A 143830-nucleotide genomic window follows, 5' to 3' on the forward strand; every position below is an offset into this window, starting at 1 on the left:
AAGCCTCGCTTTATTAAGCTCTCCATGAAGCGAAGATTCTGAGGGACGGGAACTTGGGGTCGTTGGGCTGAGTCATCGCGATTCGTTATAATAATTTGAAATATAGATTCAAATCTGGAGAATATTTTAGCGGCCACTTGAAATGTTAAATTTGTAATCTAACCAACGTTTTAGATATATTTAAAATCTAGTCACATTTGATGATGTGGCATCATTAATATGATAGTATTTTACATGATTGTTCTCATTATTTTCATACATTAATTTTAATAAATGGTGGTATATGATTAATTAACTAAAATTAACGAAACCGTTGGTAGTTCAAAATCAAGTTTAAAATTGACTAGCTATGATGCCCTATAAATAATTGTATACCATACATACGTAAAATATTGTTTATAGTAGTTTATACCGATTAATCTTGCTACAAAATTAAAACTTTTTAGTAGTTAACCGGATGTCAAAATAAAAGGCGACAAAATTAGGAGTAACATTTTATTGAAACAAACAGAAAGAAAACGTGGACGAACGGCTGTGACATATAAACGGTCAATGCGCTCCATCCACCAACCATGTTTGATCATAATATTGTGAGAGATATTCGTAACCTGCTTCACCAGATGATAATCCTTTTTAAGAAACTAAATCCATACTTTTCTTTAGAATTTATGAAAAAACTTATTCGAAGACGATGTAACATTAGGGTTCCGACCTGCGAAGTTCGATCTGGGCATTATTTGATAATCTCAGTTGTCTTCATTCAACAATTAAACACACCTACCTAAGTCATCTAAAAATCATGTATGAGTGGAATAACATCAATTACAATTTTTTCCAAATCTTCGATACCTTATAATTCGATACTTTATAAAGTACAAAAAATTAGGAAAATACTTAATAAAACTTATCAAATTGTCTATATTTTCATTTTTCTCATTCCCACTCTCTCACGCTCTATTTTTGTCCATTAATTCAGTCATATATATGTTTATAATTAATTGTTTATAACAACATATATGAATTGTTTTTGTCGTTGATAATAATCTATAGTTGTTTATAACAATCATGTGTTTATAATAACAATAAATTAGGTAATTAGCCAACTAAATCCTTTATAGTGGAACGATGAGCATAGAGTTAACTGAATCGATTGTGCAATTCGAGTTATATTGAAGTTGATGAAGAAGCTTTTTGGTTATTATTAGTGTTTTTGTCGCTTGCTTGTATTACAAGTTATCTCAAGGTTGTTTATTGTTTCAACAAAAACAACTTGTAGTTTTTTGTTTCCTTTTTAGCTCGCTGTCGTTTTGACTAGCGCAGCTTTTTTATTTCTTGTTTGTTTGTGTATTTAAAGCGAATTGTTTCCGTCAAATCAATTAATGAAATCATTAGATTCTCTTTCTTTTTCCTCCTCTTCTTCTTCGTTTTCTTTCCCTGTTTCTCGAATTCTCGAAATCAATATGGTATCAGAGATAATTCGCATCTGAGAATTCTGATCTTCTTCTCCTTTCTCGATCTCAAGATTTCAGTGATTGTCCGCTTCAATGGGAGAACCTGAATCAAAATCGACGGAGCTTCCTATCACCGGCGTTCTCGGAATTCCTCGACCTAGGTCAACCATCGAAGATCAATCTTCGTCTTTGTATCTTCATCACTCTGATTCTTTAGCATGAAGTCTCGTCTCCAACGTCTTGACAAGGAAGAACTATATGCCATGGAGTAGATCGATGCCCATCGTTCTTGAAGCCAAGAACAAGCTCGGATTCATTGATGGATCCATCTCGAAGCCCTTGCCAGACGATCCAGAGCTCATACGTTTATGGAGTCGCAACAACAACACCATTATTGCTTGGATCATGAATTCCGTCTAAAAAGAAATCGCATCAAGCATCTTGTTTGGAGGTACAGCCAAGGACATCTGGAATGACTTGAAGGATCGTTTTTAGCAGAGTAATGGTCCAAGAATCTTCCAGCTGAGACAATAATTCATTAACCTTTCTCAAGATCAACAAACGATTGGCGTGTATTTCACGAGGATCAAGTCCGTTCATCAAGATTTGTGCGATTTCAAGTCGGAATGTACTTGTGTCTGCACATGTGGAGGTAAGGCTAAATTGTCTGAATATGCTAAATCAGAGTATGTGATACAACTTCTCATGGGATTGAATGAGAATTACACGCATGCACGAGGCCAAGTTCTTCTAATGGAACCCATACCTCCGATCATCAAAGTGTATGCCATGCTTTCTCACGAAGAGAAGCAGAGGTCAGTTGGTTTTGAATCTCAGTCAACCAACGATCAATCCAACACTCTTGCAATGGACATCAGAGATGATCCAAAGAAGTTCAAGCCAAAAGACCGGGGAAGTTTTGATGGAGCCTCAGGGATGTCATCTCAGAATTTGAGCGCTGATCAGATCCACCCGCTCATCAACCACCTATCAAATCAACTCACCTCCTCAATCAAGGCGAATCCAGCTGCCTATGGAGAAGTTAACATGACCTCGTTCATCACAGGTCTTTCGGTTTGGTTAATTCTTCCCTAACTATGAATTTTTCTTGTGGATCTTGGATCTTAGACTCTGGTGCTACTAGACACATATGTGCCAAGAAATCTTTGTACTCTGATCTAAGAATTCTGCAAAATTCAATAGTTTCTCCCTAATCATACCACCATATCTGTTAAGATGATTGGAACTGTGATCTTGCATGAGAATTTAGTCTTACACAATGTTCTTTATGTGCATTGTTTTAAGTATAATTTGATTTTTGTGAAGGCTTTGGCAAAAGAGTGTAATATCAGTGTTTCCTTCTATGATAATTACTACTTAATACAGGATTCCAGGGCATTGAGGATGATTGGCAGGGGTAAGAGTCAAGGTGACCTCTACATCTTATCCAAGAACAACCTCTACCAATCCTCAGCATACCGTGTGAATCAAGCCTCATTTCATACCTAGCATCAAAGACTAGGGCATTTGTCAAATAAGAGACTGAATTCTCTAAAACATCGGTGAGCTTACTCAGTTAAAGATGTAGATGATGATCCTTGTGATGTTTTCCCCTTGGCTAAGCAACATCGTTTACCTTTTGTTTCTAATAATAATCTTTCTCATGCTGTTTTTTATCTTGTGCACTGTGATATTTGGGGACCTTATAAGGTTCAATCTTGTTTAGGAAACAGATTTTTTCTTACTATTGTTGATGATGCATCAAGATTTTTTTGGATTTTTCTTATGAAACAAAAATCTGATGTCCATTCTATCATTCCTCAATTTTGTGCCTATGTCAACAATCATTTCTCTACTAGCATAAAAATGTTTAGCTCTGATAATGCACATGAGCTTACCTTTGTAGATTATTTATCTAAGCATGGGATTATTCATCAATACTCTTGTGTTGAAACTCCACAAAAAAATTATGTTGTGGAGAGAAAACATCAACACTTGCTAAATGTGGCAAGATCTTTACTGTTTCAATCTCATATTCCTATAAGGTTTTGGGGTGATTATGTGTTAACTGCTACTTATATTATCAATAGGATTCCTTCACATGTCTTGTTAAACAAAAGCCTTTATGAGCTTTTGTACCAAAAGGAACCTATTTATAGTTATATACGTGTCTTTGGTTGTTTTTGCTTTGCTTCTACTTTGAAGGTACATAGGACCAAGTTTGATCCAAGAGCCAGAAAATGTGTTCTAATAGGGTATCCACAAGGCGTTAAAGGATACAAACTCCTTGACATTAACAATATGGAAGTGTTTGTGTCAAGAGATGTTGTGTTTCATGAGAAGTTTTTTTTTCCTTTTCATGATGTCAAACACACTAATATCAGGATTGATCCTTTTGAAGACAGTCCTATACCTACCCTTGTGCCTAATGTGATTCCAGCTCCATATTCTGAAGACGAAGGTAATAAGAACTGTGAGAAGACCACTCTAGTACATGATGTCTTGGGTGATCATGATCACAATGAGGATATCATTCCTGTCCCGATGACAACTGACACTTCTCATCATGAACCTCAGGAATTGACACTAATAAGGTCCTCTAGACCTCATATCCAGCCAAATTACCTGAGAGATTATCACTGCAACCTCATCCATAAAGGTGAATGTTTTATTTCCAAACATGGCCTTGATAAAGTCTTAAACTATGAGAATTTATCCATGCCTTTCATAAATTTTGTGTTTTTTGTTTCAGCACATAGTGTACCACAATACTACCATATTGCAGTCAAAGAGAAAGTGTAGAGAGATGCTATGCAGGAGGAGATAGATGCCATGCATAGCAACAATACATGGTCCATTGTTCCACTTCCAAAGAACAAGACTTCCATTGGATGTAGGTGGTTATTATTAGTGTTTTTGTCGCTTGCTTGTATTACAAGTTATCTCAGGGATGTTTATTGTTTCAACAAAAACGACTTGTAGTTTTTTGTTTCCTTTTTAGCTCGTTGTCGTTTTGACTAGCGCAGCTTTTTTATTTCTTGTTTGTTTGTGTATTTAAAGCGAATTGTTTCCGTCAAATCAATTAATGAAATCATTAGATTTTCTTTCTTTTTCCTTCTCCTCTTCTTCGTTTTCTTTCCCTGTTTCTCGGATTCTCGAAATCAATAAGTTATGATATACCTTCACTCTGAATATAATATTTGTTATACTATATGCCTAAAAAATGAAAGTGTGTCATTCTTCTTGAATTCTGTGTGTCATGAAACTTTGTACACTTTGTTGTTGCTTTGACGTATTATTAGATACTCTCAGTTATGTTCATTCAACAATTAAACACACATCAAAGTTTTCATGTTTATATATTCAGTAACTTTGCTACCCAGGCCACATGAGAGAAATTATGATCAGTATCATGCCAGGGTTCTCGTATTCCTGTTTATTCATTTTAAATGAACACAAAACCCAAGTATTCCATTATATAAGGTGCAATATGGAAGTTATGATGAGGAAAGAAACACAAGAGTAACAGTTTATTGAAACAAAGAGCAGAAAGCACAGTGAAAAACGAAGAGTTGAGACATAGAAACAGTAGCTAGATGATAGTTTTGACACATAGAGACTATCGTTTTATTGTTGCATATAAAGAAAGAGAATAAGGTGGCACTGGTGGATTTCATGAATCCATGGAAACAGAAGACCTGACGCAGTTTCCGCCGGCATTGTTGTTGCAGTAAAAGCCTTTGCAACAACCGCGCATCATATGGCACACGTGGCCTTCGCCGTTGCAGAGGCAGCCTCCGCTGAAAACGCCGTCGCACCAGCCGTAGCAACACGGGTCAAGATATCCGCAAGTCTGGCCGGCTTGCACGCACGCGTTGCTCTCTGGGCCCCACACCGACTCGATCATCATCACCGCGAGCTTCCTGTTCCCGCCGAGCTCCGCCTCCGCTGATGACGTGGCACCCATCAACGCCACCACGGCCACCATCCATATCGCCACCTGCTTGCTACTGATCTTCACCATCTTTTACTTTGTGTAATACTTGATCGCTGTATGTCTGTGATGTTACCTTGCAGGCCTGCACTATTTATAACGCCTCATTTATAAACTTGTTACGTCAATCCTTTGACAATCAATGTTTAAGATCTCCAATCGCATCACATGGGTTGCATTAATTACTGCCTACTTACCACCATTGTTTACATTATCCTATTTTTCTCAAACAAATCCCCATATCCATGTAGCTTCTGCATTCTTCAATAAAAAAATAATATGATCTTTATGTCCTTTGATGTATTTACTGCTGTTTTATTTGTTGTTACCCCCTCGCTGCTCGTTCTTTCATACAATATACACACATATAATCTGTATTCTCTATAATAATTAAATATACATTTACTTTGTTTGGCATAGTTTTTTGCTAATAAATTTGCCCTTTATATATATATATATATATATATATATCTATATATATATATATATATATAAATATGTATGGGATATATCCATGTATTTTGGGCGTATTCACAGTGAAACAAAATATAGTTATACAGTACGTAGTTATATTTGTGAATGTATAGACCAAATAATCACTAACCTATATTCCTGAACAAAAAAAATTGTTATTACAATTCACTCGTACTTGATGTTATTCCACTCATAAAGGCAATGATAAGCATTGAAAAATCAGATATACTATTTTAGTTGTTTTGTTACATGTTTCAGACACTTCTTGTAACTTATTTACAACTTTAAAGATTCAGTACTAAGATAAAAACTATAAATAAGAACACAGCGAGATGGAAACTCAATTCGGTCAAACCGCCTATTTCTGGACGGACTTAAATTCCGGTGGAAAGAAAATCTTCACTAGTTAGTAGAATGAGTACATACTAACAATGAATGTCTAACACCGAGGACGAAAGACACACCAATTAATTTTTGTGCAGCGAATAGAAGAATCATTGATTGTTAATTTGTTAGAGTTCAGAGGGAATTCATAATTCATGTCATTTATCCTTTTTTTCTATCTCCTCGCACGCTTAGAAAAAGGAATCCCTCGGTAAGCATATTTCAGCATAGGAAAAAATTATGTTAGACAGTTAATTTAGGTTTTAGTATATAATTAGCCTCTAAGTAGTAAGAACTATTTGGGATTGAAATGTATGCAAAGGTAGCCAATAATAATAATCAGAAGGAAATTTACGAGAATTCCGCATAAGTGATTTGGGAGTCAAGATGCTAATAATTCATACTAATAGAGTAAACCATGCCACGTCAGAGGGCACGTCACTAAGCGACACGTCAGTGAGCGAAATCACGTGACAGGCTGGCGAAGTTTGTTAGAATCTGTTAGAATCAGTTAGATGATCACACTCTGTATTTATACCAAAGAATGTACTATGTTCAGACTAATGAGAATCATCGAGAAGAACATTTTTCTCTCGAATCCAAACCTAGATCTAAATCTCATTTCTTCTTCCGCAAGATTATCTTGGTATCAGAACTCCTGCAATGGCGACTGAAGGTGTTTATTCTCCGTCATCACAGGTCAATCATGAGCTGAGATCAGCGATCGCGAACAACTCAAGATTCGCTACAACGCTGAATTCGGCGATCTCGGTGAAGCTCGATTGGGAAAACTACTCGGTCTGGAGATCTCAGGTCTTGCCGGCGATTATCGGTCATGACTTGCAAGATTTCATCTACGAAAACAGAGCTCCGCCACAGCAATTCAATGAAGTTGTCGACAGTCAAGGTAATAAGTCATCGATGTCAAATCTAGAGTTCATCGTCTGGCTACGTGAAGACCAGCTACTCCTCAGTTGGCTACTATCATCTCTCACCACCACAATTCTCCGATCTGTAACGCGAATAAGAACTTCACACGAACTGTGGAAGACACTGGAATCTCTATTTGCTGTCAGATCTAAGGCTAGAGTGATGCCGCTCAAATTGCAACTTCAGACGACAAAGAAAGGTTCTCTTTCAATCTCTGACTACTTTGCAAAAATGGAGAGCATTGCAGACTCGCTATTTCTTGCTGGAAGTGAAATTAGCGATGACGAATTGGTCATGGCCATCCTTATGGGACTCCCGTCGGAGTATGACACTCTAGTTGGGATGGTTAACTTCAGACTGCAAGGCAATGAGATAAACGGTGCAGAAATCTCAATCCATGAAGTTCTAGCCATGGCTCTCTCTCAGGAGACTAGAATCGAACATATGACAAGTAGTTTAGATGATCAAGTTCATACAGCAATGGTCAATCATGTGGAGACTCGTGGTCGTGGACGTACTCGTGGCAGAGGACGAGGACGATCTAATGGTGCGAGAGGATCGAACAATGGCTCAAGACCTACATGTCAGATCTGCAACAAACAAGGTCATACTGCAACTGTGTGCTGGTATCGTCTTGATGAGACTTATCAGGCATCTCCACCACGAGCGGCGAACTCAGCACCAGCACAACAAAAGGATGCATCCAAGACAATGTCTGCTTTCTTTGCAGGACCTGAGACAGTTTATGACCCGGCGTGGTATGCTGACACAGGTGCGACTAATCATGTTACATCGGAGATGGAAAACTTACAAGTGAGCACTAACTACAAGGGAAAAGAGAAGCTTATGGTTGGCAACGGTAATTGTCTCACTATCACACATCTAGGTAACTCTAAACTAGTACAAAAGTCTGATGATAAAATGAGAAGTTGTGAGCTTAGACTGAAAAACATTCTTATAGTACCTGATATAAAGAAAAGTCTGGTGAGCATATCTCAGTTAACAGCTGATAATGAAGTTTTTGTTAAGTTTCATGCGAATTCTTATGTTGTCAAGGACAAGAGGACGGGCAGGGTTCTTCTTCGAGGAACCACTAGAGATGGACTATACCTGTTTGGCTGTACCTCTTCAGGCAATATCAAGAATGTTCCAGCCAACTTCAGTGTCTCAACTCTACCATTAGCAGCAGTCACTCAAGTCACGTCACAGAGCTTATATGTGGACTCCTCAAGTGCATCTCCGACTGTTACTCAAGACAGTTCTCTTAGTCACTCTGAGAGAAATTCCAAAGTCTGTTGTAATGTGTCTACTAGTAATAATTGGCAGCTATGGCATAATAGACTGTGTCATGCCTCAGAAAAAATTGTACGCACTGTGATGAATAAGTGTAAGGTTACTTGTTCAGAAAGTAATACATCTACAGTTTGCTCAGCATGCCAATATGGAAAGAGTCATACAATACCGTTCTCTTTGTCCCAGTCGAGAGCAACACGTGTTCTTCAACTTGTTCACACAGATGTGTGGGGTCCATCACCTTTTGTCTCAAGCCAAGGCTACAAATACTACATACATTTTATTGATGATCATTCCAGGTTCACGTGGATCTATCCTATGAAGGCAAAGTCAGAGGCATTTGGCATTTTCAAAAGCTTCAAAAAGTTTGTTGAAAAGTCTCTGAAGACAAACATTTGTGGTGTTCAATGTGATTGGGGATGAGAGTATCGACCTCTTAAACCGTTTCTTGCTGAACAAGGAATTGCAATGCGTCATCCTTGTCCACATGTGCATGCTCAAAATGGCCGAGCAGAGAGGAAACACAGACACATTGTGGAACTAGGGCTCTCAATGCTAGCACAAGCTCAGTTACCACTGACTCACTGGTGGGATGCTTTCTCCACAGCTGTTTTCACCATCAACATCTTACCTACACAGGTTTTAAACAATCTCAGTCCTTTTGAAACTCTATATAGCAGACCACCTGATTACAACTTTTTAAGGACTTTTGGCTGTACTGTTTACCCTCACCTTAGACCCTACAATAACCACAAAATTGAGTTCAGGTCAGCAAAATGCTTATTTCGAGGCTACAACCCATTGCACAAAGGCTATAAGTGCCTTCATCCCTCAGGAAGAACTTATATCACTAGGAATGCTGTTTTTGATGAGTCTGAATTTCCTTACAAATCTCTCTTTCATATTGAGTCAGTGTCCTCAAATGAGTCTACACCCACTGTGTTCCCCATCTCTCACATGTACAGTCCACACTGCCAACACTCTCTAAATACAGTAAATCCCACTCCCACAAATATCCCTCAGATCAGCCCTGTTCAGCCACAAAGTGCTAGTACACCACAAAATGCCATCTCTCCTCAATCTATCTGTCCTGCTCAGTCACCTGACAGTCCTATCCATAATCAAAGTGGTTCCCACAGTCATAGTCCACCCTCTACATCTCCATTGGTCCCCACTGAGATTCCTTCAACACTAGTCTCATCCGGGCCAATTGACTCAGCTGTACCTGGTCCTCTCATTCACCAACCTTGTCCACAAAATACATCCCATGTGCATACCAGGTCAAAATCAGGTATATTCAAGCCCAAGGTCTACACTGTGTCAAGACACCCATTGGCCATCACACCAGGTCCTCGTGAACCGGACTCAGTCAAGCAAGCACTAGCTGATGAGCAGTGGAAGTCAGCTATGCAAGCAGAACTTCAAGCTCTCCATCAAAACAACACCTGGTCACTTGTACCTGCACCACATACTCAGAAAGTCATTGGCAACAAATGGGTATATAAAGTCAAGTACTTACCATCTGGTGTTGTGCAGAGGTACAAGGCATGTCTAGTGGCCAAGGGGTTTGCTCAAACTCCTGGTGTTGACTTTTCAGAAACCTATAGCCCAGTGGTTAAGACTTGCACAATGCGAGTTGTCCTCACTATTGCTGTTTGCCAATGATGGTGTATACATTCTACTCTTGGTTTATGTTGACGACATCCTCGTCACTGGTAACAATGACAAGGTCATTGCCAAGCTCACGTCAGATCTTCATGCCCAGTTTGCTCTTAAACAGTTGGGATCTCTGCACTATTTCCTTGGCATTGAAGCATTCCGTGACTCCTCTGGCTTGCATCTCTCCCAGTCAAAATACATTGATGATCTCCTTCAACGTCTGAATATGGTTGGAGTCAAGCCTTGTTCAAGTCCTGCAGCTCCTGGTGAGTCTCTCTCCAAACTGGATGGTGAGGTCATGGACGACCCGTTCATTTATCGCAGCACTATTGGGGCTCTCCAGTATGTCACGATGACTCGTCCAGACATAGCTCATGTGGTCAATAGACTTAGCCAATTCCTTCAAGCTCCGACGTCAGCACATTGGTTAGCCTGCAAAAGGGTATTGAGATATCTCAAAGGCACCATAAGTCATGGCCTATCCTTCAAGCCGGCTCATTCTCTCGCTCTAACTACGTTTGCTGATGCGGACTGGGCAAGCAACGTCGACGACCGTCGATCCACCAGCGCGTACTGTATCTTGCAGATTGCCTGGTGTCTTGGAGCTCACGCAAACAAGGAGTTGTTGCTCGCTCGAGTACTGAAGCAGAATACCGGGCTCTAGCTCACGCGGCTGCTGAACTCACCTGGATTCGCTCCTTACTCACGGAGCTTCTTGTCCCGTTGCCTCGACCACCAATCATCTGGTGTGATAATATTGGTGCTGCTGCTATGGCCGCCAATCCGGTCTTTCACGCTCGAACGAAACATGTGGAGATCGACCTCCACTTCGTCCGTGATATGGTGCTGCGTCGGGACTTGGAGATACGCTACCTTCCCACGATGGAGCAGATTGTTGATGCTCTCACCAAGACCCTCAGTGTCACTCGGTTTCTCAAGCTAAAGGACAAACTCCACGTCACATCAGCTCCGTGTACTTTGAAGGGGGGTAATAGAGTAAACCATGCCACGTCAGAGGACACGTCACTGAGCGAAATCACGTGACAGGCTGACGAAGTTTGTTAGAATCTGTTAGAATCAGTTAGACGATCACACTCTGTATTTATACCAAAGAATGTACTATGTTCATACTAATGAGAATCATCGAGAAGAACATTTTTCTCTCGAATCCAGACCTAGATCTAAATCTCATTTCTTCTTCCGCAAGATTATCTCATACAAATATAGTCATGAGTTAAATACAATAAACACTAAAATAAAATACGTATGTTTCAACCACATCACATTCAAATTGTCTAAAGTCGCACATATCTTTGCCATTATTTTCAAAACCCCAAGATATCTAGTTTACATGGGTCGTGAAACGCGTTACATGGGTCGAATTAATAACTCACCTACTTGCAATTGGTTTTGAACATAATGGAACGCGACGAGGAATATAATATAATTTCAAATATTTTTGCTGTTTTTTTCCAAAGATTCATGCCTTGATTTCTTTTCGTATATTATGTGCAACTATTGAGATGTCCTATTATTTATTCCTTACTAACTAGTTTTGTTAACCTGCACCCGTGTGTACGTAGGTCCGTATATATATATGTATATATGTATATATATATATTTATTTGATTATACAGATATGGAAAGAAGTAATTGAATTGGCTAAATGACATTGTGGAGTTGTTTCTTGTTAACAATTATAAAATAATGTCTTTAGTCATAACGATGAACTGTGGTATTGTGCGGCCCCTAGTGCAGTAATAATTCGCACTTTTATTGGAAAAAAAAAAAAGTAAATAATATATTGTAAATGTCTATATTTAATTGTTGTAGAAAATACAGATTATATATGAGTATATTGTATGAGAGAGCGAGGGGGCAAGAACATAAATATAACAGCAGTAAATACAACAAAGGACATAAAGATCATTTTTTCAGTAGAAGCTACATTGATAATGAATTTGGGGATTTGTTTCAGAAATATAGGATAATGTAAACAATAGTGGTTAGTAGGCAGTAATTAATGCAACCCATGTGATACGTTTCGAGATCTTAAAATTTGATTGTCAACTGATTGAGATAGGATTAATAAGTGGTGATCGTACGTACGAAGGCATGGCATAACAAGTTTATGCGGTGCAGTCTAACTCTAGCGTTATATCATACCATTGTATATCATTATTTTTTCGCCATATATATACTGGAAATAATTCTTAGATAACTTTTTTTTTTTAATAGTACGAATTTTTCATTAAAATTGGGTAAAAAAAACCCATCAATACAGTAGAATAATACCATAGTACATGGATTACCAAGACCTAAGTCGAGGTGAATCTACTAAATTCCGGTAAAAGTACGATATGTGCAAATTTCCGACAACGGGAAGAATTACAAGCACCAATAGAGCACACAAGAGGCTCGTTAAAAAACTCAAAGATTGGCGATAGAAAAATCCAACCAAACTCGGTCCGATAACCACGAATATGGTGGCTCTTCAACCTGCATAGATAAAAACCTAACAGGAAATCCACTACGGGAGATGAGACTACGGCTAACCCGAGTCCAAAACAAACCGACTCAACTAATACATCCAACTTTTTCATTCAACTCTACCACCAAACAAATATTATTCTCTCTGATGAAGGAAAAACCTCAAATAACAAATATTGCCATATTCATTTGTTCGTAGACTCTTTCTGCAAACTCGACTCCGTCAATGGCCACCGGAGAAAACCAAAATCGATGTTGAAGTTGTCTCCTTTCCCCGTCACGATAGCTTGTAAACCACCATCCAGGCCCGATGTGCGGCGATGTTCTCGTTGTAGGTTCGGAGCTCGCCAGCGTTGAGATGGGCGGCGATCATAGCATCGCAGTCGGTACCGAAGGCGAGTTCGGTGGCGGTGAAGCTACCACGTTGTTTGACTTGCTTTGACCCTTTCCACTTTTCATGTTATTTTCGATTTTAAATATTGGGTACGAATATATGTATTTTGGGCCAGTGTTTGTTCGAGAGAGAGGTTTTCTTTTTAATTTTGTAAATTTTTATTTATTTTTTAATTCAGTCAAAATAATCTTTATGTGTCCTTTGATATATTTACTGCTGTTTTATTTGTTGTTATCCCCTCGCTCTTTCATAGAATATATACATATATAATCTGTATTCTCTATAACAATTAAATATACATTTACTTAGTTTGGCATAGTTTTGGGCGTATACAGTGCAACAATTATATACATATATATATATATATATATATATATATATTTATTCAAATAATTGAAATCTTATTGGATAATGTTATCGACTGTGTCTAAAGCGAAAGAATTCTACGAAATTGAAAATGATACGAGTTTCGTACGATTCCGAAATAAATAAATAAAAATTGATTCAAAACTAAAACATATGTTAATCAACAACCCAAGCAGATGAGTTCGAACAAAGATTCGAAGCATTGATGAAACTAGACATTTAAAATTGAAGAACATAGAGAAAATCGAAAAAACTACCACATCTGAAAAAGAGAAGAACTTATAGTGAATCAAAGAAAGAAATTGAAGAACCATAGCTAAAATTGAAATGTTATTAGTAGAGCAAATATTACTAGCTTTGACGCTTAATGTTATTAGTTATTTCTTTAAAGCGAATCGAAAAACGAATAAGCTCTCTGCAAAATTGAAAAAGATACAAGTTGGAACAATGTAAATGAACGATTCCTAAATATACCGAAAAGTAAGCAAAACAGATGAGCTTGAACAACAAGAATTCGAACCAGACTCAGTAGCTCAAGCATTAAGTGATGCTAGGTGGAACCAGGCAATGAAATTAGAACTGAGTGCTTTGGCTCATAACCAGACGTGGTCACTGTTCCTTCAGCCTACATAACATATAATAGGCAACAAGTAGGTATATAAGGTCAAGTATAATGCACATGGCTCGGTTCAGCATTTCAAGGCACGATTGTTCGCTAAGGATTTTTCACAAACACCTAGTGTGGACAATAGTGAGACGTTCAGTCCCATGGTGAAACCCTTGCACAATTCGTGTTGTACTTACTCTTGCCGTTCCTCAAGTATTTGGAAATTGTTCCAAAAGTCGACGAGCCCATGACCCTTTATTGTGATAATAGTAGGGTTGTCGCTGACTCAAAGGAACCTCGAAGCCATAAGCGCTCTACACATATTGAGAGGAAATACCATTTGATTCGAGAGATCGCGCAACGCGGAGACGTGGAGGTGAAGTAGATCTCTGGCAGATCTATTCACCAAGGCCCTAGCGAACAAGGTCTTCGACCAACTTCGAGAGGGATTAGGCATGTAGGACTACTCACATCTTCTTTGAGTCAAGTGGGAGTTTGTTGTCAATGGTGCCCACAAGAAGAGTAGTAGTGTCTATTTGTGTACATTTGATGTAATATAGTCTCATGAAGACTCTTGCTTGTGATTGCCTATTCATTCATTAATAAAGTTGAAACGTTCATTCATTCTTTTTTTGTTTGAAGCTTTATGATAAAACCTTAGTCTTTTAGTCCATAAACAAACTTAACAACTTACGAAGAGACAAATGTAGATTTGCATGAACAAACTCTTCGTAGTTTGCTTAAAACGATATATTCGCAAGCTTAGGGTCAAAGGACTATTGACCTCAGTATGATTGTTAGAAGAATCTATGATGTCTGGCTATGAGGCATTGAGAGTTTGGGACTCTATAGTTCTTCTAGGTATCTTCCGAAGGTACTGAATTGACCAGTGCACTTCTAGAGACAATATAAGAACAAACCATTTAACCTCTTGTGTCTCGAAGTCACTATGTATGAATTGCATCATGCTTACCTTAATCCTGAAATGAGACATGCCATTTCACACCTTAGTATTCTCATTTGAGAAAGTCAAAGTTCGGACTCACTATGTGATTCCGAACAAGGCCTATTGGTGAAGTACTAAGTTGTGAGTCTGTCATGAGTAACTTTGTGAAGTTCTCATAGATATGGAATTCATGTACAAGATTGCTGAAATGCAATGTATGTCACCTCATGCTTTGTTCCTTGGAGTGTGAATAAATGAACTGGCCAGTGTCCAAATTGAGTCCTGACTCTTTTGGATGAAACAATGTGACTTGTTAGCTCCTCGTCAATACATTGTTTCTAACTTATTCACAAGCGACAAAGGAGTTGAGGAAATAACAGCTAGAAGGGTAAAATGGTAATTTAGTAAATCCCGACTAGCTGATGACATTCATGAAGGGTAAACATAGATAATATTCAGTGGATCCGCTCATCATAATTAGGTCGAATTCTTGAGTAGAAAATAAATTCATTTGAACCGAGAGATTTTCAGTGTCAACTCTTTAGTGGAGTCAGTTGGCATTAAGCTAAACTTGGAAAAGGTTTGTGAACTTTTGAGTCCAAGTGTTTAGCTCAAGCTTTGTTCATTTGGGTCCATGAGGTCACTGTCACGAATCACATCGATAGGAATAATTAAACTGGAAGCTAAGTCAAAACGAGAACGAAAATAGTCAAAAGGGTATTTTTGTCTTTTGAGACAAAGGATGAAATGAATGTCAATAAATTTTTTGACAAGTTCATTTGATGACTTAATGTCACTCGGCCATGACTTGATCATTGGGCCTCGTGAATTAATTTCATTTCATAAGAATTTTATTGAAAATTCTAAATGGGCCTTTTCTTATGTTGTCATGAACAAGTGAAGAAAATTCTAGAAGCCTTTTCTAGTTAATATAGGCGCCCAAATACCCAAGAGATAGAGAGAATATTTTGTGCATAAATGTATGAAGATACTTGCCAAAAGAAAAAGAGGAAACAAATTTCCTCTAAGGGAAATAAGAGGTAGGCGCCCAAGTAGAGAAAGAAGCAAGGCAAGGAACAAATAAGGAAACAAATCCAAGCCTTCTAGAAGGCTGCCTTGGCCGAGTGTCTCATAGAGGAAAAGAGGAAATTGGCTCATGAATATGTGATATTCTATAGAAGAGGAAACTACCTTATTGAAGGTGAGACCTCTCCTATAAATAGGAGCCTCATTCTTCTCATTTTTCTCATTCCACATAAGTTAGAGATTGAGAGCTTCTCTCTCTAGACCTTGTGGTGGCCGAACTCTTCTCTCTCTCTCTCTCTCTCTAGTTTATTTTCAATTTTTTCTTGTTTTGGCACCTAGGTCCTCACTCGACCTAGTGTTTAGCTCTGCTACTTCAAGACTCGTTCTTAAGTCGTAGTGTTTAAAAGTGTCCACTCACTGATTCCTTCTTTTCGAGTGATTTAGTGATAGAAACTTTCGTGGTTGCTCGAGGTGCCGAGGAAAGAAAGAGAGACGTGCTGCGAGGGGAGACGAGCGTTGCAAACTTTCCAAAAGCTTCTTCAAAGTTCAAGCTTCAAGAAAGGTTAGTAAACTTCTATGCTCATATTGGTTTTTAATTACATGTACTTGCTTCCTTGTCTAGGTTAGTAAAAACTGTTTTACTTGTAAAAGAAAATTTTTAAAATTCCGCCGCTTACCGAAGCGTTAATTATTTTCTTAAACCCTAGATCGATTCCAACAACAAACTCAGATTCCATCGTGGATCTCGTTATCACAGTTTGTTTGGAGGATTTCCAAGATATGGCTGCACCTCCCAGAGTGAATACACAACCACTCGTGGCTTTTGAATCTTGAATATCAGATATCTAACTTGCATCAGTGTAACCTTCAATTACCTCGGGATATCTCGTATAGTGTAGACCATAATCACGAGTGAATCGTAGATATCTCAATACTCTTACGATTGCTTTCCAGTGTTCAGCACTTGGATTACTCATTTAATGAGCTAGTCTACTCACGGTGTAGGCTAAATCCGGTCTCGTGCAACTCATCAAGTACATGAGACTGCCTATCACTCTAGCATATTCAATTTGAGAGATGCTTTCACCTTTATTCTTAGACAAGTGTTGACTAATGTCTATGGGAGTTCTCGAGACTCCAGAATCGTCATTTCCAAACTTGTCTAGAATTTTATCAATGTAGTGTGTTTGATCCAGTACAATCCCATTGGGTGTTCGGGTAATTTTGATCCCCAGAATTACATCAGCAATTCCCAGATCTTTCATATCGAACCTTGAGTTCAATATATCTTTTGTGGATTGTACCATACGATCATTACTCCCCGCTATGAGCATGTCATCTACATATAAACACAGAATCACATACCCATGTTCAGTGGTTTTAATGTACACACATTTGTCACACTCGTTGATCTTAAATCCATTTGACATCATGACATTGTCAAATTTCTCATGCCATTGCTTTGGGGCTTGTTTAAGGCCATAAAGCGACTTGACAAGTTTACAGACTTTCTTTTCTTGTCCAGGTGCAATACAACCCTCAGGTTGATCCATATAGATCTCTTCTTCGAGATCTCCATTAAGAAAGGCTGTTTTTACATCCATTTGATGAATTTCAAGATTGCGTAATGCAGCAACGGCAATTATCAATCTAATAGAAGTTATTCTCGTCACGGAAGAATAAGTATCAAAGTAATCAACACCCTCTTCTTGTTTATACCCTTTGATTACCAGTCGCGCTTTGTATTTATCAATTGAGCCATCGACTTTCATCTTCCTCGTAAAGATCCACCTAGATCCAAGTGTTTTACTTCCAGGAGGAAGATCAACCAACTCCCAAGTGTGGTTTTGCATGATAGGGTCTATTTCACTTCTTATGGCTTCTTTCCATAAGTGACCCTCAACAAAATTCACGGCCTCTTTATAATTTAGAGGTGGACCCTCCAACATATAGGTGAAATAATCAGAACCAAATGATTTTTCGACCCTTGCTCGCTTACTTCGTCTAAGTCCCTCAGACTCTATCTCTTCTTCGGACTCTTCATCATTATCTTGAGTTATTTCCTCAATATCCTCAAGAGAATGGTTTGATGAACTTGGTTCATCTTCCTTAGACTTATAAGGAAATACATGTTCAAAGAACGAAGCATTTTTAGATTCCATAATCGAATCATTGTGTATATCGGGGTTTTTCGAGTCATACACAAGGAATCTATATGCATTACTATGGTGTGCATACCCAATGAAGATACAATCTACAGTTTTTGGTCCTATCTTCATTTTCTTAGGAGTGGGAGCCATTACTTTGGCCAAGCATCCCCACATTCGCAAATATTTATAGGAAGGTTTCTTTCCTATAAATAGCTCAGACGGAGACTTATCCTCCTTCTTTCGGGGTATCTTGTTCAGAAGATAATTTGCAGACAAGATCGCTTCCCCCCACATTTCTTGGGGTAACCCAGAACTTAACAACATCGCATTCATCATCTCCTTGAGAGTGCGATTCTTACGTTCGGCCACGCCGTTTGATTGAGGAGAATAAGGTGGAGTGACTTCGTGAATAATACCATGTTGTGCACAAAAAGCACCAAATGGTTCAACATATTCACCTCCTCGGTCACTTCGCACTTTCTTAATCTTCTTATTAAGTTGATTCTCAACTTCCAATTTGTATACAACAAATTTCTCAATTGCTTCATCTTTGCTTTTAAGCAAATATACGTAACAATATTTTGTACAATCATCAATAAAAGTCACAAAATATTTATTACCACCTCTCGTGGGCATGAACTTTAAATCACATATATCGGTATGGATTAAGTCGAGAGATTCATTACTTCTTTCAACACTATGAAAGGATGTTCTTGTGAGTTTTGCTTCAACACAAATTTCACATTTATGATTTGAGTCAATATTAAACTTTGGAATACATTCCAAATTAATCAACTTTCTCAGTGTGTCATAATTTACATGACCTAGTCTACCATGCCATGAATTAGACGACTCAATCATATACGAGGAAGAATAAGCTTTATTAATATCTTTTGCCTTGATGGCCATTACATTCATTTTGACCATGCCATTCTTGACATAGCCCTTGCCCACATACATGCCATTCTTAGACAATACAAGCTTTTGAGACTCTAAAACCATCCTAAACCCATGGTTATCTAGCACAGTCCCAGAAATCAGATTCTTCCTCATATCAGGCACGTAGAGCACCTTGGTGAGCTTCAATTCCTTCCCAGAGGTCATCTTCAAGAAGACTTCACCTTCCCCCTTGACTTAAGAGGTGGCAGAGTTGCCCATAAACAACCTCTCTCCATCTCCAGGTAGCTCAAGGGTGGAGAAGGAATTCTTATCAGTGCAGATGTGGCGGGTTGCTCCAGTGTCCAGCCACCACTCCTTCGGGTTAGAGTCAACCATGTTGACCTCAGAGACCACAGCAACGAGGAGGTCATTATCATCCTCCACAACATTGGCCTTCTTCTTCGGCTTTCTACAATCCACAGCTCGGTGACCGACCTTGTTGCAATTGTAGCATTTACCAACAATCTTTTGTTGGCCCTTCTTCTTGAACGTCCCACTCTTGACTCCAAGCTTGTGGGCGTGCTTCTTCCCCTTCGAGTTCTCGCCATGTTCGACGACGTTAGCTCGCTCGGAGACGGTTCTAAGTCTCCTATCGGATCCTCGGTTGTCTTCCTCGATTCGGAGGCGAACAACCAATTCCTCAAGACTCATCTCCTTTCGCTTGTGCTTAAGGTAGTTCTTGAACTCCTTCCACCCAGGTGGTAACTTCTCTATCACGGAGGCAACTTGGAAAGACTCGCTAATGGTCATTCCCTCGGCTTGAACCTCATGGAAAATGAGTTGAAGCTCTTGGACTTGACTCACAACGGTCTTTGTGTCCACCATCTTGTACTCAAGGAAGCGACCCACAATATACTTCTTTGAGCCCGCATCCTCGGTTTTGTACTTGCGATCCAACGAATCCCATAGCTCTTTAGAAGATACTTTAGAGCTATACACGTTGTATAAAGAGTCGGCGAGACAATTTAACACGTGGTTTCGACAAAGATAGTCGGATTCGTTCCACCCCACATAGGCCCGAAGCACTTGTGGGTCGGCTTCACCCTCTCGAGGAGTGGCCGGAGGATCTTCGGTTAAAAACCGTGCAAGTCCGATGGTTGTCAAAAAGAAAACCATCTTTTGTTGCCACCTTTTGAAGTTGAGCCCGTCAAACTTCCCAGGCCTCTCGGCCGGCATCACCGTGGGAGGCCCTCGAGCCACACCTACGTTTGAACCATCAAGGCCCAAACCCGCCATCGGTTGAACAAGACCCGCGGGTCCGTTCCCGGCCGTAGCCGCCATCGAGCCTTGTCCCAAAGTCACAGGGATTTGGCCGATGTTAATCAAGTTTGGCGGGGTGTTCACCACGGAGGGGTTGTCTCCAACGTTCCCTCCAACATTCACATTCATCGAGTCGTTGTTGTTCACGTTAGTCATATTTTCTACAAAAGAAAAGTCCCAAGACAGTAATTTTCAAAACAAATCCGAAAACAAATCGGAAACAAAACTGGAAATCCGATAAAACCAAGGAAAATAATTATTTTTCCTTTCTCCACGCAACCTGTCTTTTGGATAAAAAGCTTCAAGATTGTTAGCAATATTACATAAATAATATTGATATAAACGAATAAAGACAAATTGCTTGTAAGTAAAATACACGTAAATAAATTACAAAAATCCGGTTACACCTTTGTACTTAGAACCGGAGAAAACAAAAACAGATCGGAAAAAAGCCGAGGCCCGTTAGACGGTTTCCTTGAAGCTTTTTATCGCCCTCCCACTGGTGCTGGAATTCGTGAGCGAAAGCCTCCCAGGATACAATGACTTCAAGCCGAGTTATGCACCACAATACTCGGCTTCGACGAACTAGTACCTGTGAGAATACTATCACCAAGACAAAGAATATTTTCTGGGAAAGAGAGAGAATCCGGGAACAGTGGGGAAAGAGGAATTTTCTCTGTGTATATTTCGGTATACTTCCGTGTTTTCTAAATGAGAGCTGAAACTCCACTTATACAGGCGAAGGCTGTGAGGTTTGAAACTTAAAAAAAAAACGTACAGCCATAAAGGCATTAACGCATATTATTACACTGAGTAAATACACCGTTTCAAACCCATGCAGAGCGTCCAACGTTTTCAGCATTAATGGCACAGCCATAATGCGCACTTTAAAGCTCAAAACTGAAGTCTTTAAATCGCCCCTTCGTCCGGTCGAGCTCGTCCAGTCGAGCTCGTCGAGCTCGTCCAGTCGAGCTGATCAGTTCGACCTCTCCAGTCGAGCTGATCAGTTCGACCTCGCTAGTCGAGCTGATCAGTTCGACCTTGCCAGTAGAGCTGATCAGTTCGACCTTGCCAGTCGAGCTGATCAGTTCGACCTTGCCAGTCGAGCTGATCCTTAGAGTACGTTGGTCTCGCCCTTGTCGAGCTGCATGACATCGTCAAATCGTCCAGTTTGACCTCGCCTAGTCGAGCTATCCAGTTCGATCTCAAGTCGAGCTGATCCAGTTCGACCTCTCCAGTCGAGCTGATCAGTTCGACCTTGCCAGTCGAGCTGTTCCAGTTCGACCTGCCTTAGTCGAGCTTGCCCGGTCGAGCTGAAGTGCCTCTGTCACTTCGTCCCAGTTCGACCTATATAGTCGAGCTGTCCAGCTCGTCCTATCTAGTCGAGCTAAGTGACTTCGTCCAGCTCGCCCCAGCTCGTCAATTTCTCATTCAACTTAGGTCCGATTTTGACAAACAAAATCAACCATCCACATGAATAATATTTATTTATTTATTAACTTTATTCCAACATTTATTTCAGTAAATGGTTAGATTACAAAATTTATCAAATGTTGGCTAAATCCTTAAAAACAGTACGTTTGAAATTGGCTACTAGATTGCCCAATAAATAACAAAAAACATGTGTAAAATGTCTCTTGCAATACAACACTTGTTTGAAGAACGAGTAACCATCCAATTTATTTTTTGAAACTCAAAAGTACAAATTTGTAATACATTTCCATTTTAAAAACTTATAAATTTTTATTATGACCACGTACTAAAAAGACTACAATTGAGCTAAATTGAAGTAATTCGCCTTTCATTTTTGAAATATATTTAGTTTATTTCGTTGGATCTCTGAGAAATACTGGTCATTGCGTTAATGCAGTAAAAATCGACACAGCTTGGCCTCTCAGTTCAGGGGACGTCCAAGCCATTGTCATTTAGTTGATCTCCTAACTCTCCTACCCGTTTCTTTGTCAATCGATTTGAAACTTATCAAAAGCTTCATCCGTTAAGAAAATAAATATCCATACTTTTATATAGAATTCATTAACTAGTAAAGTATTGAGACTTATTCAAAGAAGATGTAACATTAGGGTTCCAAGCTGCGAAGTTCAAGCACTGAACTGAGGTCGAGAAGATGAAATAAAAGCCTTTATTGATTCAATTTATTTTATAAAAATAAAAAATCGTAAAAAGGTAAAGAAAAAGGAAGTTAAAGAGAAATTTTGAGGGTATAGAATTTTTATCAATTAGACGTCCACGACACTTAACTACGCTATTATATATCTCATAATACTTATTCAACATCTATATTTTCATCTAATAATTATATATACACGTATAATTTGTATTTTAACTTTGTTTCATTTACATAGATACTTCTACATAGTTATACAGTAATATACGTTAGTGATTATTTGGTCTATAATAGCATTTATACATATGCATATCGTTTTCGTTTATTTCACAAGTATATACCAGGATATGGATAATTTTTAGTCAAGTTAATAATTAAATGAGCTGTTTAGAAAGAAAAAAAAAAGCATTAAACATATTAGATATATATATATATATATATATATATGTGACAATTAAATTTGAATTAAATATCCAACGACAATTATATTTGAATTAAATATCTTTATATTAAACATGTTATAATTAACAAAAATAAATGTAAATAATTTAAAAATTCACAATTAATGACAATTAATGTATCAATGGTGAACTCCGGCGGAAGTCTACAATAGAAGACAAGATTTTTCATCCAACACAATGGGTCTATTTTTTAAGCTCTTCTCGCTACGAATCCGTAGAATTTGGAATCACCCAATTTTGCGTTCATAAGAGGAAGATATTGATTTTTGAAGTTTTGATGAGAAAAGAAAATCTGTATTAGAGAGAAAGTTACGAATCAAAAATAGGCTGGAAGGACAAAATAGAAAATTTGGCTGATTTATTCAAATGTTACCTCATCTGTTTGGCTATTTTCTTAAAAGTTTTTAAATGTTGACTATATCCCAAACGTGATGTTTGAAATGGACTAGTAAGTTACAAATTTTTTATTTATTTTATGTATACGTTTATATGCTGAGATAGTAGTAGTGTTCTATTAGTACTGAAAGGAAAGAAAAAAAAATCGGTAGGGCGTAAAATAAAGAAAATAAAAAGAAAACAAAAGGTCAAATAAGTTTTTTCAGTGGATAAGTATCATGAAAAAAAAAGATATATTATTAAGAAATATGACGTACGTCAATTTTGCCACGTGGCGTACACACGAAGAAGAGACGAAATTCCTTTGACCACCACTCTTTTAAGGTAGCAGTAGCAGTAGCAGGCCCGGCTTAAGTATAAGGGTCCTAAAACTTTTGCTTTAGACTCATACTTAATGCAAGGCTAATTTTTTTGTTTCTTTATCAGGAAAAAGGCCATTATTTGATTGCTAAACTTTACATGATTATTTTGGACTCTTAGAACATCATTTTATATCAAAAACATTTCACGTCTCTAAGTGGAATTTCTAAACGTAAATATGTTGTCTTTGTTGGGCTCTTAGAAAAATTAGGTCATGGACAAAACAACATTTTTCTCTCTTCAAATTGGGCTCTTTGCTTTGTTTTTATAATTTTAATTTGATCTGCATAAGACGATTTTTTAACAGTCCAATAAAATTTGTTGTTTTATTTTTCTCAACGAGTTTGAGAGAAAGCTGGAAATATAAATAATAAAGATTAGAAAGCTGGAAGTAAAAAAAAAAAAAAAAAAAAAAAAAAAAAAAAAAAACTTTAATAAGTTGACACATTATAAAGATTAAAAAAAAATTATTACTGTTTCTTATCATATTTAAGACAACACTTTGAATTATGAGGTTTATGATGAAATCATTATTTTCTCTGATACATCTCTTAGAATGGATTAAAAAAAACCAATTCTCAAATTTTTGCTTTAGGCCCCAAGATGTCTAAAGCCCGCCCTGAGTAGTAGATTCATGAATTCCATAAAGTAAGATTAATAAACAAACCGGTATGGTAGTTACGAGATCAACTGATCAACAATGGCTTGGAGTTCTATAACAACGCCATGAAGTACATCTGATTAATGTTGCGATTTTTCCGTACGCAAGTGCACGTAGTCGCTCAAGTAGTAGAGTTCGTAAGTACGAGTCGATCCCACGAGGAAAATGTTTAATTAAATTGACAAGATTACTAGCACGAATTGAACCCAATGATTTGATGATTATGATGGTTTTCAAAACAAACGAAAATTAAAAACAATTAAAATACGAAAGATTACGATAGTGAGAAAGCAAGAACTATGGCTTCACAAGTTATTCCTATGGTTTGGATTCGGGAATTACGCACAAAACACACACTCTTATGTTTGCTAATCACGCTCACGATAATGGTAATCTAAGATTTCTCTCGAACATCTAAGAATCTAAACCCATGCCGGGATATCTTCTCTCGATCTCAACCCCTAAAAACAACGGCTAGCATTAAAAACAAGAACGTTCACACGACTCCGAAACAGCCTAGCTATGTCTAGCCTAGGAATGTATCCCGGTAAATTAATCTTTGTGCACGACTAACCTAATCTCTTCCGAGCATTAAGAAATCCTAATATCATGAACACGGTAGTTAATCGAATTCAAGCATTACACACGGAATTAACATAAACAAATATGATAGAGCATATGAATATTAATTTGACATGAATGAATCCATAACCATATTCCTAACTTGCTACACCATAGCTCTTAATGAATTTAGTGCATAATTAAACGGAGAATAAACGGAGATGAATATAAAGCAAACATGACTAAAAACTGAATTATATTAATAAAAACGGGAGTTCCAAAGATTCAGAGAATAGAGATGAAAACTGTGAATGATGAAAACGAGATTGTGGCGACGATGATCCTCTCTGAATGCTTCTTCTCTCCCGGGATTTTTGCGGCCGAATGAAAACAAAAACTAAAAACAAAAGTAAAGATCTGTTTCTCAATAAACTAAAGTGTTTTTGTAGGTTTCCTAGGTTTTTCGGAGCTCATATGGGCCGTCGGATCGTGTCCAACGGCTTGGATTACAATTAAAACGCGCGACAAATAAGTTGGAATCGTGTCCTGTGCGCCGCACACCCTATCCTGTGCGCCGCACAGGTCGTTTCTGGGCATCCTGTGCGCCGCACACCAAACGCACAGGAGAACGCACAGGGTCTTCAAATGGCTGTGCGCCGCACAGGTACCGCACAGGGCAAACGCACAAGACTCTGTAAGTTTGTGCGTTGCCTCGAAGGTCCGATTCGCCTTGAACGACCTATCTTGTGCTCCGGGTGTCGGAATCGAGATCCGAAAGATGTTCTGAACTCCTTGTGATTGCCCCGTCGTCCTCGAATACTCTATTTGTCATTTTGAATCTCCGAACTCTGAAAATTAAGAAAAACACTCAAAAACACATCAAAATGCTCTCGAACCAACTTCTTTTCACGTCCGAGAGTGTAAACAAACACGTTTATAACACGCTTATCAAATACCCCCAAACTTGAATTGTCGCTAGTCCTCGAGCGATAAAATAAAACAAAATCACACAAAAGCAACAAACCTAAAAAATGGTAGAACTTGGTGTATCACGCCTCGACCGATAATCGTTTGCCTCAACCATAATGCGTAGACTTACATACAAGTGAGAATTCATGATTTTAAACTTCAAGTCAACTACTAAATGCGAAAGAAAGATTACAAGCTCGAGTTACCTTGGCCGTTTTTCAATGCTTTCGTATCTCGCTCACTCTCGACTCCAAAGGCTTTGCAACTCTTCCAACTCCTCTCAATAAACACTCTCATGCATAATTTCGTGAATTTCGGCTCAACACACCCATACGCCCCCTCTTCTCCCTTAGTCTCCACTAATTTACACACATCATTTCTAGTCAATCGGTAAGTCTTTAAGGCTTGTAATGTTAGGCTTAGGTCACAGGTAGATATGGATATTTTCACGGCTCATGGTTAAGCTAACTAGGGTCACTAATCACCTCCTTAGACTCGCTCGAACTCTCATCCAAGTCAAAACTACTCGTTTAAACACCGTCAACAAACTCAAAACAAATAAACATAATTTACAAAACGCTAAAGACGAGCGTTCTTCATTGCATTTTATTTTACTTTTTCTTTCTTTTTTTTTCTCTTCTTTTTTTTTCTTTTTTTTTTTCTTTTTTTTTTTTACATAGTGAATGAATAAAAACAACGACGGTATTTCACGAGCTTTTGACACATTTAATTTTTTGTTACTCGGAAGATCGTTCTACGAACAAGTCATATAGAAGTGAAAAAGCGATGAAGTCCTAGCTAGCTTAACGGGTTCTTTGTGGGAATGTCTTCTTTGGTTAAGCTCATTTAGTGACTTAGAACGAGATGGGTCGTGTTTGGCTTTTTCTAAAAAGGGTTCTAATGGATATCCATGATCGGGTCGGTTTTTTAGGTCTACGTGGCTCATCCTAATGCTTACTTCATTTCGACATAGATTAGTGTGTAATTTATTTCGCCTCGATTAGGAATTAGAGAAGGTTCTAGTGTGTTGTGGGTGTTTTCAATCAAGTGATCGGTCAAGTTACTATCCAAGGTTACCTAAACGGTCGAGACATGCATCATTCGGGTCAAATATGGAAACTCTAGAACTCGACAAATTCTTTCTCACCTAGTAGTTCATGAACAAATCTCACCTCTAAAGCTAAGGCATTACAATATCATCGGCAAACAATATAACAATCAATCGAGACAATTCACACCAATTTCTACCTAAAAACCTCAAAGACAAAAAAAAATTTATCCTAGTATATACAAATCCACAAAACAAGAACCCCCCCAAACTTAAAATCTACATTGTCCCCAATGTAGTTTAATGAGCACAAATGGGAAGAAAACTTATCTTGCGGGGGTGGTCGAACTCCCCTACTCGTACGGTGGCGGATGTGGTGAATGGTGGTATGGTGGTTGGTCGTACGGCGGGGTGGAAATGTCTCCATAGTATGGCGGTGGTTGCTCGTAGGGGGTCGAGAGACGCGAAGGATAAGCCGGGAAGGGGGAGTAGTACGTGGATGCACTTCCCGTGTCGGGTGGTGGAGGTGCGTAGCGCGAGACCCATGTATCGTAGGCCTCTTCTTGAAATCGATGGTACTCGGTGCTTCGCTCTCCATACTCGATGTTGAAGGCGTCGATTTGATTGAGTCGGTAGTCCATGTGGTTGAGGCGTTCATCTTGCCTATCGAACCGTTGAGCCACATAATCATGGAGCTCTCTGTTGTGCCCATCTAGGCGTTCCACAGTGGTGGTGAGCCGGTCCATCCTCTCGAGCAGTTGCTCGTAGTACGCGTCGGTGGTGCCGCGTTGATGTTGCTCGCTTGGACCGGCTTGGTCATGTCCTCCTTCTCTCGTCTCATCTTCTTCTTCTTCTTCGTCCTCGGAGTCGGAGTTGCGATCGTCTTCGTAAAAGCCTTGGCCATTTGGTTTGGTCGTACCCAACGATGTATCGTGAAGGGTTTGGATAAAGGCCGAGTTGATCTTCTGGCCCGTGTTGCCGTATTCATCATTGTTGAAGAAGACAACTCTTGCACTCCTACACATGTCGGTGATGAGGCCGGGAAAACCCATGTTCGAGTTCCCGGGTGTGCTTGCAATCGACTCCATTTGTTTCCGAATGATCTTCCCCACATTGAGTGCATGGCCGACCACAATGGCATAGAGGACCATTGCCCTATCTTTTGTCGGCTCGTGGTTTCGCGTGTGTGGCATGAGGTTGGAACCGATAAAGTGTGACCACACGCGAGCGAAGCGATTGGCATAAACCACGGGGAGTGCTCTCGCTGCATTTCGACCCGGGTTTAGTCTCCACAGCCTATGACCCTTTTTGATAAGGGTACGGATGATGTCCTCGAGCGGCGGGTTCCTCTCGTGGTTATCGAACCACGTCGTGTCCACGTCAGGGATTTCAAGGTGTTCGTTGATGTCGTCGGGAGAAATTGATACATTAACTCCCCGGACTTTCACCGTCGTGGCCCCGCTGAGAACGACACTCAAGTTCGCGTAGAACTCTCGCACCACCGATAGGTTTGGCTTCGTATTGATCGTGGTGAACCCTTGCCAATGCCGCGCTTGGATTTGTTGGAGGATGTGGCCACAGAGGTTGGCGTCATCGGTGACATTGACTTCTCTCTCCGGTATGTAGTTCCGCGTGACGAGCTTATTGTATGCCCCATCCGCTCCCGGTTGAAGTCTCCGGGCAATCGCGGTGCTCGATCCGACCGCCGAGGAAGGAGAAGGCGCACTTGACGGAGCTTGGTTCTTCTTCGCTTTCTTCGTTCTCCGGCTTGTCGACATACTACACATAACACCAACAACACACGTTAAGTCCATGCACGCTCTCGGGTCTCGGTATTGTCAACCTAACCCGAGACCACACAACCTATCAAATCACTCCCAAATATAATAATTTCTTATTCAAACTCATAATCCATACTTTATAAACATATGTCAAACACAAATCACTTCGAATTAACGCTACAAATTTCACCAAATTCATTCGGACATTTTTACGAACACGTAGTGGGCAAGCAAAAAAAAAATGATGAGAATGGCACAATAATGAATCAAACTTGCCCACAAACGATTATAATCAATGAAATGAAAGTCCTTAACACTCATATAACTCAATGCAAGCAATGAAATTCGAAGAAATTAAGAATCGGAAACTTACGTGATTCGGAAGAAATGATGAACGAATGCACAAATCGACGTAGATCGAAGAAATGAAATAAAGATTGATGTTGCACGAGTGTTGGTGGTGTTGATTTAGGTGTTAATTTCGTGAAAAAGTGACGGATTTGAGTGTAGAAAATGTTAGAGGCGGAGGGGAAGGGAGAAGAGTCGGAGTGGTTTTGAAAAAAAATGAAAAAATTAAACTTAAACCAGTTTTAAAGACTCTGTCGCGGGCCTGTGCGCCGCACAGGATTTTTCTGGGTTTCTGTGCGTCGCACAGGCCTGTATGTGCGCCGCACAGCCTTTTTTTTTTTTTTTTTTGTGAAACTGAAAACTAAATTAACCTCGAAAACATGATAATTTTTTTTTTTTTATAAAAATAAAATGCGACGAAAGAAGAATCACGGGTTGCCTCCCGAGAAGCGCTATAGTTAACGTCAAATAGCTTGACGGGGTACCGATTTATGCATGAATGTCGAGGTAGGCCACGGTCTTCTCACTCTCGAAGAGTCCACCGTTGTATGGCTTGATCCGTTGTCCGTTCACCGAGAAAATGGCTCCACTTTTGCTCTCGAGTTCGAACCAACCCGACGCGAATGCTTGCTTGACTTTGAACGGTCCAGACCATCGTGACTTGAGCTTTCCCGGAAATAGCTTGAGCCGAGAGTTGAAGAGCAACACTTGTTGGCCCGGTAGGATCTCCTTCGGCACGATATTCTTATCGTGCCACGCCTTCGTTTTCTCTTTATAGATCTTCGCGTTCTCGTAGGCGTTGAGACGAAACTCGTCGAGCTCGTTTAGTTGAAGGTCGTTGCTGCCCCGCTGCATGGTGGTCGAAGTTGAGCGTCTTCATAGCCCACATGGCCTTGTGCTCGAGCTCGACCGGGAGATGGCACGCCTTGCCATAGATGAGCCGGTACGGGGACATGCCTATCGGTGTCTTGAAGGCCGTCCGGTACGCCCATAGCGCGTCGTCGAGCTTGTGGGCCCAATCTTTGAGCGAGCTCCCCACCGTCTTCTCTAGAATCTTCTTCACTTCACGGTTAGACACCTCGGCTTGCCCGTTGGATTGCGGATGGTATGTCAATGCCCTCCGATGCGTGACACTGTACTTCTTGAGTAGGGCTTCGAATTGCCGATTGCAAAAATGAGAGCCTCCATCGCTCACAATCGCTCTCGGTGTGCCATGTCGTGTGAAGATGTTTTGCTTGAGGAAGCGAAGCACCATTTTTCCATCGTTCGTCGGAGTCGCTTTTGCTTCGACCCACTTCGACACGTAGTCGACCGCGAGGAGGATGTACTTGTTCCCATAGGAAGATGAGAAGGGTCCCATGAAATCAATCCCCCACACGTCGAACGGCTCTATCTCCATGATGTTCGTGAGTGGCATCTCGTTCCGATTCGACATGTTGCCCGTCCGTTGGCATCGATCGCATGCCTCGACGAAGGTACGACAGTCCTTGAAGAGTGTTGGCCAATAGAAGCCGCTTTGGAGGACTTTTGCCGCCGTTTTGTTTGGCCCGAAGTGTCCTCCGCACTCTAGTGTATGGCAACGGCGGAGTACGGAGAGCATCTCGTCTTCTGGTACGCATCGTCTGATCACCAAATCGGCACACTGTCGGTATAAGATCGGCTCCTCCCAATAGTATCTCCGAGCATCGGAGAGGAACTTCTTTCGTTGGTGGTAAGTGAGCTCTTGTGGTAAAAGGTCGGCTGCGAGGTAGTTGACGAAGTCGGCCTACCAAGGCGGGGTAATCACTTGCACAGCCATCACCTTCTCGTCTCGGAAGTTATCGTCGGTCGGCTCTTTCCGGTCGGGGACGTGGGCGAGATCTTCAAGGCGAGAGAGGTGATCGGCGACGAGGTTCTCTGTTCCCTTCTTGTCTCGAATCTCGAGGTCAAACTCTTGGAGGAGTAGCACCCACCGGATTAGCCGTGGCTTCGCGTCTTTCTTCGTCATCAGGTATCTAATGGCTGCGTGGTCGATGTAGACGATGACTTTGTTGCCAATGACATAGGGCCGAAACTTGTCAAAGGCGAAGACGACGGCAAGAAGCTCTTTCTCGGTGGTGGCGTAGTTCAGCTGAGCGTCGTTGAGAGTTCGGCTTGCATAGTAAATGGCGTGGAATGCCTTCTCTCTTCGCTGCCCCAAAACCGCACCTACGGCGAAGTCGCTCGCGTCTGTCATGATCTCGAACGGTGCATCCCAATCGGGGGCGACTATAATCGGGGACGAGCTGAGTTTTGCCTTTAGTGTGTTGAACGCATCTTCACACTCCTTTGTGAACTCAAACTTCACGTCCTTCTCTAGGAGACTGCATAGGGGCTTCGTGATCTTCGAGAAGTCCTTGATAAACCTCCGGTAGAAGCCTGCGTGTCCTAAGAAACTCCTCACTCCCTTGACCGAGATTGGCAGTGGTAGCTTTTCGATCGTGGCAATCTTTGCTCGGTCAACCTCCAGCCCCTCTGACGACACTCGATGGCCTAGTACAATCCCCTCTTTCACCATAAAATGGCATTTTTCCCAGTTGAGGACTAGATTCGTCTCCACGCATCTGTCTAGTACCTTGGACAAGTTCTCGAGACAAACATCGTAAGTAGAACCGAAAATAGAGAAATCGTCCATGAATACCTCAATTGATCGTTCGATCATGTCGGAGAAAATTGCCATCATACACCTTTGAAAAGTTGCCGGTGCGTTACACAATCCGAAAGCCATTCGCCGAAAAGCGAATGTGCCATACGGACATGTAAATGTGGTCTTCTCCTGGTCCTCTGGGGCGATGGCGATCTGATTGTAGCCGGAATAACCATCCAGGAAGCAATAGTACTCATGGCCGGCGAGCCGATCGAGCATCTGGTCGATGAACGGGAGCGGGAAGTGGTCTTTCCGAGTGGCCGTGTTAAGCTTCCTGTAGTCCATGCAAATTCGGTGTCCGGTGACGGTTCGAGTTGGGATGAGCTCGTTGTTGTCGTTCTTTACTTGTTGCGATTTTTCCGTACGCAAGTGCACGTAGTCGCTCAAGTAGTAGAGTTCGTAAGTACGAGTCGATCCCACGAGGAAAATGTTTAATTAAATTGACAAGATTACTAGCACGAATTGAACCCAATGATTTGATGATTATGATGGTTTTCAAAACAAACGAAAATTAAAAACAATTAAAATACGAAAGATTACGATAGTAAGAAAGCAAGAACTATGGCTTCACAAGTTATTCCTATGGTTTGGATTCGGGAATTACGCACAAAACACACACTCTTATGTTTGCTAATCACGCTCACGATAATGGTAATCTAAGATTTCTCTCGAACATCTAAGAATCTAAACCTATGCCGGGATATCTTCTCTCGATCTCAACCCCTAAAAACAACGGCTAGCATTAAAAACAAGAACGTTCACACGACTCCGAAACAGCCTAGCTATGTCTAGCATAGGAATGTATCCCGGTAAATTAATCTTTGTGCACGACTAACCTAATCTCTTCCGAGCATTAAGAAATCCTAATATCATGAACACGGTAGTTAATCGAATTCAAGCATTACACACGGAATTAACATAAACAAATATGATAGAGCATATGAATATTAATTTGACATGAATGAATCCATAACCATATTCCTAACTTGCTACACCATAGCTCTTAATGAATTTAGTGCATAATTAAACGGAGAATAAACGGAGATGAATATAAAGCAAACATGACTAAAAACTGAATTATATTAATAAAAACGGGAGTTCCAAAGATTCAGAGAATAGAGATGAAAACTGTGAATGATGAAAACGAGATTGTGGCGACGATGATCCTCTCTGAATGCTTCTTCTCTCCCGGGATTTTTGCGGCCGAATGAAAACAAAAACTAAAAACAAAAGTAAAGATCTGTTTCTCAATAAACTAAAGTGTTTTTGTAGGTTTCCTAGGTTTTTCGGAGCTCATATGGGCCGTCGGATCGTGTCCAACGGCTTGGATTACAATTAAAACGCGCGACAAATAAGTTGGAATCGTGTCCTGTGCGCCGCACACCCCATCCTGTGCGCCGCACAGGTCGTTTCTGGGCATCCTGTGCGCCGCACACCAAACGCACAGGAGAACGCACAGGGTCTTCAAATGGTTGTGCGCCGCACAGGTACCACACAGGGCAAACGCACAAGACTCTGTAAGTTTGTGCGTTGCCTCGAAGGTCCGATTCGCCTTGAACGACCTATCTTGAGCTCCGGGTGTCGGAATCGAGATCCGAAAGATGTTCTGAACTCCTTGTGATTGCCCCGTCGTCCTCGAATACTCTATTTGTCATTTTGAATCTCCGAACTCTGAAAATTAAGAAAAACACTCCAAAACACATCAAAATGCTCTCGAACCAACTTCTTTCACGTCCGAGAGTGTAAACAAACACGTTTATAACGCGCTTATCAATTAAACAAGACAGTGACGTACAAAAGGCCTTAAGATTTTGGGTTACGACTACAAATTAACATTCTCTAGATGGGGATTCACATTGTACGATTTTACTGCTCTATGTATATGTATATATATATATATATATATATATATATATATTTATTTAGCTTTTAATCATATATACATCACTACATGAAAAATTTCAGCTAATTCCAACATACATAAATCAATAATTTGCAACCAAAAACGCATACAAGGCTTTTGTTATTGTTTATTAGTATATCTATGAAAACATTTACTAGCTATTTAAGTTTTTGTTCTGTTTGAGCTTATGTTATTATTTAGAGACATTAATATTTCATAAATAATGTTACTTTTTACGTTTTAATTTCTACCCATAAATATATATATATAATCTTACTATTTATTACTTTTGTTATCTATATAAATTTGAAATCGTAAATATTATTTATAATAAATATAATAAATTAAAAATAGAAATAGTTAAGTTGTTTACGGAGATTGTTGATGGCAATGCTATCAAAGATTACTTTTATTAGCGAGAAATGATTTTTTAACAACAACAGTGTATCAGCGCACGCAGACAAATATGCAACGAGATCCACAATTGTGTGCAATGAGACCACAATTTGCCTAAATTTTTTTACGTTGTTTGCGCTGATCCACTGTTGGGTATCATTTATCTTTATGAGCGGAGTAACATCGAGGACAATAGTTGCCGAATCTTTGATAACTTATAAAGTACTAAAATAGTTATTAGTAATAAAATAGTTTTGTCAAATATAACCAGAGTTAAGGCTAAAACACTTGTTAGTTGTTACCATACTTAAACAGTTAAACGTATTACTTCATATTGATTCATTGTGATTTTCTTACCCATAAAAAAACAACCATTAAAATATCGTATCAATGATAATAATAAATAAATAAATAAAAAATAGGATATCTAAGATTGCGCATAACAAGGCATATAATAGATACTGCTATGATACCTAAGGAATCTTTCTAAAAATAGAAAATTTTTAAATTATATTATATCCCTCCTCGCTTTCCTTCACAAGGCGTATTATGAGTGTATGTCCAAAAACAAATTGTAATCAGGAAACAATCAATTCATCCCATGTGATACGATTCGCAATTTCCTATATTGATTGTCAATGTATTTGCTTATAACAAACGGCTGTAGAAATTTGATTTCCCAACCACTAAACATATAAAAATTTAAGCTAGCTAAGACAACAATAATAAAAATTAAAATTAAAAATTAAAAAAAAACCACAGACAGAGGATTTATCCCCTTTTATTTAATGTACATGTATTAAATCATGTCATTTTAGTTAACAATGCCACTTGTGTTTGTACTGATAATATATAATGTAATTTTGATCAATATTGTCCATATAAAAAAAAATTAAAAATAAATAAATTTCTCTTATTGCAATGTAATGTATAATAAAAAACAATCCTTGCAAACATAAAACTTAAATATATTTAAAATCGTATTGATTATTGAGAAAGAGTATATATTTAGAAGTATTGAGGATCGAGAGAGACGATAAGAAGGGAGAGAGAATCGAGAACTTAGGGAAATCAAATTATGAATAATGAGTTTAACTTTGATATTTCACCACATTTTAGGGCTACTTTATAAAATTTCCGCCTCTATACTATGTGTATCAATAACTTTAGGAAAGAGAAATTGCAAAGTGTTGGAACTAGTGTTACAAGTTAAGTGAAATGTTTTCATCTGTGCAAACGTAATTATTTTTTGAAAAAAAAAATTACTGTAATATCTAAATAAAAAGTATTCAGTTGAATACATCCCTTGTTTCATGGTCTCCTTTTAATTAATCAACCAAAGAAAAATCCCACGTTATGGTCAGTTACAACTTTTACTTGGTCAGTCTTTAATGACCCGTTAATCTCTCATGAACGTTACACACGTTCTTCACGTCTTTTTTGCAACAGCCTTTTTATTTCCGTTACCTATATGCATCTATAAATAAAGGGTTGGCTGCTGGGACTGGCAGATAAGTTCTATTAAATTAAAAAAAAAAGTTACAGTGAGTTACCGAGCTATATCAGAGAAGGGTTTTGAGTGATTCCGATCGTAACCGAGTGCACGGTTCGGTCGAGACAGTGAGTTTACTGGGCTATTTTATCCTGGGGGCGACGGGGCATTTTTTGAACTGCTGCACCGAGGCAGAGCCGCGAAACGTCTTAAAGAAAGCGACCTAGTCCGCGACTCAGCCGAGGCGTTTTTTCCGCTAATCTTTGTTTTACAGGTACCGAAGTTTTACTTTCCACAGGGACGACGAAGTTCCGGCGACAACAATTTTAAGACGTTTTTCCCTGTTATCGCCATGGCCGCTGTTCCCGAAATCGCTGCTGGTGACCTGAACCGTCCCTTCCGTTTCGAAGGAGCCCACTTCAAACGCTGGAGTCAGAAGATGCTGTTCTTCCTGACGGTCAAGAAAGTCGCCCATGCTGCCACCACCGAGAAGCCGACGATGCCGGAGGACCCCACTGACGAGCAGACTCGTGAAGCCACTGCCTGGGAGGAAGCCGACTTCCTCTGCAAAAACTACATCCTCAACGGCCTCTCCGACGATCTGTACGACTACTACATCTCCAACAAGACCGCCAAGGAGATCTGGGACGCGCTGCAGAAGAAGTACGACACGGAGGAGGCCGGCACCAAGAAGTACGCTGTCGCCCGCTACCTCAAATTCCAGATGACCGATGAGAAATCCGTCGAAGCTCAATCGCACGAACTCCAAAAGATCGCCCATGAAATCATCTCTGAAGGTATGTCGCTAGACGACCAGTTTCAAGTTGCTGTTATTATTGACAAGCTGCCTCCGTCTTGGAAAGATTTTAAGAATACTCTAAGGCACAAAACCAAGGAGTTTTCTCTGGAAAGCCTGATCACTCGCCTGCGCATTGAGGAGGAAGCCCGCAAGCAAGACCAGAAAGAGGAGATAAACATTGTCTCCAACAAGTCCTCGTCGGTTCTGAAGCCGAAAGGCAAACCATTCAAGAATCGGAACCGCACGCCAAGCAACATCCAAACGAAGGCTCCTCCGTCCCAAAAAACCCCCTCAGGTGATTCGGTCCAGTTTGTTTGCTTCAATTGTAACAAGCCCGGGCATATGGCTCGGAATTGTAGGAACAAGCGTCGTCCTGCCCCGCAGGCGAACTTGATTGAAGAACAACTGGTTGCCATGATTTTCGAGGTTAACCTCGCAAGTGGATCTGAGGGCTGGTGGATGGACACCGGGGCAACACGCCACGTGTGTTTCGAGCGTGACCTGTTCAAGTCATACTCGGAGGCGAAGGATAAGAAAGTGTCGCTGGGAGATTCCCACTCCACTATTGTTGCTGGCACCGGCGAGGTCGAGCTGAAGTTTACCTCCGGAAAAACGGTCGTCCTCAAAGACGTGCTGCACACTCCGGAGATGAGAAAGAATCTGGTCTCGGGTTATCTTCTCAACAAGGCGGGGTTTACTCAGGTTATAGGGGCAGATCTTTACACGATCACTAAGAATAATTTGTTTGTGGGAAAGGGTTATGCAACTGATGGTATGTTTAAGCTTAATGTTGAAGTGAATAAAGTGAATTCTTCTGTTTACTCGTTGTGTTCTTTTAATGTTTGGCACTCTAGGCTTTGTCACATAAACAAAAGAATAATTACCAACCTAAGCAACTTAGATATGATTCCGAAAGTATCGTTGAATGATTTTGAAAAATGTGAATTTTGTAGTCAAGCAAAGATCACCAAAAAATCGCATAAATCTGTAGTTAGAGAATCGGAACCGTTAGATTTAATTCATTCGGACTTGTGCGAATTTGATGGTATCTTGACTAGAAACGGAAAACGATATTTTATCACCTTTATCGATGATTGTTCGGATTATACCTATGTGTACTTGCTGAAAAATAAAAGTGATGCTCTTGATATGTTTAAAGTTTTCGTTACGGAAATAGAGAATCAATTCAATAGGAAAATTAAAAGATTTCGTAGTGATAGAGGAACCGAATATGATTCTGATCTCTTTGTAGATTTTTATAAATCACATGGCATAATTCACGAAAAAACCGCACCATACTCTCCCGAGATGAATGGGAAAGCGGAAAGAAAAAATAGAACTTTCTCTGAATTAATTGTTGCTACTTTGTTAAATTCTGGTGCTGCTTCATTTTGGTGGGGTGAAATTTTGTTGACTGTGTGCTACGTATTGAATAGAATTCCTAAGTCAAAGAGTAGCATTACTCCGTACGAGTTGTTCAAGGGTAAGAAACCTAATTTGTCTTATTTTAGGACTTGGGGTAGTCTAGCTTATGTTAAGATTCAAGATCCGAAAAGAAAGAAGCTAGCCAGTAGAGCCTATGAATGTGTTTTCATTGGGTATGCCATAAATAGCAAAGCCTATAGGTTCTATGATTTGAAAAACCAAGTAGTTATAGAATCAAACGATGTTGATTTCTTCGAAGATAAGTTTCCTTTTAGATCCAAGACTAGTGGGGGCTCGAGTTCTAGTTCTTCGACACTAGTTAGTATTCAGGAACCAACTAGAGACATAGAATTAGAAGCCAGGAAGAGCAAGAGAGCTCGTACCGCTAAGGATTTTGGTTCAGATTTCCAAACTTACAACGTAGAAGAAGATCCTAGTTGTCTTAAGGAAGCCTTGTCCTCAATAGATGCCAACTTATGGCAAGAAGCGATAGATGATGAGATGGATTCCCTAGAATCTAATAGGACTTGGCATTTGGTAGATCTTCCTCCGGGTTGTAAGGCTATAGGGTGTAAATGGATCCTTAAGAAGAAGTTGAAGCCTGATGGAACCATAGATAAATTTAAGGCTCGCCTCGTAGCAAAGGGTTTTAGGCAGAAAGAAAATGTAGACTTCTTTGACACCTTTTCTCCAGTGTCTAGGATTACCTCGATTAGAGTCTTGTTTTCTCTTGCTGCTTTGCATGATCTTGTTGTACACCAGATGGATGTGAAGATAGCTTTTCTAAACGGTGAACTTGAAGAAGAGATTTACATGGAGCAACCTGAAGGCTTCGTAGTTCATGGTCATGAGAACCAGGTTTGCAAACTTGATAAGTCTCTTTATGGTTTAAAGCAAGCTCCTAAGCAATGGCATGAAAAGTTTGATAACTTAATCATGTCTCATGGTTTCAAAGTTAATGAAAGTGACAAATGCATTTACTATAAGTCAGAAAACGGTCTTTGTACCATTGTCTGTTTGTATGTTGATGATCTGTTGATCTTTGGCTCTAACATTCATTTAATAAATAATGTTAAGAGCATGTTGTGTGCTAACTTTGACATGAAAGATCTAGGAGAAGCTGATGTGATCTTAGGTATCAAGATAACTAGGTCTGAAAATGGACTTTCTTTAGATCAATCTCATTACGTAGAAAAGATCTTGAAGAAATACAATTACTTTGACTGCAAACCGGCATGTACTCCCTACGATCCTAGTGTCAAATTGTTCAAGAACACCGGTGACGGTGTTAAACAGTCAGAGTATGCGAGCATTATAGGCAGCCTTAGATATGTTGCCGATTGCACTAGGCCCGATATAGCTTATGTTGTGGGATTACTATGCAGGTTTACCAGCAGACCTAGTTTAGAGCATTGGTATGCTATTGAGAGGGTGATGCGATATTTAAAGCGCACCCAAAATCTAGGGTTACATTACCAAAGGTTTCCCGCTGTCCTTGAAGGATACAGCGACGCTGATTGGAACACTCTTTCAGATGACTCCAACACTACTAGTGGTTACATTTTTAGCATTGCCGGTGGGGCCGTTTCGTGGAAGTCTAAGAAGCAGACTATTTTGGCCCAATCGACGATGGAGTCCGAGATGATAGCGCTAGCTACCGCTAGTGAAGAAGCAGGCTGGCTCAGAAGTCTGTTATCCGAGATTCCCCTATGGGAAACACCGATCCCAGCCGTCTTGATCCATTGCGATAGTACTGCAGCAATCGCAAAAGTCCAGAACCGTTACTACAACGGCAAGAGACGACAAATTCGTCGCAAGCATAGTACCATTAGAGAGTTCCTCTCGACTGGTGCTGTTTGAGTGGATCACGTACGGACTGATGAGAACTTGGCTGATCCTTTGACGAAAGGATTAGCGCGAGAGAAGGTTTTCAAGACCTCGAAAGAAGTGGGACTACTGCCATTAAAGTGATGGAACACTAGTAGGGGCAACCTAACCTATTGACTGGAGATCCCAAGATATAGGTTCAAAGGGTAATAACAACTCACGAAGTGATTGGTAGTGAATCATGCTGATAACTCTTCCAGTCCCACTCCTATGACTTATGTCACAGCATGACATCCTGAAGCGTTGAAAGGTTGAGCTGATTTTAAGCTCTTAATGAGTTCTATACTCAATGTTGAGTGGAGTACCGAGCTACAGGAGTACTCTTGATAGACTCACCTATGTGAATGTGGAAGTGGGGCCGCTTCCTATGGAATTTGGCAAATTCTCTAGAGCGTTCACTATACTGGGATATACGTGCACGACCGTAATTGCACGGGCTATTTGAACTAAAACCCTAGTAAGGTTATGTGTGAGATGTTGTCAGAGATAGAGTTCAAAACTACGAGTTACTCTAGTATAATCTGAATCACCTACACTACGTAAAGGTTCAAGTCGTAAGACACCTTTGCTTAAGCATAACTTTATACAATCTGATATTGCTCGATGAAAATTACTTTTATAATTTTGAAAATTTTCAAGTGGGGGATTGTTGGAACTAGTGTTACAAGTTAAGTGAAATGTTTTCATCTGTGCAAACGTAATTATTTTTTGAAAAAAAAAAAATTACTGTAATATCTAAATAAAAAGTATTCAGTTGAATACATCCCTTGTTTCATGGTCTCCTTTTAATTAATCAACCAAAGAAAAATCACACGTTATGGTCAGTTACAACTTTTACTTGGTCAGTCTTTAATGACCCGTTAATCTCTCATGAACGTTACACACGTTCTTCACGTCTTTTTTGCAACAACCTTTTTATTTCCGTTACCTATATGCATCTATAAATAAAGGGTTGGCTGCTGGGACTGGCAGATAAGTTCTATTAAATTAAAAAAAAAAAAAGTTACACTGAGTTGCCGAGCTATATCAGAGAAGGGTTTTGAGTGATTCCGATCGTAACCGAGTGCACGGTTCGGTCGAGACAGTGCGTTTACTGGGCTGTTTTATCCTGGGGGCGACGGGGCATTTTTTGAACTGCTGCACCGAGGCAGAGCCGCGAAACGTCTTAAAGAAAGCGACCTAGTCCGCGACTCAGCCGAGGCCTTTTTTCCGCTAATCTTTGTTTTGCAGGTACCGAAGTTTTACTTTCCACAGCGACGACGAAGTTCCGGCGACAACACAAAGTATCTATAATTATTACAAGATTCCCTTAACTCCTACACAATTAACATTTTGCCTCTTGTACTCACTTGAAAAACGTACAAAACAAATCTTGTAATTATGCATCGTGATAATCTGTCAAAAAATTTCAAACGGTGTTAAGCAATTAAGGGTAAAAATGTATTTTTATTTGTGTTTATATATTTTTTTAGTATTTTGTTTAAAATTAAAAAATATGATGTTTTTATTATTAGAATCTCTCTCTCTCTCTCTCTCTCTCTCTCTCTCTCTCAGCTAATCTAATCGTCAGAGTGCATCACGAGCTTGAAATCGCTCATCAATGGCACCAACACCGCAATCATCATCAAAATCAAACCATAACCATCACCGCCTCAAATTCCATGCTCGAAATCCTACCCATCTCCGAACCCCAACCCTTCCTTGCATACCACTTGATCGAAGTAATCGCCCGTAAAATTTTGATGGAAGCGTTAGTCGCTTAAAAAATACTATACTTTGACAATTCTGGTTCTGCTTTTAGAATCGAAATCTTTTTGTTGACAATTGCTTCTACAAGGCTTACAGATCATTTTTTTTTTTTTTTTGGCTGTGGGACATGGCTGTGAGTCTGTTTGAGATGGCCACTTAGCTTAGTAACCAGTCCTCTTTTAATGACTAACAAACAAGTACATATTTAGGTGTATGCTAATCTAATAAAAAGTTAAGAAGATGTCTTGTTGGCTAAGATCTATATATTTTCAGGTTATTTGTTTGCGTATGTGTGTGTATATGTTTTGTCGCTGTCCGATTGAAGTTGTCCTCGAACGAAGGTCTTGCAAAAGCCTTAGACAGGTTTATGATAATGCGTTATAACACAAAGTATTGTGAGTGAACAGCTAGGTTGAATATTTTTGATCAATAAGGTTTGATACTCTTAGAAACACATGCAAGGAATACGTAGTAAATAAGCATAAATAATAAAAGGTAAACTACCAGATTAAAGAACTGAGGTTTTCGTTATTCATTTATTCATGACCTCTAGGAAAGTATGAATTTATTTTTTGACCGACAATGGCTTGCAGTTCTGTAACAAACTGACATTGATGATTTTCAGTTAAGACGGAATATGGCTAAGCAAGATGTGTGAGTTTATACGTATGATCCAATAGTACCATTAGATCTAGACAGAAAAAACTGTTCTGTAATACAACAAAATTGGTTTATAAATTTAATGGCTAAGCAAGATGAGTGAGTTTGCTGATTCTAGTCATGCACAGCTCCAGATTCCACAAAAAAAAAAAAAAACAAAAAAACAAAAAAACAAAAAAACAAAAAAACAAAAACAAAAACAAAAACAAAACAAAACAAAACAAAAAACAAAAAACTAAAAACTAAAACAAAACAAAACAAACAAACAAACAAAAAACAAAAAACAAAAACAAAAAACCTGGCCCCAAATCCAATAGCAATGCTTGATGAATCTAAGCTTGATGACTAACTTCCTCAATGATTCAACCTGAAAAGTCAAGCCATAAGTTTGCTAATAGACCTATGAATCTCAAAGATATGGCAGAATGAAGAATGAGCAAAACCAACAAACCACATCATCAGAGTGAATACCTTTGATCGCAAAAACTGGAAATATTTCTCTTCGCTCTTTCCCACAAGCGAAGTGAACCGGCAGAGAATCCTCTCTGCTCTTCCTGCCATTTTTGTAAAGTAACACCCGAAAGTTAACAAAAATGTCAACAAAGCATACTTCTTTAACAATTCATGATGAATCATCTTAATTCAACAACAACAAAAAAAGAGCAGATCGATAAATGTGATCGACTTGAAATGCAAGTATGAATGGACTATGTCAATAAAACAGAGGGATAGAGATTAATTTTTAAATCAAGGATGTTGAAAATTGGCACGCATAATAAATAGGAATAAAAAAATAGTTGAAACAATACTTACATTAGTCTTGTCCTTCAAGATGTTGCAACAACTCTGAGCTGCCAAGCATGTAGGAATTCCAAAACGACCATTTTCCTGATGAGTACCCAAAGGTAACAGAAGATATGTGCTCAATTTTGCAGAATTCTGAACCTCCATTTGGTTGTAGAGCCATCACGAATTCCTTCGGCATATCATTAACTCTGAGTGATTTGAGGTTTGTCAGGTGTTGAAGATCGCAAGGCATTTCCTTCATCAACGGGGAAGGTCCGAACTTGAACTTCTCGAGAAGAGGCAACGCTCCTCTTTCAACCTTAATCACCTTTAATCCTTCCAAATTGTTTAATTCAAGATGCTTGACTTTTGGAAAACTTCCTTCCTCGAACTGCAATTCCTCTCCATCGTATGCCTGATGCATTTGAAGGAATGACAAATTGGATAAACCTTTGAGCAATTTCAGCGGCTCGTCGACTAGCCTCGTAAAGTTCAATACCAGCCCTTGCAGATTGCGAAGCTCGGAAACCCAAATCGGCAATCGTTGTAGTCGACAACTGAGATTGAAATAGTTCAAGAGAAGAGGAGGAGACGAAATGCAGTTCAAATCTAAAACCTCGTCCTTGTTGGCTGCGGCGAGAAATAACTGTTCAAGGTCGTTCATTTTCTCAATAGACACTCCAAGGGCTTCACATATCTTTTTTGTTACCTTCAAAACTCCAAGGCATCTTAGTTTACTAAGTTTTCCTAGCTCTTTGATGATATCAACTCTACCAGAATGTGCTTCGATAACACCCAGTGTTTGTAACTCTTCCAACAGTTTAATCCCTTCATGAATCCTCACCCCTATGAATGAGTTTACACTAAGTCTTCTCTCTTCATTGATTCTGCAGCCAAAAATGTGTCGCAATTTTTGTAGTTTATTGATCTCAAGCGGAAGCTCTCGCACTAAGGTATTACCGAGCTCCAATGTCTGGAGATTACGCAGCTTCCCAATGGACTTAGGGAGAGTCTTCACCTTTGTGCCTTTGAGGTTTAAGTATTTCAACTGCAACAAATTTCCAACTTCCTTCGGCAGATTATCAAGAGGACAGGCCTCAAAGTCAACCACCTTTAAAAGTTTACAACTTTCAAATACACCAACTACAAAAGAGTTTGAAACTTTGGAAGTATCAAAGAGAACAACAGAGCGAATCTTACAATCACACACATCTTTCAAAACGTTCCTTGTAGTATCATGAATTACTAAGCGGCGACTCTTCTCTTTGTCTCTTGACTTATTTTGGTTAATTACTTTACAAAAGCCCAACTCTTTTGTTTTTGTTAAAATCAACTCCCGTATTAAATCATGCACCTTGCATTGTCTTTTGAATCCAAACTCTAACTCAAACGCAACCAAATTTCTATCGATAAGCTCGATTAAGTATTCTTCGGCGATTTTTTCGAAGGTTTTATTTTCTCGAAATCTAATGAACCCTTCAGCAATCCAAACTCTGCATAATCTTCTTTGATCGACTGAAAAATCTTCTGGAAAAACACCGAAGTACAAGAAGCATAATTTTAGATGGTGAGGCAAATCATGATAACTGAGTAATAGAACTTTGGAAACACTCGATAGCTCATTGTTTTCTTGAAACTCATAGAGGAGATCGTCAAGCGTTTTTTTCCATTCTGTTTCGCACTTCTCTTTTTTTGACAATAAACCAGCTACAGCAACAATAGCAAGTGGCAAGCCTTGACATTTACTTAGAATTTCACGAGACAACGGTTCCAACTCTGGTGGACAATATGAATTCAAAAACGCCTTTTTACAGAACAATTCCCATGCTTGTTCTGTCGACCAAGTCTTTAGCTCTTTGACAATAACTTCAGATGACGGTGAATTAAAAGACTCTTTGACCTTAGATTTACGAGTCGTGAGAAGTATTCTACTACCATTGCTATTATCAGGCAAAGCATGCTTTATGACACTCCAAAAATCCATTTCCCACACATCGTCAAAAACAATCACGTACCTCTTTGCACGGAGAGAGCTTCTCAAGAGAGTGAAAGCTTCTTCAACCGAAATAATTTCTTGGTTAGGCGGGCAGATCCGAGTCATCAACATCTGGAGAATTCTGTCGATGTCGTACGATTGCGAAACAGTGACCCAAGCGTGATGGTCGAAGCCTCCTTTTTCAACAACATCTTGGTAAACTTTTCTGGCAAGAGTAGTTTTACCGATCCCGCCTTCACCCACAAGTGAAATCACGGTGCGTTCTCGTCGGCCTTCCACCAAACTTCTCAAAAGCTCATTAGACAAGATGTCAATGCCTACAAGCTCTTTTTCGTCAATGAAAAGAGAACCGATGCGCGGGTCGACTCGTGAAATTCCTTTCCCGCCACTCGAACCGCCTTGCTCGAAGGGTCTCAGCCCATAACTCAGACCTCTCTCCCTGATCTCGCATAATGACTCTTTAACATCTCGGATCTCGGCAGCTAAGTCGCGCTGAGTTTTGAAGGTCTTGACACAATGACTTGCCTTGAGCAGAGACCCGAAAAAACCGACTTCACTTTGACGGTGCTGCTCGGCGTAATAAGTGTATTCGTCGACGACGTCTTCGATGCGTTCCGCTTCTTCTCTGAGCTGTCTCATCCACACCTTCGTGGCGCCGCTGAGCTCTCCTCTGCCAGACTTGGCTTCGGCGTCGTGAAGAAGAGGCTCGATGATCTCCAACTCCTTTTGAAGACTCTTGACTTGCTTGTCAACTCCTTTCAAAGACTTGGCTTCATGGATCAGAAGATCAATCAATTTCTCAATGACAGAACTCAGCAAAGTCTCTACCATTGTGTGCTCTGATCAAAATCGCTCAACTTTCAGAGAAAAATTGAGATGCAGTGACGAAAAAAATTAAGACACTAGCATTGATATTTTGTATCATGAAATGAGTGGAGCAAAATAAACCGTGTTTTCTTCACTATAAGAAAACAAAATAAAAAAACAACGATATTGATTTTTTTTGTTGTTAATTGTACTAGGGGTTAGAATATGTACAAGGTGGGGACAAAGATAATTCAACTTTTTTGGTATTACGTTAATTAGGTATTCCATAATATTGACTGACTGTGTTTATTCTTTATATGGCTGCTCTCTTGCGTTCAATGTGCTCATCAACACTTCTACTCTTCTTCGTCTGAGCTAGCCATAACCTTTATTTTTTCAGCTTGCGTATTCATCACGCAAAATAGCCAACGTTTTAAAATTTTAAGTAAAATAGTCAATTTTAATGACGTAGCAATTAAATCAAATATTTGCTTCCGATTTTGCCCTTTTTTGAATTAATTTCGAAATAAAAAAGTAGTTAATAAAAAATCAAATTACTAGTTTTAAGGATTTGATTACCCATTAAAATCAATTATTTATTTTAATTTTATTCTTTTTTTTCTAAGTGTGCTCTCTCTCCCTACACGGTTCTTCAAATGGGTATAGACGAAGCGATCTCTAGAACCACGACCGATTTCCCGTCGCTGAACAACCTCCTCCGCCAGAAGTGGAGCTCTGCCACAGAGAGTCGCCGAAGACGCGCGATGAGGTTCTGGTTCTCCGCTGTAGAGAGTCGCCTGGCCGATGGTGTACAGAAGCTCGCCGGATCTTGACGTCCTCACGTGGGGAAGACGATGGACGACTCCTCGGCATGGATTTGAATCAAGCGACGAAGGCGCACAGAGAGGATAGTCTGCCACCGGATCTGAAGGAAGCGTCGTCGGAGACGTGTTGTGAGGAAGAATGCCGTCGGCGCCAGCGATCCCATTAGACGAGTGTCGACCCATGGAGATGTCAGGCCCAGATCTGCACGACGACGCGACCATCCCTCCGCCTTGATCTAGAATTCGCGAGGTTGGCTCAGCTCTCACCAGTGTTAATCCGTGTTAATGCATATTAATTTTGTTTTTTTATTTCGTAATTAATTCATGTTAATTCGATTTATTTCTATTTTTTCGTATTAATTTTGATTTATTTGTAGGAGAATTGGCGACTTTGTGTCTCCAGTCCGAGAATTGGCGGTTCGAGACGGATCGACGGAATATTGCGCAAATTGACTTGGCGTTGAAGACCGGCAGTGAAGATCGATGGTGAATATCTCGTAATATCTTTAGAGAATTTTTTAATCTATCAATGAAAGAGTTATTTATTGTAATATTTTCTATTTATTTATTTGTTTTTATTAAGTAATTTATATTTGGTAACCTTTTATTTTAAATGAATGGTATTATTGTCTCTTCAAGTGAGTTTATATGGTTTATTGGCTATTGTACAAAATGAAACTAACTTTGGTTATTTTGAAAATTTTATGTTTCAAATTGGCTATTATACTAACCCTAAGGGGTTGGTCTAGTGGTGAGAGCGATTCTTGAGATCTTGCACATCCCCGGTTCGATTCCCCCTGGACCTAATAATTGGGGTCACTGGGGTAGTCTCCCGGTTAATAATGTCTGGGCCTCATGGATATTAGTCGGGTCTAACCCGGACACCACGGTTATAAGAAAATAAAAAATAAAATAAAAATTGACTATTATACTCTAGCTTTTTTTCTTTTTCTTTTTTCTTTTTTTTTTTATGAATGCTCTTTGGTTTTAAGTTCTAAGTTTTTGTGTATGATCAGAACCAGACATACGCTTCGTATTTCGCATACATCAATCGAGTAGTGGTTCGTAAGAAACTTTGTAAATAGTGACCGATTCTATTGACATTTGTTTCTTACCCATAAGGCTAATTAGGTTTTTTTTCTTCATATTTTCTACGGTCCAAATTCATTCGTTATTTACACTGTTATTTTCAAAGCTACTTTTCACAACAGGAGTCTATGCGATTTAATTTCTTTGTGCTTCTGGAGTCCTTTCAAAAGACTTTGGATTCTCCATCTAGAGGCTCTATTCACTACAACATTAATATGCAGTTTTGGACAAAGACTTGGAATAAGACGCTAGAAGTCGTGTTTATTTTTAAGGTGTACATTAGACTAATAAGATGTCAAGAGGCTCGGGCCCGATCAGGGCTAAGCTTAAAGAATAGGACCTTAGGCTCAATCCAGAACCAAGCCCTCGACCTTTGGGATCAAGGATCGAGCTCAAGCGTGAGCTTGAAAAATGCTTAAACCAAACCTCAAAAGCTCAAACTATAATCATAAAAATAATATAAAAAAATATTTTTACAATTAAAAAAAATACACTTTTACTTGAAATAACAAAAAAAAAATAGTAAAAAATATTTATATCATTAATAATAAAATTGAATTTGTGTGTCAAAAGTAATTTTTAATACATAAAAACATAAACTTTTAACAAAAATAAAATATTTATTTTATTTAAAAAGTGTTGGGCGCGTACCGTGCCTAATTAGGGTCTGGCCGGGCACGAGTTGGGATAATTTGCCGGGCTTGAGGCTCAATACCTTAGGCCCAGTCCAGACCCTTCAACAAGCCGGTTCGACCCGATCATTTTCCGAAAAGGATTGGGCCGGCCCAAAACCTCCAAAAAAAAGGGTCGGACGGGCGGCCCGGACAACATTATGTTAGGCGCGACAGTAATGATTTTAGACGCAAAAGTTAAGTCTAAATCTAAATTTTCGTAAAATTTTGATTGCAACACTCTTTTATGATTGGAACCTTGTTGGTCTGTGCGAATTTCCATGCCATAGTTTTCATGATTTAGAGCTTCATATGTTTATGTGTTTGATACTTGAAAAATCCATTCACTTTGTTTTATTTTTCATGTCTTCATATGTTAGGTTCGAAAATCCACTTCAGAATTGGGGACTAATGGATGTTTGTGTAATTTTTTTATTTCAAAAATAAATAAAAAATAGAGAAACAACAAATCCAACAAGTCGCTGATCTTAAAGTATTAATAATTTTCCGACACGACTTCTCGGCATCTGTTTCTTCTCTAGCTTTTTGGCAGGATCATTTTTGTGTCTTCATTCCACGTATACAAATGCGACTTGTTTGTCGCGTCTGTTTCTTTTAGACACAGGCCAACAAACAGGATTAAAATCGCGTTTGTTTCTTTTAGACACGCACCAACAATTCTGAAGTCGCTTCCAAATTCGCATTGGCGTCTAAAGGCTTATTTTATCTCCGCAATGGCAATAACACTTGTTTGTTTCTCTATACATTTTAATAAAAAAACAAGAGGAAGTAACAAATTAAAGTAAATGTATTGCAAAATTGAGCTTATATTTTGAGTTTTTTTTTTTAAATAAAATGGTAATAAAACAAATTGAATTCATTTTTAACCATCAATCTAAACCCATATTACCCATCATGTTGTTACGTGTGTTGTTGGTTTTTTAGTGCAAGTATGTTTGACAAGATGTCTTGAAACATGTTCCAGGATATGTTGAGACATTTTGGCCACTGTGTGCAGAATTGTATTTATGGCAAGTTTCCTATTTTGCTAGAATGATTCGCGGAAGACCTTCTAAAATTATCTTCTCCGCGTGAATGGGTTAAGAAACCCTAATTCGACTCCAAAGGTGTTGACTACTATAAAAGTCAAGGTTCTGCCCTTGGTAGTCTTGATGCATTCATTATTACTTTTAGGGTTCTTAGACGTGCACGATCGGCGGACTGAGAAACTAATTATGTAATGTGTGTGGTGAAATTCTCTATACACTATTTCAGATCTATTAAATGTTAGAGGATTGTGTGGGTTCTGTGATTTCATGATTGAAGAGTTCACGAGCGTTCAGACTGAAGAACACCAAACACTTGTGAGAGTGTTTGAGAGTGTAAGTGAGGGAATCTCAAATTCAGGGGGAGCCTAAGTTGGAATTCAAGAGTAGTAATAGCAAAAATACCTTGAAGCGGGGATCATTCATATAAGTCTATTGTTGTACTATTGACTACTTTTCATATAGTAAATTTCATTTCCACTAGGCACACTACCCTTCAGAGTAGGTGATATTGCACCAAACTAGGTTATCATTCTTTGTGTTTTTTAATTTTACGCATTGTCTTTTATTTGTCTGTCTATTGCATTAGAACAGATTATCGCATACATTAACCTTATATTATGTGCGACATCTCGTCTCTCAATAAACAGAATTTTATATCTTTTTTTTTTAGTTTTTTTCACAACAGTTCTTATATTTTCATATATATGTTTAAGTAGCTCTTCTTCTCAACTCTTTTTTTTTTAATAGAGATGCACAGATAAATGATCCATTTGTAAATAATATTTTTGAATTTTCATATATCATCAGTAGAAAATGTACATAAAAAATATCAAATAAATTTATTTTCTCTTCCTCTCTCTTTCTCTTCATTAGCAGCCAATACCAGGCCACAAAATCATAGCAATGAAAATGTTTTGGAGCTATTTAAGAGATTAGAAAGACAGTGTGGGAAATGTCGGATGTAACTTTAGATACAAGGTAATCATAGAGATTATGACGGCACAACTTGGAATGTACCTTAAGAAGAATATCCCACCCTCCCAATCGAATATAAGCCCGGAAAGTGGATTGCAGAGAATACAATTTGATCTCAAAAAGTGACGGGGGCCATGAAAAGGAAACAAGGACATGAGGGCCTCATGACAATAAAGAATTATATGAGTAAAGCATAGGAGAAAAAGAAGAACCACTAGATCTTAAAACTCATCGCCACGAATCCATATGACTTTGAATCGCTTAATTATTATTTCATATATATATGAGGTAGATATAAGCCTTTCGAGTTTTGAAGAGAAGAAAAAAATGTAAACTCTAGAGAGAGTAGAGTGTGAAAATTAGAGAGTTACGGGAGATATGAAGTAAAAGAGTGAGTAATAAGACGGAATCTAAAATCTGGGATAAAATAATTGTTTTTTTTAATGGATTTGTAAAGAATATTTCGAAGTTAAATATGATTACCCAATTCATAAAGATATATTTATGTACAAAATAATTTACCTCACTCGCCGTGACAACTTGAAGGTTATTTGTTTAAAAAAAAATTGAAACGTTAGCTAAAATGAAATTAGTATGTTTCAAGTAGCCAGAGCCAGTCTAACAGATACTGAAGCCTTAGGTGAAAAATAAAAAATTAGGTCATTTCAAAGAAATGATGATATATTAAAAAATTAGGCATAATACTTTTTCCTCTATTTATTTTTATTTTTATTTATTAAAATGACGATATATTAACCAATTTCTCTACTCTTTAATTTATTTTTATTTTTTACATAACCCGAAACATATTTTTGACAAGACATGATTAATCTATGTTTTCATAAAGAAAATTAGCACACGCAAAATAAAAAACAAATAATCTAGCTAATAACAACTTTGTAAGAAAAAAAAACTCTATAAAAATCAAACTGTCTAAATAAAAAAGCAAGGAAAGATAGAACCTATGTTTTTCTTTTTAACTTCCCCAAATTGTAAGTGTCCAAAAAATCAAAGCTCTTTCTTTTCTTTAGTACACCACCAAGTTAATTCCAATTCCAATTCACGGTGATTTTATTTTCTACAGGCGACCCACGTACACGTAAGATTTAAAAATATTTGGAACGATATGGCTATATGATAGTTTGACGTTTCTGCTTGAAAAGAAAATAATGGGCTTTAAAGTTGTGTTCGTAGTAGTGTTTGGAATTGCTTGGGGAAATGTAATCAACTATGAGCAACTTTGATCCTTTTGATCAAAATAAATCAAACTATATTTTTAAACACTTCTACTAGTAGCAGCTGTAGACTTTAAATTTAAAATTGTTGTTATGTGTAATGGGCTGTTTTGTTTTTAAACATATAAATTTAATACAAAAATCATTTTAAAAAGGCATGAAACATGAAACATTAGTTAGTTAAAAAACAAACAGAATTTTTTTTTCAATTTATTATGTCAGATTTAAAAAATGTCGGACAAACAAAGGATTACCTTATTTTAATAAAATTTGTAACAATTAAGCCATTATAAACTTAACATTTGGGATAAAACCAACGTGAAAATTTTATGAAAAATAGTCAAATAGATGATTTGACACTTGAATAACCTATTTGAATTTTCCATTTTGTCATTTGTTACTTTTAACCAGTTTTTTTTCATCAAAATTTCAAAAAAACTTTATCTTCCTCATATGAACTCAAAATTGAGTGATTCTAAATCCTACGGAGTCGTGGCGAGGAGAGCTTCAAAAATAGACCCATTGTCATTAATTTTCGATTTTTAAATTATTCACGTTTGTTTTTGTTAATTATAGCATGTTTAATGAGGATATTTAAGTTAAATATGATAATCACTGTTTATTTTCCTAAACGTTTGCAAACGTTGGCTACATTCCAATTTTACAATTTATTTTTTGTTACAAATCTATAACGTCATTCTTTTATCGTGTTTGATACTTCTCCCTTGATAATTGGGCAGGAAACAAATCACATTTAATGCCTTTATTATCTCAATAATTTTGTATTATATATTTTTATTCCCCAAATAATATTTAGATTCTAAAATTAAACATGCGTTTTTTTTTTTTTTTCATTTACTCGTGTTATTAAGTCAAAATTATCAAGAGCATTTTTGAGAAGTTAAATTCACTTAACTGGGTCTATTTGACTATTACTTTAAAGCTGTATAAACTTTTGTTATTTTTATAGCCAAAATTTTAAAAGGCTACATCTCTCACTTGCCCTAAAAACAATGGGTTTATACTTTTTTGTTGTTGAAGTAACTTTAGGTAAGAGAAATAGCTAATAATATGTAATAAATTATATATGAAAATTTTCACAGATTAGGACACTTGTAATGTTGAATTGACAATGTAATCAACGTTTTAAGTATATTTAAAATCTAGTCATATTTGATTAAATAACATTATTGATCGGATAGCATTTTACATTAATTCTCCCAGTATTTTCATACGTAAATTTTGGTAAATGACTAATTTACCAAAATAAATGAAACGATTTTCATACTTTTTTTTCTTTGTAAAGTGATCATGAAAATGATAGAAAATATAACAAACTAACCCACTTGCAAGCTTCAACCCAAGTCCTAGGCAATTTAGACAATTGGTTAGGGTCCCATAATTTTATGGGAAAAAAGGCCTAATTTTAAAACATTAATAGTTTGAAATTGATGTTAATAAGTTGTGGGACTTTCTGATTGTTGTATCGATAGCTCTGTATCAGATCTTTTTCCACAAGAAATTCAAAAGCCAATATGCCACAAGAAATTAGGAAATGATCACAAGTAGTATCGATCCAAATAAATCAAATTATATTTTAGGATACTTTTAATATTAACTGTAGACATGAAAGTATACAGTTGTCATAAACTGTGTAATAAATAAACAAAAAAATTCTGTTTATATATAAAAGTTATCAATATTTTATGTTTTTGGGTTTTTTGTAATGAATTTGTTTATGTAAATATAAATAGCTGATATTATGTAATAAATAAACAAAAAAATTATGTTTGTTTTTGGGCAATTAGACCGGTAGTCTAATAGTTCACCCTTTTTTTAAAAATAGCAAAGTTTCAATTTATAGGAAAATGGCTCACTACACCCGAAATAAATTAATTAACTAAAGAGTAAATTAAATTAATTAAAGAATAAATTAAATTTACTCTTTAGTTAGTTAATTTACTACTGGCTTGGTGGATTATTTTGTTAATAAAATGAAACTTTGCCTATAATTTTTAAAGAAGCTAGGAGATTGCCTAGTTACAACAAATTCTTCTTTGATTTTAAATCGCCCGATATTTTATGCTTTTGAATAACAAAAAAATATATATTTAGACTAATAGAAAGACATGTCGTGTGTTTTTTTATCTGTTGAACTTCAACTTTCTATAAATTGTATTATGAGTTTGATATTTATGTATCGTTGAATGATATGAAGATTGTTGGTTTTTTTATTAACGGGACACCGGATCCATCCGACCCAGTACCGAAAAGTGTTAAGCAGTTAAACAGGTAACAAGTCTGACAATTTCTACCTGTTTATTCGTCGGGTATACCCGTTTTATGGCCTGTTTAAAAAACCGGATAAACGAGCCCGGATAACAAATTTATTTTTAACTAAATTCGAGTAACAGAATAGTTGGACCTTGCCGGACCCGGACTCGTTGCCACTACTATCCGTGTGTTTTCTTAGATAAAATATGTATAGTTTTAGATGGCGAGACTTAAAAAAGCTATATATAAAGAAATTGAATAGAAACTGCAACTAACTTTTGAAACAGAAAATAACATATCATTTATTAATAAAATATAATTTTTTTAAAATAGAAAAATCAACTAATTAAATCAGACTAAAACTAAAATAAATAAAAAATTATAATAGAAGAACAAAAAAGTAAATTGATGTGGTATCTAGCATAACTTAGTTGGTAATTCCACACCGCATCCAAAATGGAGATGGGTTCAATCCCACTAGTAGCGAAATTGATTAAAAAAAAATAAATTGATTAAATAAAAGTTGTCTAATAACTTGACTAGCTATTTAAAAATATGTAAATATTGTTTATTTATTTATTATTATTGAATGTTATTTCTTAATTGTCATAGTTTAGTTTCAAGTGGTAGTGCAATTCATTTGGCATCACATTTTCGGGTACCTTATACTAGGGATAGCAATTTGGTCCGGACACGAAACACGAAACGGTTATGACACGATTTAAAGCGGATTTTGATCTCAATAAATGGGTTGGTTCTTAATGGGGTCGAACACGCTAACGCGATTAAATAATGAGTCAAAACGACACGATTACGGTAACACAATTAAAATTCGATTAACACGATTATTAAATGGTCGACACGAAACACGATTACGACCCGCACAAATATTATCCAATTAATATGACCCAGTTAAATACGATTAATATTGTATATCTAATGTTGTCGCTGATTTTTGGACAACTATTTAGGAGCCAAAGACGGTTAGACCCAAGGCCGGACCAAGTGGTCTCGTCTTGACTCGAGCGTGTCGGACCCGGTATCCCGAGTCGTCCCTTAGCTGTGGATATTCCTTGAGTTCGTCAGAGTACCTGAAAAGGAGCAGAGAACACGTGAACTACAAAGGGGAAACAGGGGGGGGCCCCTGTTTACCTCTCCGACGCTCAACATTAGTGGGATTGAGGTGGTTTGTAGAGGGTTTAGTGTGTAGAGGTCGAGACTTGAGAGAAACGAGCGAGGTACGAGTTCGGCAGCGTTTCAGTGCTCAAGAATGGGTTACCTGGACCAAGGGGGGTGCCTTGGTATTTATAGGCAGCCAAGGGGTGGTTTGAAGACCCCTTGGCCGAGTGAGCAAGGTTGGGCCGGCCTTGGAGGAGGGCCGGCCATGGAGAGCCGGCCATGGAGGAAGGCCGGCCTTGGAGAGCCGGCCATGGAGGAGGGCCGGCCTTGGAGTGCCGGCCATGGAGAGCCGGCCATGGAGGAAGGCCGGCCTTGGAGTGCCGGCCATGGAGGAGGACCGGCCTTGGAGGGCCGGCCATGGAGAGCCGGCCATGGAGGGAGGCCGGCCTTGGAGTGCCGGCCTTGGAGTGCCGGCCGGCCATGGAGGAGGGCCGGCCTTGGAGTGCCGGCCATGGAGGGCCGGCCATGGAGGAAGGCCGGCCTTGGAGTGCCGGCCATGGGGGAGGGCCGGCCTTGGAGGGCCGGCCATGGAGAGCCGGCCATGGAGGGAGGCCGGCCTTGGAGTGTCGGCCGGCCATGGAGGAGGGCCGGCCTTGGAGTGTCGGCCATGGAGGGCCGGCTGAGCATATGGCCGGCCATTGGCCGGCTGACCTTTGGGCCGGCGACAGGCCAGCCAAGCATATGGCCGGCCGCTGGCCGGCTGAGCATATGGCCGGCCGCCGGCCGGCTGACCCTTGACCCGACCACTGGTTTGGGCCGGCCAAAGGCCGAGGCAAGGTTTCGCCGCTCGAGGCCTTGCACCGGTCGCATGGGTCGCTTTAGTCCCTGTCGATCCGAGACGGACCGACAACATTAGCCCCCCGAGTTTCCGGTCGAGCGTAGATCGAGTGGAAACTCAAAATCTACTCTTTATACGGATGCGGGATGAATGCTCTCGGGTTTGCGTCATGAGGAATGGCCTTTGCGCATCGCGAGGGACGACTTTTTTGTTTCGGGTTGATCGCGCGTGTCTCATTTTCTCGATCTACCAATGAGGGCGTGATCGATTAGCACGGCTTTATTGCGTTGTGCGCGTCTTATTTTCTCGACTTGCCAACGAAGGCATAATCGATTTGCACGTCTTTGTTGGTTTGTGCGCGTCTTGTTTTCTCGACCTGCCAACGAAGGCATAATCGATTTGCGCGTCTTTTTTGTTTTGTGCGCGTCTTGTTTTCTCGATTTGCCAACGAAGGCATAATCGATTTGCGCGTCTTTTTTGTTTTGTGCGCGTCTTGTTTTCTCGATTTGCCAACGAAGGCATAATCGATTTGCACGTCTTTGTCGTTTTGTGCGCGTCTTACTTTTCTCGACTTGCCGACGAAGGCATAGTCGATTTGCACGTCTTTGTCGTTTTGTGCGCGTCTTATGTTCTCGATTTGCCAACGAAGGCATAATCGATTTGCACGTCTTTGTCGTGTTGTGCGCGTCTTATGTTCTCGATTTGCCAACGAAGGCATAATCGATTTGCACGTCTTTGTCGTGTTGTGCGCGTCTTATGTTCTCGATTTGCCAACGAAGGCATAATCGATTTGCACGTCTTTGTCGTGTTGTGCGCGTCTTATGTTCTCGATTTGCCAACGAAGGCATAATCGATTTGCACGTCTTTTTTGTTATGTGCGCGTCTTGTTTTCTCGATTTGCCAACGAAGGCATAATCGATTTGCGCGTCTTTTTTGTATCTTTTTTTTTTTAGCATTGTTTCCCATTAGCCCCCCGAGTTTCTCGTGTACTCGTAGAGGAGACTAGAAATTATAATGCAGCAAGACAGAGACTTCGAGGTGAAATGTGATGCAATTATCATGCACAAATAGTCAAAAATTACATCCCTGGGCCATTGGCCTTATTGAAATTTGAGATTGTCTTAAAACCGGAAATAAAATGACATAATGAGAAAAGGGGACGGGCTTAGCCCACGACATGCAGCTGTGAGCTCTCCGGTTCTTCAATCGCTGCCTGGTCCATGACAGTCACCGTCTCCGGACCCTTCCTTCCCTGCCATGGATGGCCTTCGTGCACCGTGGCTGCCCCGACCGTTCTCAGGACATACTCTTTTAATTTCCCGTCTTGAATCAGGGCCTCGATCTGACGCCTAAGATGGTAGCACTCGGACGTCAGATGCCCGTGATCCTGGTGGTACTCACAGAACTTATTTCGATCCCTCTTCGCGGGGTCCTTCGCAAGGGGAGCCGGACTTCCTAGCTTGTCGCGGTGTAGAGCTAGGATCCGCTCTTACGGAGTGTTCAGCGGGGTGTACGTTGATAACGCTCGGAAGTTATCAACATGCGACGATCTTGGACCGGAGAGGGGGCGACCGTTAGGGGCCCGGCCTCCCTTGCTCCTCTTGCTTTGAGGGTCGGGGCGATCTTCGTCCCGTTCTTCGCGGTGGCGACTACCTTGTCCTCCTGACTTCCGGCCATCGCGGCCATCGAGATAGTCCTCGATTCCCATATGTGTGCGGGCTCTCGTCATCAGCTCCGCCATGTCTCGCGGGACTTGCCCGACAATGGACTTGAGGAAGTCGCTCGTGCGAACTCCCTCGGTAATCGCCGTGATGGCGTCCCTGTCGTCGAAGCCCTCGACTTTGTGAGACTCCTCGGTGAAGCGAGCGAGGTATTGTCTCAATGTCTCATCTCTCCCCTGTCGAATGGAGAGGAGGTGGGTCTTCGATTTCTTTTGTGCCACAAGCGTGGCAAAGCGAGCAAGGAAAGCCTCTCGCAAGGCCCGGAAGGACGGGATGCTTCCAGGCCTCAAACTTTGGAACCACTCAAAGCCCGACCCTGTGAGGGTCAGGCTGAAGGCTTGGCAGAGGGTGGCGTCCGTCTGCCCTTGCATCGTCATCCACGTCTCATAGTGTTGGACGTGGAAGTGGGGGTCCGTACGTCCATCATAGGGGGGAATGGACGGTAACTTAAAGTTTCCCACGCATGGCTGCGCGAGGACTTGTGCGGCGAAGGGAGAGTATGATTCCTCGATCCCTCCGTACGGCCTTTGCCTCCCTGATTCCCTCATCTCGATGATTTGGTTTTGGAGGCTCTGGATCATTGTGACCATATCAAGCCCGTTGGCAGGGCCAATTGTCGGGGCCACGGGGGTCACCGGTTGGCGTTCATTGGACGCTTGGTCCACGACATTGGCCTGAGGTCGGCCAAGAGTTGCGGCGGGGAGCGCGTCCCTTCGAGAATTTAGCCTTTGGCGGAGATCCTCCCCTCGGGAGTTTCTATGCACCGTCAAGCGCTCTCTAAGGTCCACGCTTGGTGCGTGACGAGGCGAGGTCGCCCTTGGTCGGGTCGTCCGGCGAGCGCTTCGGCTATCGGCTCCATCGTCGACCAGAGTCGCTCTCTCCTCGGCGAGGGGCCGTGTCCAGCCACCTCTTGAAACCGAGGGGGCGAGTCCCCGGGACTGTGACCGTGCCTGTTGTCGTGCCGGGCACAAAGGTTTGGCCAACGCACCGTTGGCCCTCTCGGGTCGCGTTTGAGCGAGGCTAGGGGTGGCCTCGTCGGTCCTCGACTCCTCCACGTACTCGGGGTCGGAGTAATCTTGAGCAGATCGATCCTCGACGTCGTAGCCGAGGAGACCGGCGATGAGGGAGCTGTCAACGCCGGGACGGTCAAGGAGCTCCGCGAGCCGCCGGGCCGTGTCCTCTCGGAGCTCGGCCTCGGGGTCGTTCACCGGGTTTTGGGGCTGGCTCTCGCTATCGCGAGGTTGCCCTTCAAGACGGTGCGCGAGGTTTCGGAGACCGTACCTCGAGCTCGTCGCTCGGGTACCCGCGGAGGTAGTGGGTAGATGACTCATCTCTCGAGAGTCGTGATAACAAAGGGAGAAAACTGGTAGAGGGAATGCGTCGTCAAGGTCGAGAGATCCCCTCCTTCTAGCGCTAAAATGTTGTCGCTGATTTTTGGACAACTATTTAGGAGCCAAAGACGGTTAGACCCAAGGCCGGACCAAGTGGTCTCGTCTTGACTCGAGCGTGTCGGACCCGGTATCCCGAGTCGTCCCTTAGCTGTGGATATCCCTTGAGTTCGTCAAAGTACCTGAAAAGGAGCAGAGAACACGTGAACTACAAAGGGGAAACAGGGGGGGGCCCTGTTTACCTCTCCGACGCTCAACATTAGTGGGATTGAGGTGGTTTATAGAGGGTTTAGTGTGTAGAGGTCGAGACTTGAGAGAAACGAGCGAGGTACGAGTTCGGCAGCGTTTCAGTGCTCAAGAATGGGTTACCTGGACCAAGGGGGGTGCCTTGGTATTTATAGGCAGCCAAGGGGTGGTTTGAAGACCCCTTGGCCGAGTGAGCAAGGTTGGGCCGGCCTTGGAGGAGGGCCGGCCATGGAGAGCCGGCCATGGAGGAGGGCCGGCCTTGGAGTGCCGGCCATGGAGAGCCGGCCATGGAGGAAGGCCGGCCTTGGAGTGTCGGCCATGGAGGAGGGCCGGCCTTGGAGGGCCGGCCATGGAGAGCCGGCCATGGAGGGAGGCCGGCCTTGGAGTGCCGGCCTTGGAGTGCCGGCCGGCCATGGAGGAGGGCCGGCCTTGGAGTGCCGGCCATGGAGGGCCGGCCATGGAGGAAGGCCGGCCTTGGAGTGCCGGCCATGGGGGAGGGCCGGCCTTGGAGGGCCGGCCATGGAGAGCCGGCCATGGAGGGAGGCCGGCCTTGGAGTGCCGGCCGGCCATGGAGGAGGGCCGGCCTTGGAGTGCCGGCCATGGAGGGCCGGCTGAGCATATGGCCGGCCATTGGCCGGCTGACCTTTGGGCCGGCGACAGGCCAGCCAAGCATATGGCCGGCCGCTGGCCGGCTGAGCATATGGCCGGCCGCCGGCCGGCTGACCCTTGACCCGACCACTGGTTTGGGCCGGCCAAAGGCCGAGGCAAGGTTTCGCCGCTCGAGGCCTTGCACCGGTCGCATGGGTCGCTTTAGTCCCTGTCGATCCGAGACGGACCGACAACATCTAAAATTATTAATTTATAACTATAAACATAAAATTGATATTATAAAATATGATTGAATAAATAAGATATATTCGTCTTAATATCAATATATGTATGATAACATATAGTCAATAGAATATCAATTGACTTCACGAGAGCAATAATAGTCTATCGAATTAGTTGTTTTTAATTACTAATTCAACTAGTATGTATAGTGGTGTTCTCATGATTCACAATTTACAATCACAATAACAATGATGCCATAACGTATCATATTCATTTTTTTAATTCAATTCATATGAACAATCACACTAATAATAGTCTCCTAATAATGTATCGTATTAATTTTATTTGATTTCAATTCAATTCAATTCATATCGAACCATCACAATTCACAATCACAATAACCATAGTCTCATAATAACATATCATATTCAATTTTATTTGATTTTAATTTTAATTTTATTCATATCGAACAATCACAATTACTATAATCTCATTGTATCATATTCTCATTGTTTGATTTTCGTGGATTGCTTGTTTTAGGACTCGGTTTGAATGGCTGATTATGGTTGTTCACAATCTATCTGGAATCATTTTGATAGACTATAAGACTCGATTTGTGGTTGTTTCTTGAAATTGGTTGTGCTTCATCGAAAATTGGCATTGAGACTATATATATATATACTTATTCTTTCTTACAGGTTTATACTAAGATAATTTTCAGCATAATGATTATTTTCACCGATACAATTTCTTAGGTGTTTTTGAAGAGAAGCCAAGTCAGGGAGATTTCCCCCACGCCTTTGTCTCTGTACATCGCTGCCGGATTCAGACGAGTCTCTCTGTATTCCGGCTGTCGCCACCGTGCCGTCCGGTGAGTTAAATCCTCTGTACTTCGTTTGTGAGTGTGTGCTTGTGGATTAGTTTAAATTGTTGAAGGTAACGATAGGTTTAGTTTTTATTCATTTTCCTTTGCTCTATGCAAGCATCTCTATTAAATACGAAGCGGTACAATTTTTTTATATTTTATGATTCGCTGCATCTCTATTGACACCAATAAGCGAGTCAATTGATGTCTCTCAAGTCTCAACCAAATGCTTTTCGTTCTTACTTTACAGCTTAGTTTTTCTCAGGGGTGGTAGATTCTTAGAGCATCTACAATGCATCTCTACTATAGAGATAGAGATGCATGCACAATGCATTTTCAATTTTTTCTCCATTCTTCAAATATGGAGATGAATGCAATAGTGTGTCTCCAAATATGGAGATGCACTATTTCATCTCTATATTTACCCCAAACTTTTAAAAATTATATTATTAGCCCAAAATTTAATTTATAACTACAATTTAATACTTATATGTATTATGTATTTATTTGTAAATTAGTGTATTCTAAAAATTATTAATTAAAAAAAAAACTCATACTTGAAAAAAGAAAATAAAATTACTACAATAGAAATCAACTATTGTGGGTTATTATTTAGCGGATGACATTTATCCAAAATGGTCAACTATTGTGCAAACTATTCGACACCCGCAAGGTCATAAGAAAAAATATTTCGCCACGCAACAAGAGGCATGTAGAAAAGACGTTGAGCGTGCATTTGGAGTTCTTCAATCGCGGTTTGCTATTATTGTGGGACCGGTACGTTTTTGGCGCAAAGAAATATTGCATGACATAATGACAACCTGCATCATTTTGCATAATATGATAATCGAAGACGAGCGTGATTTAAGTGCTCCAATCGAAGAAGAGACTGCACCGCCTCCAGAAGTTGAAATGGTGGTTGATGAAGATGTTCGGTTTCAACAATTTATGAGTAGATACAACCAAATCAGAGACAAAGATGCCCATTTTGCCCTACGTAATGCATTAATAGACCATCTGTGGGAGAGATATTCAAATTCTTAAGTCTATATTTATGTTTTTGTTAATCAATTAATAGCTTGTGGTGTGTTTTATTTATTTTTATTAATGTAATGCATTTACTTATGTTGTGGTGTGTTTTTTTTTATTATGAGATGTAATATTTTAATTTATGTACTCTATTTTCAATTAATATATTATCATATTTGTGCAATTAATGAATTTTTTTTTTAATTTTCGGATAGATTATTAATAATATCTACTAATATTAACAAAATTAATGGTGTTGGTCAAATTTACAATTTATAAAAATAATAATGGGTTAAAACTCAATTATAAAAAAATATAGTGGGGGATGATATATTTAGAATATTCTTTAAAGAAGATGTAAAATACTGTTCACTAATGTAAATATGTAAAATAAAGATGAAAAATAGAGATGGATTGTGGATGGTGTTAGGGTTTATTAACAACATTGGTATATCTGTCGACTATATTCTGGGAATTTGAATTGGAAAAAAAAAAAAAAAAAATTCTTGAATCGTTAGGGAAAAAAAAAAAAAACAGAATAAAACATAGAACTTCATTTGGAAACCCCAACTCATATGTGTGTGTGAATTTCATATTTACCTGCTCGTTACATTCTTAGTTAATTAGCTTACAATTTGAATATAAAAAATTTAAAAAAAAAAAAAAAAGACTCAATTTATTTAATTTGTACAGTGTGCCAAAAACTAAAAAAAATCTTGCTTTGTTTTCTTTTTCCTGTCTTTCTAGTTCTTACAATTTACCAAGCTATAGAAAGTTCTCAGCTTTAGCTCGATTGCATAGAAAAAAAAATGGCTTTCAAGACGGCCCAGATCCGGTTGGTGAGCTGTCACCCGGAGGTCTACGAGCCGTGCGACGACTCGTTCGCCCTCGTGGACGCCCTCCTGGCGGACCGGTCGAACCTCATCGACCTCGACCCCAGTCTCTGCCTCGAAGTGGGCTCCGGGAGCGGCTACGTCATAACCTCCCTCGCCCTAATCCTCCACGAATCGGGCCCCACGAAAGCCCATTTCCTCGCGACGGACACGAACCCGTTCGCGGCCCACGCGACCCGCGAGACCCTCGAGGCCCACGGGGTGGCGGGCCGCGCCGAGGCGGTGGTCGCTGACGTGGCGGCGGGCCTCGAGGCGCGGATCGGAGGGAGGGTCGACGTGATGGTCGTGAACCCGCCGTACGTCCCGACTCCCGAGGACGAGGTGGGCCGGGCCGGGATCGCGTCGGCGTGGGCCGGCGGAGAGGACGGGCGGGTCGTGATCGACCGGATTCTGACGGCGGCGGAGCGGCTTCTGTCGGAAAAAGGGTGGTTGTATCTCGTGACTCTGTCGTCGAATCGGCCGGTGGAGATTTGCGTCGAGATGCGGAGGAAAGGGTTCGCTTCGAGGATCGTTCTTCAGAGGTCCACCGACGAGGAGAGCCTCCACGTCATCAAGTTCTGGCGGGATCTCGAAGCGGAATAGAATGGTAGAAGCAGGGTTTTAGAGTGAATTTTATTTATTTATTCACATTGAAACTTTTTTTTTCTTACTTCATTGTGTCCATTCTCTATTGATGAGTCCTTGCAATTTGACTGTGATATGGTTTAGTACACAAGATTTATCAAGTTCTGGCAGGATTTCGACTCCGAGAATATAATTTGAGTAGAGTGATTGAAGCAGAGGGTTTTAGTGAGATTCTTTCATATCTTGTAATGTAAAAAATGTTATGAAATATTCTTGGGACATTGTATGTCCCCGATTTGATTCCCCCTGGGCGCGATAATTGTGGCCTCGTGGTTTTTTAGTCGGACACCGTGGTTATGAAAGAAAAAAATGTTATGAAATGATGTGAAAACAATGAATTTGTTTTCTTCCAAAGTGATTTTTTTTTCCCTTTTATCATTGTGTCCATTCTCTACTGAGAAGTCCTTGAAGTTTGACTGATATGGTTTAGTTCACAAGATTTATCATCTTCTGCATTACACGCTGTTTTGCCATTGTTCACACTCCAAGGAAACAGATTCATTGAGTACTCGCATAAAGGAAACAAATCATGGTCTCTTCATCAGAGATGTTAGTTCTTCACTCTGTTGAAATTTGATGTTCAGTTGTATCGAACAAACCATGATTTGTTTTCTTTATTTGATTAGGTTGTATTTAATATGTATAAATTAAAATGCCGTGACGATTAACATCAAAGCGCCTGTAGCTCAGTGGATAGAGCGTCTGTTTCCTAAGCAGAAGGTCGTAGGTTCGACCCCTACCTGGCGCGCCTACATTTATTTTATTATTTTATTTGAAGTGTCAATAATTTTTATTTAGTCAATCCTCAAAAGGTCAATAATTTGAGTTATGATGTCATGTGTCAATTCTTCTCAGCTTGGTTTCCATGACCTTACATAATCAGCAATAGAACAGTTTCATGCAGAGCTTTGGATAAATAAATAAAAAAAAATTGAAATGAAGTTCCATAGCAAAGTAATGATAAACAAAAAAGTATGTCTCACATATCGACTCATAACATTTCCTTTTAAGCTTATATATAATAATCTCTTCATATTCTTTAAGCATCTCAAATGTAAACAAGCATTTGTTCATCCAATCTCTTTCTAGGAGTCAAACGTGCTCATGAAGCCGCCCATAAATCCAGCTCCGTTGCAATCCCCACAAAGCATCTCTCTTTTACCTCTGCAGAACAGAAATTAACTTAATAAGGTAAAATTCTCAAGTTTAAAAATGTTTGTTTGAAGTTAACGGGATACTCTTCTCATTGTCAATTGGTTCTGAGATGGAATAGAACTCTATGATACATAACATTGTTTCGGAAACCCAGAGAGCCCAAACGAGCACCGGTCCAAAAAAAATTAAGGACATACAATTGATTTCATATAAAAAAAAAAAGATGTAGACTTTTAACAGTATAAAATCACAAGTTATTTGATTTCAAAACGAAGAGAGTACCTGCAAAGCCAACATAAACCGCCAGCTTTGAATTGTCCATTGAAATGGTCCACCGAATTGACTCCGTATCCTTTGCACTGAGAACAAGCAACCGCGCCTGAAAATCGAACCAAAAAATCACAACACGCACGATTTTCGATATCATTGTCGAAAAAACAATCCGATTATCCACTTTGAAAAAGAAATGTTCACTTAAGGTATCAATCATTTTAACCACCTAATCACTAGGAAAAAAAGTGTGATAATTCAATGAGAGAAAGCAGAGTTATTCACTCACCATTTCCATCACAATTAGCGCACACAATGCTATTTGCTTTGGTGCCCGGGTTGCTGTCAGCCTGTAAATAAATAAATTGATTAAATAATAAAAAGAAAACAATATCCAAATGAATTGAATGACAAAACAACAACATAAACACACTTCATAATTATCATGCGAAACAACTACAAATTTAGCTCATCTGTGAGCACAATTCAAATTCATATAAGCTTGTTTCACTTTCACTTCAGTGAGTAGTGAAAATCATATTAATAAACAAATAAGAATAAATTTTCTCAATGTGTGAGCAAAATAGGTTTGCTAATTGCTTCAAAATTGTCACACCTTCACTTGTAAGGACTGAAACTTGGAGACTTTTGAGTTCTGAAACACTTCATTCACCCGAAGAACCTTCCCGGGAACCGAATTCCCACCAAACAACCCTGCAATATATTATACAATTTTCGAATAAAAAAACAAAAATACAGTAACAATAGGCGCAAGAAAAAAAAAAAAAAAACAAAACAAAACAAAAAAAACCTGGGTTGTTTGTGGGCTTCAAGGAGCAAACAGGTGTGAGACAAATAGAGCTTGACATTCTTCCTGAGATGTTCAAAGCTCGTATCTTTTTTTCCTTTTTAAACTATGGAATTCACTTGCAAGCTTTGAGTTGGTTTGGTTTGCTGAGATGTGAAGTGATTTTATTGTTCTGGTGGTGACCAATATAAGCACACGACCACAACAAGATAAGGCCTTTTTTCCCAGCTTAGTCTCTCTCCCCTCCAATCAACAAAAACACAGTTCATTTCCTAAAATACCCTTCTAATACAATAGCATCAAAACAGAAAAGTACTCGATTAATTTATAACAAGTTACAACACCTTATTTAAATAAAACTCATATATTTTTCTAAATTTATTAAAAAGCAATTTTATAAAAGGGAACTCCCTAAAAATTAAAATGATCTATTTTTCCTCTGATACTTTTGAGTTGTATAAACTATCAATCAACTACACTATTTCTCTCTTCAAAAAAAAAAAAATACACTATTTCAATTATTATCAAAGATCTTTATTTTAGAATTATTATAAAAGATCTCAATACCTATTTCAGAATCAATTATAAAAACGCCAAATATACACGTATTTCAATTTTCAACCTCTCTTTTCTTTCTCAGGAAATCACATACTAGGGGTGGTAATGTAATTGCCATCTCAATCTTTTAGTTGTTCCCAGAAAAAAAAACGGAACAATAACTAAATAAGTTGAGAGCAAAAAAAATGGCGAGCGCTCTCTTGGCATCTCCATGCTTTCAATCTTTGCAAAGTAAGCATTTTTACTAATTTTGTGGGTCTTTTAAGCTCTTGACATTGTTGAATTTCTATGTAGCTAATCAATCGATCAAGTTAGCTTTGTTTTTCTTATTCTATAATTTATGACAGTAAATGCTTTGTCTCAGTTTCTCTTCCAATTTATCTTTGGATAATTGGTCAGAGACATGGATATCTGGAATTAAGTATATGGATACTAAACTACCACAAGTAATTTTTTTTTTTTTTTTTTTATTTTATCACTAAACAGATGGGCAATTAGTTGGAGAAAGGAATTTCAGAAGCTCATTCCATGGAAAACTCATATACTCTCAATGCTCTTCATTGGGAAGAAAATCAACTAAAAGCTCTGGAAACAGCCTTGTTGTGACTTCACTGGTTTAGTACTTCCAAAATCTCATCCATTTTTTATTTCTTTTGTATTTTTCTTTTTCTTGACATATACAACCTTAGTCATCAATGCCAATGCAGTTTTTTTCTTTTTTTTTTTATGAACCAGATTTTTTAAATTTTCATGTTTGACAGTTTGGATTTGGAAGGAAAAAAGAAACAGTAATCACCAGAGAGACTGTGATTCCGGACCCAGATTACCGACTTCCAATCGTCTTTTTAGGTTAGTCTTGGGGGTTAAGTAATCCACATTTATACTAATTTAGTCTTTTAATAGCCTTTTTTTATTATTATTTGAAGCCGTCTTCAAGTCAAGAGATAGCTAGTCAAACCCTTTAGTGGATTTCATATATGCAAAACCTAAAATAAAATTATGCATAATATTGAAACAGGCCTGGCTGGTGGGTTAGCTTATACTGAAAATCTCGTCCCCGCTCTACCCATTGGCCTCATCGGATTACTCTTATTGGTCCAGGTATAGCAGTAATTACTAATATTAATAATATTTTAGCACAAGAAACGGGAATTTCTGCTTAAATATTGTAAAATACGGATAATCCTGAAAGTTTACTAGGCAAGAAAATTTTCTGATAATATCAAGAGAAGATTGGATGAGTTCATATTTATGCAATATTTTCATGTGTATTATTAGTTGATTACTTTTCAAAAATTCGCTAACGTTTTCGTATCTATATATCTTTTACAGACAACCAGAGTCAGATTTGTGTTTGAGGATGATGCCCTGGTTTGTTCCTCTTCCACTTAAAGATATTGCCTTTGGAATCATTAAATTTGAGAGTAGATTTAGTTTTTCTCCAGTGAGACTGTTGAATTATTATGATTCTTGAGATTGATTTTTATTTTTATTTTCGGTGAATTTAGGAGGTCAAAGTAGGGGATGAGCTCAAGGACTCGGGTGAAAATGCTTTCGTGGGAGGAAAAAACCGTTGGAAGTAAGTTTTCGGTGACATTTACTGTCTCTCAACTAGAAAAATTATCAATAAATAAATAAATAAAATTTATTAACTTCATGTTTCACATTCAAGATACTCATCATTTGTGAATTGGGAACTTTGGTGGCCAAGCTTCCCTATCTTGGTCTACTTCAAGGAAACACAGACTAAGCCTGAAGGCCAAATACATTTCTTTCCGGTCATATTCGTAAGTGAATTTGTGTTCGAATCGTACTGATTTTTTGTGTACTCGATATCTTATTTACGCTGTTTTTTTTTCGTGGTCTGAAGAATGGAAAGCAACTCTATGACGTTATGGTGGAGAGAGCCGGTCCTTCACAAACTAGCGGCCCAAAGTAATCCGATTTTAATTTTTCGTTAATTAATGCTGAGTTTTTGTAATGGCACGATTACATTCACGAATTTGATAACATTTTATTTTTTAAATTTAAGTTAAAGAGTTCTTCTAATGATCAATTTGCATTGAGATTTATAGCATAAACCATTGTTTTTTTTTTTTTTTTTCAGTTAACAGTGATGTGCAAGTTCTATATAATCAAGACATGCATCTCTTATATTATATACCCTCTTATATTATAATCGGATGTAATAATATTACAATTCAGTGCAAGTAATTATTCTCAAAATACTCCCTTGTAACTTATACTACTCAATTTTTTTTTTTTTTTCGGAACTTATACTCAGTAGTTTTGCAAAGAACCTCTACTCTTTCTTCAACTATTTTCTCGTATTCGAAATAAGTAAAAGGCAAGACAAGATATTCAAACGAAAAAAAAAAAAAAAAAAAAAAAAAAAAAAAATTGTGTATCTTCATTGAATGCCATTCAATTGGTAAACTATTCAGTATTCAGAACCAATACAAAACAAATAGGTGAAAGACAATCAACCAAAACAACAAAAAATTACAGCTAAAATGCTTTTCTAGTACACCTTACACCGTACAAGCCGAGCCAAGACTCTCTTCAGCCTACCAAGAACCTTTCCTCTATCGACTACAATCATTTTTCCGCTTTTAGGGCAAAGAATATAAACAATGACAAGGATCTTTTTTCCTGTCTTGAATTACCTCGGATAAAGACAAGGCTAGACAGATCAAAAGTCAACCTTTCTTGGTGCAATGAGCGTCGGTTCCGTGCTGTGTGCAATCATTATATCCGACGGTCCTCAAGAAATCTCGAATCTCTTTCGCAGTGCTATTACTCGCTGCCAACAACCTCTCGTCTTCCTCGTAAATCAGGTACGGGGCTTCGCTTCCCTTTCTCGACAATAACTTGGTCGCTCCTTTGAGAACGTGATGTTCCCAACCCTGAACGTCGATTTTCAGCAAAGCCACGGGTTCAGTCTCGGGAATTACTTCGTCGAGAGGAACGGACCTGACTTGAAGCTCTATTTCTTCGTTCGACTTGAAAGCCAGTTTGGCACCAGAGGCTGAAACTGCGCTGTTGTCTAGTCGGCCGACCAACTGGTGCCAAAAGAATGGTATATTTGGTATTAGAAACGCAAATTAAAATTAAAATTAAATTGGTCTTTAGTTGAATAGCTTTATATTATTGTTCCTCAGAACTAGAGATGAGGAAATGGTTATGGTTATGGGTTAAGGTTAGCCTAGACCTAAAATTTTCGGTTACAGTTAGCCTTACTCTCAACTTTTCGCTTAATGATTAACTTCAGTTAGCAGTTTTTTTTTTAATACCCAAACTACACTAAAAAAAACTGCTAAAAAAGTATAGAAATTAAAAATTAAGTCCAGCATGTACTCAGAACATATTGAAGAATGGGATTCATAACTGTTTGGCCCTAGAATCACAATTGTCGGATCAACAAAAGGAAATCATCTAAGCATACCATTCATCGCCATGATCACAATTTCACATCTTATAATCAACCAAAAGTATCACAGTTTTTTTTTTTAATTTATTTAAAATGAAACTCTCAAATGTCACTGATTTTGAGAAATGAAATTATTCTAAAATCTTACAAACAACACTCTCGAACTCTTTCACATGAATCACATCAATAGCATCGTGGCCAAGTCATTACACCATTTTTACATAACGCACTCAAATTAGCATTTGTTCAAGCACCAAAAAGATAGAGAACTTGATTTTAAGGAACCATATCACCAAAAAGGCACAAACTTGAACACAAAACCCAAACTAATTGGGATTATGTTCTGATTTTTACCTTGTGAAACGTAATGTTCCCCAGACGGTCCGAAGCCACGGCGTCGAAAACCGTGACCAAATGCCCGACTCGATTGAAGTAAATCCCGTCGCAGATCCTCTGGAGATTCTCAACCACAGGCTCGAACACGGCGACTCTGAACCCCATAACCGCCGCAGCGAAGCTCGCCATGCCGACATTTCCCCCGACGTCGATCACGAGCCCCGATTTCCCAGCCTCCTTGAACCGGCCGAGAACCTCCTGGATCGTCTCGGAAATGTCAGGCTTCCGAAACAGCTTTCCCTTGAGGAGTCTCTGGATGTTTTTGTGAGGCTTCTCCGGGAGGTTTCCGAGGTCGGCTATGGAGTATAGGAACGGGAATTTGAGGCCTTCGACGAGGTTGGCGATGACGGGGTGGGATTGAGGGCTTCCATGGCAATCGTAGGGCTGGATCGTACGGAAAATTTGAGGAGATTCGGTGTTTTTGTAAGTGATTTGGATAAGGCTAGGGTTAGGGTTAGGGTTTTTGGTGGAGGAAAAGAGATAGAAGATGAGCAAGAGAGCGAAGAAGAAGAGGAGGAAGAAGAGGGTTTTGGGGGAGACAGACGATCCTCTGTCTCGCTTCCAAGCGTTAGCCATGGCTGAGTAGAAATGTGGAAGCTTTTAGTCGGTGTGTTTTTTTCGCCGGAAAATGTTGGGAATTTTTTTCCCGGGAAAATTATAGTTAGATCTGATTTGATTTCAGTAGAGTAGTGTTTGTGAGCTGAAGAAGAGATAGTGAGAGGTTTGGATTGCCTACGGACGGTACTAGTAATTAAAGTAGTCGCTGGCTCCTAGATTTTTTTTTTTTTTAAGTATTTACTTGGGAATGAATTTGGGCTGCCCTTTTTGTACCGGCGAATAAAAACTGAAAGTTCTTGCTAATTGCTAATTGTGAGAAAATTAATTGGTTACATTTAAGCATCCCCTATTGACCAAGTATCGGTTAAATTTAATCACATTTAACCACGATTCACTATTAAATTCAATCGGTTATGACATTGTTAATCGCACTGTTAATGTATATCAAAGGGAGGTTTTGGCCCATATAATATAATAGAATTTAAATACGTTAATAAATTAGGACAAAAAGACGATTAACTTAAAGTTGATCTTACTTAACTATTCTAATTCGGTTATAATTAAGCGTCTATTGGCCCCTGTATAGTTTCCACTGTGCGGAATAAAAATTTACGGTTCAAAATCCAATATTTTCGGTTCTAAAAATAAAATAAAAATGTTTTAATAACGATTCACTGCGGCGAACTTGATATGGCGAAAATAAAAAACTTGAGCCATTGGAGATAAATTCAATGACCCAAAATTAAAACAAAAAACAAACAAATTCTAAACTCAGTTTGGTACACTCATATAAATTTTTTCTTTGGGTAGTACCACCACTTCCGGTCTCTTTATAGAATCGGAAGTACTGGTTCCAACGCCTACTAGAAATTCTAGTAGGACTCTTTTGGGTGGTTGGAACCAAATATTTTGATCCCTTCTAGTTTTGATATCCAAGTTTAGTGGTGAATATTTAATAGATATTGGACTAAATGTGGGCAAGAAAAATCGGTGAGAAACAAAATTCTATTTTTTTGCTTCAAAATTCACAATCGAAAATTTTGTTTATTTTGAATAAAAATATTTTGGTACTTGGAACAACGACACAACGGAAATTTATTTCGCCCATAGTGCCGTGGTAATTTACTTTTACAACTGAATTCGGCTTGAACATAATAGAAAACTTGCTCCAAATTGTTCGTTTCATATAGAATGCAATGTAAGACATTTATATTTTTCAAAGATTACATATCTCACGTTTGTAACTTATTTTTAGCGCATATTTTAGGAGTAAAATGAATTTGTTCATCATATATAGTTATTTAAGACTACAAAAACAAATCGAAAGATATGGACATCTGTTTAGTTTCTAACTTCAATATTTTTGTGGATAAAAAAGTATGTATTCTTTAAACAATACAGTGTATAGAAACACAAATTTCTTTTACAAAGTAGCACTAAATTGGAACTAATTGAAAATCTAGATTTTTTTTTTTTTTTGTGCTATTAGCTTTTACGGTGACTCAAACCCATCTTTTGTATTTTAGTCAAATGATAAATTGTTAGAAATTAATTTTTTTTAATCATTAATAATATTCTTTGTTTCTTAATTGCTCCTATAGTTATTATGGGATGAAAGCATTGTTGGAATTAAGTAAATAAATAGTTTTATTTACTTACATGTGTATGGCTGATTTGTAGCAATAATTTGAGTGGGTTCCACTCATCGGATTTGAATAATTCCAAGTGATATGGATTCCTCGTAACGAGGGTATATAATTGAATATTGGTTTGCCAAAATCGGACCTAGGATGAATGAGAAATTGATGCTCAAAGTAGGCTAAAGAAACACATTTATGTTGTGGAAGTGGAAGTGGAATACCAAGAGTCCCACATTGGATGGGGATGTGTGTTGTGGTAGTGTTTAAATACTATCCTCTTTAATTAGTGGATATCCAAGTGCGAGAGAGGAGAGTGTGTGTGGGTTAACCCTTAACCACTCACGCGCGCCGCCGAGCCGAGCCGAGCCGGGCTCGGGTTTCGGGAATTGTCTCGGTCTCGGGCTTTCTTTTTATTGCAAAGTTCACTTTCAAAAATGTTTTAATTCCATAGGTAACTCTTTTGTTACGTTGGGAATTAAACCTTGGGTTAATGTCATCTTTACTCGTGACGTTTATTGCCATGAACACTGAACATTGAACGGTTGAGAAGTGCGTTAGTGGCCGGTGGTGATGAGTGCGTATTTTACGTACGAATCCGCTCTCATTTGACTTGGATTTAGCGCGTTCTCAAGTGTTTTTGATGGTTTTAGCGAATTTCAGGTCAACATAGATGAAAAGTAGCTGTCGGGTCACATATCGATGGAACGGAAGTAAAAGCGATGAATTAGGAGTCAAAATGAAGAAAATGAAGACTTTGGAGGCTGGTGCGCAAGACCTAGCGGCGCGACCTCAGAGATCACGAATTCTTGCGCCTCGACCATAAGATCTCGCGCCGCGACCCCCGCATTTTCACGAACACAAAAAGTTCCAGGAGCTTCTCGCGGTGCGCCTCGCGGTGATCTCGCGCCGCGACGATACGAAGAAGGAAGCCTCGCGCCGCGAGGATGGATGGCGCGCCGCGAGACGACGAATCCTGACGAAAATAAAGTCGAATTTTGACTTAATCCTAGCCGTTGGATCGTTTTTTTTAGGCCCAGATCAGTCCAAAACTGTACTTCGACCTAAACCACTATAAAACATAACTCAGCCTCTATTTTTAGGTTACGCTTTATTTTATTATTGTTTTGAAGAGCTTTTGCAACGGAGAGAAAGCTTATCAACGGAATTGACAAAATTCGATCAGTCGGAACTCCATTAATAGTTTTTCTTCTTCCTTCTATTTATTTTCTGCTCTTAATTTACTATTGTGTTCTTGAATTCCTTTCTCATTATAATCATGAGCTCTCTTCGTCATTCTATGCTAGTGTTATTGCTTTTAATCACTATCCTTGTTTTGATCATGGTCATGAACACCGTTAGAGGCTAAGTCTTTAGCGGGGTTACGATGTAGTCGGGGTTAGATGTAGCTTAGGGGTTTCGTTAGGGTTTGATTAGTTATTAACTGTTTCATGAATATGTTTGCTTGTGTGGAAGTGTTCTTAATGCATTCTTTAGCTTGATCACCTTTAGAATTGTTTAATTGGAGTTTTTAGCTGCTTGAGAGAGAGTATAAAAATTCGTGCCCTTTTTCACTCATCACATTGTTTTAAGTTGCTTGACGGCTTAGACGAGTGTGTAATCGTTAGAATTCTCGCGTTTAGAGCATGTGGTTGTTTTAATAGGATTAGAGGCCGAGAGGATAAGTAATCCGACAATTGCATAGGTTCACTAGATCACTCGAGAGAGGCTAGGGAATATTATTGAGAGAATGAGATTAGCTTACATAGGAATAGTTGTAATTGTTCGTTCCCGAAACCCCGATGCTGTGTTACCTGGTGAAATCGTAACCCCGTAGTTTTCTTTGCTTGTTATCTCGTGTTTGTTTCTCTTTTATTTTTACGTTAATTCATTTGCTATTTTTATTATCACATCCATCAACAAATCTGTTAAATCAATTTGCTTTAGGTTGTTTAACGTCGCTATAGTAACTAGTCTCTGTGGGATCGATATCTGTTACTTACGTAACACTATTACTTGTTCGATACGTCCACTTGCGTGCTAGTTATAAAAATATCGCAACAAGTTTTTGGCGCCGTTGCCGGGGACTTTTTACAATAGCGTCGAAAAATAATCTGCTTTGCCATTTGATTTCGTTACGCGTTTCCTAACTTGGCGTGTCATTTTCTCTGTTTTGAAGGTGCATGCGGAGTGAGGGAACATCAAACCTCGTTCCACTAAATCTTGAGATCGAAAAATTCTGCAAGACAAACAGAAAGCAGTCAAAGGAACGAGCAATGGGAGATAGAGCGAACAACGAAGCGAACGAAGAGCCAAAGACCCTATTCTAATATGGGTTACCACCAACCGACGCCGCGCAATCGGCAATCGCTCTCCCGGCTCTTGCGGGTAACCAGAATTTCGAGATCAAGACCGGCATAATACACATGGTCCAAGCGAATCAATTCTCTGGATCACCTGCCGAAGACCCGCAAGACCATCTGACTAACTTCGTCGAGATCGCAAACACGTTCAAGCTCCACAACGTGTCCGATGAAGCCATCCGCCTCCGCCTCTTCCCGTTTTCATTACGGGACCGAGCCAAGACGCGGCTCAACTCCCTCCCGCCGGGTTCCATCACCTCGTGGGCCGACCTGCGCATCAAATTCATCTCAAAGTTCTTCCCGTTCGAGAAGTTGCACAAGAGACGCAACGAGATCCATTCGTTTGCCCAATACGACAGGGAGTCATTATTTGAAGCATGGGGGCGCTTCAAGGAGTTAGAGAGGAGGTGTCCCAATCATGGCATCCAAGGGTGGATGATGGTGCAGATTTTCTATGGCGGTCTCTCACCATCGTCTCGCACCCTAGTCAACACGGCCGCTGGAGGGTCGTTCTTTCAAAAGTCAGAGGAGGAAGCTCACAGCATTCTCGAGGAGCTGGCTTACAACAACGACCAATGCCCGTCCGAGCGGCGCATCTTGAAGAATATGCCAGTCACTCCCGAGATGAAGCTGATGAAGGCACTGGCAGCACAGGTGGCGGATCTCACAAAGTCAGTTCAGGGACAGAAAGCCTCCGTTCAAGCTGTGCACACCCCTGAAGTCTGTTTCTGGTGCAACAGCCAGCACAATAGTGACGAGTGTGTTTATGGGGACAACGGCCAACAGGCCAACTTCATCAACAACACGCCGCCCCAGAACAACTACAATCAAGGCCCCAGGAACAACTACCAGAATGAGGGATGGAGAGGTCCCCAAAACAACATGCCGATGCAACCCGTGCCTCAAGCCCAGCCTCGTCCACCACAGAATCAGCCCCGACCACCGCCATACCAGCCTCCTCCATTTCGGGCGTACAACGGCGAGACCAACCTAGAGGAGCTCATCGCCAACTTGGCCACGTCAACAACCGCCTTCATAAACTCCACCACAGAGTTCATGCACGAAACAAGGACGTCTCTCTCGAACCAATCGGCACAGATCCGAAATCTCGAGACGCAAGTGGGGCAACTTGCCACCGCCATCCACACACGACCCCAAGACACACTTCCAAGCACATCCGAAGTAAATCCAAGGGAGCATTGTAATGCAATTTCACATCAACATGCTCCAGTCATCAAGAGCCCGAAGAAAGAAGAAGAAGAGGCTGCCCCGGTCACCAAAGCTCCTAAGCCGCCATCGTCGGTACATATCTATGAGATGCCACTTCCGTTCCCGCAAAGGCTCACGGTGGCGCTTTCCGTCGAGTGTAGCGCACTTCTAAAACACGAGCTCCCGCCAAAGTTAGAAGATCCTGGAAAGTTCACATTGCCGTGCACTATTGGAGACATCTTTATCGAGAACGCTTTGTGTGATCTAGGTTCGGGCATCAACCTCATGCCATCGGCCGTCTTCAACAAACTCGGGGTAGGTGCACTAAAGCCCACGCGCACCACTCTCCAATTGGCAGATCGGACCGTAAGGCACCCGCGCGGCTTCGTAGAAGACGTCATCGTTAGAGTCAGAAAATTCACTTTTCCGGCCGATTTCTACGTCATCGACATGGACGAGGATCGCGATATCCCCATTCTCTTTGGAAGAGCTTTCTTGGCCATTTTCGGTGTTCGAATAGACGTGCAAAACGGTGAGCTAAAGACGCGCGTGAAAAACGAAGAAGAGACGTTCAGGATCTATAAAACCCGAAAGCGCAAGAAGGAAAAAGAAGAGATCTACGTCCTCGAGACTGACGAAGTCACTACTCCACCACCCACACCTCCGCCACGTGCTCCTCCAGAAAAATCAACAAAAAGTGCGAGCAAGGGTGCAAAGCCGAAGTCTCCATTCAAGCCATGGCGAGGACATTGGCCGAAACCATTCAAAGAGGTATGGAGGAAGAAAGTGCGCTTAAGAGAAGATCCACCGCCGCCTGAGCGCGGCGGCGACGAGTAGGGGAGTTCTACCACCCCCGCGAGGTAAATTCTCTGTCTCCCGTGTTTTTTATGGATCTACATTGAGGACAATGTAGAGATTAAGTTTGGGGGGGTGAACTACTTTGTGGGGGATTTCTGTTAGATTAGGTTGTTTTTTTTTTATTTAATTTTTATTTTCTTAATTTTGTTTGGTGATTGCTTATAAGTGATAGTATTAAAGTGTTTTCTCTCGTTATTTGCCAATGATACCATGTATTTTCGAAGAAATCCGAGTTTGAGTCAATTCTAATATTTTTTTTTTGCGCCTCATTGTGATTGACTAGTGGTTTGAGTAACACAATTTCGGTTGATTTTTCCCATTTATGCACACACGTCTGTCCCGGGGTTTGAGTAGTCCTTAGAGGTTCGATCACATCTTTAAATGTCTTTTAGCTCACGAACACTAAGAACCGCTCTAGCCCTCTTCGAGGCGAAATGACCTGACACGAACATAGGAAAAATGACATAGGCCTTCATTTGGACCGATCAGAGCCAAAAAGCCAACCCGTAATACTTCCTTGAGCACCCTTTCAGAAAAAGCCGAACGATTAATCCTTTCTCGATACTTAGTCAGAAAAAGCCGAGCCAATAATATTTCAAATCCCACAAAGAACCCCGTTAACTTAGCGACTCTTGAGTGAATTCTTTCGATTTTGTGACATATTTTTCGACTGATCTCTACGTGTTTTATAGTTCATTAGACACCACGCCGGTGATTGTTCGTGTTTATTTTTATTGTTTTGTATAAAAAAAAAAGGGAAAAAAAAAAAGAAAAGAAAAAGAAAAGAAAAAAAAGAAAAAAAACGAAGAAAAAAAAACAAAGAAAAAAAAACTACAAAAAAAGAGTGTTTAATTTATGCGTTTTATTATTTATTTGTATTAGTTTTTGGCGTGGTATTCTGTGAAATTAGTTTTAGAGACTAGATGTTGCATAGTCAAAGTTTGGGGGGAAAACATTGGGAAGTAAAGACTTAAAAAAAAAATGTTCTCGAAAGGCGAAATTTTGTGCCATGAACGTGGGAATGAGTGAGCGATTAATATCATGTGAAAGTTGGTGAGATTGAGTCGCTAGGTTGACGTTTTAGCCACATTTTGATCATATCCTACCGTTGACCCTAGCCTAACATTACAAGCCGAGAAAGCCCTATTGATTTCCTCGGTGAGTGTCGTGCATTAGTGGAGAGTGAGCGGCGAAAAGCATTATGGTGTTCGATTCACATTCATCTCATTATTATTTGAGCATTTGACATTAGAAGACGTGAACGAACATATTGATTTGACCTCTCTCTCTTCGGGACATATTTCACACACGGGGGATTTTGATCGGGAACGTGTTCCAAAAGGCCATTTAGTCAATCTAATTATTTTTTCGTGGTTTCATATGATGATTGACTTGGATTCGGAAATTTTTGTAGGTTGAGGCATTTAACTAACACTTGACATTGTTGCTAAACTTTGTGATCATCATTCGTTTTTAGTGTAACTTCTTTGGTGTGTTTATTTTATTGTCTAGTTTTGTGTTGCTTGAGGACAAGCAATGTTCAAGTTTGGGGGAGTTTGATGAGTGCGTATTTTACGTACGAATCCGTTCTCATTTGACTTGGATTTAGCGCGTTCTCAAGTGTTTTTGATGGTTTTAGTGTGGTTATAGTGAATTTCAGGTCAATATAGATGAAAAGTAGCTGTCGGGTCACATATCGATGGAACGGAAGTAAAAGCGATGAATTAGGAGTCAAAATGAAGAAAATGAAGACTTTGGAGGCTGGTGCGCAAGACCTCGCGACGCGACCTCAGAGATCACGAATTCTCGCGCCGCGACCATCGCATTTTCACGAACACAAAAAGTTCCAGGAGCTTCTCGCGGTGCGCCTCGCGGTGATCTCGCGCCGCGACGATACGAAGAAGGAAGCCTCGCGCCGCGAGGATGGATGGCGCGCCGCGAGACGACGAATCCTGACGAAAATAAAGTCGAATTTTGACTTAATCCTAGCCGTTGGATCGTTTTTTTTAGCCCAGATCAGTCCAAAATTGTACTTCGACATAAACCACTATAAAACATGACTCAGCCTCTATTTTTAGGTTACGTTTTATTTTATTATTGTTTTGAAGAGCTTTTGCAACGGAGAGAAAGCTTATCAACGGAATTGACAAAATTCGATCAGTCGGAACTCCATTAATAGTTTTTCTTCTTCCTTCTATTTATTTTCTGCTCTTAATTTACTATTGTGTTCTTGAATTCCTTTCTCATTATAATCATGAGCTCTCTTCGTCATTCTATGCTAGTGTTATTGCTTTTAATCACTATCCTTGTTTTGATCATGGTCATGAACACCGTTAGAGGCTAAGTCTTTAGCGGGGTTACGATGTAGTCGGGGTTAGATGTAGCTTAGGGGTTTCGTTAGGGTTTGATTAGTTATTAACTGTTTCATGAATATGTTTGCTTGGTGGAAGTGTTCTTAATGCATTCTTTAGCTTGATCACCTTTAGAATTGTTTAATTGGAGTTTTTAGCTGCTTGAGAGAGAGTATAAAAATGCGTGCCCTTTTTCACTCATCACATTGTTTTAGGTTGCTTGACGGCTTAGACGAGTGTGTAATCGTTAGAATTCTCGCGTTTAGAGCATGTGGTTGTTTTAATAGGATTAGAGGCCGAGAGGATAAGTAATCCGACAATTGCATAGGTTCACTAGATCACTCGAGAGAGGCTAGGGAATATTATTGAGAGAATGAGATTAGCTTACATAGGAATAGTTGTAATTGTTCGTTCCCGAAACCCCGATGATGTGTTACCTGGTGAAATCGTAACCCCGTAGTTTTCTTTGCTTGTTATCTCATGTTTGTTTCTCTTTTATTTTTACGTTAATTCATTTGCTATTTTTATAATCACATCCATCAACAAATCTGTTAAATCAATTTGCTTTAGGTTGTTTAACGTCGCTATAGTAACTAGTCTCTGTGGGATCGATATCTGTTACTTACGTAACACTATTACTTGTTCGATACGTCCACTTGCGTGCTAGTTATAAAAATATCGCAACAGGTGGTAACAGCATACCTTTAAGGCTGGACGGTTTTGATGGTTCAAAAACCGGATCCTTTGTTATTCCCGTTTAATTTTTCCTCCATGCAAATTGTCTTGTTTTTCCGTCAATATTAATGTAATATTGCTAACAAGCATGCAGGTTCAATTAAATACAAGCATGAAGAGAGAATGGTTCTAGGAGCACATCAATTATCAAATCATAATACTTCTAGAGAAGCTCATAATTGCTATTCAAAAGCATGTAAAATATATAATCTCAATAAATATGGGAAAAAGCACAAACCTTCTCTTCCTTTCTATGGCCTGATAACCTCAAGATCACGTGAGTCTCTCTCAGACTATAAAGAACAAGAAGAAATGCAATTAAAAAAATGGCTCTCTCAGTCACAGGTAATAACTCTTCTCTTCCATGAAATAGAGTTGTAATTACATTTGTCGTCCCTTTACATTTACACCTTTTAGTCAAACACTATATATCCAATAATTTCTTGAGAAGCTTAGTCCTCTTTTTCTTTTTCTTTTTCTTTTTCTTTCCTCGCAGAATAAGCATTGCATTTTCTTTTTTCTTTTTTATATTGGCTTTCATTCAAACAGGTCACACACAGAGACTCACATTCCATTCATTGATGAAGAAGGGTGTCTGTGACACAGTTCTTCTCATTGTTGGCTTTGTTTCTTCAACAACATTTTACTCAAATGCCTGTAAGAGCCCAAAGACCATCTTCAGTGTCTTGGATTATGGAGCTTTCAGTGATGGCATCACAGATGACTCACAAGTACTTTATCTTTTCCCTCTAATTCATTAACAATTTTTTTTTTTTTTCACTTAAGCCATTTTTTTTTCTTTCCTATATATTGCAGGCATTCTTAGAGGCATGGAATGAAGCATGTAACAACACTTCTGAAAATGAAAATCCTACTCTACTAATTCCAAACTTCGAATATGTGGTGAACCCGATTGTTTTTCGCGGCCCGTGCAAACCCAAGAGCATCACATTTCTGGTTTGAGTCACAAGACCCTCTCTTAATTAGTTGTGTTAGTGAATATTATCTACTTAAGTGAATATCATCTACTTAAAACTCCTGGTGGTTTTTGAAGTTACTAGGAAGAATATTGGCACCAGATTCACCTGAAGCCTGGGATGGTTTGACCTCGGGTCAATGGCTAGCTTTTCGCAGTGTGAACGGGCTCAGCGTCATCGGGCCCGGATGGGTCGATGGACGGGGTAGTCGCTGGTGGGCTCAGTCATGCAGAGACCATCCTCATCTGGTACATCAATTTGATATAATCTATAGATACAGTTCAAATAGATATACATGAAAATATTTATGGTATTTTTTTCGATATTTCTTTCTTCAACAGGTGGGATGTACTTCACTAGCTCCAACAGTTGAGTTATGGATTTTTTTTTTTCTGTTTCTTTTTTTCACCTTTTGAGTTCTTATGACCAAAATTTGCAGGCAATTAAGTTTTTGTCATGCAATAATGTGAGCCTCAGTGATGTTCACTTCATAAACAGCTCTCAGACTCATGTTTCAGTGATGGGGTGTGATGAGATTTACATGAATAGTTTGACAATTGAAGCTCCTGAGAGAAGCCCCAACACTGATGGCATTCATTTACAGTCATCTCACAATGTGATTATTACCAATATTGTTATTAGAACTGGTAAAAACACACTCCATTTTTTTTCACTATTATTCCATTTACTTTTATTTTTTGTCCTTATAATGTGGCATTTCATTTGCAATTACATGAATAGGGGATGACTGTATTTCTATTGGAGACCATACTTCTAATATACACATCTCATATATTCAGTGTGGACCTGGTCATGGAATAAGGTATACTATTAAATAATCATCATCTTATTCACTAATTCAGATCAAACAAATTTCTCAGCTTATCTTTGTTTTTTTTCTTTACATTTTTGGTAAACAGCATTGGAAGCTTAGGTAGGGAAGGAAATTTTGTTGAGGTAGAGAACATTTTTGTGAGCAAGATTTTCCTCAAGGGAACTACAAACGGAGCCAGAATCAAAACATGGCAGGTATATATAAAAACAAATAACAAATAAATAGATAAAAAAAAAAAAATATATATATATATATATATATATGACAGACCGAGAACATATCACCAAATTAAACTTCGTTCTGATTCTGATTGCCAATAAATATTTTATGCATATATTATACAGGTTGGGCAGGGTTATGTCCGCGGAGTTGTATTCAAGCAACTCTATTTCAATTCCGTGAAAAACCCAATAATCATCGACCAAAATTACTGCAACGTCAGAGGTTCCTGCAAGGAAGAGGTAACCCGAAAAATCTTCCCATTTCTGAATCTCATCGATCTTAAACATCAAAACCTAATCGATCGGTGTTTTAATTTTCTTGGCTATAGAGAACCGGAGTTCGAATAAGTAATGTCATCTTCAGCGAATTTTACGGGACATCAAGCACCGATGTGGCTATTAACCTGAATTGCAGTAGATCGATTGCTTGTACTGATATAATGTTGAAGGCAATAAAGTTGATGCCTTCTAAAACTGGACACACTCTCTCTTCTAGTTGTACAAATGCTTACGGCTATAGCATCGGAACGGTCCAACCAAACCCTTGTTTCGAAATTTGATTCTTGTTTCATTGTAAGATTTTAGACTTGGAAAAACAATCCATTTTTGTACTAACCTGAAAATGTATATCCTTTGGTGGTGCTTCAAGCCAGAAAAACAATGGAACAAAAAATTATGACATAAGGGAGAGAATTATTAGGTTATGAGATCAAATGGGTGTGTGACATAAACCGGCCAAGAATGAGCCGAATTGTTGAAGAAATTCACTCCTCTATAGGTATGTGTGCGTACCCATTAATGAATGGTTTGGTTTACATTATAGGGGAAATTTTTTTTTCTAATATCACCTTATTGTACGTGTTCTTCTACTGGAATATAACTGAAGAATACAAAAAGGGATTATTTTTGTTTCTTTTCAAAAAAAAAAAAAACACCCATGAACCTATGTTTACTATTCTCCTAAGAGCAGCAGAGAGAGAACCCAAAAAAGCCTCTCAACCTCTTGATCACAAAATGTCAACTCAACATGAGAAATTTTCAAACTTGTTTCGTATGATCAATGTAGATTCAGGGACTAAAAATTATCAGCAAATCTATGAGAGAGACCACGTACATTTTTTCATTCGAGAACCACTTTCGCCCCGAGAGCTTTCAGCTTCTCAAGCAGTTGCTCTCCTTCTTCCTTCGACAGCCCGTTCTTCAGGACCGACGGCGCCTTCTCGACCAAGTCTTTCGCTTCCTTGAGCCCCAAGTCAGTGAAGCTTCGGACCTCTTTGATGAGTTTGATCTTCGAAGCCGGCTCGTAAGACTCCAACTTGATCTCGAAGACGGTCTTTTCCGGCTTCTTCTCTTCCTTCGCCGCCGCCGCCGATGACGATGACTTCCCTCCGATCCCGGCCAAGCCGGCCGCTCCGGGCTTCATGACCGCCACGCTCGGGACTCCGTTCATCCCTCTCTTCCTCATCAGAATCGCGCCGAGCTCGGAGACCTCGGAGAGAGTGAGACCCGCCACTTCGTCCACGAGCCTGAAAACGCGTTCCGTCGGAGGGCTTCGATGCTCCGTCGGATCGAACGTTGCCGGGTCGTAATCGGTCGGGAGACGCCTTTGATCGAACTCCACTTCTTCTTCTGTTTCATCTTCTTTTCTCGCCGGTTGGCCATAGCTTCTCTGTAATCCGTTATTTAGCGCCGCCGCAGCGGTCGAGAGAATAATCGGGTTTCTGAGGATCCCATTTGGCAAATGATTCTTTAATCTTAGAACTAAGCTCATTCTTTTTGGCAATATATACCCAGGACTGTTTTATTCTCGAACAAACGGAAAATCGATCTAGTTTCCAAACTCCATTCTTTCGCCTTCCACCGTAACAAGCGTGTACCTTCACATCCGAGACAATGGATATCAGTAAGAAATCAGCACAATCCTTTAACTGATTTAAGTTCAATAAATTAAGTGGCTTTAGGACCATAGGAACATCAAGAGATGAATAGAGGCGTAAATGTGAAAATTAAGGTTTGAAAAATTTGGGAAAGTCGACGACAAATCGGCAGAAAATCAGTTTTCGACTCTCACCTGCCACTGATCGGAGAGCGTGAAGCAGAGACTAACGGAGGAAAAGGCGGCGAGGAAAATTAGAGAGAGAGAGAGAGAGAGAGAGAGAATTAAGGGCTTTATGTGCTTCAAAAATATTAAAACCCTTGTAGTTGAGGGTTTTTCCCTAAAAGTTATTACAATGACACCCTTTTTGAATTTGCAAAACCAACCGCGATGAATCTCAAACTTTTTTTATTTCTTTCGAAACAACCAAATATCAAAGCCGGCTTGGAAGAAAAAAGAGATGATGGCTAAATAATTACTTCCACAATTCGGTTTTTTTTCCCAAGTCAATGAAGATTAACGAAGAAAGAGCTAACCTCAGATGCTAGTTGATTTGCTGATCTCTTGAACTCGAATGATAGAAAAGATCGAACTAAGTTAGGAGAGAAACTGTGTGTGTGCGAGTGTGTTCAGTTCTAGGGTTTTCTTCAGTAAGAATAATTTAGAATTTTTCTTCTTCTTCCTAAGTTTCAGATTCAGCAGAGCTTGGATCGGGTCTAATTTACCGTTATGTTTGGGCTTACGATAAAGCCCAATTAATTCTAAAGGACAAAATTGCCTTAGCCGGATGCCCATGTTTGAAAAAAAAAAAGAAAAAAAAAGAAAAGGGAAATGGCTAAAACTAGGATTAATTTTGAGCAGGGTTATCATAGAAATAATGGCGGCATAAATACCCAATATTTTCGGGTTCTCCCACTTAAGTACCCAATGTCTAAAAGTGGCGGCTAGAGTTCCCAATGTCACTAAACACCCCCTTCGTTGCTACCCAAGGCGTTAAAATGGATGTCAAGTACACGTGTATAGATCTTGTGCAACTGATACATAAATAATAAGAAAAACAAGGTAAAGCCCTAAATTCGAACCCAAATTCCAATCCCAAATTCGAACGAACCCAAACGTGACGTGGCGGCTAAAGTTCCCAAATTCGAACCCAAACCTCAACCCAGTCGACGGGACGGAACGCGACGGAGATGACTGACCAAGCCGAAGATGTTGACCTTCGCGAAGACAAGTATGCTGATGACGGGGAAGATGAAGAAATAACGCCTCCACAACAATGGTGGTCCAGCGTGAATCAAGCTTGCGCTGAGTTACTTGACGTTGTGGATGAAGACTCTGATGGTGTTGGAGGCGATGGAAGTGACCTAAAAAGCCTCTGTGGTGATGATGAAGAACAGCGTGAGAAGAGTGCACTTGAGTACAATCCGCGCGCAAGTAATTCAAATTTCAAGTTCAAAATTGGAATGGAATTTCCTACCATGGAAGATTTAAGGTATGTACTCAGAGAAGAGTTTATCAAGGGGGATCGAGATTTCAAATATCTATTCAATAACAAGACCAAACTCCGTGCAATATGTAAGGGACTGGGTTGTCCGTGGGTGTTGTACGCTAGGGTGAGGGGACCGGGTTTGAGTACAGTTCGAATCAATACTCTTGTCGATGATCATAATTGTGGGATAGTGTTTAACAATAAACTTGTCACTAGTCGATGGTTGTCTAAACACTTTATCGAGCAGTTTCGACTGAATCCAACAATGGAGTATGCATCTTTCTTGGAGATGACAGCATCAACAAAGTTCAGCCATGTAGGTAGCAGTGTTTATTATAGGGCTAGGGCATTTGCTAGAGAGATATTAGACGGTAGTGTCGCGAGTCAATATGCAGTTCTTGAAGATTATTGCAAACAGATCATTGCTACAAATCCAGGTATGCATTTTCATCAATCTTTGTTTGTTTGCTAGAGGTACAAATCCAGGTATGCATTTTCATCAACTTTGTTTTTCTTATTTGTCAGGATCAACAGCTCTGATCAAAACAAGTCTAGTTGATGGGAAGAGGGTCTTTGAAAGAGTCTACATATGTCTGAAGGCGTGCGTGGATGGTTTGTATTTGGTGCTCAGGTTTAAAGGATTATGACTTTATTGACGACTGCTATAAGAAAGAGGCCTATGAAACTGCCTATTCTGGAATGATTGAACCCATGACAAGTCCGGATAAGTGGCCAGACACAGGTTTGAATCCAATATGGCCTCCTCTACAGCAAAGCTTACCTGGACGTCCTAAGAAGAAGAGGAACATAAGCAGCGATGAAATCCCACTTGGACCTAGTACTTCTACCAAACAAACTAGAAAAGGTCAATTGAATCATTGGAGCAATTGTAAACAAGTTGGCCACAGTAAGAGATCTTGTCAAAATCCAGCTGTTGAAGGGGTAAGTGTATTACTGCTTAAGGTTTGAATTGAATAGGTTTGAATTGATTATGTTACACTGCTTCAGGTATCGGCTCCCAAAAAGAAAGGAAGGCCACCAAAATCCAATCCAACACCGGAAACAATTAAGAGAATTGAAAGGAGGAAGAAACAGGAAGCAAGAGAAGCATCAAGGACTGCGTTTACATTTTAGTGCTTTGAAGATGTTATTTAAGTCTATATTTTGCCACAGTTTAATTATTGATGAAAATTGTAATGTCAATACACGGCCTTATTTAAGTCTATATTTTGCCACAGTTTTTATGCTCAAATATGTTCAGGTTTTATGCTCAAATTATGTTCAGGTTTTTTAGCTCAATTATTTCAGGAACATATTTGCAGGAACAATCAATTCATATATACATAGGGTGCGTTTGGCGTTGCTTATTTTTTGGTGTTTTTGCTTTTTTTAGAATTTTAAGTCAATTTTTATGTTTGGTATGTTAAAATAAAAACACTTTAATAAAAAGTTCTGCTTTTTTATAGGCAAATTTTAAAAGTAGATATTTGATACTTTTTCTAAAAGCCACTTTTGTAGGGATTAGTTTCTCTCTCCACCCACTATTTATTTTTCTTTCCGTAGCTTTTATTTTTAGGGTTTCTTTCTGTGTAATTGGCTTCTTCCCGCATCTCTTCTCACAATTCTCTGCAACAAAAAAAAAGTCAAAAGGTATGTGATTTTTATATTATTTATATGTGGTTACGTACATCCATGTTTACACTTCTCTGTAGTTTTCACTTTTTTGTTTTGCTTTCAATTGCTTCAATCAGTCACATGCTTTGCTTTCAATTGCTTTATATCAGTCACATGACAAAACACATATTTTATTATACAAGCTTTATAACGCATAGTCATAGATAGGCTCATAAATGACATATTTTAATATATTATTTTATTGTAGTAGTCAATAGGATCCTTGGTCACAACAATGTGTTGCGCTTGTAAATGGCGTTCACTACTTTTTTTTTAATTTTTTTAAAAATATTTTTGTGCAATGTATTTGCTCAGCAAAATTACACCGTTTTCTATCATGTAGAATATAGTTTCCATTTTTAATCTTTAACTTTGGCAGGTTCGTACTCTTGGTACACTATAGACTACACGTAGAATTTGTACAAGATGAACCCTTAGTTAAAAACAGTATAAACATATTCTAAAAATTTTACTCATATTCTAAACATTAAACAGTACATGTATTAAAATTGAGGGGTTTTTTTTTGCTGTGGTAACATTATTATGCATTATTATTTTAATATGTATATAGGATGTGCACCTTTTAGCTGCTGAAACTTGAATTGATTTGATAAAATATTATAATTAAAATTTACATGTATTATTTTGGCTTTAGATGGATAGCCAAAACAACCACCACCAAGTAGAAAATAAAAATATTAAATCAAGAGTGAAAGCGGTTTGGGACGCGCAGACTCTCAATTTATTTTGTGAGTTATGCGTTAAAGAAGTTGAAGGTGGACAACGACCAGGAACTCATTTTACGAAGGTTGGATGGGAAAACTTGATCAAGAACTTCAAAATTAACACCGGAAAGACGTACGATAAAGTTCAATTGAAAAATAAATGGGATTCTCTCAAGAATGATTGGAAATTGTGGAAACAACTCATTGGCAAAGAAACTGGTCTTGGCTGGAACATTCAAAAGAGAACAATCGATGCAAGTGATGAATGGTGGGACAAGAAATTACAGGTAATTATCAAATATTTAGAATTTATCTACATTTTGTGAGCATTTATCAATCTAAAAATTCATCATTCATTTTACAGATGCACCCTACTGCAGCGAAATTTCGAAAAGAAGGTTTTCAACCAGAATTTGTAGAGATGTTAGATAGGATGTTTATGAATACCACAACAACTGGTGATCATGCTTGGACACCTGCCTTTGGAACTATTCCAAGTGAGGTTAGCAACGGAGTAGAAGATGTTGCTCCACTAGAGAGTGATAACGAGTCATATGATTCGAGTACCAAGAAAAAATTTAACTCTAAATCAGGTGAATTCGGTTCCTTGAAAAGTGGACAACCAAATGGTTACCAAGAAGTATTTAATCATGCGCATTCTTCTCTTAGAAGTGTGATTGAGAGAACATTTGGAGTTTGGAAGAAAAAGTGGAAGGTACTACGCGATATGCCTAGCTACCCATTTCGCAAACAAGTAAAAATAGTTATCGCAACAATGTCTTTGCATAACTTTATCAGGAAGTACGCAAATTATGATCTGGATTTTGAAGATACAACTGAAGATAACATTACTATAGATGATGATCACGACGGCAATGAAGATGGAGAAGGTCAAGATAATTCGGGAACTTTAGAGATGAAAATTTTAAGGGATCAAATTGCTGCAAGTTTGATGGGACAGTAATTTTTATTCGTTTAATGATATTTTTTACTAGACAGATGAGATTTTATTTTATATTATTTAAAAATTATTAAATTATTTATTTTTGCTATTTATATTAATATTGAGATTTACCTAATATTATTTAGATTTACTTTAGTCTTTTTTGACATTAGAAGCTAATTAAATAAAACTGTTTACCAAACACTAAACAATAACTTTTTAGAAAATTAACTGCTTTTGATTTTGATTAACCAAACAGTACATTATTTTATCTAACAGCACTTTTTCTGACAGTACTTTTTAAAAGCAATTCTGAAAGCAGCACAACAATGTCAAACTGGGCCATAGTCAACAATTCATAACAAACACCGAACAATTCATAACAAACACCGAACAATTCATAACAAACACCACTACAGAACAATTCATATTACATGATTGAACAGATAATATTCACCAAACAATCTTACAAATTACACTAATCAAAACAATATGCAACATAATAATATAAATTGAACAATATTCACATCTTCGAGTTGTACTCTTGGCTTCTTCGTCCTTTATGTCTTTGATTTTCTCAATTTCATATTCCAATTGGTGAATGTACTCCATGATCCGATCAGTACTCTTTGCTTCTTCTTCTTCTTCCTTGGCAGTCCTGATGCTTTTGAGTTCGATTTCTAACTGGTTTATTCGTCTAAGCAAACCAGGTATCACTCCCTTCGATCTTTCACAAATCTCAGGATCAACCCACCTAAAATAATCACATCCAGACTGAAATTGAAAGAAGAAATGCGCATATCAACAACTCGATTTCAAAACCAGAGAAATATACAAAACCCCAATTGAATGATTCTCTTTCTACTTACTTTTCCCTTGTAGAAACTTTAAAATCGCCGACCAGGATTCGACTCAGTCCACGATGTCCGATGAGTCACTGGCACGCCACACGTACACGTCGGACCCGTTGAAATTCCTCGAACCGCTGACGAACGACTGCGTGAATGTCGTCCACTCACGTTGGAGCTGGAGCCGCTGATGAACGACGGACTACTAGCTTCCATTTGCTTGATTTTAGTGCTTTGAAGACGAAGAACAAGATTTAGGTATTTAGGGTTAGGGATTTTAGATGTTTGCGGGATTTAGGAATTTAGGGATTTAGCTTGTTTTATTTTTATATCCGAATTCATTTCTTATTTATGTATCAGTTGCACAAAATCAATACACGTGTACTTGACATCCATTTTAACGCCTTGGGTAGCAACGGAGGGGGTGTTTAGTGACATTGGGAACTTTAGCCGCCACTTTTAGACATTGGGTACTTAAGTGGGAGAACCCGAAAACATTGGGTATTTATGCCGCCATTATTATTTTTTTTTATAAAAATAAAAAATTTACAAATTTTAGATTTTGACTTTTTCTTTCACTTAGCCAAAGACATTATTACCATTTTTCCTTTTTTTTAATTAATACGCTCTCCTTCTTTCTTTACCTCTCTTCCTCGTTCTCTCTCTCCATTTTTTTCTCTACCTCTTCATTTTTGTGTCTCTAAAAAATTTAGATTTTTTTTTCCAAACTCTCGTTTGAAAATTTAGTGACAAACTTGTCACTAAATCAAAAAAAATTTAAATTAGTGAAAAATTTGTCTCTAAATCTTTTAATGAAACTCAGATTCTGTCCACTATACATTTAGCTTGTGTTTTTTAGAGAAGACGTTAGTTTTAGCTTAGTTTATTTTTTGCAATTAGGTTGTTTAAACTTTGATGCTTTGTCCACTGTACTATAGTGATTTTTGTGTTTTAAAGATGATTTAGTCATCTATTAGGTTGTTAGTTCGAGTTTTTTGTTAGTCTTTTGGCGGTGCAAACACTCGGACGTCTTTTATCACGGTTGGTGGTCCTCCGGCACTTTGACTTGTTCACTAACATTTTCGGTTGTCAGAAGTTTCCACACAACATGCTTTCATCTGATTCTAGCTTTTGGCAACTTTTATCAAAAAACATATGGTGTGTGTCTGGAAATGTCCAAAATACACGTCTATGGCCTTGTACAATAATGTGTATCTTTTAGTTTGAAGTTGAAAATAATAAGGTAGCCCAACATGACAAGATCTCCTTGTAAAATCTAGAGCCTCAATCCCTTGGCCTCGTACATGGTTCGCAAGGTAAAAATCCAACAGTAATACAAATCCATAGAACAATTGACATTACAAAGTCTAATAAGTCTTTCCATTCTTATATCCTAGTCCTCATGGAATGTACTTTATGAAACGGCCATGGAAAAGACCCGTTATCCCCTGGGTGCCCAAGACAGCGGAGCAAGTGCGACTACCAATTAAGCACTCTTCCTCAATCAATGTGACTAGATTGTGCCTCAGTGTAGCATCCAGGTTAAAAACTCTCGTTGAACTGTTTAACCCCTTCCTTGTGCAATTAGGTGTGCTGGCCACAAGCACGACCATAGCATATTTCTATGATAGAGATAGACAATGCACAAATATGAAACACATACAAAGTGGCAGTATAGTTTGAAAAAATCAATGATATACTTTATACCAACTATCCTAATCCACGGAAAATTCAACAAATATAAAGTATCATAGTGACTGTATTAAACACACATACACAATCTACCTAATTCAGACATTATAGATACTTGATAACACTGATCACAGACAAAGCAATTGTATTAACCTAATCAAACTGATTGATCACATATTACAGATTGAATATCTCTTTGAACAAACAGACCTAAGGAAATTCTAAAACAAATGACCAGAAAAACACGATTCTAAAAACGGATCAGAACAATTAAACGTAATCTAAAGATTAAATCTAATATATGTCAAATAGAACAACAAGTTGTATAAACCTAATCCAAACATAGATGTGTGAACAATTGAATATCGCTTTGACGAGAAATCATTAAGTGCAATTGAATATCGATATAATCCTAAATTAATTAAATAACAAAAAACTAGAAATAACGATTCAAACAAACAGAAAGTATTAACCAAATGGAATTAAATAACAAACAGACAGAAAGGACGATTCAAACAACGGATCAGAAAAATTAAACCTAATCTACAAATAAACCTAATATCTGCCAAACAAAACAATAGACAATATAAAGCTAATCTAAACATAGAGGTGTGAACAATTGAGAACAATTGAATATCGCTTTGACAAGGAAATCATTAACAGAAATCGAATATCGCTATAAACCTAAGCATATTCAACTACAAAAGACCAGAAAGGACGATTCCAACAAAAAGACGACATTAATCTAAGAATATTCAACATCAAACGACTAGAAAGAGGATTCAAACAATGGATCAGAACCATCAAACTTAATCTAAATATTAAGCCTAATATATGCCAAACATAGCAATAGACGGTATAAAACCTAATCTAAATAATAAGATGTGAACAATTGAGAACAATTGAATATCGCTTTGATGAGGAAATCATTAAGAGCAATTGAATATTGCTATAAACCTAAAGAAATTAAAACAAACGATCAGATAAGATGAAGATGATTCAAACAAACAGACGGTATTAACCTAATGAAATTCAACAACAAACGAGCAAAAAGGTGTTGCGATATTTTCGTACGCAATTGCACAAGTCGCTCAAGTAGTAAATCGCACGTATAAGTTGATCCCACGAGGAATATGCTTAACCGAAAATCAAACGGACTAGCAACAAATTGAACTCAAGTAAACGATGATAATTATTAATTAATTTTGCATAAAATAAAACAATAAATAAGCACGGATGAACGGATGAGTAGAAGGCAAGGGTAACGGCTTTGCATAACTCTCATATGGTCGGGATTCTTAGAACTACACACATGATTCTTCGGTTCAACTCTCTTCACCAATCACACTCACGTAATCATATTACTAAATCTCTCTCGAGCATCTAACAACCTATGTCAATACCGAGTTTTCATCTCTCGATCTCAAACCCTAAAAATACGACAAGGCATTACAATCAAGAGTGTACACACGACTCCATAGCAGCCTAAATATCTCTAGCTTATGAATGTACTATGGTGAACTAATCCTTATGCACGATTATCTAATTCTCTCTCGGGCAACTAAACAATCCTAAAAGTCATGAACGATGTAGCTAATCTCATATAAGCATTAAGCACAGAATTCATTCAAGCTATAGAGAAGATGAACAGAAAATATTTCAATTAAATAATTATGAATCCATGACCATATTAAAGCTAAGCTAAGTCCTTAAGGGGTTCGGTTCATGGCGACGAGAGTAACAGAAACAGAAAATAAATAAACAAACTCCATAAAAACCATATCAAAAGAACACATAAATAAAAGGGAGTTCCAAGGAATAGGATTAGAAAGAAAAAATGCTGAATCGCGGTTGTCAGTCGTTGACGAGCGGTGGTCTTCTTCTCCGATTGCTTGTTCTCTACCAACTAGCGAAACACTATTATGAAACCTAAAATAAAACTTAGATGATGAGTTCTAACTAGTATATATAGGATTTCGAGTGATTTTTGAAGCTATTTGGACCCTTAGATCTGATCAAAAGGTCCAAAACTCGTCAAAATCGGAAAATAGCATCTTAGAAGCTAAAAATATGCAAAATCGGCGCCAAACGTGCAATTGGAGTGCGTGGTGCGCAGTGGGTGCGTGGAGCGCGCGTATCATTCGGCCGAGTCTCCGCGGCGCACAGTGATGCTTAAAATTGCCATAACTTCTTGCTCCGGTGTCCGATTCTTGTAAATAAATATGTGTTGGAAAGCTAAGATAAAGCAATATCCAATGGCGAAAAGATTCATTCCAGAATGTTTGATAGAAAATCTAAAAATATGCAAAAGAGGACGTCGTGCTTCTTGTTTCGCTCTTATTTGTTCGAAAAGTCTTCGAATCACTTCAAAATTGCTTCGTATCGTCACGTGATGCTTTAATATCTTCCTTAGCACCCAATTGACCTCTCAAACCCGTAAATCACTCAAAAACACATTTAACACACTAAAAGTCACTCGAGAACACGTGAAATTCAAGCCAAAAAATAGGGGTTCAACGCGTACGAAATGCACCTATCAAAAGGACGATTCAAACAACTTATCAAAACACTATTAAACCTAATCTACATATTAAACCTAATATCTGCGAAAATTCATATAGGTATGTATTCATAGAAGTATACCCGTCTTCCTCGTCGCTAGTGCCGCTGGAGTCAGTCTCCGAGTCGACAACGACCTTTTGAGCCACCATGGTTACCAATAGTAGAGATAGAGCTTCAGAGAAGGATTAAGGATGGTTAAAATTGAAACGGAATAAATGACAAGAATATCGTTCCTCATTTGATTCAAGTCGAGCATCGAGGTACCTGGCCGCGAGCGTGCGTGTTTCAGAGATAGAGAAAGTTCGCGTGAGAGAAAGAGATTCTGTCGAAGAGAGTAAGAGGGATGAGACAGAGCGAAATGATAATATTCCTCTTATTTAGGGTTCTGGTGGGCATGGTCTGGGGCCCGCTGTGTTAATGGTAATGAGTTATTACAGAGATTGCTTTAATGGTAATCTACTATTATCATATTCCTATAAAAACGAAACTTTAACATACTAGGACTCCACATTTGAAAGTGTCATATGCTATTACCATATTACCCCAATCTTCCTATTTCACTCTATTTTTTTATATTTTTCATATTTCTTCCCTCCTTCGAAAACCGTCATATCCCTCCCCTTCCCCAACTACGGTACATTTCTCTTTCACCTATCTCAATTTCTTTCTCTTCTCTATTTCTATGTTTCTCCATCTTCTCTTCTTCTTTTATTTCCTTTCGCAGAGCCCTTCTACCACCACAAAATGTCTGAGAGTATACCAACAATAAAGGCATTTCGTTTTTTGCTTGAGCCTTCACGCAAACAACGTGTCACTATTTTCATAGCCTTCGTGACATATTGGTCACTAAAGCTGGGTTTAATTTTTTTTTTATTTAGTGATAAATGTGTCACTAAATCTGCAAACGAGTCCCATATTTCATTCGAAAATTTAGTGATATTATTGTCACTAAATTTGCAAATGAAACTCAAACTTCGTGTGAAGATTTAGTGATATTATAGTCACTAAATCGAAAACACGGACAATTTAGTGAGAAATTTGTCACTAAATTTTCAAACGAAAAACATATTTTGTTTGATGATTTAGTGACAATATTGTAACTTAGTGACAAGTTTCTCACTACATCTTCAAACAAAACCCAAATTTTTTTTGAAAATTTAAATTGCGTTTTCATTTAGTAGCGGAAAAAATACCCAAAATTTTACATAGATACACTTAACTATCCATTCTTTTTTTTTTCCGGCGGCTAACCTAATGTTAGTTTCTAGCTAGTTCCACCATTACTATTTTGACCGTTATGTTTAACAGAAGTCCACGTGTCATAATCCTGTAATGATGTGATTTAAAATAAATGTTATTAAATTAAACAACTAAAAAAATTCCATTTTAATGAGAAAAAATACACTCACGTACATACCCACAAATACACAAACACATACAACATATAAAAAAAATACACAAACACATACGACATATAAACAAATACACAAACACACACACACACACACACACACACATATATATATATATATACACACCAAGGATTGAAAGCGTTATCAATGTTGTACCGAGACTTAGATTTTGCTGGTATACCAGTGGTTTACCGTGGTATCCATTAAAGAAAATGGTAAACTGTACCGATGAAGTTACAATACCAAATTACCAAGAGTTATCCAGTGAAAAAATATTTATAAAAATTCATACATAACATATAATAAAAAATGAAAATAGTATTTAATATCTTCATTACATTACAAGACATAATTCAAACAGTTCAACATAAATGAAAACCAATAAAATGACTATTCCGGATAAAACTTCGGGATAGCTGTTGCGAATAAATCACACACGCAAGCGTGCGTGTCACCTAACTAATATAGACATGAAAGTACGGATGTCGAACCCACGAGGACTAGCTAGCAAAAATTAGCAATTACTCAAATTCGTTGCGAATTGATTTCAAGTAAATGGGAGATGGTTTGGTATGAATAACAAAAAAAACGAAAGCATAAAACTAACATGAGTTTTCAATAAAGAGAAAGTAGGGGTCTTGATCTCACCGGAACAAACTAGGTCGGGGGTTTCGGGCTCGAATAAAAAAATTTACTTTCATTGATTCTAATCTCGCTCTATCAAAATTATTCACTAGCCTCTCTCAAATGTTATCCTCTTCGCCTCTAATCATATTAAAACAATTACATTCAATAAACACAAAAGCTCAAACAATTACACAATTGCCTATAGTTTTCTACTAACCTAGGTCAACGATGAAGATATGAACACAAGCACGATTCTTTACTCTCTCTCGAGTAGCTAAACAATCCTAGATAACATTTCTAATGGTGATCAAGCATTAAAAAATGTTAAGCATAATTCATATCAAGTAATTCATAATAATGAAGCAAACAATCATCATCTAACCCTAACGAACCCCCAACTTTTACCAACCCCAACTACATCGCAACCCCATAAGAAACTTAGCTTCTAATGGTGTTCATAATCAACAATAAACAAAGCATAATAATTAAAAGCAATAAAACAAAAATTGAAAGCAAAAGGAAATTCGTAATAAAAAAATTGATGTTCAACAATAATTCAAAAACTAATAATAAAAAGAAAAGAAGAAGGAAGAAGTACGAATTGATTTGAGTTCAAGAGACTCCTCGGAGGCGTCGATTCCAGCGAAGAACACTTTTTCTCTCTTCAAAAGCTCTCAAAAGTAGCCAAACACTATAAGAAAAACTAAAATAAAAGCATAGTGTGTTTTTTAGAGCCTAAAGTCGAATATATATGTCAAAGAGTGATTTTCGGAGCTATTTGGACCCTTAGATGATCCTCGGGTCAAAAACACTTTAAAATCGGGAAATTGACGATAACAGTGTTTTTGCGCATCGCGGCGCGGTGAAAAGCAGTGACAGACGCGGTCTGTTGCAGATTTTCACAGCGGCGCGATGAAACGTGGTGACTGAAGCGGTGACTAAATCGGTCGTAACTTCTTGCTCCGATATCCGATTTTTGCATATAAACAGGCATTGAAAAGCTAAGAGAAAGCGCTAACCAATGGGGAAAGGATTCATCCAAAATCGTTACTTCCAAATCTCAAATCATTCAGAAGAAGACGCCATGTTTCTTAATTAGCTCTAACTCGTCCGAAAAGTCCTCAAAAACACCTAAAGAATTGGTTTGATTCAAGTCCAGGAACGAGCGATTTGTACGTATAAAATGCACTCATCAAATACCCCTTAACAATAATCATACCAAGTCATTTAATGAGCATATGTAGTCAAGTACATCTCCAAAAGATAGTCGTAGTTCCATTGTGCTCCACCAACAGAGATAGAATATGGGGTATAACCTGGTTGATGTTGGACTATGAAGATGATTCCTCCACCAATGCCCGGAATGACCATGTGAAGTTGTGGTCGATAGTACTCATTGTAAGCGGAAAATCCTTCATAATATTGGTGCGAGTACTTCGCGGGAGGTTGTGGTGGATAGTGCTCGTGGAGATGATTGTCACCCATAAAATTTTAAAAAAAATTAACCCAATTTCTGTGGTTTCAATAACCGATCCGATTTTCTGCTTGTAACAGGCAATTTTCTCAGTATCTAGCAGTTTTATTCATAACGCTATCGGAAGTGCCAAAAACAGGTATGCCGACCAATTTTCTCCTGTATTTCAATCCCTGATATATACATATACACACACACGCACAAACAAACATATACATACAAGATACTCCACCAGCGGTGGGAGCACCGTAGAACCTAATAACAACTAAAAACGAAGAAAAAATAAAGTATGTAAGAAAAAAATAATAAATGAAAATAAATATGTAAGTTTGAAAAGAGAGAGAAAGAAAGAAGGGATTTGCACATAATTATTAGTGACATCAATGTTTTGGACCAAAACCAACAAAAACATAATTTATGATATTTCTATTAGTGGGGCCATGTGTGTAAATACAATTTTTTCCTTTAACTTTAATTTTTATAAAAAAAAAATATACCCACTTACCCATTTTCCCTCTAAAAACTTTAATCACAAATAAAAAATAAAAACAAAAAACATTAAAAAGAGTAAAAGACCTTTCATTTCCTTTGGTCTCTCACTACGTTTGCACTCTCTCTCCTATCTCTCTACAATCTCAGTCTCTCTCTGTGATCTCGGTGAAAACGACAGAAAAACTACCTCTCCGAAACCACCTATTGGAGGATGACGAGGAGGAGGAGGAGGAGGGGATTGTCTAGGTGGAGGAGGAGGAGGAGGGGACTGTCTAGGTGGAGGAGGAATGGAGTTTCTAAGCGGAGAGCATCGTCGTCCCTGTGTTGGCTCGTCGAAAGTATTCATGTTCTAATGTCCCTGTGTCAGCTAAACCATGTTAGGAGTTTATCTAACTCCTGGAGAAACTAGGCCATTCCTTGTTGGTCATTCCCTTCTTGCGGCTCTTAAATTATTTCAAAAATCATTGGAAATTTTTCATGTCAGGTATCGTTCTCCTAAAAACAAATAAGATTTCATTTGGCCATTGTCTTTAATCTCAAAAGCTTTCCATGCACCATCAATCAAGTACTTCAAACCAATTGTGTGAGTTGATGGTGAAAGGACAAGCTCTGTAACCAACATCTGCATCAAACTAGGGTAGTTCACCGAAGACGGCACTATAAGACCCAAATTTGCTCCCTCGACATATACTATGGGTTCGACCCATGTACCACTGTGCTTTACGAATATATATATTTCCGACATCACTACATAAAAAAGGCATATCAAACTGTTATGACCATGTATGAAAACAATTATATGTCTACAATGACAGTTGTTTGTAGACATACAAGTCTACAATTACACTAATTGTAGACATACATGTCTATAACAGTTGTCAGTGTGGACTTGTATGTCTACAATTATAATATTTGTATACATCTATGTCTACAAAAATAGAACATATAGTAAATTGTAGCTTCGAAAATAACCAAACAAACACGAAGTCCCAAAACACGCACTAAAATACCTAAAACATGTAGCACTCATAAATACCCAGAATCAGCCACATCTAAAAAAACAAATACCCATAACCAAAAATCAAATACCCATAATCAGCAAGAAGAGTGGAACGATGAAGACCTGTGACGAAGAAAAAAAGTGGAACGATGAAGACCTGCGACGACGAAGAAGTCCTCAAAAATGAAAAGACAAAGATCTGAGACAATATCGTCGTAAGAAAATCCTCGCGAGGCAGCCGAGCTTGCAAACCGTTTGGGGGATAAGGCGGAAGACGAAGGAGCCGTTGAAGAGAGCTCATCGACCTAAGCTGAGAGAGAGAAAGAAGAGAGAGAAAGAGAGACAGGCACAGAGAACGAGTAAATGAGAGAAGGGTTTAGCTGAACACTCAAGATGTATCCATATGAAAAGAACAATTTATGTGAAGGGTATGGATGTAAAGAAAATTTTCTCTCTCCTGAGCATGCTAATAGAGTGTCCTAAATTATGTTTTGGTCTAAAATATAGATTTTGCAAAAAAATTTGTAAATTGAAAAATTATGATTTGTTGGACCAATATACTCTAAAAGACCAAAAATAACATTGCAACACATCAACCGTGAAGATGAAGACAATCGTGAAGGACTCATGGAATATGATGGGCGACGACAAAGTGGGACTCTGACGAAGTGGTGATAAGTGTGATTCATTCACACTTATTAATGCCTTCAGAAGTGAATCGAGACTAGTTCTTGAAGTTTTGATGTTATTTTGGTAGCTTTTAGTTAAATTTCAGGTTTTTGGATCAAGGAAGGCATTTGGAGCTTCATGGAACAACAAGAGACATTCGGGAGCTAAATGGGGATGTTTTAGGCTTCAAGGAAAGTCGAAAAAGAAACTTTGGAGCTTGGAGCATCGCGCCTTGAGCCCAGGAAGTCACTGAACCTAGCTAGCACATTGGATGCGCATCTTCAGCCAAAATCTGCACTGGCGTGGCACGCCTTTTTAATGGTGCACAGCGCCTTCACGAAATTTTCAATTAGTGGCGCCCTTGTTATGTGGCGAGACACGTCAATCCGAGAAATCCAAAGGCATGACGTGCCGTGTCGCAGTTTTAGCCTTCCTTTGATGTATTTATTTTACCTTGGATCTAATCCAAGGATCGAGAATGATCCAAAAATACCCTTATACTTTGGGTTTATGTTCATTTGTAATTAGATCGGATTTTTGACTTGTTTTGAGGTTTTAGTTTTGGAGAGGGCACAGAGGAGGATTTGGGAGATGTGGCAGCTGAAGCTTTTAGAGAGAAGAAGAAGAGGGGTCTCGAGGAGAAGAGCTTGTGACAATCTCTCCAACCAATTCCTCATCAACCTCAATCCATGGTTTTATCCTCCTATTCCTTCCTCTATCTTATTACTTTGCTTGAACTATCATTTGTTTATCTTTTCCATTTTATGCTTGAATCTTGTGTAGTTGAATTGAGATTACTTTTGTTGCTCTTGATTGAGACTTTAGATTTCTTGTTGATTTGGATTTGATTGGTGATTGTTGAATGAAGATGTCTCTCATTATTTTTATGATTGCTCTCACTTCAATCTTGCTTTGCTAAATCCTAATCATGAGTAGCTAAACATATAAGAGGGGTGTGATGTAGTTGGATGAATTGATTTGGTTAGAAGATTTGTCTAGGTTTTTTTATTGAATGTGGTTTGTTTGTGGTGTGTTCAAGAGAAGTTGGGGCGGATAACATCATTGCTTGGCTTGATCAACTAGGTAGTGAATCTCTAGACCCGTTTAGATGCCGAGAGGTGGTAATCGAGTGTGATCAATCCATTCTCTTATCCGCCTACCTAGATCTATAGAAAAAAAAAACTAGGGGTTTGTGTAGCTGTTTGAATTCCCGTAGCAAATGCAGTTGTTTCTCTTAATAGGACCCAAGCCAAGAGGTGTAAATTCGTCAATCAATTAGGCTCGTTTCTACTTGAGAGAGACTAATAAATATTCAAGAGGGAATTAGATTAGGTTTACCCAAATACTAACCGTTGCTAGAATCCTAGCATCGACCGAATCAAAGAACCCAACAACATCGCACTTCTTCACTCTCCACAATATTTGTCAAGTCTTTATTTTAATTCTTTTGTTAATGCTTGCATTTTAATTTCATTTTCTCTTAAACCATAAAAACCATATTCCTTTTACATTTTCATAACTCTTAAAGATTTCTTAGTTAATTGACATCGATAAATAGACGGCGAAGGAAGTGGATTTCAAATGTGAGGTAATATTAGGCTTCGTTTTTCAAATTTCCCTTGTAGTTGAAAGAACAAAAAATCTCAAATTATATATAAAATAGAAAATAACCAAAAAAAAAAAAAAAAGTTAACTTACACCCGTAAGGAAAACCGTCTTGAAATCTTCTGAAAGAACCCCAAAATTTATCATAAAACATAAAAATGGAATAAGTTAAATAATAGATTATAAGGATATTGTAGTCCAAATGCTTATAATTTTGCAATTTATGACTATTCCGATATAAACCCAATTTATGGTATTTATGCCGAGTTTCGGGCTGTCACTACCAGTGGATGGTTCGCATCTCTTGACTTTACGAGTAAACTGTTTATTGCACAGGCATACCAACGAATAAATAGGAAAAAGACGGGTAACCGTTACCAATTATTGAAATATTTACAAACATGTAAACCACTTACCATCAATATATCGAACGCTACCATCAATAAATAGGAAAAAGACGGGTAACCGTTACCACTTACTCTTTATCGGCAGTTATTCATAATTTTTAGTTGGCTAATTACTTAATTTTTTGTTAAATAAATATAGAAAAAAAAAACATGTTTTTCTTACATATCAAAAGATTCAAACTTGCAACTAATAAATTTCAATTCATTACATTATGAAGAATAAAAACCAACAAATGAAAACATTAATATTCAACATTATAATAGCTGTTAATATATATTTATTAATTTTTAAAGTTGTTTGGTAATGCTAAATATAAGCAGCATAAACACTGATACGCACCATGAAATAGAAATGAGTTTAGATGAGTATGCAGTATACCAAGGTGTGCTCCATATTTGGCGGTAAAACCGGTGCTAATTCAGAAAGATAAGAGCAAATATATACCATTTATTAGTGATTACGGATAAATAAATAAAAAGGGCAAAGCAGCGATATGAAACTTAATTTTGGCTAAGTAGTCAAAATTTGATATATTTAGCATAATAGCCATAAACTCACATTAATCCAACAAATCAGACTCTAATACCCTCAACTAATACCAAATCAGAATATCATATCTTCATATACATGGCAAGTGTATAAAAATGACGCACGCAAGATTTATCATTTGTTGACCCATTTCTCAAAAATAAAGGAAACAAATATCCAGTTTCTCATCTTCAAACTTCATTTCCTGAAATCAGAGTGAAAAAAAAAACTGAGCCCAAATAAATCAAATATATCGAAATTAACACAAATTTACATACGTACACAGACATTAACGCAAATGAACACAAAAATAATAGTAAACTTCATAGAACTTTAAAACATAGTAACGCCCATTTACATAGACATTAACACAAATAAACATAAATATACCAATCTGATTGCATAAACAGGAGAGGACTTTGTTCAGGAATATTAAATCAATTTATATCTATAGATCTTTCTCCAAAATTAGACTTTGTTCGTAGATATTGAAATCAATTAATTGGACAATCCATACAAAACTGGATCAAACATGGCATTAAGAGGCTTCCATATGGCAAGGCCAGTATTGACGTCCAAAGTTTCCAGAACACGCCTCCCTGCCAAGGAATTTGAGATTAATTTCGTCGGTGGTAGTTTTGAAGTCTTATATGTTATAGACGAAACTAGAATTTAGCGTCGTTGGACTCGACACATTTCTGTGTATCAGCCTATGTGGCATCGTCGACAACGTCGGAGGGGCTCTAACATCACCCTGAATCTCAACATCTCCACCACCGCTTCAATCTTCGCCGTCAAGCACCGTGTCACCGATCCCACCCGCCCATATAATCGGTACAGAATTTTTTTTTATTAAATTGCCACGTCATCGATTTGGCTAGTTATTAAAAAAAATTGAAACGTTAGCTAACATGCAATTCCAACATTTCATGTGACTATTTTTCAAATAAAAATTACTGATAGATAACCACAGATTACCTTGGACAACTCAAATCTTGATTTAGACTCATATTTTCACAAATTTATCGATTCAAAACAAACATGAGGTCGCTTTGCTTTTTTTGAGTTGCAAGCATTTTTGTGCGATCGTACAGAAATAATATTACTAAAATTTCCAATGGCACTTTCAAATTTCAATATCAACATTATAATTTGCAAGTTCTGCCTGTGAATGAAGGTAAACTTGACGTAAAAAAAAAAAAAAAAAAAAAAAAAAAAAAAAAAAAAAAAAAAAAGAAAGAAGCACGCCTAACCTAAAACTGCCATTCAAGAATCTCTTCGAATGTTATAAATATATTTACATGGTAGTTCCCTTAAAAATGTGGTACAAACGATGACACGTTAATCAATAGCTTTGAAATTAAAAATCATCAGATGAAACCAAAAATAAAATTGAAAACACTATCATTTTGAGCGATGAAACCTTAAACCAGATTTTAAATATTATAATTAAATTATAACGGGAACAACGATGACCTTTTTTTTTGCCACATCAATGATTGGTGTACCTGATATCGCAATATACAACTAAAATATGCCAACACTGCAATAATTTACAATCACTCGCCCCCAAAAAATTATAAGTTGCTCACGACGATAGCTTTTGTATCGTAACTTCTTTCAGTGAAGACACTAATCTGCGAAACACCTTAAGGTTGTGGCCAACTTTATCCTGTGAGTGATCCGAAAAAATATTAAAAAAAAAAAAAAAAAAAAAAATTAGAAATAAATACACTTGCTTCCGAAAATGGCGTAAGCACACACAGGTATAGATAACTAGAGGAGGTTGATAATCGCACCTCGCTCAATAATTCGAGTCGTTCTAAAGTTGGAAGTAAATTTGTGCTGATTGAAGAAATATCGTCCGAGTCGGAGTTCGAACCAAATGTGATTGCTCGCATAGCTCCTCCGGTCTCATGCGAAATAGAACTGCAAAAACAAAAATTATTTAACAAAAATACAATATAGGAAAATGAACTCGGAGACGGGACAATAGATGTGCCAGTCTTTTAGTCTTGGAAATGAGGTTTCAACCAATCAGTGGAAATTAAAAAAAAATTATTAGGTACCTATCTTGAAGATGTACGAGCATAATTTTCAGAACGTGTTCGGCAATTGGGAACAATAACGTGATTAACTGATCTCTGATACCGACAACCTGGCACATTTCTACCATTGCAATGTACCTCCTGAAAAATAAAAGTGTATTTAGGACAGAATAGACAGCGACTTGATCATGATTGATTGTAAGATGTCATAAATTCTAATCAATCAAATTTGAGATCAACATTATAAGCTTTAGCAGTGCTAGTTTCAAATAGCCCGATATACAGTTTCAGATCTAATTAAAAGTCTTATTAGTGCTAGTTTTAAAGAGCACGAATGCAGTTTCCAATCTAATTAAAAGTCTCTGCCTAATAGTTTAACATCTTGAAACGATCGAGTGAATCGCGATTGAGTAATTATCAGGCGAGAAATGATAAATCAGATAATGGCGTTATTTAACCCAAAGACACGAGCCAGTGCATTTACCAGATAATTACTAAAAAAATATACGGAGAAAAAAAAAATGCACCTCTTCTGTATATTATCTGTTGAGGAAACATAGTCTCGCCGAGCACACATGTTTATTATTTCCTCAACCTCTTGTCTTGATAGTTCATTAATATCTCGAACCTGCAGTCCATACGAGGAAAAAAAATGAAGTTACTTGAAATTTGACAGGATCAAATCACATCAAAACAGCCATAATAAAATCTTACCCGATTAATTAATGAAGATTTTTCTTCTGTCGCTCTTTCAAGAGCAGTTGTCACGGACTTGATAAGAGAACAAAGTAAATCCAACGTGGGCTGTTGAATTCCGGCAGAAGCTTGGTGATCAGAGGCCACATCCGAGATCTACAGTAGATATTTTTTCATCAGAGAGAAGTTGATTAATAAAAGGAACAATAGGATGTAACTAATTTATCAGACATAATTTCACCTACCTGTAGTCTCATGGATTTTTTCTTGACGAGAAAATAAAGATACGAACTCAGGCTGAAGCACAACTGAAATCTGTTTAGTTCTGACTTCCTCTGATTCTGATTGTTTGTAAAGGTGAAAAAAAAAGGCCAATGAGTACAAGGATAAATTTCAAGGAGCACAGTTCGTTAAAAACTTATTGTTTCAATAGAAAATCAAACCTCCGGAGATTGAACTTGTAGGCCACGGGTCTTCTTCGCGTCGTAAGCAAATAAAGTGTGCATCATAACAAAAAGCCCTTGAACAAAACCACAATCATCGTTCTCTTCATAAGGCCATACCTAAAACCCAAGGCAAGAAAAAACAACTAGTCAATTTAATAAAGGAAGCAAGCACATAAACAAGTGAGCTAGCCGGCATTAAAAATTAAACAAATTGGATACTTAATGATCATATTGTAGCTACATCAAGGCAAGATAGTTGAGCATTATGAAGTTATACCTTGCTAAGAATCCCAACAACAAGACTGATCTGCTCCATTGTTAAGTCTTTAGCTTCGTAAATGTCTTCACGAAGAACTCTATCAAACAATGACTGGTGCCCTTTGACAAAATTTATTATTTCACGGACAATCTTGTTCTTCACCTATCATAAATCAGCGTGCAACAATCCTTAGTTCATTTGAGAACCATATATAAGCAAAAACAAAATTGCTTATTAAGAGGAGAGAGAGACAATTGACCAAAGCCAATAGACAAAATTACTGCAGAACCATCAGAGGTGAAGAAAATGAAATAACAGATATTATAGGACTCGTACATAGACAAGCCGGCCTGTTTACAGTCTTTGACACACACACACACACACACACACACACACACACACAAAAAGTGTGGTCCAGTGCAACGAACGAACCATCATTAACAGCACCAACACACCTAAGTCCTCTAGAAAAAAGAAAAAAAAAATCCTACATGGAAATGAGAAGTTAAAAAAACAAAAGTGTGTAGGGGTACCTCAAGAAACTCAGATGTATCAATCAGTGATGTTAATGAAAACACCAATCTCAGAATGGGAACTACAATCATTCGTTGCTTGTCAAAGTCCACAGCATCTCTGTGCAATCTTGTATCAACCCGCCTTAGGCTTCCCTGCAAATTACTAAAAAGGTTAAAAATGAAACAAGGAAGCATAATATATGCATATGCACATACTACTAACCACATAGTTGATAGCCTTGCATGAAGCAATATGCTCCAAAGCCCCCATGGAAAAGAGGACCTGGGCTCCAGACTTCCCATATTTATGGCTAATTCTCAAGAGTAAAGCAAGTTCAGCTTCGAGTGTACATGCACGCTGTAATGAGTCCATGAAATGCCCACCATCCTGAAACGAATTGATAAAATATTATATAAGTTAGAAAATTTGGAACCCTAAGGCCATATAAGTCCAGTCGATTTAACATATAGCCAAGACTGAATTTTAATCAAATTTGATTGGCTCTTCCATCGTTGCATAGTATTGTTTTTTTTTACGAAACTACCATTTATGGAAACTAGTCACCTGCAGCTGATTTTTCATTATGATATTGTAAATAATCAAATGTAGAAATTTTGCATCTACATAGCAGCATCAGGCTAGGCGAAGCACCTGGAAGGAAGAATTGCTGATGTTCGTCAAGCAGGATCGCAGAAAACCTCTACTCTGTAGTTGGCCTAAGAAATATTTATCATGATCCACACAAATCAACGCATCCAAAACATAAAGTGAAATAGTCTTTCCAGGCTCGCTCCCTTGAGTAGCATCCTTCGTAACCTGAAAGTCATAACGGAAGCATTATATGCAGAATCAGAGGAACATTATATTCAAATTGGCATACTATATCAGGAGTTTTGAAGGGCCATCACAATGGCAGGAATGAAACTTGAATGTGGAAATTACTTATCTCATAAGATGAATTGTGGAATGTACAGTTACAAAATCATAGTCGATTTATAGGATACAAAATCTCTCTTCTAAATATTCCCAAACTAGGCTGAACTGAGCGGCATGTCATGTTTATTTTACTTGGTTAAATGTTCACCACCCTAAAACATGCTCTGACCCCATTTACATCTAATTTATTAGTGAAACAATGAAGGCTGGTATAACTCCCAATTGCAATAAAGACAGTTATATAACAAATATGAAGATGATAACATGTCACACACCAGATCCAAAAGCGATTGAGCATCCTTCCTTAAAATAGAAAAGTTGGCATGAGCAAGCTCCGCTTGTTCTTTGTTGATCTGAAAATGGCAAAAAAGCGTAACTCAGTAAGTAATTCACTCTTACAATAATAGGAGTTTGTTGGAAACCTAACATCTTTCATCTAACTAACAGATTAGTCACCTTATGGAGATCTAAATCTTCACCGTCTTGCTCATCAAGTAGCAAGAACTGCATGACTGTCTTTGGGACATCTGGGTCAAGAATATGTTGGCAATATTGAAAATAGCTGAGTAGAAGTGCATATTGGCTGAAATGATATGAAGTGGTAGTCAGACCAACAAGAAAAGAATGGGCGATAAAAAAAATTCATACTCAAGATCACGTACCGCCTCCTTAGAGCTTCCGAGGAATCATGCCTAAGAATCGCGAATATGAGCTTAAACAATATTGAGTGACAAGCTCCATTGGACAACTGTTGCACCATGAGAACATCCAGATACGCTGCCCCATCAGGATTAAACCCACTGGGGGACGAAAATCTTGCATCTCGTAATTTGGCCATGCATGTCAGAGCAACCTAAACAATTTTAACGCCAAAATTGTTAACCTTAAGCAAAGTACGGAATACCATTTTCTATAGTTTTCACATTTGGAAATGAAAGAATGAGTAACACAACTCCTTATACCTGGCACAATACAAATGCCATTTTTAGTGAGCAGTCTGGAGAACCAGATGCACCCAGAGATGCGTCTAGAATCCTGTTAGTGAAAGAAAAATCAAAATCAGTTATTTATAGTTAAGAAATGGCAAATAGAAACAGGGCTACAGAGATTTACTGATAAAGAACTTCAGACTGATTTTCCAGAAACGATGCTCTCCTGGACGACGAGACCTTCATAAAGTTGAGAAAAAAAATGTTTTAATATATTAAAAACACTCTGCTTCACTGTGTGCGGTCTGATTTTCTTAGGGTTTGTTCTGCTTCACGAGTGCTCCAAAAAGCACTTGTAACAAGGCTTTTGCCATTTTTGATATAAAATACAGTACTAAGTTTCTTTAGAAAAAAAACAAGCGTGATAGTTCTGTAGACAAATAAAATGATTTCGGCGAAAACTAAGATTTTCACAAAATTTGTTTCAACATTTTTTTTCTTGAAAACAACATTACTGAGTACAGCAGAATCTAAAAATAAAATAAAATAAAATAAAAACATACAAAACTTTGACAAAAGAAAAATGAAAAGCTTCTTAAAACGGTTTTGTGAAACAGCACTCTACCTGTACCTTACTGCAAAATCTCAAAGCTCTTATAAAACATTATGAAAGTTGTCCAATGTTAAAACATTTAAGAAAAAAATGAACCTCGACAATCTGAGACCAGCCAGCTAACATGTGAAGTTGGGCAGCTTGTTCCTCGAGGTTTTTATTGTACTTCCATCCCCATCTCAACAATTGTTGGACAGTCTCTTTAACATCATTGATCTCTACTTCACCCCCAAAGTTCCCGTAATGTGGATTCATAGAACTAAATTTCTGTAGCAAGGAAAACAGGGTGGGTAAGTGGGGTTGAAGAGATCAACATGCAATGCTCCCATAACAGTATTGATGAAAAGGGAAAAAAATTCCCGAGATCAAATACCACCTGCAAGAGTTTGTCACGGAATGAAGCCAGATCAATCAAGCGATCCCCACGCTCCGAATAATAGTAAACACCTCCCTTTCCTGAAGTTGCAGCATTAGAGAGTACATCCTCAACCTGTAACACGTTTTTTTTTTTGGTTATTAAGTTATATAGCCACACGGATATAGTGGATTGAGATATAGCCCACCTTTGATTAATTTCTTGTAAATAGCCAAGTAAACTTATTAACAGATTAATAAAAGACTTATTTAACACAACCACACATATATTTTAGGTAGTTAATAGACTGCCACGTATGCAAGTTGGCTATTTACAAAGTATTTACCAAAGGTTGGCTAATTTACAATTCCTATAGTTTAGGTGGCTTATGTATCCAATTTTTTGTTTTTTTTTTCCAAAAATTACAATATTTAAAATAAAAAATCAAAACATCAGTAAGAAATCCTTCACAAAAGCAAAATAGAATAAATAACACAGCATATAATAAAGACAAGGTAAAAAGGGTACATATTACTATACCAGCAAATCAAATTTCCCCGTAGACATAATCTGAGAAAGCTTCATATTGGTGTCCGGCGACCTAAATTGAATTACTTCAAGCAGCTCCAATACCTATATTTGATCAATATTCAGAAACAATCATCTTACTCGAAAACAAGGAGTTCATACCTTTTTAAACAACAGAAAAGTGTATTAACACAGAGGAAGAAAACAAAAGACCAAACAAAATGTCCCTCTTAAACAGCAGAAAAAAAATATAGGATGATTCTATGAGTTTATAAAAAAAACGACTTAATGAAATCACAAGAAGAAAACTTCTAGCGTGATTATAATCCAAAAATATATATATATATATATATATATATATATATATAAAAGGCCTGTTTTACCCTATCAGTCTATATATATATATATATATATATATATATATAGAGAGAGAGAGAGAGAGAGAGAGAGAAACAACAGATGATTAACAGGCAAGCTGCAAGGATGCAGTGGTTTTTCCGCATCAGATATAAAAACAGCTTAAGGGTTTGTTAACTTTTATACCAAGCTTGATTCTATTTTTCATAGATACCCTTGTAATGCATGTTCCTACGTTTTTTTCCAACTGATGAGCATTGGTGACACTAAAGCCATCCATTACCTTACTCTTACTGATAGTTCTCATCCCCGCAGCATCTGCACTAGTTACAAGTGAAAGAGAATGGGACATGGCATTATCGGCTCCAATCCCAACAATTTCACCACCAAAAAGATGTGCAAGAATGCTTTGACATGCCTCACGGTGAGAGGAGCTACTCATGTCGCCAGCGTGCAATTCTATTGCGAGGAGCTTTAGCAGCCATGCTCTCTGACAGCAGTGAGAAAGATGAGTCAATTGGGAATATATTTTATTTTAGAAACAAACATATTTTATTCCATAAAGATTGTTACAGCAAAAGGAGTGACAAGACTGTCCTTCCTAACCCGGACCCAACGCTAAACCAACACGCCAGCCCGAGAAAAAGGAAACAACCCGACACCCATAATTGGGAATAAATTCAAACCAATAAACCTATCAGTTATCAGTCCTTCAAGCTTAAACTGAAAGAAACAAGAACTCCGGGAAGTATGTCATTGAAACTTGACGCTCTCCCTCGCGTGCGCTTATGAACCATGGTTCCTTTGAGGGGAAAAATGCTAACATATGGAACATGGAAGTACACAAATCTTATTTAAATGTTTGTATACGCATCATAATTGCAGGATTTAATGAAATGTGATATCTGATAATATGTGCACAGTGAATCAGTGAACTGAACCGCTTATACTGGCTAATGGCTGGATAAAGCTCTCAAATAGATGACAGATGCAGAGTGAGATTTAAATTACGAAAGCAGAAGCCTAACGACGGCTGACCTAAAAAATAAATGAAAAAAGAAATGAACCTCATGAAGTGAACTGATACGATGTGCCTGATTGCTACTCCGTTTTGGAAGTGGAGCTACCCCAATAGAATCTAGGTGCTGCCATGGAAGAAGGGAATATGAGATCATTTGGAGAAACCACAAAGAAATATTAAGTATCTACATAAAAAAAAAATGAAGATACCTAAATATTCAGCAAATGTAAAAAAAAATGATTGCTACTCCGTTTATGTATTCCTGAATATTGTGTATATATATGTATGTACGTATATATGTATGTATGTATGTATGTATGTATGTATGTATGTATGTATGTATGTATGCATGTATGTATGTATGTATACATATATATATGTATGTATTATAGATGTATAAATAAATTTACCTTGACAAAAAACTGATATTTTTTACTACTCAAGAGATCCATGGTGGGACCAGATGTTAGTGGATCTGTACACAACTCATAAAGGAGCTGCAAATGAAACAATGCAAAATAAATATTTAATCAAAGTGGGGAAACATCTATTGACAAAACTAAGAAATACATCCCAAAGAGAAAGGAAAAAAACTCAAAAGTACAACACGGGAAACGATCACGTATGATATACACAAATATTCTAGGCACACATACACGTAGTTTAGGCTAACCTGAAAGCTAAATTCATGCAGCAAAGAATTGACATCAGGCTTCGAAAGCTTCTCCAATATTTCAAGAATAACTTTTAAACAACTGCAAATCAAAATTGTCAAAGCCGTGGTTCATTCAAAAGGGAATTATGAACATAAAAAAAATCTTGCAGCTTGTAAACTAACCTGTAATGAAACTTGGGCTGCAAAACTGTACGCTCAATATTATTATCAAGATCGAATTTAAGCAGCAAATGTGTAGCATTTGGAGCAGGGCGGCTTATATTGTCTATAAGAAGCTGCAAATATATTAAAGGGAAATAAATAAACATAACAACGGCTACCAAATTTAAATATTCAATAATACAATAGTAACTACTGGAACATACCTGCAATATGAGAACACCTGGATCCTCATTACTATTCTCGATCTCCGGAGACTCTTCTGATCTTAATTCAAGGCAGGCTGCATAATCCTCAACTAAACAGTTTGCAGCATTGGATTTAAGCAGTAGTTGCACAAGCCCAACCATGCGAGAACTGTCCCCCGATAACATAGGCAATTTAGCTTTAGGGAATTACATAATTGGAACAAAAAAAATACTATATGTTGTATTTTGAAGGAAAAAATATCTTATCATCATTTCCCTGTAATATACTTTCCTCTAAAGTAATATTACATATTTTAGTACATCATCTCTCTTTAAACACTACTAGCTAGAAGCATATGTTTCCACCTGCTAATGATTTTTCCTCTTTATTTAATGCCACATATATTGCAAACAAATGTGACACCACGCAGAAATATATAATAGCCGAAGGGATAAACACTTACACAGAAGCCATAAGATCGGAATTTAAAATAAAGACCGGAGAAGAGACAAACTCGTACCTTAATATACTCATGATTTTGATAGAGCATTGCTGGATTTGGGGTTGAAAATCATATCTGACATACTCCAAAAGCGCTACAATTTGATTATGATCCTGAGAAAGTATAACATCCAGCGGCTGCACAGAAGATGAGAAACAGCATCCAAAAAAATGTTAGAAAAGGCAGCCATTAGGTTTTTTTTTTTATTCAAAGAAAGATCGGGACTTTTATTATAAGAACGCAGCTTCCATTAGTAATTTCAGCTAGAAGCAAACAATCAAGTCTCTTCAGAGTACAAATCTTGTTTGAAACTTTTTTTTTAAAACAACTCCTAAATTAAAAAAACACAAAAGTCAGGTTACAAAAAAATCTTGTTTGAAACTAATAATATTCTAACAAAGCAATACAGTAGTTTCCTCAAAGTGATAATGTGGACCACGACATACATATTCGACAATCTGGAATAATACCTGATACAGAGGACGCCAAACATCAGAAAGAGACAAATCCTTCTCCAGCACGAGGATTATGATTTCCAAAGAAAGTTGAACAGCCTTCTCTACAAGTTGCCCATAGATTTGATTTGTTCGTTCTGCAATAATGCTATTGACTCCTGGCAAAAGGATGCCCATGATATTCCGAAAAGCTGTTTTTCCACTCATGAAATCCTTCAACAAGTTGAATTGCAAAAATGATGAGAAAATTAAAGTACTACTTTCTTTTGGTCAGATACAGACTCAAGATAAATAAATAAAAAAAATAAAAAAAATTGAATAAATTTAGTCCAAGTTAAATGGAAGTAAAAAAAACAAATACTTATCATTGTCTTCATAACCTTTACAACTTTAAAACCTAACTGGAAAAATGTGTCCACGCAGGTTATAGTTGTTCTTCCAACACAAGATGGGGTTAGTTGCATATAGGTGGTAACTCTTAACTTCATAAGTTTTCACAATTTTAGAACTATTTAAAAAAAAAAAAAAAAAAAAATGACCGCATCAACCAGAAAATCTTCATGAAGATGAATGGTCAGAATATAATTTTATTTGTCAACTTGAATGGTTAAAAATCCATAACAAAACATGGTGTATTTAAAACAAAAAGGGGGATTGAACTCAGTCCTCATTGTTTAGCCGATGAACTTTGAGTAAAACTAAAAGCTGTGACCAAATATCGAATTGCTTTAGTAATTACGTCCATTTCTATTCCTCAAAACTAAAGTCAAGAAACTGATCGTTGGTATTTCATTCATACATCTCATAAGAAACTTTAATTGTGAAAGCAAAAGTAATAACATACTTTTAGCAGTTCCAGAACAGGAATTTGCATTTGCAGGGAAGATGGCTGTGCTTCTGTTGAAATATGCATGCTATCCATGATACTGTCAACATCCTCCTCACTGATGTCAAATTTGCTCAAAATCCTACATGGAAATCCAATATGAATGTGCAAATTTTCAAACATCTTGTCTAGTAAATAACATGGAAATCCAATATGAATATGCGAGTTTTTGAACATCCTGTTATGCGGAAAACAAAAATGAATAATTTTACACTCGTAAGTTAGCCCGAGTAGATAAGATATATAGGCCAAGGAGAAAAAGAGATGTCTCAGCTCATTTTACACAAAGTAGCTCAAAACTTGGACAAAACTATTGCACAATATGTTGAAAAAGCTCACATGTGAAAATGCTGCAGGCAAGCAACAACCAACTGCCACTTCTCACAAGGATCTGCATAAGCTCTTTGAGGGAATGGCCCAAAAACATGGTCATAAATAAACCTGAAAATGCCGATGAATCTGCACAAACAAAATGGCGAGAAGAGTTCCAAGTGAGAATGGAAATAATGGATCTCATTGTAAAGGGAAAGTGAACATATGACCATTACCTACGCCCTCTATCACCTACATCTCTTTCTTCAGTAATAAGTACATTCAATAAGTTAAGGAACGATATAGTCGAGGGATATTGTTCTCTTCTTGCTTCGATTTCATTCAACTCAAATTGCATGTCATACACCTGCAAAAGACATGAATTTGTATCATCTCACACTTTTTACGCACTGCACAAACTCAGTTTCTGGCTAAATCAAGTCAATAAGCGCAAGCAAATAACCAAAACTGTCAAGACTCTAGTTTCATGTGACATATCAAGCAGGGATTCAAGCCATGTTGAAGTTATGAAAAAGTAAATAGTTAACCACAATCAAAATTTAGCAAATTATTCAGACACGGTAAATATATAGAAGTTAGTATTGCTAAAAGTATCGCCTTAAATGTAGGTCATAAACCAAAACACCATATCCAAACCTGACTAACTCCAAAAGGTGACTTCTAATCGAACTATCCAATTTATAGTCCCATCACTTTTTTTTTTCTTTTCTTTTCTTTCTTTTTTTGTTTGGGAAAATGAAACTACTCGTATCATTCATATTATAAAGGATAATTACATCAGATATCTCGACTATTGAAGGCACTAAGCCAGTTCCTAACTAAAACAGAACATAAGCAAGCTTTTTTATAAGCAGAACAAACAAGCATACGAGGACAATACAATCAGCAAATAAATAAATTAGAATGATAGCTTTAAACCAACCAAGTCAGAAAAAGTGTGGTAACTTTGAAAGAGAGTAAACAATAAGTCATAAAATAGAATCTGTTTCAGCAAACTGACCTGCGCGGTCATCTGCTGTGCACCCGCCCCACCAGTAGATCCAACAACTACAGGAAGATCATACTGTTCAAGGTAGCTCCAAATTGTATCCTTTAAAACAGGAGAGACATGAACAAAAGTAGCTATCGCATTCCGCAACGCACCCTGAAGTTAAAAAATGGAAAAAACGCATTAAATCAGTAACTACCAACAATTGAGAAGATGCACTGTTACACAAGTAAATTCTCAAGGGAAAGCATTTTTTGGAACACGCTTGTATCGACCTTCAGATAAGGAGGCACATTTTCGTAGCCAAGGAGCTTGAATAATGGCTCAATGTCGGGGAACCAATTTATCCTGTCACTCGGACTTCCATTTTGTATAACCTACAAAAAAAACCAACAATCAATATTTCCTTCATGATATCTGTAAGAGAAAAAAGACGTGTGAAGAATGCAGGTACTCGAAAAATTGAAAAGAAAAGCTATAGATTAGCCTCTGAAAAAAATAATCATTTTTTTTAAAAGAAACTCAGGTCTTTTATTGAGAAAATCGGCTTAGCCGAAAAAAGAACATTACAGACCCGATAATCTCCAAAAGAAAAAACTGACCCCTACGCAGAGGGTTAAAGAACACAAGCCCAGTCCCTAACAAGATCAGGGAGGGAAAAATCCTTAAAGTCTTTACATATCGAAAAAAGCCATAAGGCTCTACAATGATTAATATTATCAATCAGTCCCTCCATGATATCTGAAAACAAGAATCATAATAATATAAAAAAATAGAAAAATAAAAAAGTCTGGGAAGAACGTAAAGCACAAATCGATACAAACGTCACCCATTAGTTTACTTTAGATCATACATAGGAGTAAGAATTATGCACACCAGAAACAGAGAACAATAGCAAGCCAAAAAATTTGATGACCGGTTATATATTCTTGTGAGTAAAACAAACTTAATGTTCAGCATACATCAAAAGCTTTGGTGTATTATCAGCATCACATTCCAGGTATCCTAACTGGAATACCGATAAAGACGTAAACAATAAAATTAACTAACAAGTAACAGAAGGAAAATAAATATGACTAAAAAATATTAAAAAATTAGCAACCTTTTGCAGAACATTTAAGTAAGCAACAAGTGCTTTTGCATCCCCCTCGGGGAACTCCGGTAACATGGCTCCAGCAGTTTGAAGAGATTGTTTAAACTTATCGTCGTAGATTGATAAGCAATCAAAGCAAGTACTCCAACCGACAGAGCGAAATGCTTTCCCCTTGAGTAATTCATAAATCTTTGCGGCACCTTCTTGACTGGAAGCCTTAAAGATATGGAAAAGCATGAATTAAAAATAAAAGTCTATAAATGAGAAACAGCAGTATTGTAATTCAGAAAACCTGAGGTATTAAGTTGTTTACAATACAGTACATACCAAGGTGCTAAGCATGTTCAAGAAAGCCACAAGCGTATGAAAGCTTGTATGATCTTCTCCCGCAAAATTCACAAATGTCCACAACACATCATTACCAAATAACAGCTCTGGTTCTCTCTGAGTAAAAAGGAAGCAAAAGCAGTATCGGATAAGCATAACTAATGGCGTGAATCGACTTCATTTTATCCCCAACAAACAACATGAAATTACTACATACTATTCTTTGAGAATTTCATTATTTAACTTGTATCTCTTAGAGTTACATCCTTAGTAGAGGGCCATAATTTTTTTCTTTTAAAAAAAATAAAAACAAAAAGAAACAGGGACTATTCATTCCAAAAAAAAACTGGCAAAAGCCAAGAATACTATAAGAAAAAAAAAATACACATATTTATTTCTATTTTTAAGACAGTAAGATATGTGCAGGAGGGGAATATTCAGTGACCAAAAATTCAACAGGGTATGAAGATGTCTGTCTGACCTGATAAACTTCACTCACGAACTCCAAGAGAGAGACAAAGGGTAAAGGGCCAGACTCCGTAACTTGCTTTGCATTTGAGCTGCTATCATGCGTAAACTCCTGTGATACAGTTGAATGGTATGGACTAAGAACACTCATAGCCCTTTCCTTAGATTCTTTAACCTGTATGACATACAAAATATACACATATATTCCAACAGTATTAATTGTAGACATAAAATTTGTGAAAACTATTTGATAATAGTAGAGACCAGAAATTGAAAAAATATAAGATGGTGCAGTACTTGGAAATTATTCATAAGCTTTTGAAAACCTGTACCTCAGATTAACTTAGTTTAAAAACTTAATTGTAAAAGAAGCGCAGTATTATATGGAAGAATAATATAGGAAAGCAACTGACCTTTTCTCTGGCGAGAGGGTTAGACAAGAAGCAGGTGATCAACTTGTGCAGATAAGCATTATACATATAAACCATATCCTCATCATCATTCTGGAAAGATTACCGATCAAACACAAATGCTTTAATGCCAACATGAGCAAATTTAATGGTACAAATTTAAAGATAGCTCATTGCAGATCTTTCAAATGAGGGTGGCATGAGATCAATAATAAACCAACCTGGTACGCTGCAGTTCGAAGAACTTTATCGAGCATAAACTGAAAACTGTTGTTAGAGAAAACAACGTCCAGACAAGAGTTAAGAGAAGCCATTTCGTTTGATGAAGCATTTGAAACAGTAGCTGAGGCACTACTGTCTTGCAGTAACATCAAGTGAACGGTCCAAGCGAATCTTACGCCAGTAATATAGCGCTCAACATTTGGATCATTTCCAACAGCCATAACCTACGAATCAACAAAGAACATCATGGAACTTACAATTTCAAGTCCCTCTTTGTATATGTAATTAATGCCTCTTTCATGCTGATATTTAAAGGCCAGACAAGAAACTTACAATTTCATGGAACTCACGTCTAAAAGAGGCATCAGTTGAAAGAACGGATGATTTATTGGGTGTTGTACTTAAAGCATCTGATACGAAAGTAATCACCAGAGAGAAAAGAAGGCTAAACGTAATCTGCAAGGGCATTGAAGGGCATGCAAAGGTGACCAGTCAGGAACAAGGTTTAGAAACACATGAACGCTATCAAAGCAAACCAACATCACACAAGATTGCATTTGGCCAACTCAAAACGCACCTGGTGCTTCAATATGTCATTACATTCACTCAGCTCGCCAGCACTATCTTTCAGAGCAGTAAAAATATCCTTCACATCTTGTTTACCTGCCATGTACCACAATATTAACGATCGCTTTGAAGAGAACTATAGAGTGTATGAAACAAATGCTTGCCAAGAGAAGTTTTCAATTCATGCATAGCAATTACAAAATATTTATATCTTAATCCATGTAATGTTCATGTACCTGTCCGAACTATTAGAATAGATAGAACAAGGCAATGTCCAACTATTAGCCTTTCCCTCTGAACAACAGCTTGCCTCTCCACAAGTGCACCTCTAGAATCAAGTACATAACGGTCACAGTGGGGACCGCCAAAACCCGCTGGTTCTCCCCGATTGAGCTCCTGCACAAAATAACAACAAACCAGCCATGGTGAGATGCGTATCACCATCCTGGCTCCTCTTCAAATTGCTAATCTATGAAATGATTGTTGTCATAAATATGACTAGAAAAGATCCATCAAGATATTGTACGAGATATACTAGACAATTGATAGTGAAAACCTTTAAAATAGCAATCAATCGCTGTCTAAGCCCAGAATTGATAAGATCTTCCAAATATTTTTGAACATCTGCTAGAAGATCTGATTCAAGCCCCTGGTCAAGTACAACGGCCTGCAAAATGACAATTCATAAAGCTATTGAGTTTGGACAGAGTGAAAGAACAGAAGGCCATACTAAATAGGGAGTTAAACGAGATTCAGATACCCTCAAAAGTGTATAAAGGGCTGTTAATAGATCCCTTCTCTCCGTGTACCAGAGCCCTGCTGACAGGCGTAAAACTTCCAGAGGTTCTCGTCCCATTAAACCCCACTAGGAACAGTGCAAACAAAAACAATGAGAAGTGGGTTTCTATAAATCACATCCAGGTGACGGGAATGCTGAGATTATAATAAGTGTAATGGAAGAAAAATCCTACCTCTTGATTGGCATGTACAAGCAATTGTACACAATGAATTTCATTTAAATGAAGGTCGTCACTCAACTTCAACGCCTGTGACCCAGCAAGTTACCAAAACGAAATTAAAATCAGAACATATTTAATGTACCCAAGTACATGATTTATTAAAAATCAGCAGCATAAAAATAAGACTGAGTTACACTTCTAAACCAAGGTTAGCATAATTTTAGGAGAAATATTTTTTTCATTATAAATAAAAAAGAAACTCAAAAATAAAATGTACTTTCCCAAACCACCAAAAACATATTCATGAGAGAATCATTAACCTAAGCTAATATGGTGAGAACAAAAATTAGATGTCATTGAAGCTTCAAAATATGACTCACACTAGGTACGTGATGATGGATGTAAGTATCAATTACTACATTAACGAACTATTATCTTTTCCCAACTATATGCGGCAAGATTATGGTAATTTCCAGCCGACTGATTTTTAAAATATCAAATCACATTGATGAAGTGGTTTAAAGATGAAATCAACTTACTATTTGGACGTCATGATCATCAAGTGAAATCGGCGGTGAATCAGGAAGCCGGACTTCTCTTGACTCAACTTGAGATCGATCGGATGCTTTTGGAGGCTGCCAAAACTTGAGATATGATCAACTAGAAATAACAATCATCACATTCTTCACAATAGCTAACCCATAATTACAAGCAAGAGTTTCTTAGAGCACTGCCAAACACTTTAGAACCAAAAAAAAAAAAAAAAAAAAAAAAAACAGCATACTAAGACATGATTACAACTTTACATTCACGCCCCAATGACTCATTGGTCTAGTAGCACCAGGAGAAAGAGCAGCAGACTAGGAAGTCAAAGGTTTGATAAATAAATCTTAAAAGTTTCAAACAAATTTAAAAAAAAAAAAAAAAGACCTTCTTTTGATGTATGTCACAATAATCAAATGGAATCTACTTAACGGCATCAAATCCTAGTATAGAAAAAAAAAAGAGAACTCCTTGCATACCCGTGGTATTATCTTTGCCTTTATATTTCTCACATCTTCTTAATGATTCTCTTTACCTCATTTTATCAATTACCAAACAGAGATGCTACTGTTAAAACTCATTTAGTTATTGCAATTTAAATCGCAGAATTTTTCATGATCTTCGGAACATTTCTCATACCGGGCAATTTCTCAGCAAACATAAAAAAATTATACTGTCCGCGACGTAAAATACCAAAACTTTTGCAATAAAAATACTTTGACAACAGTAAATTAATCAGAGACAGTGAAATGCAACAATTTTCCATGGCCCTAAGCCCACTCTCCCATCCTGTTTTCTCAGCAACTAAACTAAGTTTCCACACCAGACCACCAAATCCAAAGACAGAACATCAAGAAATTCTCATGTATTGTTGAAAATTAGGTTAGCACAACCGAACCAGCAAAGGAAACAACACTTAACTCTTGACACTCCCAAGTATCCAGTTTCCCTACACTTTCTCGGCAACCAAACAGTGTAAAAAGAAAACTCAAACGTACCGGATAGGAAAGAAGGGACTGTAACGCCGGTAGAGAGCTCCGAATGGCGTGAAGAAGCTCGATTCTCTGGGACGGAGTCGGCGGCGAATGGCCGAGTACGGCCGATTCGATGACTGAGAGAAGCTCCTTCGTCGAAACCGCCATTGCTATCCGGGAGTAAAAGCTTGTCTATTCGTACCAATTTTTTCCAGGACGAAGCCCTAGGATTGGGGAAATCGGTGAGAGATTTCCGATTGGGAATATCGGGCGGGAAATGGGATTGTTGCGAGAGATAAAAGAGAGAGGGGTTTTTGGGGGAAAGTCATAAACCCTTTCAAATGTAATAAAGCCCTAAAATTGAGTCCGTATGGGTGCTACACATCGGATTTAATTCATTATAATTTATAATCGTCTCCCCTCAAATTTGAGTCATTTACGAAAGAAGCAGAGTTCTGGAGCTTTATCTTCAGAACGGACAATTAAGGACAATTAATCATATTCCTGGAAATCTCATTAATTAATCACATTTTTAGAGGAACGTAGGATTACACTGTTTGGTTGTAAAATTTAATCTTTTAAATAAATACATGAGAATATTACATTATTGATAAGATAAGTAGATAACATGATGTTTAATAAAAATAAGCCAAGTATATTTTAATAATAATTTATAAAAGAGATCTAATAAAATAGACAAAAATAAATACAAAATAAAATTTTAAATAAAAATAAAAAATGTGAAAAACAATGTTTAAAATGAAAAAAAAAAAAAAAGTTGTTTTGATAATATAGAAAAAAAAATTAAGAAAATATATATGAAAAAAATATAATATATAGTTAGTAATATATGTATGTATAGAAATTAACTAATAATAATATATAATTAATAATGTACAACGTTTATGTTTTTTATAAACATGTAAATATATATATGGTATCTATAATTTAAGTTCATAATATATATTTAGTTAGTAATATATATGTATCTTAGTTAATTTTTAATTTGATACGTAAATATATATATATATATATATAATATACATGGAGTGTATGTAATTTGACACGTACGTATGATGCTGCTTTCAAAAATAAAAATAACATACACGTATATATGTATACATATACTAAAATAAGAAAAGGAAAAATGATATAAAGTAGCCAATTCAAACTATGACTTTTGCAAAATAGACATCGGTTTCATTAGGTAAAGCAAATTAGTCAATTGAGAATACAAAATATAAGCTTCAGTTATAAAATTTCGTCCCTTTCCTTCTTCACTCTTCCGATTCAAAATTCAAACGGTGCCGAGTTCTCGCCGACGACGATCGGCGGCGGCGAGTTGTCGTAGCTTTCAACTGAGCTCCCGACGCGCAACTCGAACTAAGGAGAGCGGAGACGATGAAGGAATTTGTGCGGCTTGGAGCCGAGAGAAACGGAGCTCCGAAGACTGAGGGTTCGGTCCAAAGCGGCGGAGAGAGATTGGGAGCAGCGAGGCCTCTGGCGACTGAGGCGGCAATGGGGAGAGGAGATGATGATGATAGGGGCGGGGAGGAGGAGAGCGAAAGTGGAAGCCATGGATGGACTGTCTTGAGGTTTTCGATTATCCGAATTTGTGCATTTTACGGTGTTTTGTATTTTGCGTTCATGAATTGGATTTCCAGGTTTTCATTAAATTTAATCCTGCCTCGATTAATTTTAATCAAGTCTTCATAAAGCTTACATTCTGTCTTTATAGTTCGTTGTGATTAAATTTAATCATGTCTTCACTAATTTTAATCATGTCTGAATTAATCTTACTATGACTACTTTGCTTATAGTTTGCAAATTATGGCTATTTTGCAAAAGTTTAAATTCTATTGGGCTATATAGCCGCTAGACCAAAAAGAAAAAGAGGATTACATGGAGTGGTAATCTGAATAAAGCTTATTTGGTGATATTAGAATTATGATATTTTAAAGTAATCTCATTACCTAGATAATCACATTTCTGATCATGTTTTTTTTACATTAATTCATACTAAACATTGTAATCTTTATCATTCTCAGAAATGTGATTAACATTACCTCAACCAAACACATTCTAATGTTTTACATTGGATACAATTTAGTTTCCATCTTTTTTTTCCATCGGATAAAATCTTTAATGTTTGTTTCTAGTGTCGCCGCTACTCCTTAAAAAAAATGAACGCCCAAATGAAACAGAGATTTAATTAAAACATTAATCCAATATAAAAACCAATTAAATAAAACAAAAATATAAAACTTAATTAAATGGCCTAGATGGAGGCGAGGATGAAACCACCACGGACATGGCTTGGTTCGTCGGAGAGCGAGTGGTACGTGGTGGAGGCGAGGCCGAGGCCGACGCCGAACACAGGGGCGTCAGGTAATTTTGGAAGATCCAGAGGCCCAGTGGCTCGAACTCCTCGGTGGAGATACAGAGTCTCAACGTGAGCGAATCGCGTTGAAGAAGCTGAATTTCGCTGACTGGCCAGAGTTACATAGTCCTTCATACCTCCACCGTTGGAGAGCAGTTCCATTGTCGGAGACGAGGCGATCAACGACTCTTCTCGCCGCAATCTGTTCCTGAACCGTCATTCTCTGGAGAGGAAGCAACCTCCTCGGCGCGGCGGAGAACGCGACGACAGAGAGCCGATCCGCCGGACCGAGCGACGAAACCACCAGTCTCATGGCGTGCTTCATCATCTAGAGCTTAGAACGGGTCATTGTTCCTTCATCGTTGAGAACCACCACGAGGTCAATGGGAGATGATTTGGTGATGATTTGTTGGAATTTCAACATTTGAGCAAATTCTTTCTCCACAAGTGCCTGTGTTGGAATTGGGACTGTGATGATAATGATGATGATAATGAAGTCTAATTAAAACTCCGATTATTACTTTAAATAATTAGTTATGTTTAATTAATTTTAAGTAAAAAATTATTAAATCGTTTACAAATCACAGTCTTCCACGCAACATTTCGTTAAAGATAATGGTGTAGGGAGTAACGGCGACATTGAAAATAAACATTACAGATTTTATCCGACGAAAAAAATGGGGACTAAATTGTATTCAACGTAAAATATTAGAGATTTATGCCGTCATTTTTATTTTAAAAAAATAAGAAATGTGTAATTTACTAGTTCATATTAAATTTTACAATTTTAATATTTTATCGTTAGCAAACTTTAAAATAAATAGCCAAAGTAAAAGTAATGACTTGGTAGTTGATTCCGTGTGAGAAAATACCAAATATAGCCTTACAATAAGCTGCGATTATTTTTTATTAACTGCGGTTTTAATAACTTTTCTGAATAAATATAGTGATATTAATCAATGACACATTGTATTTCCCGTTTGATAGAAGTTACTTACTGATTTTAGATAGTTTATGAATTTGAAATACCCAATTCAATTTTTAAGCGCTCATTACTTTTTTAGAAACGAATTTGTTAATTCTTCTATTTCGTCTCTTGAACTTTTCAAACATCATGTATACAAATAAAGAGAGCCCACAAATAAAAATAAAAATAAAAATTATACAAAATAGTCATTTGAAACTTATTGATTAACAAAATAACCAAAATTTCAACTTTTCAGTAAAATAGCCAAATTTACGTTTTCAAATTTTTTTTTACGATTATTATAAACAATTTATCACTTTTTAAAAAGTTACTCATTGGGTAAAAAAAAAAATTGAAACCAAATTACTGCACGTTTTGGTTATTTCACTAAATTAAGATAAACTTTGGTTATTGTGCAAATTCATAATTTTGAATTCAGCTACATAAAAAAAAAAAAAAAAAAACCTAGGGGCCGTTTGGTTTAGTTTTCTAAACTCGTTTTCTGTTTTTAAATTCTGTTTTATGATTCTAATTTTTAAATTTTAAAAACAGATTTAGAATTACGTTTCAGAATATTTTAAATGTTGTTTGGTTATGTTTTCCATTCAATTGTATAAAGATAAAATAGAAAACAACTTTTCATTGTTTTCTGTTTTCTAAACAAATTTCAAAGAAAACAGAAACATGATTCTAAATCTGTTTTCTGAATTTATAACCAAATAGTTTTTCTAAAACTGTTTTCTAGAATTTAGAATCAGAAAACTATAAATGGATTTGGAAAAGTAAACCAAACGGGGCCCTAGGTATTTAACGCCAAGGTAAGCTCCTTATTTTTATTTATTTATTTTCTTATTATCTTTTGGCATTGTATTTTGTGTCTTTAGTGTGTACCGATCATTTGTTTTTATTTTTCTTCCCCTTTTTCATATCTCTCTTCTTCTTCTTTTTTATTGCGAATGTTGGGTTTAACCGTTAAGAAGCTAAGGGGCCGTTTGGTTTAGTTTTCTAAACTCGTTTTCTGTTTTTAAATTCTGTTTTCTGATTCTAATTTTTAAATTTAAAAAACAGATTTAGAATTACGTTTCAGAATATTTTAAATGTTGTTTGGTTATGTTTTCCATTCAATTGTATAGAGATAAAATAGAAAACAACTTTTCATTGTTTTCTGTTTTCTAAACAAATTTCAAAGAAAACAGAAACATGATTCTAAATCTGTTTTCTAAATTCATAACCAAACAGATTTTCTAAAACTGTTTTCTAGAATTTAGAATCAGAAAACAGAAAACGGAAACAGAAAACATAACCAAACGGCCCCTAACTATTTCAGTGAGATATCAACTTATTACTATGTTCATTTCTTTTTTTCGACGTTGCATTTTCTGTAAATATTATGATTATGTACGTACATTTTTCTTTTAATTAACAATTATTAATGCATATTTACTGCAAAATGTGAAGTCCAGTACTCTCATTTAACAGGTATTAGCTACGAAAGAGATTATCTTTTTCTGGATTTTTTTTTTTTGTTTGTTTATAGAGAATGGCCATTGAAAGTGAAAACAAAATCACGAAGTCAAAGGGAATCGCAAGGAAATTATTTATAAGGCTGTATTATTTTAAATGGCGAAACTCGTTTCTAAAAATCAGGAACTCATTTAACACTTGTCATTAGTTGATAATTTTAGAAGTAGATTTTCGATTTTTATTATTCATTTTAGCAGTATACATTAAAGGGCAATTTAGGCAATTAGTTGTATCATATTGCACATTTACCAAACACTTTCAAACAGTACAATTTTTTTAGTTTGATTAATCTACGGCGCCCAAAAAATAATATAAGTTTCATTGAAGTCGTGCACGTGTAACAGTATCCAATTAAAAAATTGTGTATATTTTTATAAGATGAATTATATAAATTCTCAGTGAAGTCGTGCACGTGTAACAAATTTTCCTTTGAATTTTTTTTTCATTAGAAACGCTTATCATAGACTTTTAAATTATTTCAGTATTACTTCTTTTGTCTAAATTTTTACAAGGATATGAATATGTTAACACTAAAAAAAAGTGTAAAATTGTGAACAAGCATTATATATTAAATCGGATGTGATATATGTTACAAGTGACTCAAATAATGGTAATGTTGAGCTTATATCCAACAAAAATACCTCAAGCTACATTTATTTATGATGTACGAGCATATTGCCGTAGAGGTGAAACTCAATTATACATGCTCAACTATTTGGGATCATAAAAGAAAACGGGTTTAGCGACTTAGTCGGCTAGAGAAATAATAATACAACTAGCTTTGTTGATCTAGATTGCGCCGCAAACGGAGCATCGATTGTTACATAGCAAGTTAAGCATCGATAGTTACTTTCCAAACAAAGCATCAACATGTACTTAACAAACGGAGCATAATGAAGCGTCGATGGTTACTGATGACTCCAAAGAGCAACTCTTCTCAAAAGTTGCTGAGTTGGAATCCCATTCTAACTAAGGACGTGAAAATCACTTCAAAGCAGTCTCGACTATTTGTGATGAAAAGATGCCGATTTAGATTTGTAGAGATAGGTCTCGGAATTCTGTAACGAGATTAAATTCAATTCCAAAATAATGAAGCAAAAGACGGTAGATTAAAGGACTGAAATTAAACGAACAAAGGATCGACTTTTGGGCATTTTATTGAATATGAAAGACGATGAACAAATTAAATTGACAAATGGAAACAACGATTGGCGAGCTTGAGAACAAGAATAAACTGTAAAGGCTGATAGCAGGTTGTAACGTGCAGAAATGTGCTCTTAAGTCTTGTATTTATAGCTGTAGGAGGTGATCAGCGAGCTCCAGTTTTTCAGGCCTATGTCACGCATCAGGATAGGATCTCGCTACTCATCTAGGGGCCATGTACTGTCCTAGACCCGGTCTTGTGGAAACGATTGAGGGATTGTGCTTTTGAACGGTTAGCGTTGTCCGAGTTTTCAGAGAAGCGGTTAAGTTGATGAGCAAGCTGACTTTCATCAAGGTGAGCTCGCAGATTCGGCACCGATCTGACCTTTGTCAAGGTCAGCTCGACCAATCGAATATTTGGGGACATCGAGCTCGCCATATGCGACGTCCAGCTCGATTCCTTTCACAGGTTGATTTTCTGGGCCTTGGTCAAATTAATCATAATTTGGGCCCAAACAATTGCGTATTAATGAAGGACGAAGTTCAACATCAACATTCACTTCATAAACAACTATCTCATCTAAATCCTCGAACCCTTGGCACACAACACCAAAAGCAATTAATAAATTATATTAATTTAAATAGTGGAATGTAATTATCGCAACATGTCTAGTTAAGGATCCTTCAAAAACCGAAAGAGGATTCAGAATATAGCTAGGGATACATATGGAAGCCCTACAAGAGGATGTAGCCATAATTTTTAGTGAATTTCTATTTCGTGTGTTCGCTTATTTATGTACTGCATTTATTATCTTGGCGTTTGATTTTGACTACCGATTAAGTCTTCATTGTTGGAGATTTTCAACTGTCTGCAATTGGTGCTACAAGGACAGGGTTTGATCTTTCAAGTCTTTTTCCGTTAAAAAAATGAGATTTTATCGGAGAATATGAGACCAAAAGCTAGAATATCGAAGAAAATCCTTCAAATGAGGATCCCAAGAGGATGATCAAGCCGAACACTAAATCTTCCTACATTATTTCAAGAAGGTTTTTCAGTACGAACCGTTTACAAGGTTGTTTTTATTATTCATTTTCAATTAATAGATTTTGAGGATTTTGAATGACATCCTTATACTTGGATTACGCATTAGATTTATTTTTTTATTTTTATTGAACTCTTTTTATAGAGAGTTTAGTAAACTATGGAGTTTGACTATTTGAAGTATAGTGTGTACAATCATGTGTAGAAATACGAGAAGAAACATCCATATTATAGAGTATGTTTTCCATATCCAAGATGAAAAAGGGTGGGGTAGAGGAAAGAAGGCCGAGGTAAAGGAGGAGTTTCGGTTTCTAGAGAGGTTCCAACAAGTGCTGCTCCTCAAACTTTCCCAAATTACCAAATAAGGGGGAGTTGATCATCCCTAAGATTCATGCTCTAGTCGCCTAGCCAAGAACTTAACCTAGACTGGCTAAATTCTGTTACCACATAGATGAATCGTATCAAAGCTCGAGAAGCGAAGATATAAGAGTGAGCCAACTTCATCAAGGAGATTGACATATGGAAGAAGGTGAATAGAGGCCACTAGCATAAGAAGAGCCATCACTACTCCAACAAAACTTGATCGCACAGCTATTGTTTGTTTCATAGAATTTGTGCTAAGAAATCAGTAAAATTATAAATAGTTACAAAAAGATGGCATTACCCCTTCATGGAAAATTGTATTTAATAAAAATTGTGCTTAAACCTCTGTTTGAAAGTGATACGAGATTGACTGTATAACCGTACAAGGAAGGAACCACAATGTGTATTCATATTTTATTTAAAATTAATTCATTCTCATTCCGTGTACACTTCCGATACCCTCATTCCTTTTATCAAGTTTAATATTTTTTTTTTTCATTCAAGAAAAGACCACCTTATTAAAAATAAAACATTAATTAAACAAATCTCCCGGTCAAATATATATGACGACACGTTAAAAATTCCTATAAGCTTTACGTCAATTGCTTCTAGAAACAAACACGCCTCCAAACTCTATATATACACACAGACACACAACAAAATAACAACCTTCATGAAAACCACGTTTATTTTATATACCCTTACACCTATAAACACAGTTCTTCATTAGCTCTTCTAAACACAGAAATAAAATAATTAACAATATGGAAGTGACAAACAGACACGTGAGCATAAAGAAGAGCGTCGACAATGGAAAGCCGAGCGAGTCCGATTTCGAGATCAAATATTCGACTCTGTGCCTCTCTGCCACACCCGGTTCCAACGAGGTCGTCCTGAAGAATCTCTACGTTTCGATCGATCCGTACCAAGTAAACCGCATGAAAACCCACAGCTCTCTCCAGAATATGTCTATCTATACGGCGGCTTTGATCCCGGGACATGTAAGATAGATTAATTAAGTAATCAAGACTTATTTACACATGTTCTTTTAAATATGATAGTTGACATAATTTATTTTTGGGTCCATTAGGAAAATAGTCAATTTAAACATTTGACAAAAATAGTCAACGTTTGGTAAATCTTAAGTAATTATCTAAATAGCCAGACTATTGCCTAAGATAAATAGCCACTTTCATATATTAGGTCACGTCATTATTTACGGCTATTTATCTAAGATTTACCAAACGTTGACTATTTAGCAACGTCAAACGTCTAAATTGACTATTGCCTAATTTAGGTCAATTTTTCTTAAAATGTGGCGCTTGTGGGTAGTTTGCCTAATTTAGGTCAATTTTTTTTTAAAATGTGCGATCAAACTTGTCTTTATTTTTTTTGAAAAAATATGGTAAAATGGTTAGGTCATTTAAAAAAAAAAAAAAAAAAAACCAAGTCAGCTACACTCAGGTTTCAACAAGAATACAATTTGTGGATCGCCGCCCACTTGAGATTCACCTGAAAATTGATTTTGTGATCACTTTTACACGTGAAATTGTTTTTTTTTTCCTTTACTACCATAAACATAAGGCCACTCATGTGTCCCACACTCGAAATTCTGGAAAGAAATTGACAAAAAATTTACAAAAAGTCCACGCGTGCTAAATTTTCGAATTTCATGGACTAGTGATGCAAAAACTGCCAGAACGCCTGATATTTGGGAACAAGAAATACAAATAAACAATTATCAATTACTAAAAAGTTGTCGATTGGATAATCATTATTATATTTATTTAATTTTCGTTTGGATAGAGTATCGAGACGTATGGCGTCGCGAAAGTGGTATCGTCGGCGAATGTAGAGTTTAAGGAGGGAGATTTGGTGGTTGGGATGATCACTTGGGGAGAGTATTGTGTGCTCAAAGGAGAGTATATGCTGAGGAAGCTTGACACCATGGGCTTTCCTCTCTCCCACCATGTCGGAATCTTTGGTAATAAATTTAAGAAAAATTACATAAATTAAGTCACCTCAAATGTCACGATTACTATTTAGCCAACGTTTCATAAAATTTTCAAATACAACCACGGATGTTGATGTGACAAGATTAATCCCCATGACTTCTACGTAAATAACCATTTATTTATGTTATTTTACCTTCGTTCATTTTGGTCAATGGCCAAAATACGAAATTAATAGAACATTGGCTATTTCGCAAAACTTAAGTTTGCTATTGACTAGTTGGCTATGGATCCCTAAATTTTTTTAAAAAAAAATCGAACAGTAAATACATAATATAGCAATAATAAATTTTTTCTCATTTTAGTGTAATGACTCTCTAGATATATAGTCATATAAAAAATAGGCTGGTTTGCAAAGTAATGTATACTAAACAATCAATATATATTAAACCGGTTGAAAATCTTTCATGCGATAAAGCATAATTTACCAATCAATATGCTAAGTTTAGGAAGCAGAGTCCAAGCTTCGAATATTAGTTTAAAAAAAAAATTCTTACCACCAGTAAAAAAAAATCTTGGGAAAATGATAGAGGAGGCTAATTTGTAACATTTTAAAGTTAAAAAGAAAAAGAGAAAAAAAAATTAAAAAAATATTTTAAAAAAAGAATTGAGAGGAGGTTATAGTCCCCTGGCTAATTTGTAACATTTTAAAGTTAAAAAGAAAAAGAGAAAAAAAAATTAAAAAATTAAAAAAATATTTTAAAAAAAGAATTGAGAGGAGGTTATAGTCCCCTGGCTCCGTCCTTGGGTATCCATATATAAATTTGCATTGGCTAATCAAACAATGATAAAATAGATGATAATAAATTCTATGAGAATTTGGATATGAATATGCATTTTTTTTTGTGTGTTATAGAAATTTAATTTTGTTTTTGTTTTTATTATTTGTAAAAGCATCCAGCGGACTAACGGCATACGCGGGGTTTTTCGAAGTGTGCAAGCCAAAGAAGGGCGAGAAAGTGTTTGTATCCGCAGCTTCTGGCTCAGTTGGCCATTTGGTGGGCCAATATGCCAAGCAATTTGGCTGCTATGTTGTTGGTTGTACCGGTAGCAATGAAAAGGTACGTAAACTAATTCATGGTTAATTACTTTCTATGTCGAATAAGAATACGATGCTACCTTTCTTAGGTTATTGATTCAGTTTTGAAGTTTGATAAACAACAAATATATTAAGAGAAAGTTTATGTCTTTAGTTATTTTTTTTTGCTTTCGGTATATTTTTTTTCTTCGAATCCACGAAATCAAGCTTTATCGTGTTTTTAGATATACCAAGGGATCAGCAAAAATTCCAAAATTTGAAAGATCTTGACTAATAATAATAGTAACTAAAATTGGATCAGTTCGGTTCGGTTTTCAAATCTGAATTTTCGATTTTAAAAAATTTGGGCCAATAATTGGTCTAGTTTAGTCCAAAACAAAGATTCGATTATCCAGTTTCTTAAATTCAATATCTTGTGTTAATATCCGATTTTCAAAATTCGATTTAGACAACCCTAATTTCAAGATTTATATGTATTCTACAATTTCCGCAGCATTAATTTTTAATAATAATAAGAAGAAAAAAAATTCAAAACCTTTTAAACTTGTTTCCATGTTTCAATAGGCAGATATGCTAAAGGAAGAGTTTGGATTTGATGAAGCATTTAATTACAAGGAAGAGACAGACTCGAAATCAACTCTTAAAAGGTAAATCAAATGGTCGCTTAATTTTTTTTATTTATTTTATTAACAAAAAATTAGAAAAATGGCCAACTTAAACGTTTGATATTGCTAAGTAACCAAGGTTTGGTAAATATTAGGTGAATAGCCATAAATCATAACGTGACTTAATATGGTAATGACTATTTACTTAATTTTACGTTTGTAAATATATAAAATTGTATATTTACTTAATATTTACCAAAACTTGACTATTTAGCAATTCTCAAGGTTTAAGTTGACTATTTTTCTAAATTACCCTTTTATTAATGGTTTTATGTGCCGGTTAAACCGCCAGTGCATGTGTCGTTAATGATGAAAGTCTTTGCTTGGTTCAGAAAACAAAACTCAAACTTTGCTTCATGATTTAACTCTTTTTTTTTTTTTTTTTTTTTTGTAGTTCTAAACTTCTAATTGAACATGTGAAGTATGTGAGGTTGTATTTCAAAATAAATTGACAATAATTAGAGCAACTCGTGACATTTATAAACACCTCGTTAGTTCTTATTTATTTTTAAAGTGGGATTCTTAATAGAACGAATATATTTTTTTATAGCTAGAACAGCAGGATATATATATATATATATATATATATATATATATATATGTATATATAATATTGTTTCCAATCAAAATTTTAAGTTTGTAATTAAATTGGTGCATTCGATCGTTAAATAGATAAAAAAAAACTTAAAAATAATTAATTTTCCACTTTAACTGCACAAAAGTTACTGAATCATCCATAATTTGGGTGAGTTAAAATTAATTTAAATCAATGATATAAAATATATATTCTAAATTTTAGACATATCCAACAAAAAAAATTTGAGAAAATGTACAACTTCCTATTTATTTGTAAATATAAGTTCACCATAAATATCACAAAATATATAAATGAAGAAACTAACTTCTAATATAGAACTCCAAATATCTGAAAGATAACAACTCTAAACTAAAATACTAAAATCAATGACCAAAATCGAGTCTATGCAACACCTGCTAAAAAGATTCATCACTTCATTAAACATGTTTTATATTTTTTTAGGTATTTCCCCGACGGAATAGACATCTATTTCGATAATGTCGGTGGAGATATGCTTGAAGCAGCGATAGAGAACATGAATGTGCATGGTCGCATCGCAGCTTGTGGAGTGATCTCCGAATACACAAACACGGAAAAACGTTATGTGCCGAACATGCTCGACATAATCTACAAGAGAATCATGATCCGTGGATTTTTGACAGCCGATTTCATGGACCTCTATCCCGATTTTATTTCGGCTACCGCCGAGCCTCTTCGCTCCGGCTGCCTCAAGACGCTCGAGGACATTTCGACCGGCTTGGAGAGTGTTCCTTCGGCTTTTGTTGGGCTCTTTAAAGGGGGCAATGCTGGGAAGAAAATTGTGAAGTTGGCCGACGAGTGAATTTTATTTTGATGAATAAATGTGGGAAGTGCTTGGTGTTTTTTTTTTTTTAATAAATTTTATAATGGAGTGATTGTCGTTTATATGTAAGAGTTATGAGAGTTGTTATCAATTTTTTTTTAATGTACCGATGCTACTATTTTAACGATAATTTTAGGACCACCTCATAGTTTTAAACCTTCTATAAATTCTCATTTTTTTTTTAATTTTAAAACAATATTGTCCTTATTTCTAAAAACTATAAATCACAAAGAAACACTGACAACATAAGTATTTATGATAACAATTAACTCGGAGTTGGGAAATTAAATTTTAAAAGAACGTACAAAAAGTTATTTCTTATTAAGAAATTATACAAACTAAGTCACTTTAAACGTTGAGATTGTCAAATAACCAATGTTTGAAAAACTTAAAAAAAAATAGTCAATTTCGCTTACGTGACTATCCAATAAAAAATTTAATCCCAATTATAACTTGAGAGTGTAGGTGGCTATCCAACAATTACGTGGCTATTTTTTTCATTCAACTCTCTCTGATCGCTTTTAACCCTACATACATGTCCATTACCGTCTAGCAAATTCCTTGCACAATATCTATGTGAAGAAATTATGCGTATAAATACATAGACGTGGTTATATAACTAAGATTTACGAAACGTTGGTTATATAGCAATGTCAAATTATAAATATGAGTATATACCTAATGGACCCTAATATTTTTCATCTATTGCATCAAAACATATTTTCATATACATTGACTCTACACTATATGATACATTTTGTCTCTAACTAAGCATAATTTCAAAAGGGATCCGATTATTCTTAAGTGCACTTTGATCCTAATCACTCTTTCAATCCGTTGTAATCCTTAGCTTGCAGCAATAATATTCATTCTGAAGTAAGTCCCAGAAGGAGGTGTGTGCTTGATATGTTGTGTGATCTAGGTCTTTTTCTCGTTCGTTAAAGATGGTTTCTCAAGTTCACTTGTTCAGGTTTTATTAAGTTCAGCAAAACAAAACATGTTTCTTGTTGTGAGAGATTTTTTCTTGTTCGAAAAACATGAAAGCTCAACCCAAAAACAAAGAAGCACGGTGATCTCAATCCAAAAAACAAAGCGGAAAGCTCGAAGACTTGAACGAAGGGCATGAAGCAACCCGTTTTTATCTCAACAAGTGAGGCATGCTCGAAGCGACCCGCTTCCATTTTAATGAGCGGCTCGCTTGAAACAACCCACTTCTATCTCGACAAAGCGGCTTGCTTGAAGCAACCTGTTTCCGTCTCAACAAGTGAGGCTTGCTTGAAGCGACCTTCTTCCATCTCAACAAGCGGCTCGCTTGAAGCATTCCGTTTTTATCTCAATAAGCGGCTCGTTTGAAGTAACCCGCTCCTATCTCAACAAAGAGAAATTAAAGCCACTCCATTCAAAAAATTTCATACGAATAAGAGGAACAATCTGCTTCTATTCTCTCTAGAGTGGAAGAAGAAAAGTTCACTCTCCCTTACAACAAAAGGTTCGAAATGTCGTTTTCGTTGCCGTTTCGAGCCTCCTGATTTACGGAAAATCGTCATGCCGATGGAAAACCGAACGAAAAAATTGTGGAAAATGGCAAGCGAAATGCCGTTTTCAATTTCCGTTTTCGATGGAAAACCGACGTGCCAACGGAAAACCGAACGAAAAAAATGTGGCAAAATATATTTTAAAATAGGGTTATATAGGTATATAGCCACACTGTTATAAGGGTTTTAGTTTTAGCCAACCTTCTGTTAATTTCATGTTAATAGCTACAACAATCTATTTACAGCATGTTAAAAGACGTGAATGACCTCAAATAACTCTAGCGAAATTCCCGTTCATTATTTTCAGCCCATTTATTCAAATAGAAAACAAAATATTCGGCAATAACTACTCGCACAAATTGAGGGAGCATTTAAAACTCCATTAATGCAGATATCTATACTCTCTCTTTATCTCTACACAACTGATAAAAATAAAATCAACGCTCTACAACATCGGTCGACGCTCCACCCTCTGCAACATCGGCTCCGACACTCGCCCACCCTCTGCAACATCGGTCGACGCTCATCGATAGTGACGAAAAACGGGCTGTGCCTATTGGATTGGATTGGTGGAAGGATTACAGGATTTATTGTATTATGATGATCCTTCATTTGTTTTTCTCTCTTCTTCTTCTTCTTCTTCTTCTTCTTCATCGGAATTGCTGGTGGTTTTGAGGGTGTGAGATTTGTTTCAGTGATTGTTAATTTGCTGAGATTTCGGTTCTGGTGAATTTTTATCCACTATTGTAAATACGACATTGATTTACAGGTAATACCAATTGTTTCATCGTAATGCATAGTAAATACAAAGATGATTTACAGTATATTCGTGTAAATAAACTGAAAAAAATTATGGAAATATTTTGGACGTTCTAAAATTATGAAAACAAATAATATCAATAAATGAAGAATATATTAACAGATTTTATCCATAATGAATTGCCACGAAAATAAAAACTAATTAGCTAAAGTCAACGCTGAAAATTTCCAAATACACGCTAACAATCTTTCCAAATTGGTAGATTCAAAATTAAAAAAAAAAACTACCTAGTTATTAGCGGGCGTAATAAATAAGGGCAAAGGTATAAAACTAATTCAATTAATAAGACGCCACGTAAGCAAGATGACTATTTACGGGAAATTAACGAAATGTTGGCTAAAACCAAATTGCTAGTGTTTAAGATGGCTACGTAGACAATTATTTGTTTAAAATATATACATGTAATATATATATATATACATTGTATGTAATACATATATATATATATATATATATATATATATTTCAATTTTTAAACATATATAAAGAAAATACATTATGTATATAATCTTTTTTTAATAAAAAATGTATATATATAATATTTTATAAATGTGTGCTATTAATGTATAAAATATATATATTTTTTAATTTGTCAATAATATTTTCAATACTTTGGTATATATATATTTTCAATAATATTAAACTACACAAAAAACTACATAAAATTTATCAAAATGCTTTGGTATATGTATATATTTTCAATAATATTAAAAAGAAAGTAAAAAAACTACAGCAGAAAAAAAAAAGACACAAAAAAAACGACAACAGAAACGAAAAACGATAAAAAACGAAAAATGACGAAAATCGACGACGAAACGAAGAACCAACAGCCTCCACATGTGAGCTCATCCTGTCTCCTGAAAGGATGTAGTGCTCACTTCCCACTGGCTTCCGTAGGTTTTGCATACCCTGCAAAGTATTTGAAACATGGATTGTAGAACCAGAATCAATCCACTAAGTATTATGACTAACATCAGGTACATTTGATTGATAACATACAAATGAAAGTTGAATACCTTTCTTGTCAAGCCAATTTTTGAACTTAGAACATTCTTTCTTCATGTGTCCTTTCTTCTTGCAAAATAAACACTTTGACTCTTTCTTAATGTCTAGTTTGAAAGGAATCTTGCCTTTGCCTTTGGCACAATCTTCTTCCTTTCAGAGAAAGTCAGATTCACTTTCTCACCCTCTTCCATAGCCAGCCTATGCTCTTCTCGAACACACATGGTCAGAAGTTCATTAATTGACCATTTATCTTTATGCGTGTTATAAGAAATCTTAAATGGGCCATATTGCTGGGACAGAGTGCACATAATGAAGTGAACTAGAAAGGTTTAAGACATTTTAACTTCCAACGTCTTTAATTGGGCCGCAATATCTCTCATGCGCATGATATATTCACGCATACCTCCTACCCCAATGAGCTTCATGGATGAGAACTGCATGATAAGAGTACTTGTCAAAGCCTTATCTGATGTGACAAATTGATCGTCTATTGCTTTCATTAAGAGACGAACATTGTCATATTGCTCAATTGAACCCCTAATCCCAGCAGATACTTTGGTTTTTATGAACATAACGCATAAGCGATTAGATTGCTCCCGCTTTTCATAAAGATCAACTTGATCTGGGGTACTTTCCTCGGTGATTGAGGGAGGTTCAAGCTTCCTTATGACATAGTCAATATCCATCCATCATAGTTGAAGGAGAATTCTCTCTTTCCAGACCTTAAAATTGTCCCCTTTGAGTTCGGGAACATCGCACTTAACCTACAGTTTGACTAGCTGCAATTTACATAAATTAAACATGCTTATTAAAACATGTTTTGAAGAAAATAACTATGTCATAATTTACCAATGTGAAACATGTTTTACTCAATGAATCTAGAGACATAAAACTTGCCTGTGGGCTAAAGTTCTAATTCAATTAGATTCACACGATTATGATAAAACTATCAAACTATGTTCATTTTCCTTATACATGTGGGTTAATTAGGAAATCTAATTTGATGTTTTATCCTAATTAATCATACAAAATATTACAAAAGTCATGTGGGTAGATTTCATAATATAACATATGATTAACCACAATTATTATTTTAATGTGATTTTAATTCTAAATATACAACCCAGATTAATTAAAGATGCTGTGGCTACTCTCTAATTAATAAAGATCATATTAATCACAAAATAATATAACTAAAATAAATAATATTGTGCTAGTCATTAAATTGCTAAATGTTATGTGCATGTCTCAAACAATAATAATAATAAATTATAAAGCATATAACTTCTAAAAAATTCTAAATAAATGACATATTAACACAATATAATTAAAAACTAAATATTTGCATGCAATATACTTAATGATGCAAACAATAAGAATAACGTCCACGCATTTACTTTATTTATTTATATGTATCAGTATGCATACAAAACTAAAGGTCTGCACCATATTATTGTAAATGCATAAAAACACAACACATTAATTGCCGTAGTATGTCAAAAGTATATATAGCAACACATATACACACGGTATAGACTAAAAGGCCCAATAAAAGCCAATATAACAGTCAAGCCCAAAAACCCTTTACCAGCCGAGCGATAGCACAATCGAAACAACAAAATAATGAGTTAAACGACATAACGTAAGAAAAGCGACAAAAAATTTATTTAAAAACAAAAAACGACATGTCGTTTACTGTCGTCTTCTTCACCCATCAAAACCAAATTTGACCCGCTAACCCGTTTAAAAAATCCTATGGTTTCTCCTTCATTTCTCCATGGTTTTCATGATTTTAAAGCCCAAATGAATGGGAAAACTATTTTGAAAATATTGGTCGTAAAAGTTTTTCAAAATAACGCGTATCATGAAAATTCTAAGAATGGAAAAACAACAACATCATAAACAACAAGACGAAGGTATGAAATGCTCTAATACCAAATGTTAAATTTGATAGTCTCTAATCCGAACATATATGATTAGAAACATGAACCCAAAAGCGGAAGCAAAAAGGAACAAGCGTTTACCTCCGGCCATTATTATCGAAAAATCGTCGGAGCTTTAACAGCGACTCGGAACTACGGCAGCGACGTCCCAATGAACACACGAATGGAATCTTGCTCTTCTAACCTTGATAATCTTGAACTAGATGGTGTATGTTTTATATATGAGATTATAGGCATATGGACCAAAATTCACTCTCTCAATTTATAACCATTTTTTTTCATCAAAGAGAAACGGAAATGAGCTATTACGGGCATTAATTCATGACTGAGATTATGGAATTTAATGGACCATAAATATACGTTGCTTAATATATTAGATATCCAAAATATACGTTATGAAATCCTACATAAATCACATTTTGCTGCTGTAAGTATCATTATTGCTAGTATCCCACAGGAATTCTTTTTTTCCTTCTCAAATTTGCACGCTGATGCGTAAAGTAGATTGAGTTTTTTTTTCCCCAACAATATTACAAGAAAAGAATGGGATAGAAATACATTTGACTTGTGTCGTCTTCGTATTGTGAATCAGCATAGCGTAGTGCTGTTGCCTAATTGGGCGTTACTGTATGACGTGGCAACTCTTGTCCCTGAAACTTTTTTTTAATAGGGGGAAAAATGACTGATAAGAACCAAGGTTCGACTTCCCGGGCGTTCCGGTCGGGATCCCGGGAACCGGAGGGGACCAGGACGGGACTTGTAGAAACAGTTCCCGTGAACCAAACCCGGTCGAACCGGACCGGAACCCCCCGAACCGGATCCCGTTTCCCCTTTAAATATTTTGCTACTCATTTCGCGAAACCCTATTGTCCCGAGCTTGAAATCAGAGGATCCCGTTTCTTCTCTTCTTCATTTGCTCAAATCCCGGCCAGATCCCGCGAATCCCGGTGTTTCTGGTGTGCGTCCCGCCGGATCCCTCTCAGCGGAAGCCATTTTTGTCCAGATCCCGGAGAACCCGAGAGGTATCATCCGAGTTTTTCATTTTTTAGGATTTTTTTCAATTTTTTCTTATGAATTGATGATTATTGTGATGATATTGTTGAAATTTAATTAATTTCGAGATTATTTGATTAGTGTCATGATGAAGTTGAATTAAAATATTGATTACAATTAATTTGATGATTATTGTGATGATATTGTAGAATTTTAATTAATTTCGAGATTATTTGATTATTGTCATGATGATGGTCTTGAAATGTTGAATTAATCTTCATTAGATTATGAATTGATGATTATTGTCATGATTAAGTTGAATTACTTGAAATGTTGATTAAAATGAATTTGATAATTATTGTGATGGTTATATTGAATTGAAATTAATTTGATGATTGTTATGGTGATTTGTGAATATGTGGAATTGAAATGATTATGATTATGAAGTATGGCGTCCGACCCGGCATACAAGTATTGCGAGCCTGTCGAAGGACGACCGAATGCAAGCAAATGCAAAGTTTGCGGGTACATCATTGACGGTGGTGGAATCACTCGTGTGAAAAATCACTTGGCGAACATAGAGAAGACAAAAAGTGTGAAGATGTGCGACAAGGTTCCTCATGAAGTACATGAGGAAATGCGGGAGTTACTCTACGTACGCTCTCAAAAGAAGAAAGAACGTGAGAGTTTGTGTGAGTCGATGAGAGCTGACCTCCGAAAAAGTCTAGGGGACTCTGACGAAGAAATAGACGAAGGTCCCGGTGGATCTTCGGGGTCCTCTGATCCAAGAAGATCGCACTCCGGGATCAAGAGGTTGGTCAAAGTCGTCGACCGATTCTTCATTCACGAGTGCGAGACACTCAAGACACTTCACGTATACATATGTCTTACGATTATCACTTCCGTACGTGGTTCAACACATATTCTAGTTCCATGACGTGGTACCAGTATAACATGATGGTGGATGATCAACCACGCCGCAGATCTAGGCGACGCAGATTTCAACCCCCGAGACACTGCAATTATAATTAGTGTATTTTATCGTACGTGTTGTAATAAATTTATACTCTACTTATGGTATTTTTTGTTTAAGAACCCAGTTTATGTTTAGTATGAACCTTTGTTTGAAGTTTGAACTATGAAAACTATTTTTATTATTGTAAAATATTTGTCTGAATACCCCTCGGGTTCCTACATTTTTTGTCGGGTTCCTCTCCGGTAAACGGTTTCCTACCGGTACCGGTTTCCTTTTTTTTTTTTTTTTTTGTCAGAATCCCCCTCGGTTTCCTCTCCGGTAAGCAGTATCCCTCCAAAATTGGGGTCCCGGTACGATAACGGTAATGGTACGGTGATCCTTGATAAGAACAATAAATTAGAGTGTCTCGAAATTGAAACATAGGTAATCTTCTTACTTAAACAAAATTATATAATATTTAGAGATGAGCATGATGATTAGAGATGGTCGCTGACATGCTGTTACTAGATATGCATTGATGACAAATGCCTACATATACAAGGGCAAACGACACGTTACTTCCTGATTACGTACTTTACAAATGTTTACTCAATAAAACAAACACGCACATAAATATAACTTAATCTTCTAAAAAAAATGAAAAAATGGCGGCATAAAGACCCAATGTTTTCGGGTTCTCCCACTTAAGTACCCAATGTTTAAAGGTGGCGGCTAAAGTTCCCAACTTCACTAAACTCTCCCTCCGTTGCAACCCAGGTCGTTAAAATGGATGTCAAATACACGTGACTAAATCTTGTGCAACTGATACAAAAATAATAACAAAAGAATTCGGCTACACAAATAAAACAAGAAAATGGAAGCTAAACCCAAATTCAAATCCCAAATTCGAACCCAAACCCACTCGACGTGACGTGCCGGCTAAAGTTCCCAAATTTGAACCCAAACCCACTCGACGTGACGGAACGCGACGGAGATGGCTGACCAAGCCGAAGATGTTGACCTCGCGAAGACGAGTATGCCAATGACGGGGAAGATGAAGAAATAACGCCTCCACAACAATGGTGGTCCAACGTGAATCTAGCTTGCGCTGAGTTACTTGGCGTTGGGGATGAAGACTCTAATGGTGTCGGAGGCGATGGAAGTGACCTAGAAAGCCTCTGTGGTGATGATGAAGAACAGCGTGAGAAGAGTGCACTTGAGTACAATCCGCGCTCAAGTAATTCAAATTTCAAGTTCAAAATTGGAATGGAATTTCCTACCATGGATGATTTAAGGTATGTATTCAGAGAAGAGTTTATCAAGGGGGATCGAGATTTCAAGTATCTATTCAATAACAAGATCAAACTCCGTGCAATATGTAAGGGACCGGGTTGTCCGCGAGTGTTGTACGCTAGGGTCAGGGGACCGGGTTTGAGTACAGTTCGAATCAATACTCTTGTCGATGATCATAATTGTGGGATAGTGTTTAACAATAAACTTGTCACTAGTCGATGGTTGTCTAAACACTTTGTCGAGCAGTTCCAACTGAATCCAACAATGGAGTATGCCTCTTTATTGGAGATGACAGCATCAACAAAGTACAGCCATGTAGGTAGCAGTGTTTATTATAGGGCTAGGGCATTTGAATAGGTTTGAATATGTTTGAATATGTTTGAATAGGTTTGAATATGTTAGAATATGTTTGAATATGTTTGAATAAGTTTGAACATGTTATAAATGTACAGGTTATGTTTCGAGGGGTTGAGAGTTTTGCTGTGGATTTACAAGCAAAGGCCTGTACATGCCGCCTCTTTCAGCTGACTGGAATCCCTTGTCCACATGCGCTGGTTTGTATTTGGTGCTCAGGTTTAAAGGATTTTGACTTTATTGACGACTGGTATAAGAAAGAGGCCTATGAAAATGCCTATTCTGGAATGATTGAACTAATGACAAGTCCGGATAAGTGGCCAGACACAGGTTTGAATCCAATATGGCCTCCTCTACAGCAAAGCTTACTTGGACGTCCTAAGAAGAAGAGGAACAAAAGCAACGATGAAATCCCACCTGGATTTGGACCTAGTACTTGTACCAAACAAAGTAGAAAAGGTCAATTGAATCATTGCAGCAAATGTAAACAAGTTGGCCACAGTAAGAGATCTTGTCAAAATCAAGCTGTTGAAGGGGTAAGTGTATTACTGCTTCATGTTTGAATTGAATATGTTTGAATTTGTTAAACTGCTTCAGGTATCGGCTCCCAAAAGGAAAGGAAGGCCACCAAAATCCAATCCAACACCGGAAACAATTAAGAGAATTGAAAGGAGGAAGAAATAGGAAGCAAGAGAAGCATCAAGGAATGCGTTTACATTTTAGTGCTTTGAAGATGTTATTTAAGTCTATATTTTGACACAGTGTACCAAATTATTGATGAAAAGTTTAATGCCAATACATGGCCTTATTTTGGTACAAATTTGCAAGAACAATTATGTTCAGTTTTTATGCTCAATTAAGTTCAGTTTGGAGGAACAATTATTTCAGTTTTTATGCTCAATTATGTTCAGTTTCTATGTTCAATTTTGCTGGATCAGTTTGCTGGATCAATTCATATTTACACTTCAGAACAATTCATAACAAACACCACTGCAGAACAATAACTGTTAGGTTCATTCTATCACCACTGCAGAGAATCTCATTACATCAAACACATGATTGAACAGATTTTAACTACAAACAATCTTACAAATTACACTAATCAAAACAATATGCAACATAATAATATAAATTGACCAATATTCACATCTTCGAGTTGTACTCTTGGCTTCTTCGTCCTTTATGTCTTTGATTTTCTCAATTTCATATTCCAATTGGTGAATGTACTCCATGATCCGATCTGTACTCTTTCCTTCTTCTTCTTCTTCCTTGACAGTCCTGATGCTTTTGAGTTCGTTTTCTAACTGGTTTATTCGTCTAAGCAAACCAGGTATCACTCCCTTCGATCTTTCACAAATCTCAGGATCAACCCACCTAAAATAATCACATCCAGACTGAAATTGAAAGAAGAAATGCGCGCATCAACAACTCGATTTCAAAACCAGAGTAAAATACAAAAACTCAATTGAATGATTCTCTTTCTACTTACTTTTCCCTTGTAGCAACTTTGAAATCGCCTACCGGGATTCGACTCAGTCCACGATGTCCGATGAGTCACTGGCACGCCACACGTACATGTCGGCCCGTTGAAATTCCTCGAACCGCTGACGAACGACTGCGTGAATGTCGTCCACTCACGTTGGTGCTGGAGCCGCTGATGAACGACGGACTACTAGCTTCCATTTGCTTGATTTCAGTGCTTTGAAGACGAAGAAGAAGATTTAGGGATTTAGGGTTAGGGATTTTAGGGATTTACGGATTTTCGGGATTTAGGGATTTAGCTTCCATTTTCTTGTTTTATTTGTATAGCCGAATTCTTTTGTTATTATTTTTGTATCAGTTGCACAAGATTTAGCCACGTGCATTTGACATCCATTTTAACGACCTGGGTTGCAACGGAGGGAGAGTTTAGTGAAGTTGAGAACTTTAGCCGCCACTTTTAAACATTGGGTACTTAAGTGGGAGAACCCGAAAACATTGGGTCTTTATGCCGCCATTTTTTCAAAAAAAATTAAAAGTTAATTAGGACATCGATGTAAGTAAAACATATCACAACTATTTTAATGTACATGTATCTTTTCTTTGCTCAATGTTTCTACGAAGCTCTGGTTATGATGAAAACTTGTCACCGGGCTTAAACAATTTCAATCAACCATGACTCACAATTCCATATCCTAATCGATTTAATTTCACTTTTTTAATCACATCC

At 37.6% G+C, this 143830-nt stretch overlaps 10 protein-coding genes and 2 non-coding genes across 21 annotated transcripts; 6 read left to right on the forward strand and 6 right to left on the reverse strand.

Moving 5' to 3' along the window:
* Positions 1-41937: 41937 nt before the first annotated feature.
* LOC149398005 (disease resistance protein RPM1-like) lies at positions 41938-45747 on the reverse strand. Of its 3 annotated transcripts, none has more exons than XR_016296995.1 (3): positions 42863-45747; positions 42521-42594; positions 41938-42416 (listed from the first exon to the last, which is right to left on the reverse strand). XR_016296995.1 is itself a non-coding variant. In XM_089614693.1 (2 exons), exon 1 carries the CDS (start codon positions 45660-45662, stop codon positions 42864-42866), a length of 2799 nt encoding a protein of 932 aa, XP_089470819.1. In that variant the 5' UTR covers positions 45663-45747; the 3' UTR covers positions 42441-42603; position 42863. The 3 variants fall into 3 exon arrangements, 1 of the variants encoding a protein (XP_089470819.1); XR_016296994.1 differs by having other exon boundaries at positions 42521-42603; XM_089614693.1 differs by lacking the exon at positions 41938-42416 and having other exon boundaries at positions 42441-42603.
* A 14870-nt stretch (positions 45748-60617) lies between these two features.
* On the forward strand, positions 60618-63626 carry LOC149398006 (S-adenosyl-L-methionine-dependent methyltransferases superfamily protein). Its single transcript, XM_089615392.1, has 2 exons — positions 60618-60769; positions 62540-63626. Exon 2 carries the CDS (start codon positions 62602-62604, stop codon positions 63265-63267), a length of 666 nt encoding a protein of 221 aa, XP_089471518.1. The 5' UTR covers positions 60618-60769; positions 62540-62601; the 3' UTR covers positions 63268-63626.
* Positions 63627-63984: 358 nt separating this feature from the next.
* Positions 63985-64057, forward strand: TRNAR-CCU (transfer RNA arginine (anticodon CCU)). The gene has a single exon. It is a non-coding gene; the product is annotated as a tRNA-Arg (tRNA).
* A 183-nt stretch (positions 64058-64240) lies between these two features.
* LOC149398008 (DnaJ/Hsp40 cysteine-rich domain superfamily protein) lies at positions 64241-65764 on the reverse strand. Its single transcript, XM_089615243.1, has 5 exons — positions 65546-65764; positions 65351-65448; positions 65024-65084; positions 64747-64843; positions 64241-64473 (listed from the first exon to the last, which is right to left on the reverse strand). Exons 1-5 carry the CDS (start codon positions 65601-65603, stop codon positions 64395-64397), a joined length of 393 nt encoding a protein of 130 aa, XP_089471369.1. The 5' UTR covers positions 65604-65764; the 3' UTR covers positions 64241-64394.
* Positions 65765-66192: 428 nt separating this feature from the next.
* On the forward strand, positions 66193-68363 carry LOC149398009 (uncharacterized). 2 transcript variants are annotated; one of them, XM_089615587.1, is made up of 9 exons: positions 66193-66331; positions 66587-66714; positions 66862-66949; positions 67119-67201; positions 67433-67471; positions 67609-67679; positions 67773-67887; positions 67971-68035; positions 68208-68363. In XM_089615587.1, exons 1-9 carry the CDS (start codon positions 66286-66288, stop codon positions 68209-68211), a joined length of 639 nt encoding a protein of 212 aa, XP_089471713.1. In that variant the 5' UTR covers positions 66193-66285; the 3' UTR covers positions 68212-68363. The 2 variants fall into 2 exon arrangements, with proteins under 2 accessions (XP_089471713.1, XP_089471712.1); XM_089615586.1 differs by lacking the exon at positions 68208-68363 and having other exon boundaries at positions 67971-68179.
* Positions 68364-68489: 126 nt separating this feature from the next.
* Positions 68490-70634, reverse strand: LOC149398010 (FkbM family methyltransferase). The gene is made up of 2 exons (XM_089615585.1): positions 69885-70634; positions 68490-69162 (listed from the first exon to the last, which is right to left on the reverse strand). Exons 1-2 carry the CDS (start codon positions 70500-70502, stop codon positions 68800-68802), a joined length of 981 nt encoding a protein of 326 aa, XP_089471711.1. The 5' UTR covers positions 70503-70634; the 3' UTR covers positions 68490-68799.
* A 3818-nt stretch (positions 70635-74452) lies between these two features.
* On the forward strand, positions 74453-76530 carry LOC149398011 (uncharacterized). The gene is made up of 2 exons (XM_089614425.1): positions 74453-74509; positions 74638-76530. The coding sequence occupies exons 1-2, from the start codon at positions 74453-74455 to the stop codon at positions 76528-76530; spliced, it is 1950 nt and encodes a 649-aa protein (XP_089470551.1).
* Positions 74806-74909, reverse strand: LOC149398012 (small nucleolar RNA R71). Its single transcript, XR_016299308.1, has one exon. It is a non-coding gene; the product is annotated as a small nucleolar RNA R71 (small nucleolar RNA).
* A 3674-nt stretch (positions 76531-80204) lies between the features above and the next one.
* LOC149398013 (Pectin lyase-like superfamily protein) lies at positions 80205-82370 on the forward strand. The gene is made up of 9 exons (XM_089615593.1): positions 80205-80368; positions 80454-80594; positions 80692-80862; positions 80956-80982; positions 81054-81261; positions 81356-81437; positions 81535-81643; positions 81794-81910; positions 82000-82370. Exons 1-9 carry the CDS (start codon positions 80219-80221, stop codon positions 82228-82230), a joined length of 1236 nt encoding a protein of 411 aa, XP_089471719.1. The 5' UTR covers positions 80205-80218; the 3' UTR covers positions 82231-82370.
* Positions 80841-84256, reverse strand: LOC149398014 (ribosomal protein L7/L12 domain-containing protein). 5 transcript variants are annotated; one of them, XM_089615592.1, is made up of 3 exons: positions 84083-84256; positions 82785-83547; positions 80841-80859 (listed from the first exon to the last, which is right to left on the reverse strand). In XM_089615592.1, the coding sequence occupies exon 2, from the start codon at positions 83439-83441 to the stop codon at positions 82791-82793; it is 651 nt and encodes a 216-aa protein (XP_089471718.1). In that variant the 5' UTR covers positions 83442-83547; positions 84083-84256; the 3' UTR covers positions 80841-80859; positions 82785-82790. The 5 variants fall into 5 exon arrangements, with proteins under 5 accessions (XP_089471718.1, XP_089471717.1, XP_089471716.1 ...); XM_089615591.1 differs by lacking the exon at positions 80841-80859 and adding an exon at positions 80865-80882; XM_089615590.1 differs by lacking the exon at positions 80841-80859 and adding an exon at positions 81879-82074.
* An 18679-nt stretch (positions 84257-102935) lies between these two features.
* Positions 102936-120522, reverse strand: EMB3142 (nuclear pore complex protein (DUF3414)). 2 transcript variants are annotated; one of them, XM_089614857.1, is made up of 45 exons: positions 120174-120522; positions 119172-119267; positions 118645-118719; positions 118434-118538; positions 118230-118340; positions 117910-118069; positions 117684-117769; positions 117440-117562; positions 117106-117330; positions 116888-116977; positions 116488-116649; positions 116007-116123; positions 115689-115895; positions 114862-114963; positions 114599-114742; positions 113814-113944; positions 113605-113724; positions 113224-113347; positions 112395-112592; positions 111943-112061; positions 111440-111590; positions 111237-111349; positions 111072-111153; positions 110809-110895; positions 110445-110522; positions 109661-109867; positions 109033-109125; positions 108514-108627; positions 108234-108404; positions 107709-107764; positions 107558-107630; positions 107258-107448; positions 107052-107178; positions 106871-106948; positions 106311-106475; positions 105882-106046; positions 105677-105811; positions 105162-105305; positions 104882-105001; positions 104684-104779; positions 104457-104594; positions 104270-104370; positions 103764-103883; positions 103494-103623; positions 102936-103366 (listed from the first exon to the last, which is right to left on the reverse strand). In XM_089614857.1, the coding sequence occupies exons 1-45, from the start codon at positions 120315-120317 to the stop codon at positions 103283-103285; spliced, it is 5658 nt and encodes a 1885-aa protein (XP_089470983.1). In that variant the 5' UTR covers positions 120318-120522; the 3' UTR covers positions 102936-103282. The 2 variants fall into 2 exon arrangements, with proteins under 2 accessions (XP_089470983.1, XP_089470984.1); XM_089614858.1 differs by lacking the exons at positions 117684-117769; positions 117910-118069; positions 118230-118340; ... (2 more) ...; positions 119172-119267; positions 120174-120522 and having other exon boundaries at positions 117457-117544.
* Positions 120523-128332: 7810 nt separating this feature from the next.
* Positions 128333-132816, forward strand: LOC149398016 (2-alkenal reductase (NADP(+)-dependent)-like). Of its 2 annotated transcripts, none has more exons than XM_089615504.1 (5): positions 128333-128569; positions 129375-129552; positions 130475-130645; positions 131188-131268; positions 132422-132816. In XM_089615504.1, exons 1-5 carry the CDS (start codon positions 128333-128335, stop codon positions 132700-132702), a joined length of 948 nt encoding a protein of 315 aa, XP_089471630.1. In that variant the 3' UTR covers positions 132703-132816. The 2 variants fall into 2 exon arrangements, with proteins under 2 accessions (XP_089471630.1, XP_089471628.1); XM_089615502.1 differs by having other exon boundaries at positions 131188-131266; positions 132324-132816.
* Positions 132817-143830: the final 11014 nt, after the last annotated feature.

The sequence above is a fragment of the Urtica dioica genome, chromosome 5 (genome assembly GCF_054948205.1).
Source record: "Urtica dioica subsp. dioica isolate 48M chromosome 5, U.dioica_male_clone48M_v1_H2, whole genome shotgun sequence".
NCBI lineage: Eukaryota > Viridiplantae > Streptophyta > Magnoliopsida > Rosales > Urticaceae > Urtica > Urtica dioica.

Coding starts and splice junctions, on each gene's coding strand:
- LOC149398005 (XM_089614693.1), bottom strand. CDS start 45,662: ATGGTAGAGACTTTGCTGAGTTCTGTCATTGAGAAATTGATTGATCTT.
- LOC149398006 (XM_089615392.1), top strand. CDS start 62,602: ATGGCTTTCAAGACGGCCCAGATCCGGTTGGTGAGCTGTCACCCGGAG.
- LOC149398008 (XM_089615243.1), bottom strand. CDS start 65,603: ATGTCAAGCTCTATTTGTCTCACACCTGTTTGCTCCTTGAAGCCCACA. Junction 65,449..65,545: donor GAAGCCCACAAACAACCCAG/GTTTTTTTTGTT, acceptor AATATATTGCAG/GGTTGTTTGGTGGGAATTCG. Junction 64,474..64,746: donor GGTTTATGTTGGCTTTGCAG/GTACTCTCTTCG, acceptor TCTGTTCTGCAG/AGGTAAAAGAGAGATGCTTT.
- LOC149398009 (XM_089615587.1), top strand. CDS start 66,286: ATGGCGAGCGCTCTCTTGGCATCTCCATGCTTTCAATCTTTGCAAA. Junction 67,202..67,432: donor GATTACTCTTATTGGTCCAG/GTATAGCAGTAA, acceptor TATCTTTTACAG/ACAACCAGAGTCAGATTTGT. Junction 67,472..67,608: donor TGTTTGAGGATGATGCCCTG/GTTTGTTCCTCT, acceptor CGGTGAATTTAG/GAGGTCAAAGTAGGGGATGA.
- LOC149398010 (XM_089615585.1), bottom strand. CDS start 70,502: ATGGCTAACGCTTGGAAGCGAGACAGAGGATCGTCTGTCTCCCCCAAA. Junction 69,163..69,884: donor GGAACATTACGTTTCACAAG/GTAAAAATCAGA, acceptor TTTTGGCACCAG/TTGGTCGGCCGACTAGACAA.
- LOC149398011 (XM_089614425.1), top strand. CDS start 74,453: ATGGGTTACCACCAACCGACGCCGCGCAATCGGCAATCGCTCTCCCGG. Junction 74,510..74,637: donor CGCTCTCCCGGCTCTTGCGG/GTAACCAGAATT, acceptor AACACGTTCAAG/CTCCACAACGTGTCCGATGA.
- LOC149398013 (XM_089615593.1), top strand. CDS start 80,219: ATGAAGAAGGGTGTCTGTGACACAGTTCTTCTCATTGTTGGCTTTGTT. Junction 80,595..80,691: donor CCAAGAGCATCACATTTCTG/GTTTGAGTCACA, acceptor TGGTTTTTGAAG/TTACTAGGAAGAATATTGGC. Junction 81,644..81,793: donor CCAGAATCAAAACATGGCAG/GTATATATAAAA, acceptor TATATTATACAG/GTTGGGCAGGGTTATGTCCG.
- LOC149398014 (XM_089615592.1), bottom strand. CDS start 83,441: ATGAGCTTAGTTCTAAGATTAAAGAATCATTTGCCAAATGGGATCCTC.
- EMB3142 (XM_089614857.1), bottom strand. CDS start 120,317: ATGGCGGTTTCGACGAAGGAGCTTCTCTCAGTCATCGAATCGGCCGTA. Junction 117,331..117,439: donor GACGTGAGTTCCATGAAATT/GTAAGTTTCTTG, acceptor GTTGATTCGTAG/GTTATGGCTGTTGGAAATGA. Junction 116,124..116,487: donor TCGTGAGTGAAGTTTATCAG/GTCAGACAGACA, acceptor CTTTTTACTCAG/AGAGAACCAGAGCTGTTATT.
- LOC149398016 (XM_089615502.1), top strand. CDS start 128,333: ATGGAAGTGACAAACAGACACGTGAGCATAAAGAAGAGCGTCGACAAT. Junction 128,570..129,374: donor CGGCTTTGATCCCGGGACAT/GTAAGATAGATT, acceptor TCGTTTGGATAG/AGTATCGAGACGTATGGCGT. Junction 129,553..130,474: donor CCACCATGTCGGAATCTTTG/GTAATAAATTTA, acceptor TATTTGTAAAAG/CATCCAGCGGACTAACGGCA.